The 105345-nt window shown below is 37.9% G+C and overlaps 3 protein-coding genes and 1 non-coding gene across 7 annotated transcripts; all 4 read left to right on the forward strand.

Annotated features, from left to right (window-relative positions):
• Positions 1-8331: 8331 nt before the first annotated feature.
• Positions 8332-45061, forward strand: stxbp3 (syntaxin binding protein 3). Its single transcript, NM_213471.1, is given in 19 exon segments — positions 8332-8387; positions 11447-11487; positions 13682-13763; positions 15392-15468; positions 17881-17953; positions 18048-18148; positions 19682-19827; positions 19925-20018; positions 21318-21442; positions 22622-22720; positions 26076-26142; positions 26241-26306; positions 28746-28826; positions 30838-30973; positions 34323-34429; positions 35596-35691; positions 38281-38366; positions 40472-40620; positions 43849-45061. Coding segments are annotated over 19 exon segments (1773 nt in total). The 5' UTR covers positions 8332-8341; the 3' UTR covers positions 43950-45061.
• On the forward strand, positions 27094-27167 carry trnai-aau (transfer RNA isoleucine (anticodon AAU)). Its single transcript has one exon. It is a non-coding gene; the product is annotated as a tRNA-Ile (tRNA).
• Positions 45062-49217: 4156 nt separating the features above from the next.
• On the forward strand, positions 49218-73298 carry rabggta (Rab geranylgeranyltransferase subunit alpha). Of its 2 annotated transcripts, none has more exons than XM_073938720.1 (17): positions 49218-49313; positions 50965-52952; positions 53050-53160; positions 53247-53371; positions 56232-56419; positions 58833-59081; positions 59208-59291; positions 60063-60145; positions 62513-62608; positions 63073-63178; positions 63294-63345; positions 65743-65831; positions 65942-66030; positions 68323-68439; positions 70335-70448; positions 70635-70722; positions 71981-73297. In XM_073938720.1, the coding sequence occupies exons 2-17, from the start codon at positions 52950-52952 to the stop codon at positions 72127-72129; spliced, it is 1743 nt and encodes a 580-aa protein (XP_073794821.1). In that variant the 5' UTR covers positions 49218-49313; positions 50965-52949; the 3' UTR covers positions 72130-73297. The 2 variants fall into 2 exon arrangements, with proteins under 2 accessions (XP_073794821.1, NP_001070131.2); NM_001076663.2 differs by having other exon boundaries at positions 49244-49313; positions 52927-52952; positions 71981-73298.
• A 4076-nt stretch (positions 73299-77374) lies between these two features.
• tgm1 (transglutaminase 1, K polypeptide) lies at positions 77375-94582 on the forward strand. Of its 3 annotated transcripts, XM_009296576.5 has the most exons (14): positions 77375-77496; positions 78536-78745; positions 80888-81079; positions 81514-81765; positions 82810-82928; positions 85421-85528; positions 88529-88706; positions 88783-88921; positions 88997-89189; positions 89277-89430; positions 91415-91699; positions 93320-93480; positions 93611-93747; positions 94152-94582. In XM_009296576.5, exons 2-14 carry the CDS (start codon positions 78604-78606, stop codon positions 94294-94296), a joined length of 2205 nt encoding a protein of 734 aa, XP_009294851.1. In that variant the 5' UTR covers positions 77375-77496; positions 78536-78603; the 3' UTR covers positions 94297-94582. The 3 variants fall into 3 exon arrangements, with proteins under 3 accessions (XP_009294851.1, XP_073795775.1, XP_073795776.1); XM_073939674.1 differs by lacking the exons at positions 77375-77496; positions 78536-78745 and adding an exon at positions 80630-80814; XM_073939675.1 differs by lacking the exons at positions 77375-77496; positions 78536-78745; positions 80888-81079; positions 81514-81765; positions 82810-82928 and adding an exon at positions 84150-85180 and having other exon boundaries at positions 85379-85528.
• Positions 94583-105345: the final 10763 nt, after the last annotated feature.

Here is a 105345-nt window from a genome sequence, read left to right on the forward strand (position 1 = left end):
AAAAATTGACCCTAATGACAATCGTAGTACCCTAAATGTGTACAGCATTCAAGAAAGTATTAAAGTTCCTGTTAAGTGCTTTGAAATGTGCATTTTAATTTGATTTTGTGACATCATCTCAACTGAAGCGTGAAGAGAGGGCAGGACTCAGAGCAGCTCCTCCCCTTTTAAAAAAACAGCCAGTAGCGTTTTGTTTTATCACAGCTCCTCAGCGAGAGTGGCTGAGCTCAAGCAAATCAAATGAACAGCCAATGAGAAGAAGTGGGCGGGGCATGTCAGACACAAGAGAACATCTGAATGGTCAGAAGAATTGGTTAGAAACTGAAGTATGAGGTGACGTTAATAGAATAGCCATACCTGTCAACCCTCCCCTTTTTCTCGGGATTCTCCTGTATTTTACAGTTCTATCCCGCTATCATCCTGAAAGGTATTTTCAGTGTTTCTCTGAAGGGTGGCAAGAAACATTAAAAAGTCGAGCCTCCCTAAAGCAACCCATACCACCGAACCACTAGGGGCCGCCCCTTACTTCTAAATGTGAGTATGTTCTGTGTGATTTCACTTTGTTTAGGCACAAAAACACTGAAATAAATATAAAAACGGCGCGATTCCCTTTCCTTTTCATTACAGGTGCCGTCACCTCTCCTATGCAATCCTCAAAACAGTCATATATCAGTGCGTGACTGTCAGCTGACGCGCTCCATAGTGATAAATAGACCCTGTTTCCCAATTGGAAAAGTGGCTTTTGGGTGCATGTTTAAACAGACATATACACATAAATAATAATAATAATATCTAAAGATGTCGATGTTGTTGTTTTTTTTTAAATACAACTAATTTCATCGTAAATGAGCATAAAAAGCAGTCGAATGCCTTCATTATATTGTTAGATTTGTGCATTTTAAAGTGGCACCTGTTATTTAATGTAATCAAAAGGAAAAAAACTAAATAAATGAGAGATTTATCCGTTGCTTTTTAATCAGAATGTGTACAATATACAGTGAAGAAACGGCTAAGGAGATTCTATTTCATTATAATAGCTATTAAATTTAATAAGCTGAACTGTTGCTAAGGTATTTGCTGCTAATGTATTTATTTATTTTTGCTTTTGTATATAATAATAATAATAAAAAAACATATTACTGACCATTTAACTGTTTATTTAAGGCATGTCCCTAATTATGGTGGGCATTATTTTCACATCCCAATGTTGACAGGTATGAATAGCTGGCCGATTTAGGTGGAAGTGACAAACTACAAGCTTTGGATGTTTATAAATCTTCTGAAGGTGACTTTTGACACTGTTTTGGAGGAGCACACTAGCTTATAGACATCCTTAAAACTAACAGACTGGAAACTAACATTTAAAACAGTGGTCACCAAACTTGTTCCTGGAGGGCCGGTGTCTTGCAGATTTTAGCTCCAACCCTAATTAAACACACCTGAACAAGCTAATCAAGGTCTTCCCAGGTATACTTGAAAGATTCAGGCAGGTGTGTTGAGGCAAGTTGAAGCTAAACCCTGCAGGGACAACGGCCCTCCAGGACCGAGATTGGTGACCCCTGATTTAAAAGTTTTTATTTTAATTTCATGGGACCTTTAAAATAGAAAATAATTCATTTGTAGTTATCTCAGGGGCTCATTTTAGGGAAAAAAAGCCACTAAAGATTAAGTTTCGTCCTATTTATATGGTCATTTTTGATCCGTAAGTCTACAAAAGCTTTGTCCTGATTATTTTTCTCAATGGGAGGATACTGTAAGTTTTTTGCCCAGGCCTATTTTAAAGCTTAATCCTGCCAACTGATGACCAACAGATAAAAATGACATATTTTACCTCCTCCCAACAGGGAAAACCACTAAAATGCATGATTATATAGTGTCAAGGCTTTCCATTCAAAATGTGTTTATAATGGAAGTCAATGGGGCAATAACAGCGTGAACATAACGAAAGGGTAGTCCATTTGAACAAGGGTTAAAGGGCATTGTTTAGGATTTTCTGTTGTTAAAATGCTCATTTTTGACCCGCAAGCTTTATCCAGATTATTTTTCTCAATGGGAGGATAAGATTACAGCACTGGGGGGGAGAATAGCCAACTCTGTCCCTTCATGAATGGATCATTTCTTCGTCCTCCAGGTCAAAAAGGCGGATGCGGAGGGGAGAGAAGGGAAGAATATACCTGTCTTAGCCTCCACGGAGATGGATGGCTGGCTCCGGCCTGCGCTGTTGACGGACATGACGCTGAGACTGTAGAGTGTGTATGGCTGCAGGCCGGTGACGGTCCCCGGAGAGCTGGAAACTTGGATCTCTGTGAAGAAAGAGCCGTCGCTGGTCTCTGCGCGCAGGATGTATGAAGTGGCTCCGCTGACCTCAGTGAACTCCACTGTGATACTGGGACTCTCTTTGGAGGAGGCCATCAGGATGGACGGCACATCCGGAGCTGCACAGCACAGCACAAACCATACAGTACACTGCAGTTAAAGTACACATGAAACTAACCGTATTGATGTTATTAGCTCACATTGCTAGATGTGTGGTGAACAGTTCATCTGTGCATGTCGTTAAGAAAACTGAAGAGTTTGCTCTTGTCATGCAAAATTAAAATCTGAAACTGCACTTCCTGTGTGTTTTCAGTTGAATTCTCAGATTCGGTTTGTCTGAGGTATTGGGCGGGGCTAACATACTTAACCACACCCCTCCAGCTGTCAGTTTAGACAACAAACAGAAATGGTGAGCAGAAGGAGGAGTCTGTTAGGTTGTAATAACTCTCCCCAAACCCTTTACCTCATCTCTCTGAATGTAATGCCTACTTTACTATTTACTATTTACCAATCAGCTTGCAGTACAAAATAACAAGCCACACCCACTGTTTGCTCATTTAATATTCCATTTCATTAGGAACTGTGTCACAATACGCAAAAATAAATAAATAAAAATAAATAAATAAATAAATAAATAAATAAATAGATAAATAGATAAATAGATAAATAAATAAAACTTTAAGGGGTTTTGTTGCTAGAAGGGATACAGCTGTGGCTGAAAGTTAACAAGAATTATTTATATTGTTTATCAAATTACCCATTAATTGTCTCTTATTAACATATAGCCCTACACCAACCCTCATAGTAATGTAAATACAGTAATTATACAGAGTTTTATTCATATTATTAATTCAATTAAATATCAAATTGTATATTGTTAAGGTCTACCCCCACCCCAACCCTAAACTCAACCTTCACAGTTTTGTAATGACATGATTACTGTACAGTACATTTTTGTTGTAATAATTTAAATAGTTCTTGTTAACTTCTGGTTAATGTATCCCTTTTGACTTATCTCCTTAAATGAAACAGACTTAAAATGTATTTTAAGTCAAGTCAACTAATCGCTTTAAAAGCAACAGGTTTACTCACTTATTTTAAGTAAAGTTAATTAATCGCTTTAAAAGCCACAGGTTTACTCACTTATTTTAAGTAAAGTCAACTAATCGCTTTAAAAGCAACAGGTTTACTCACTTATTTTAAGTAAAGTCAACTAGTCGCCTTAAAAAGCAACAGGTTTACTCACTTATTTTAAGTAAAGTCAACTAGTCGCTTTAAAAAGCAACAGGTTTACTCACTTATTTTAAGTAAAGTTAATTAATCGCTTTAAAAGCCACAGGTTTACTCACTTATTTAAAGTAAAGTCAACTAACCGCTTTAAAAAGCAACAGGTTTACTCACTTATTTTAAGTTAAGTCAATTAATCACTTTAAAAGCAACAGGTTTACTCACTTATTTAAAGTAAAGTCAACTAATCGCTTTAAAAAGCAACAGGTTTACTCACTTATTTTAAGTTAAGTCAACTAATCGCTTTAAAAGCAACAGGTTTACTCACTTATTTTAAGTTAAGTCAACTAATCGCTTTAAAAGCAACAGGTTTACTCACTTATTTAAAGTAAAGTCAACTAGTCGCTTTAAAAAGCAACAGGTTTACTCACTTATTTTAAGTAAAGTCAATTAATCGATTTAAAAGCAACAGGTTTACTCACTTATTTTAAGTTAAGTCAATTAATCGCTTTAAAAGCAACAGGTTTACTCACTTATTTTAAGTTAAGTCAACTAACCGCTTTAAAAGCAACAGGTTTACTCACTTATTTAAAGTAAAGTCAACTAATCGCTTTAAAAGCAACAGGTTTACTCACTTATTTAAAGTAAAGTCAACTAATCGCTTTAAAAAGCAACAGGTTTACTCACTTATTTTAAGTTAAGTCAACTAATCGCTTTAAAAGCAACAGGTTTACTCACTTATTTTAAGTTAAGTCAACTAATCGCTTTAAAAGCAACAGGTTTACTCACTTATTTTAAGTTAAGTCAATTAATCGCTTTAAAAGCAACAGGTTTACTCACTTATTTTAAGTTAAGTCAACTAACCGCTTTAAAAGCAGCAGATTTACTCACTTATTTTAAGTAAAGTCAACTAATCGCTTTAAAAGCAACAGGTTTACTCACTTATTTTAAGTTAAGTCAACTAACCGCTTTAAAAGCAACAGGTTTACTCACTTATTTTAAGTAAAGTCAACTAATCGCTTTAAACGCAACAGATTTACCCACTTATTTTAAGTAAAGTCAACTAATCGCTTTAAAAGCAACAGGTTTACTCACTTATTTAAAGTAAAGTCAACTAATCGCTTTAAAAGCAACAGGTTTACTCACTTATTTTAAGTCAAGTCAGCTATTTGTACAGTGTATGGTATCGTCAGTTTTTAATATACGCACCTGTAGATCCATCCACATTAGCGTCTGCCAGTCCGTTCATGAGGCTATCCAGTGCCTCCACACGAAAGGTGTAAGCCGTGTTGGGGTTCAGGGAGTTAACAGATCCCAGAACAGTGTTTTGTCCAAAACTAGCAAAGACCAGAGGCACTGGAGAGTTGCGTAGAGAAGCTGTAACTCTGTAGGACAGCGCACCATCATATCTGCTCCAGCGCAGCACTGCACTCTTTGACGTCACCGTAAACACATTCACAGTCATCAAGCTGCCTGAAAAACAAAAGAAAACGAAAGAGGTTTTAACAAATCTCAGCTTAAAAACGACATTTTTTAATGAGTGTGGATTTCGATTTGAACAGATACTGTTTTTTGCTCCAGATCAGCCGTACCTGATGCCTGAAAAAAGAAAAATACACAAAGACAGTTATTAGACTCTAAACATTTCAATAATTAAACTTGAACATTTATATATAAATATTTTAATTAAATTAGCATTTGATATCTGTTTTAGTCATTCAAAAAAAAAAAAGGAAATAGTTAAAAATGAACCCTCTATAGAGCACTCACTGAAATAATCACTGGAAAACCCGGGAGTGCCACTGGGGGTTATTACAGGACTTTTAAAGTTTTATGACTTAAAAAAAAAAAAAAAAAAAAAAATATATATATATATATATATATATATATATATATATATATATATATATATATATATATATATATATATATATATATATATATATATTTCTTGTTTAATGGAGACAATATTTTTTCAACACATTTTAAACATAATAGTTTTAGTAACTCATTTCTAATATCTATTTTTTTTTTTTTTCTGTCTTTGCATTGATGACAGTTCATCATATTTTACTAGCTATTTTGCTGGACACTAGTATTTTAGCTTACAGTGCAATTTAAAGGCTAATCTAGGCCAATTAGGCAAGATAGGTTAATTAGCCAAGTCATAATGGCCCAAAAATTAGTACACCGAAATTTAATAAATACAAATTTTAAAAAGAGGAAAAATTAAAAGAAGCAAAAAAAATGCTCGATTTTATTGAAATTTTGTAGGTTGTAATTTTATTTTGCAATATGTTGCTTAAATTAAATTGTATTTAAATTTCTAAATATGTATGGTGACAAAAATATTATTTTAACAAATATATCTGTTTTAAAATTTTGTTTTGTTCAAATGCACCAAAATACATTGCCTTTATTCACTGAGAAATGAAGAAAAGTATTTATTTTCAAAATAGGATGTATTATTCAGTTATGCTGAGCACTGTATATAAATAAATAAATATATATATATATATATATATATATATATATATATATATATATATATATATATATATATATATATATATATATATATATATATATATATATATATATATATATATATATATATATATATAAATACATACAAATTCTTTCCCAAGTGTTTAATAGACAGTACTTGGGTATTACATTTTTAAACACAATAATTTTAGTACATAATTTATAATTACTAATGTATTTTGTCTTTGCCATAATAACAGCACATACTATTTTACATAATATAGTAATTGGCAAGCCAATGGAAAACAGTGGTGTGTTTCTTAAGCCAATGGAAAACAAAAATCTTAAAGGGGAGTAATAATATTGACCTTAAAAATAACTTTAACATTTTAAAAATGCTTTTATTCCAGCCAAACTAAAAGAAAATAAGACTTTTAACAGCCTTCAATATCTGCTTTATTCATAAAATAGGAACCCTTTATTAAGCATTATACAGAAATTATATATAAATTATTTCTCAAGTGCTGTGTAATGGAGAGAATACCTTTCATTACATTTTTAAACGCAATAGCTGTAATAAATAATTTATAATGACTACTTTCTTTTGTCTTTGCCATAATGACAGCACATGCTATTTTACAGGATACAGTGCTTTTTAAAGGCTTAGGTTCATTTAATTAGGCAAGTCATTGGACAACAGTGACATGTTTCTTTAGCCAATCGGAAAAAAATAATGTTACAGTATGCTAATAATACTGACCTTAAAATAGCTTCAAAAAATTAAAACTGCTTTTATGCCAGTCAAACTAAAAGAAATAAAACCTTCTCCAAGAAGAAGAAAATATGTTGTAGGAAATACTGTGAAACAATTCACTATTTGCCTTGTCACATCACTTGAGAAATATTTAAAGATGATTCAAAATGGAGGGCTAACAATAGTGCTATAATCTACATATAATGATATATATATTTCCCTAAAATGCTGCATGTTATTGTCCAGTTAATACGTTACCTAAATAAAGAGAGACACAAAGAAAAGTGAATTAATATATTGTAACTCGTCTTCTTTACCTGTGAGACTACTCCAAGCAAAAACACCAGCTCCTTAATGCCTCCAAGGCCTGCCATCTGTTTAAAATCCTAATTTTCCTCTTATTTTCCCTGTTGTTTTATTCTGAGCTCTGCACTCTCTTCTGTTCTTCTGTTTTGACTGAATATACATGAAGCTTGAATGCGTCTCAGACCTGTTCACCTAGCCCAGCCCTCCCAGGAGAGTCAACTAATAGGAGCTAGAGATGAGATCCAGTTGATCAATCAGAAGTGGAGATGAGATCCAATTGGCCAATCAGAAGTGGAGATGAGAAATTCTTGGAAACAGGTGTAACAGAACTGCTGTAGCTATAGTTCAGTAAAAGCATTGCATTATGGACACATTTTGCAGTTAGTTTAATACCAAATGAGGTACTAAATTATGTGTACTACATGATTTTGTACATTTATATCGTGCACTATGTATACCAAATACTTCTTGAACAGACACTTTTTAGGTTTAGCGGACGCAGCCATTTGTAGAAGGGATACAGCTGTGGCCGGAGGTTAAAGATAATTATTTATTGTTATTTAATATTTTAAACAAAAATTGTATTTTGGTAACATCCACCCCTATCGAAAGTATAAACCAAACTCTGACACTGATGTGAAAACAATAATTATATCGAGTACTAATTAATTAATAATTAAAATTATCAAATTTGATAGCATTTTATTTTTGCCTTCCCCTACCGCATCACGAAACTTCACAGTAACATAAAAATAATACAATAAAAAAATATAATAATTAATAAATTGTTGTAGGATACAGTGTCACATATTATTATGACGTGCGTGTCCAAGGCTGTATCCCCTCTAAATATTTTAATTTGTGTGTGTGTGAACTATCCCTATGATTGCCGGTTGACAAGTGGGAAATGAATAACATGGATATAATAAAAAATAACCATAAATAGGCCAAATATATGAAACAAAACGCTTTAAAAACCCAGTAGTCCTATTTAAAAATACATTTTGATAAACTGCAAGATTTAACAACGACAAACAAAAATCACTGATATCCCATGACTTATATATATTCCTAATGTCTGAAATACCGCTTTTAAAATTCCATGATGTTTCAGAAATTCATGACCCGTGGGAAAAAGCCTGTAAAAAAATCTCCACTGAAATGAATTGTCCATTCGTGAACGCGCGCGCGCGCTCACTCACTCACTCCTCCCTGAAACAGGAGCGCGCTTTTGCCTGGACAAACTTCAAGATGGCAACTGGAGCAGACCACGGCTTGAAAAAAATAGTATGGCAAAGTAAGTTCATAGAGCTGACATCTGTTTTCTGCAAACCTGTTGCGTGCACGGCCTCGTGCTTCAACACTTACACGAGTTCGGCTCAGAGAAAGAGCTGTCAGAAGTTTAAAGAGACACACAGTGTTTACTGGGTTTGCCCAGAGGAGATAAAGTCGTTTCAAAAGTTGTTTATGCGTTTGTTTTTTCGTGTTTATTAACGACACAGTGCCGTATTGACTGTTTGGCGTGAATCGTTGTCATGTTTGTTCTGGTTAAATGTCTCATGTGTCATTGAGTCACTGTTTCCGATTACGTTAGCTGCTCTGCTAATGTTAGCCTACCCGTTTCAGTTTCTCTTTTTAATTTTGGAAGCAGATTTATTTATGTCGTCGTTACTTTTGTTGACGTAATTGTTTGGCTGTCTGATGATGATGTCATAAAGGCACATCAGTCCTCCCGCGCTACTTTCTGTGAACTTTTATCAGTGACTTCCGGTCTGCTGTGTTGTGACAGTAAAGTTATAATAACATAATTATATAAAAGTTACCAATAACACGAAACAAGAGGCTTTCCAAAATTCACAAACTTATGTTTGTGTTTTATTTTGCTAACTAAACCTCTTTATAGAGGTAACGTTGGTTTTATATTTGGGTGTTCAGACATTCCCCTTGATATAATTAATAATATTAATGATATAATTTCAGAAAGTATTCTTTGGAAATTCTAAATAGGCAAATTATATTAGCAGTAAATGGCTATCAAAGTATGGGCAAGGCAGTGGCGCAGTAGGTAGTGCTGTCGCCTCACAACAAGAAGGTCGCTGGTTCGAACCTTGGCTCAGTTGGCGTTTCTGTGTGGAGTTTGCATGTTCTCCCTGCGTTTGCGTGGGTTTCCTCCGGTTTCCCCCACAGTCCGAACACATGCGGTACAGGTGAATTGGGTAGGCTAAATTGTCCGTAGTGTGTGTGTGAATGTGTGTGTGGATGTTTCCCAGAGATGGGTTGCAGCTGGAAGGGCATCTGCTGCGTAAAAACTTGCTGGATAAGTTGGCGGTTCATTCCGCTGTGGCAAAAAGGGACTAAAAAAGGGACTAAGTCGACAGGAAAATGAATGAATGAATGAATGAATATCAAAGTACAGCATTGTTCACAGTCAATTAGATAGTGTTAATGCTGTTTAAGTCATACTTGCATGCTTATTCAGATAGAATATTCATAGTAACATGGTAAACAATATAGACTACTATGATTAGATTACTATGATTACTACTATAATTACAATATAGACTACAATGATTTGTCTGATTGTAAACGCAATCTGTTAATAACCTAGGCATAACATTAAACCAGAACTTAAAATTTGATAAACAGATCTCAAAAGTGGTGGGAAATAGTTTCTTCGTTCAAAAATGAAATCCTCTCTTCCTTCACACTCTCTAGAAATTCCCATACACGCGCTTATAACCTTCAGGTTGGACAATTGCAACTCTCTGTATTTTGGGCTGCCTAAGTCTCACATTGCTCGCCTACAGTTAGTGCAAATTGCTGCAGCTAAATTCTTAACATAAAGCCCAAAACATGCACAAATCACTCCTATTCTAAGGTCTCTACACTGGCTACCGGTGACACAAAGAATCGAAGTTAAAATCTTTCTCTTTGTGTATAAAGCCCAACATGGTCCAGGCCATCATTATTTATCCCGACTGATTGTTAATTACACTCCTCCATGACACTTGCATTCCGCTGATCATTTTTATTAAAGTTCCTCCTCAAAAGTAGGGGCGAACGTGCTTTTGGCATAGCAGGTCCGTGCCTCTTGAACGCCCTGCCATTAGAACTAAAAAAAGGCTTCATGGCTGCCTATTTTTAAGTCTAAATTAAAGACGCATTTATTTTCTAGGCATTTTGAAGCATAAGTCCTTCCCTTCATGTTCTCAATCGTGTTTAGTGTTGGTCAACTGTATAAGCATCTTTTAACTAGGAAAAAAATAGTTTTATTATTTTCTATTTTATTTTATTTTGCTCTTTTATTGATATACTCTCTATGTTCTTGCCTGTTATGTGCCTATTGCTGTTTGTACTGTTTTTATGCTCATACCATGTGTTTATTTTCTCTCCGTAAAGCACTTTGTGCAGCCGTGTGGCAGTTGGAAACGTGCTATATAAATAAATTGAACTTGAACTATTCAATAAACAAATGTGCAAATATTAAACCCACTTTACCTCAGACCCATCTTTGTGTATTTTGGTAAATTTGGTTTATATTCACACATTCAGGCTTTTACCTTAATATAATTTCAGAAAGTATTCTTTGCTAATTCTAAATAGGGAAACCATATTAGCAGATGACTATCATAGTACTACATTGTTGACTCAAATAAATAGTGCTAATGTTGTTTTTAAGTCGTACTTGCATGCGATTTCTGCCAACTATTTAAAGTTGTGTGGTAAACAATATAGTAACCATGTCAGAAGTTGTGCTCTTTACAGTATGTCATTGTAATTAATCTGTTTTCGCCTTTTTAAATTCTGCTTTACTATTTTATTGAAAGCCAAAGTATTAATGTGCGAATATAAAACCGATTTTACCTAGTTATTTGCCTAAATCCACTTCCAAGGATCAGACAGTTGATTAAACTAATTAAAGCTATTATACAAGTTATTTTGTGTGGACAACTGTGTCCACTTGTTTGTCATTCATTCATTCATTTTCCTTCAGCTTAGTCTCTTATTTATCAGGGGTCATTACAGCAGAATGAACTGCCAACTATTCCAGCATACACACATTCACTATGGTCAATATGCTGTATCTGTCACGTAATGCACATTTTTAAACAGAATATCTGACTCCAGCATCGTTTCGCAGATAAACATTTATGTTCACTGAGCATGTTTCTGAAATATCTGCAAACATATTATTTTTATGCTTTAGAAGACTTTTTTCCTTTAAGCCTGCATGTATTTGCAGAACAAGTTTGAAACAGGAACTAAATCTGGAAATTTTTCGTTATGATTTATACTTTCAGTTCCTTCAGAAACGCTGATCCTGTAAATAATATATTCCTTCATGTGTCTTCACAGGGATCAGGGACACCATCATTGCAGACTGCAAAAAGTGGAACGTAAGTTTGAAAGGTTTCTGAGGTTTTCTCTTTATATTTATTCCAGTAGTTTGTCCATTCGGGGCCCTCCATGCCAATCTGTGCTTAACAGACTTTCTAACAGACTTTCTCATACAGTGAGTACCCTCTATTGTATAGTAAACACAAAGACTGGCTGACCTGATTAACATCAGAGAAGGGCACCTGCAGGAATAAGCAAAACAATAGTATTTCATGAAACATCTTAAAGACAGTTCACCCAAATTACAAGATTTGCAGATAATTTAATTCAAGAAACACAATGTTTATGAAAAGTGGACGGGGAGAACCGCAATGTTTATGAAAAGTGGGCGGGGAGAACCGCAATGTTTATGAAAAGTGGGCGGGGGGAGAACCACAATGTTTATGAAAAGTGGGCGGGGGAGAACCGCAATGTTTATGAAAAGTGGGTGGGGAGAACCCCAATGTTTATGAAATGTGGGCAGGGAGAACCGCAATGTTTATGAAAAGTGGGCGGGGGGAGAACCCCAATGTTTATGAAAATTGGGCGGGGGGAGAACCACAATGTTTATGAAAAGTGGGCGGGGAGAACCGCAATGTTTATGAAAAGTGGGTGGGGAGAACCCCAATGTTTATGAAAAGTGGGCGGGGGGAGAACCACAATGTTTATGAAAAGTGGGCGGGGAGAACCGCAATGTTTATGAAAAGTGGGCGGGGAGAACCACAATGTTTATGAAAAGTGGGTGGGGAGAACCCCAATGTTTATGAAAAGTGGGCGGGGAGAACCGCACTGTTTATGAATAATGGGTGGGGGAAGAACCATGATGTTTATAAAATTTGGGCGGGGAGAACCCCAATGTTTATGAAATGTGGGCAGGGAGAACTGCAATGTTTATGAAAAGTGGGCGGGGGAGAACCCCAATGTTTATGAAAAGTGGGCAGGGATAACCGCAATGTTTATGAAAAGTGGGCGGGGAGAACCCCAATGTTTATGAAAAGTGGGCGAGGAGAACCCCAATGTTTATGAAAAGTGGGTGGGGGGGAGAACCGCAATATTTATAAAAAGTGGGCGGGGAGAACCGCAATGTTTATGAAAAGTGGGCGGGGAGAACCGCAATGTTTATGAAAAGTGAGCAGGGAGAAGCGCAATGTTTATGAAAAGTGGGCGGGGAGAACCCCAATGTTTATGAAAAGTGGGTGGGGAGAACCGCAATGTTTATGAAATGTTGGTGGGGGTAGAACCGTGATGTTTATGAAAAGTGGGCGGGAGAAGGACAATGTTTATGAAAAGTGGGCGGGAGAAGGACAATGTTTATGAAAAGTGGGCGGGAGAAGGGCAATGTTTATGAAAAGTGGGCGGGAGAAGGGCAATGTTTATGAAAAGTGGGCGGGAGAAGGGCAATGTTTATGAAAAGTGGGCGGGAGAAGGGCAATGTTTATGAAAAGTGGGCGGGAGAAGGGCAATGTTTATGAAAAGTGGGCAGGGAAGAAGCATAATGTTTATGAAATGTGGACAGGTAAGAACCGCAATGTTTATGAAAAGTGGGTGGTCGAGATCCATGATGGGGAGGAAACGGCAGGTGGCAAGCCAGATTGATCGTCAGGCTACCGGGAAACGTAGGCAAAACAAATTTATTACCAGCTGAAGGTATTCGTGATAGTGAACATTTCAGCTAGGGATACACCGATCCCAATACTTGGATCGGATATCGGTTGGATACGGCATATTTTTGCTGGATTGGGTATCGGCCAGCTGGTACTGATCCATATATGATCTTCCGCATGCGCTTAATTCTGTGTACTTTATAAGCAAACAAAAGCCACGAAAGTAGCGTATTATAAGGCACTAGAAAGTTATCATGTAGGCTAGAGCTGCACGATTCTGGCTAAAATGAGAATCGTGATTCGTGATCTCGATTTTCTCACGATTCTGTAGATGTAAAATAAAGGTATGGTAAAAACAAACTTATGGCACAACATCGATAATAATATGCGTAGCTCTACTGGTTTCTATAAATAATTCTATTCTACTTATAATAATTCTGATGTTGAATTATTATGTTTGAGATATATGCTTGCAATCTGTCATATTAGACAGTTTTATTCACTGGTAAAATCAGACATTTTTCATCATGGTTATTATAAATGTAACCCTGATTACTGCTGAACTCCCAGAAACCATATTATTTCATTTGTATGTTCTCTCCACTCCCAGATCCTCATACTAGACGATTTCACCACACGCCTACTGTCCTCGTGCTGCAAGATGTCTGATCTCATGTCCGAGGGCATCTCAGGTGAGTGAGCAGGAGGTTTTGTTCCAGATTCTGCTCAACATCCTGTGTGTTTGATGAAGCTGTTGATCCAGTGTTTGAACCTCATTGTGTGTTGAGTGTCGGACGCTCTTCCTTCCTGTGTTTTCCAGAAGGGAAGCTTCCCTGTTTCCAGTGGTGTAAAGTAACAAATACTCGGATTACTGTAATTGAGTAGTTTTCCTCAGGAATTGTGCTTTACCAATGACTGTAAAAAATATGGATGACGCGACAGCCCCTTTTCCCATTGAACGCCTTAAGGGCAAAACGTCTGCTTGACGGGCACAAACTGTCGCAAAAGACTGCTGAAATTGGAGCCTTGACATGCGCAGAAGGACTGTTTGATGGAGCCAGAGGAGGAGCCGCGAAAATGAGCAGAGTCGAGCTTCCAACCAAACGCTTTATGTAAAATCAACCACGCCCCCCGAACTTCTCAGCATGCGTTTGCTGTCGTATCAACACATGATGTAATAACCATGAAGTCGGACTTCATGCTCATCGGACTGCTCATCAAGTATCTCCCGCTGGATCTAATCTCACTATATTTATTAAACGTGATATTTCTTTTATCTTGTTGTCTTTATCTAACGGCATATTACCCGACTTTGGGCATTGGAATCTATTACTTGTTCTCAGGTAACGTGTTTTGGCTGAGCGCAAAGATAGGTTAATAATTAATGGAACCATATACATTCTGTATGTTGACTGATCGCTTGCCTTTATTTCCTATTATGTATAAATTTATTGTATGTATTAATTTTATAATGGCCATTATCGATTATTAAAACTGATATTCAGCAGAAGAGAGGGTGTGTTTCGTATTTTCACTGAAATTGAAAGGAGGCAGTTGTTATCGGCTCCGTTTTGTTATAAATATCCACACAGTGAAGATGACGCTCATATATGCAGCACGACGCCTCAACATTCTGCTGTCTGTTAAGTTGCTAATATCAAAATGAAAATAGGCAGTTCCATCATGTTTTCATTTTATTGTTGAGAAAGTGAAACAACGTTGTCAGGACGATGCTAATGAAGTTATAAAGTACACTGTTCCCTTTGAAGATTTGTCCTCGGTAGTCTGTTTTCCAAATCAAACTGAGGAGGGGGAGACTGCAGCCTTGATCAAACTTGCGAAGTCTGAACTTACAAGAAGAGGATGCGAGACTGAACTGTGTGTGTTAGGCTACTTAATAATGAGGAAAAAGCCCCAATCAGAGAGGCGAATGTCTGCAGCCCCGCCTCCGTTTTCTAATGTCTCCGTTTTCCATCATCCACACTGAGACGGAGCAGCAGCGTTTAGAAAGAAAACAGCCTCTTCAGCGTTTCCAAAACGCTCCATTTTGGGCGCTCGAAAACTCTGCCATAGTGTAAACGGATGGCGTAAGCGTAGCAAAACTTATGCTTTTTAAAACAAAAACCCATTAGTGTAAACGATGCCTAATACTTTAAGTAATATTCACAACAGACATTTTTACTGGACTTGCACTACATTTTTGGGGAGGTAATGGTACTTTTACTTGAGTGTGATGTTTCCACCTCTCATTATTTTCATTATATCAAGAAAAAAAGTGTGAATTGTTGATTAATGTGATGATGTGTTTGCTTGTCTGCAGTTTTGGAGAACCTGTTCAAAAACAGAGAGCCGGTTCCAGATATGAAGGCCATCTACTTCATGGCTCCCACTGTTGAGGTCAGTTTTAAGGAGACACTCGTGCTGGGGGATGTGGACAAAAGTTTTCATAGCAATCTTTATATTAGAGATGCACGAAAGGGTTGTCACTGTACTGGGATTCAGTACCAGTTGGTACTGACATTTTAAAAACATTTGAGCGCATTTTTAAACATCCCTGATTGGCCGTTGTGTTCACATGCTCAACAGAAATGACTGTGATTGGCCGTGAAGGTTATCAATTCACTGAACTCACCGCTGTTTACTGAGTGTAGCCACAGATACAGGGGATACCGGAGTGTTTTAAAGTCGTAAAGATAAATCACTCAAGTTGAAAAATCTCGGGAGCTTTGTTTTGTAGGGGAGTGATTATGACGTAGCTCTAGTTGTTGGTGGTGTCCCTGGGGGAAATCCTCCTGCCAACACCGGACAACAGTTCATCAAACTGGGCTTGGCTCGGTCGGGAGTACAGCTTAAAGCATCCAGGTATAGTTTCTGGAGGAGTTTAGGAACTCACAGTGCTGGTTGCACTTTAGAATGGATCTAGTGGACTCAGACACGGCTCCAAACAAATCGACGCTGTTTTTCAGTCTTCCTGAAGCACATAAACACAGCTATTAAATCCATGTTAGCCATTTAGCATTGAAGCTAGAGTCAGCGGGCACACAGAAGCCCCACCAATGATGCAAATTCACGTCTATTGTGAAGTCAATTAAACTCAAAATGTTCACGTGTGTATAGCACAATTAATCCGTATCTGGTGTGAGTAGTGTCTAGCAGTGTCTATGAATCTTGCGCCGGTGATCTTTTGCGCAGCTTTGACTACCCTCCGGATCCTCTCCCTGTCTGCCATGGTGCAGCTACCACACCATACTGTGATGCAGTATGTCAGCAAACTCTCAATTGATGCACGGTAGAAGGTCAACAGCAGGCTGGGGGTCAAGGTTGTGCTTCCTGAGAACGCTTAGGAAGTGAAGTGTCTACTGGGTCTTTTTGATGATTGCTCTAACCATGAGATGTTGCTTGAGATGAGCATGCAGAGAAACCAGAAAGTGTGGACCCTCTCCACACACTCACCATTGATGTAGAGTGGGGCTAAGTCAGTGCTGTGGCTCCTGAAGTCGACATGATCTCTTTAGTTTTCTTCGTGTTCAGAGCTAGGTTATTCTCCGAGCACCAGGTTGCCAGCTTCAGGAGCTCCTCTCTGTGCGCCGATTCATCACAACTTGAGATGAGTCAGACCACTGTCATCAGCAAACTTCACATTAGGCTTGGGTGGTATCCAAATTTTGATACCGTCAAACCTCCTCCCTATTTTACCCCGGTATTACCGTGTGTATTAAAAAAAATGATGACGTAAGGCTCAGACAGCATCACCAAACTTTTGGCGTGTGCCTAAATCATTCAGAAACTGAATACCGTATATGCGAGCTTAGGTTCGCGGTCACCTGTGTGTCTTGTTTGTATTAGAGATCTATGCAGGATCTCATTCACACACACACACACACACACACACACACATACACGCACACACAAACACACAGAGAGAGAGAGACAGCACCATGCACTCTCTCTCATTCACACATAGTGAGCGTCAAGCGACACACAGAATCACGCTATCTCTCATTTACACACACACACACACACACACACACACACACACACACAGCATCCACGTGAATGCGCGTGTGCTCGCTCGCTCCAGAGCGATATTGTTAGACCGCGGGCCCGCTCCCTTTTAAATTACAGCAGAGTTACCGACCGCTCCCGCGCCTTTTCGGAAATGTATTCCCGCACCGCAAGAAATCTGGTCGGGTCCCATGGTACAGCAGCTGAAATGCAGACCTCTAGTTCGTATTTACCACGTCTTCCTTCTTGTTCGGTCGAAACCGGCAATACTGCCAAACTGCTGGACACTTGGTGCGCTACTCGCCGCCATCTCTCCTCCACACTGTCTCATGATGACAGTCACGCATACTCATTTGTAGGCATTAAATAAATAATATTTATTATTTAATACTTGTCTCCTATATAAGTGCATTGTTTTTATGATGGTATAACGGTATTAAAACTGACACCATTGCTATTTTTAGATCCTGCTGTATACCATATTACTGCATTACTGCCCAAGCCTACTTCACAATGAGGTTTCTGTCATGGGACGGACTACAGTCATATGTGTAGAGACTGTACAGGAAGGGGTTCTGTAGCCGATTGTGACAAAACACTTCTGCCTGTTAAAAATAAATAAAAAAGCAAGCACTGAGGATTTGTTGCTTATTTCTGTGGTTGAATCGTGAATTCTGTATACGTTACACCCCTAGTCAGTATCAATGATTATTGCATGGCAGTCTGGAATTAGAACTAATAATAAGCAGTATCACTGACATTACTGTGATGAGCTGGTAATGACCTGAATGTTTTATTTTACAGTGTATTGATGCATTTATTAATGACTTCAAACCCAAGCCCAAATACAAAGCTGCGTATGTCTTCTTCACGGACTGTGAGTTCGCTGCTTCAGCTCTTGCGTGATTTACTTACGACCAAAGATAGATTGTGTTCTTATTTGATTAATATTGTTTTCAAAATCACCCCAGACTGTCCTGATGAGCTCTTCGACAAAATGAAGAAGAACTGCGCCAAGCACATTAAAAAGTGTAAAGAGATCAACATCTCCTTTCTGCCACAGGAAGCACAAGTGAGTGGAACTATTTTCTGGAAGTCCATGTTGCTATATTGTGTTGTGTACAGTGTTGGGTATGTTTAAAAATACTTCTTACAAATAGTAACTGAGTTAGTAACTGCATAGACCACAGCTAGTCAACAAAAAAGTCTAAAAATACAATATGCTTCTTAAGAAATAAAACAAATATAGTATGAATATTAGTGTTATTTTAGAGTATTTGTTTTATATTTAGACGAAATATAACAATAACAATGACCTTTTTTCATGGTTGAAACACTGATTCGATGATTATTTGAGAGACTACACATTGCAGCCTGTTTCTTTCAACAAACTTTGTGCTCAATCATGTTTTAATCTTGGCATAATTTAAGTACATTTTAACTCACTGACGCTATATGGCCAAACTTCGCCTTCATTTACGATAAGCCGATGATATGAAAATGTATTTGTAAATTATTTTAAAATATACTCACATGATTGACTTGTTTTCCTACTATTGATTATTTGCCTCACCCCTGCCTCATGCCAATCATCAGTTATGTGGTTGTCCCACCCCCACACACACTTGCCAATCATCAGTTATGCGATTTTCCCTCTCATACACACACACACACACGCCAATCATCATCAGTTATGTAGTTGTCCCACTCCCACACACGTATACCAATCATCATCAGGTATGTGGTTTTCCCACTCCTACATGCACAGGCCAGTCATCAGTTATGTAGTTGTCCCACCCCTACACACATGCCAGTAATTACCAGTTATGTAGTTGTCCTGCCCCTACACACATATACAAATCATCATCAGTTATGTATTGTCCCCCTTACACACAAATGCCAATAGTCACCAATTATGTAGTTGCCCTACCACTACACACGCATGCCAATCATCATCAGTTATGTAATTGCCCTACCCCTACACACATATGCCAATCGTCATCAGTTATGTAGTTGTCCCACCCCTACGCACATACCAGTCATTATCAGTTATGTAGTTGTCCTACCCCTAAACACACATTCCAATCATCATCAGTTATGTAGTTGTGCCACCCCTACACGAAAATGCCAATCATTTTCAGTTATGTAGTTGTCCCACCCCTACACACATGCCAATCATTATCAGTTATGTAGTTGTCCCACCCCTACACACACATGCCAATAATCATCAGTTATGTAGTTGTCCCACCCCTACAAACGCATGCCAATCATCATCAGTTATGTAGTTGTCCCAACCCCAACATACGCATGCCAAGCATCATCAGTTGTGTAGTTGTCCCACCCCTACTCACATGCCAGTCATTACCAGTTATGTAGTTGTCCCGCCCCTACACACATATACCAATCATTATCAGTTATGTAGTTGTCCCACCCCTACAAACGCATGCCAATCATTATCAGTTATGTAGTTTTCCCAACCCCAACACACATATGCCAATCGTCATCAGTTATGTAGTTGCTCCACCACTACATACAAAGACGCCCTTTATTTATAATGTCACTATTGCCATCACTGATTGTTTTTATGTTTGTGTCACTTGTACAGGTGTTCACCTGCGAGAACCCAGAGGCCTTTAAGAAGATCTACAGTGGGTTCAGTCAGGACAGAGAGAAGACGCTGGATAAAATTGCAGATCAGATTGTAACTCTCTGTGCTACGCTGGACGAGTATCCTGGAGTCCGATACAAAAGGTGCAGATGCTGTTTCTCACTGTACAGCAGCTGGAGTTACACTGCTTTAATGAACACTTCAGCTATGTTTAATGCATATATTCTTGGTTGTATGCAGAGAATCGACTCCTGGATATGGAAAGATGTTGGCTGAACTTGTTGATAATAAACTGGCCCGGCATTATGAGTTGGATGAAATTACGACAAAAAAGGTGAGAGATGTTGAGTGTTTACAACAGCCAAGCACATCAGCGTATATGGCCCTGTTCACACCCGCTCACTTTGTGTGTTTTTTACGATGAGATTGGACTGGTCTAAATGCATCTTGTTGTTGAAATCTTGTATTCAAGTTTAACACATTCCAAAATAGTAGGCTGTGTAGGCTATGTGGCATAGTCAGATATAACAGCACTAATTTACAACATGTAACGGCAATGCTACAGTTGACATCTTGAGATGTTTATTTCATTATATTATATATTTACATTACATTTAAATAAATGTAATTTATTTGTTTATTTACATGTAATGTAAATGTAAAACAAATCAAATAATGACTTTGATGCAGATTTTTGAGTATCGACACTTTTTAATCATTTAGAGCTTTAAAGCATTAAAATGAAAGACAGGTTGTCTCATGCATCATTGCCAATTAAAATCAGAGACTTACCAAAGCCTTTGAAGACTTACTCAAGAGTTTTGAAGACTTAACAGAAGACATTTTAAGTACTTACTGAAGACTTTTGGAAACTTACTGGACTTTTGGAGACTTGTTGAAGACCTTTGGAGACTTACTTGACTTTTGGAGACTTGCTGAAGACCTTTGGAGACTTACTTGACTTTTGGAGACTTGCTGAAGACCTTTGGAGACTTACTTGACTTTTGGAGACTTGCTGAAGACCTTTGGAGACTTACTGGACTTTTGGAGACTTACTAGACTTGCTGAAGGCTTTTGGAGACGTACTAAAGAATTTTTTGAAGACTTTTGTTGACTTATTAAGGACTTTTGAACACCCACTGAATACTTTTAAAGACTTGCAGCAGACTTTTGAAAACTTAATGAAGACTTGCTGATTACCTTTTTTGAAGACATTTTTAAGAGTTTTGTAGACTTTCTAAAGACTTGTAGACTACCTAAAGAATTTAAAGGACTTTTAAAATACTTTTGAAGACTTTTAAAGACTTTTGGAAACTTACTGGAGAATTTCTGATTACTTTTGAAAACTTTTCAAGACTTAAAGACATTTGAAGATATTTGAAGACTTTCTGAAGACTTTCCGTAGATGTTTGAAGACTTTTGAAACTTTTGAAGACATCTGATAACTTTCTGAAGACCGTTGAAGTCCTACTGATGACTTTTGAAGAGTTGCTAAAAACTTTTGATGACTTACTAAAGACTTTTGAAGGCTTGCTGGAGACTTACTGATAATTTTAGTTTTGAACACTTAATGATTTGTGTTTTTTTTTGTGATGTTTCTGCTTGCTCTTGAAACCTGGTCTTTGATATTCAGGAAAAAACACCGGCGCAGCTGCTGATTGTTGACCGTGCAATGGACCCTGTTAGTCCCATTCTTCACGAGCTCACTTACCAAGCCATGGCTTATGACCTCATACCTATAAATAACAACATCTACGAGTAAGTCCCCTTTTCACCTGCTCTCTCTTCAACACTGATATCAGCTGGACACCAGTGCAGTTATGATCATGTCTTTACTCTTATTTAAAGCTTTGGATGACAGTGGCTGTGTTTACCAAACAACCAAAACTGCTAAAGAGTTATGCCGAGTTCAGACTGCGTGATTTTAGCCCCGATTTTGGCTCGCCGACAGGTTTTGAGAAATCGCAGACAAATGCCTGTAATCACAAGGAAATCACTGCTCGTGCACATGAGTGACAATCACACAGTATGAACTATCAAAGACGCGATCTCTCTCAGATCGTAATAATAAAGAGTCGCCGATGGCTGCGAGATATTTGGCGTGCTGAATATCTGGAGCTGTCAGCGATTCAAATCATGCCGTGTGAATTAAGAATTGACTGAAAATAACATCAGCGATCGCCTACAGCCAATGAGAGAGCAGCATTCACTTCTGTGTGTGTGTATACCTGCTGCAGGCCAGCGGGAGGCTGCGGGAGAAGTTAAAAGCGCTCTTTTACGGTTTATTTGGACCCACGAAATGGAGGAAAAACTAGTGGAGGTTTGACAGGACTCAGGGGCAACCGTGTCTGTTTGACGTTTCATACAGAAAGAAATTATTTTATTATTAACGTTGAGGAGAAATGGCTAATTCCCTTTAAACCCAGGTGAGCAAACATGTACATTTTCCACCCCATTAAAGGCTTCTTTCTCATTATGTAGTTAATAACAATAGATATACTACGTGTTTTTGGCTGTGAGACGTGGTTTGGACGAAGTTGTCGGCGATTCTTTCTATAGTAAAGTCATGCAATGTGAAAGCCCCTGTCACCGATCCATCTTACAGTGTAAACAAAACAGCGACGAAACGCTAGCCTAGATAGTCAAGCAGTGTGAAAACATCTGTGACACGACTACTTTGAAAATCATGCAGTCTGAACTCGGCATAAGCCTGAACAAAACAGACCCAAAGATAAGACAAAGTGTGTGCATAAACATTTAAATCTAAGTGTATACAGTAAAACTCATTTAAATGGATATTTGATTCACAATGTTTAGAGTTAATGTAAACAAATCTGTGTTGGATTAAATTCATTAATTATTGTCTAAAACTGGTGCATGTTAACATAGGCAGTGTGAAATCAGCTTTCTCCATAGTTTTTTATGTTTTTCTCTTAGGTATAAAATGAAGGATGGCTCCAAGAAAGAAGCTTTACTAAACGAAGATGATGAATTATGGGTCAAACTGCGGCACAGGCACATTGCTGAGGTCACTGAGTGAGTATTATTAATTGAGTTCAACGTTTTCGCGTTCGCCGTTTAACGTGCAAACATTAGATGGAGTGGTTAGCTCTTGACTAAACTGGATGTTTTATGGCAGTATTTTTCATGAATGAAAATAGCCCTTGTGTGTGGTATGGTGATATATATTCCATGGCAGCAGTGTACCGTCCATAACTACAGATTTTTCTGTGGTTAGTGCTGGAGTGTTGAGTTTACATTAGTGGGAAAAAAACACACACTAGGGTATTTCCTTTTTTGTTATGATTCGATTGAAGGTAAAACAAAGTTTATTAGATGCTGCAGCGGTTTACTTTAGCAAAATAAACATAAGAAACTAGAAAAAATACAAAAAGCATCTGATCATAAAGAATATGTTGGTTTTTTTGGACAGACAAACAGAGAAGACAGTAAAGGAATAACTAGTAAGTGCAATTGTTAATTATAGGTCAGTTAAAGGGGCCCTATTTTGCAAAAAACACTTTTATTTGGGGTTTAAAGCCAGTTGTGTGTCAGCAGTGTGTGAATATTACCAGCCTCTAATGGTCAATATGTATTCATTTTATTTTTAATTGTCACACTTGATGTAACACTTTGATTGATATTCTCCATTTGAATGCGTCATCAGAGGGGGAAAGCCCCGCCCACTAGTGCCCATCTCTCTCTCTCATTAGCATAAACAGCCCTGAGTGAGAAGCAGCCGTCCACTATTGGAGTTTTGACCCGCTGAAGATAATTTCAGTGGCCTTAGAGGATTATAAACGTGGAGTTTTAGATGAAGCACAAATGAACAGCGACCGGAGTCTCCATACACTGATGCATTCGGACACACTTCGTTTTGACATTACAATTTTCACAAAGATAATGTTGAATCTGCCACTATGCTGACACACAGGCATTTGTAGCTCCGCCCTGTTTTGTGCAATCTCATTTGAATTTAAAGCGACACATTTAGGGTCTAAATCTATAAGGGTCAGTCTCAGAGAGTTATAAAACGTCATCTGTGTGCTGTTTTGAGCTGAAACTTCACATACACACTCTAGGGACATCATGTACATCTTGTGAAAAGGGGCATAATAGGTCCTCTTTAAGTCAGTACAGTATTATACAAAAACTGTGTCAGTGTTACTTGACCTTTTTTCTTGAAGATAGAGCTATCTAATTTGAAATCTTTTTGTTCATGAATGAAAGGTAAACCGAGCATATTATTGCATCAAAATGTAATGATACGTCATTTCTAATAATACTTCATAGCCTCAGGGTTGTTTTGAATATTGAAACCATATACATTTTGTTCAATTAAAAGGTTGTATTACTCTTTTTTCTTTTTCTTCTTCTCCGATGTTTATTGTTTCATGTCTATAAAATCATCCAGAATGAGCCATCAAGCATGTTTATGTAGTTTGTTTTATATGTAGTTTATTTTAGTTAAACAAATGATGATTGAGAATCTCTCTCTTCCTGCTGTGTTCTGTGGGAATTGTTTGTTTGTAGTGTTAAAACGCTAATAATTATTTGGTAACACTTTAAACTGTTGACTTATTACCAGCCTATTTGTATGTTCATTCATTCATTTCCTTCGGCTTAGTCACTTTATTCATCAGGCGGAATGAACTGCCAACTTATCCAGCATATGTTTTACACAGCGGATGCCCTTCTAGCTGCAACCCAGTACTGGGAAACATCCATGCACTCTCATTCACACAGTCACTCATACAGTACGGCCAATTTAGCTTATTCAATTCCCCTGTAGCGCATGTGTTTGGACTGTGGGGGGAGCTGGAGCACCTGAAGGAAACCTACGCCAACACGGGGAGAACATGCAAACTCCACACAGAAATGCCAACTGGCCCAGCCGAGACTCAAACCACTGACCTTCTTGCTATGAGATGACAATGCCAACCACTAAGCCACTGAAACTTTGGATGGTTTTGCATTGTTGAATGATAGCTGATTTTACGCAATTCATTATATTATTGTTTTATTATTAGTTGCATTATATAATTACTGTTAGTATTGTAGAATATTTGTTAAACCAATTTCATCAAAGCGCATGCATTTATGTTACAACTTGAAAACCGAATATAGTGTGTGGTTATATTGGAATTAAAATATTTATCTAGAAATGGATTAGTCAATGCTTAAAGTAGCTTATTCATAAAGTGAGTTTAATTGATCTGGGCGTTTTACTGAGATTCTCATTCTCTGCCTGTCACTGCTGATTCAATGTGGGAACTAGGAGACCTAACATGTCAAAACCAGTGATGGGAATAATGGCGTTATAAATAAATGGTGATAGTTCATTCATTCATTCATTCATTCATTCATTCATTCATTCATTCATTCATTCAATCAATCATTTATTCATTCATTCATTCATTCATTCATTCATTCATTCATTTATTTCATTCATTCAATCATTCATTCATTCAATCATTCATTCATTCATTCATCCAATCATTCATTCATTCAATGAATCATTCATTCCATTCACTCCATTCATTCCATTCATTCATTCATTCATTCCATTCATTCATTCATTCATTCATTCATTCATTCATTCATTCATTCATTCATTCATTCCTTCATTCATTCATTAAATCATTCATTCATTCATTCATTTATTCAATTCATTCATTCATTCATTCATTCTTTCATTCGTTCAATAATTCAATCAATAATTCATTCCTTCATTTATTTGTTCATTCAATCATTCATTCATTCAATTATTCATTCATTTATTTTCTTTTTGGCTTAGTCCCTGTATTAATGTGGGGTCACCACAGCGGAATGAACCGCCAACTTATCCAGCATATGTTTTACGCAGCGGATGCCCTTCCAGCCGCAACTCATACACACGCATTCACACACATACACTACAGAAAATTTAGCTTACCCAATTCCCCTATAGCGCATGTGTTTGGACTGTGGTGGAAACCGAAGCATTTGGAGGAAACACATGCAAACATGACGAGAACATGCAAACTCCACTTAGAAATGCCAACTGATCCAGCCGAGGCTTGAACCAGCGACCTTCTTGCTGTGAGGCGATTGTACTGCCCACTGAGCCACCCTTCTGCCCAGACTGCATTTAGTGAATATTTAATTTTATTTTTCAGTATTTAAAATATCGAGGCTGTATTTAATGAATATAATTATCGGATGTGTAGAACCAACACAAGAACATGTATAAATTGCTGAATAAATGTCCACCTCAATCCTCCTCCTTGTTGCACTGCATTATGGGAGTGATTTAACCTCAGAAAACCGCGTGACCTTGTTACATCCCAAATAATTACTGTCACGAAGATCTCCAGTAATGTAAGCAGCGCATATTTGTTTATTTCCAAAGGCAAATCCCCAAACTGGTGAAGGACATCTCTGCCAGCAGAGACGAGAAACAACAGGGTGATGGGAAGGTACCGTATATACTTACTCAGATTACAGCTCAGAACAATATCAGCCCTCTCCGGTGTCAGATGGCCTCATATGAGCATGTCATAAATGTCATTGGCAGATCACAATCGGAGCCCTTTCACAGCTCATGAAGAAGATGCCAGCTTTCCGCAAGCAAGTGACACAGGTAATCCAACGCTGGCACCGATACCAGAGACGGAGAGATCACTTTCACATTCATATGACCGGGCAAAAGTGTGGGATCTCCACCAGTTTCTAATGGTTTTAAACAGTCCTTTATTTTCCTCACCGATGCATCACAGATACAGTCAAATTGTGAAATATAGTTGCAGCTTAAAGAACTGTTTTCTTATTGAGTGTTGTTTTAAAGTGCAATTTATTCCTGGGATTTAAAGCTGAATTTTGCACATCGTTATTACTGTCTTTGGTGTCTCACGATTCTTTAAAAATCATTATTTCATATATATAATATATAATCATTATTATATCATTATTAATATCATTAATCTCATTTATTAAACTCGTGGGCGTGCTGGTATAAAATCGAGGTGTGTTAAGGCGCATTGTTGGCGTGTTGCTATTTTGATCAACTGAAATAGACCGCACCATTGACAAACTAAAACAGGGGTGTCAAACTCATTTTAGCTCAGGGGCCACATGGAGTAAAATCCGTTCTCCAGTGGCCGGACAGGTCTTAACAATTGGTGGGTTTTTTTTTTTTTTTTTTGGGGGGGGGGGGTTTGGGTGGGTTGTTGTCGTTGTACATTTTTGAAGAGGGGGGGTGTTGGGGGGGTTGAGTACCACGCCACGCCTTCTTTTAAATGGTACGTTTTCATACGACGGAACTCGTACTAAATAGCCACTAAACTGACGGATTGTAAAATAGTTACGTTTCCTCGTAAGATTACCTCAGTGTGCAGGGCTTCCCACAGGTTTAAAATATACTTGGAAGAGGCCGGTTAGCTCAGCTGGTTAGAATGTGGTGCTAATAACGCCAAGGACGCGGGTTCGATCCCTGTACTGGCCAATCGTTTGTCCTCATTTGTAAGTCGCTTTGGATAAAAGCGTCTGCTAAATGACTAAATGTAAATGTAAATGTACTTGCAGTGGTAGCCGGATTGAAACGCACCTTTTACCCACAGCAAATAAATGGTCAACTACATGCAACTAACGAAAAAATTATGTGATTTTTATTTATTTGATTATTATATATTTAGTTGCTATGTTGGAATGACATTTACAGTATTGTCAAAGCATTTTAGATATGTATAAAGTATGTAATATATTAACATCATTAAATTAATAAAGTTTACAGCCAATGAGAAATATTGCTAAAAATTATAATAATAACTAGAATAAAAATTGTAGATTATTCAAATGAATCAAATTAGTTGATTAGCCATTTCTAATGGTGTACAAATATTTTGCAGCCATTGTCGATGTCATTTTGTTCTCTCTGAGTATACAGTTTATCTGAGTCGTTTATTAAATGATTAATCATTTATTGTTTCTCTCGCGGCTGTGCGCGCACAGTCAGCTGTGAAATGGTAATGCAAAAAACGCATACAAATAACGGCAACTTTAGAAAGCGAAAGTAAAACCTGAATCCTGGACATTTTAGGTGACTCAGAAACTATGGTTTAATGCATTTTGGCGGAAAAGGCGCATCTCTGTGGGTCTGCAGTGCATGTGAGAATTTCTGTGGCAGATCGTGCACGCACCAAATCTGCAGTAGGAAACGTGCAGAGCAAGAGAAGATCTTCCTCTGGTTAATCGATCGCAAATGTTTAGTTTTCTTGGACGGATACAAAAAAAATTGTCAAAAGATGATAATAATAGTATTATTCATGCGTCATCGCCATCAAATATACCTGGGCGGCCCGCCCAAGTAAAGTCTATGTGTGGGAAGCACTGGTGTAGTATGACAGGGTATAGACAGTCTATGGTATACACGAGGTCTTCTTAGATGGCTGGATGAAACTAACAGTTTGCTATTGCGCCATCCAGTGGACACAATTAGAACCGCAGTATATTTTATTAACAATTGCATCTCACAGAATCATCTCGCGGGTCGCATTAAATTAGTTTGCGAACCGAACGTTTGACACCCCTGAAGTAAAAGCTGCTCTAAAGCATTAGTTATGTACCTATGCAGGTTTCATCATAGGTATGCCTCAACTAAGAGAGATGAAATGAGAAAACAAATTCAGAAAATCACATTGTAGGATTTTTTTTCTAAATTTATTGGTAAATTATGATGGAAAGTAAGTATTTGGTCACCTACAAACAAGCAAGATTTCTGTCTCTCACAGACCTGTAACTTCTTCTTTAATGCATGTTATTCTCAAAACACACATAGAACTCATTAATAGGATAAGCACAGTCCTGTTAGACCATGCACCAGGGCACAGAGCGTATTTTTCCGACCTTAAAATAGCAAAAGTGGATTCGGACACTTTTATTGCTTTTGCGCCCTGCACTTTAGACTTTGCGACTAGATCACAAAAATAGTTTTCAGTTTCAGTAGAGGCTGCCTAAAACACGGTAAAAGCCCACTGTATGACTCACTTGCAGTTTCTATCTTTCCCATGTTTTTCTCTCTCAGAAAACCGTGCACCTACATTTAGCCGAGGATCTGATGGGCCATTACCAGAAGAACGTGGAGAAACTCTGCAAAGCGGAGCAGGTAAGAGAGTTTAGACCTATTTGATCAGCCCACTTGAATATTTGATTAAAAATTCAGCCACAAATGGTGCCGTGCAATGCACAGATCTAATATAGGGAGTCAACGAAAGTTGACACAATGGGCCCTATCATACACCCGGCGCAGTGTGGCACAAGACGTGGCGCAATAGTCTTTTGGTAGTTTCAGCTTGGCGCAAGAGTGGTTTTGAGGCGTTGTGCTGCGCTGTTTAAATAGCAAATGCATTAGCGCTCATTTGTGCGCTCATAGGCGTTCTGGTCTAAAAAGGAAGGTGTTCTGAGGCGCACTGCTGGCGTGTTGCTATTTTGAGAAACTATAATAGATTTTTCATTAGACCAAAACAAACCCGGTGTAAACTCCAGCGCAGAGTTGCACCTCGCTTACACACTGCTTAATACACACAAGAGAGCAATAGGCAAATATCTTTCCATATAAAAAAATGTAAATATTAAGGATATATATAGGATATAATAAGAATAGATATAGGATATAAATATAAAGGATTAAAATATTACAAACATATTATTTTCTAGCCTACATAAATATGAAAAATCACTGCTTTTATGTCTTCTTCATCTCGGGAGGCTTTTTCAGTTCATTCATAACAATTTGCTTTTGTATAATGTTATTATTATTAGCAGTGTTATTTATTATATCCATATTTATATTTGTTTTATTAAAAACAAGCTTAGATTTGTCCACCTGTCAGGTTTTAGACCATATGGGGCACAGCAGGTGTTTTAGGATATAACTCAGGTTTTTGAGCACATTTTGTTATTATTGTTCATTTATTGGTTTGCTGGAAATTAGAACTGAATTTAGAAATAGCTTTAAAACAAATCTTTGCGCTTAACAAACAAAATTATTTATTTATAGACTAATTGATGTCTGTGCGTAAAGGTTTCCTTAACTAAGAGCGAATGTGAAAGTAGATCCATTATCTCTCATTCTCACGCAGTAGATGCTCTGTTTAACTGTTTTCTGTTAAAAAAACTGTTAACTGTTAACTGTTTGCTTGTGAAATGCTCATTTTTTCCACTTAGACTTACTTTGCGTCCTGTAAATAGTGAATGCGCTCTTGGCTAGACGCAGCTGGCTCTTAAAGGGAATGGGAGATGAGACTCTAATTGGTTTATTCTCAAAACACACCTATAAATCATTAAGAAAATAAACTCAACCCCTTTAGACCATGTGTTTAGATTTCACATCCTTAAATTAGCAAAAATGCGTCCTGACACACCCTGAAAGCGTTTACACCCTGCGTTTTGCACTCTGCGCATGGACCGTCAAAATAGAGCCCATTGTGTTTTTGCATTCTCAAGTTAGTAATTTCCAATAAAGATGCGCTGATATATGTTTTCAGGATGCAGCGAAATGAAAACAACTTTTTTAAATGCTGCAATCACACCGCGAGTATATACACAGTAAATATACACAGTAATAATGGTATGGATGGGATTTAATGGAATATAAACCATTACCTGATACAAACACTTTAACAAATCAGATCTGTTGTGTGCTGTGTCACGCAGTGTACTTGTTCAAGACCAACACGGGCTAGATTTTTCACACTGAACATAAATAAAACAACATAAACATACCAAAAAAAGGCATGCATCAATAAACAAACTAAGTGGAGCAATCATACAAATACTTTAAAAGTATTTATACTTTGCACATTAAAGTACATGCACTTATTGTGTAAAGTTGATCACTTTTGTAACTTGTTTTATCAATGTTTATTAAATAGTGGTAGTATTTTGTGCTCCACATTTTATTATCTCTTTAAAGTTTCATATGACTATGTACATTCATTTCCTAATTTCTGTTTATTCAACACATTTCTAAACATAATCATTTGTATTCTGACTTCAACTGTAGAGCCAGAAAGCAATATTCCTGTCATTTCTAATGTGTGCCAGGGTTTACAGGGACACGATGCCCTCTTCTGGCCACAGGCTGTCCTCACATCTCTGATTTCTGTGTTTTTCAGGATCTGGCTGTCGGTGCAGACGCTGAGGGACAGAAGGTTAAAGACCCCATGCGGACGCTGCTTCCTGTGCTTTTACACCAGCACGACACCACCGACAAGATCCGCGCCGTCCTGCTCTACATCTTCAGCCTCAATGGTGGATCCTTCTCTTTCTTTTCTTAATTTTTCTTTTCTTTGAAAACTTTATCCATTAGATTGTTTTCATACCCTAACACATTCACCAAACAAACACTTACACCGCAGCTAACAACTAGAACAGTAAAGCTCGTAGACGAACTTCATGGTATCTTGAGAAAGCCTAGTCTGAGTGTTTGAAGTAGCCTTAAAAATTAAATAAATGACGTGGTTTTAAGAAGTTTGAAACAGTCGGCATAGATAGATAAGTACATATGTGTTAGCATGTTTCTAGAATGAATTAGCAAGTTGCTAGTATGGTTGTTAGTATATTTTTTGTATAAACTAGCATGTTGTTAGCATGAATTTAGTATGAATAAGCTTGTTGTTAGTATGTTTGTTAGTATGTTTCTAGTATGAATTGGTGTATTGCTAGTATGTTAGTATATTTCTAGTATAAACTAGCATGTTGTTAGCATGAATTTAGTTAGCATGTTAGTATTTTTCTAGTATAAACTAGCATGTTGTTAGCATGAATTTAGTTAGCATGTTAGTATTTTTCTAGTATAAACTAGCATGTTGTTAGCATGAATTTAGTTAGCATGTTAGTATTTTTCTAGTATAAACTAGCATGTTGTTAGCATGAATTTAGTATGAATAAGCTTGTTGTTAGTATGTTTGTTAGTATGTTTCTAGTATGAATTGGTGTATTGCTAGTATGTTAGTATATTTCTAGTATAAACTAGCATGTTGTTAGCATGAATTTAGTTAGCATGTTAGTATTTTTCTAGTATAAACTAGCATGTTGTTAGCATGAATTTAGTTAGCATGTTAGTATTTTTCTAGTATAAACTAACATGTTGTTAGCATGAATTTAGTATGAATAAGCATGTTGCTAGTATGTTTGTTAGTGTGTTTCTAGTATGAATTGTTGTGTTGTTAGCATGTAATGTAAAGTCAATGGTTTTTTACATTACATTTTTACAATGGAAGTCTATAAGACTAGGGTGTCGCAAGTGGTTGCTAGGGTGTGGCTAGTAAGTTGGCAGATTGGTAGTCTGAGTTAAATGAGCCAAACCTTAAGTCTGTATGACAGTCTGGCAGAATGTTATGAGGTCATAAAGTTTGGCCCAATGTTAAGTCAATGGGACTTTTCAGAATTTTCCAGGTCAGTTTTGGGAAAACCGTAAGTTGGATCAGTTTGAGTCAGACCAGTTTGGAGGTTTGGTGTTAGTTTGGAGGTTGTAGTATGAATGGTCTCAGAGAAGATTCATATAGAAATTAGTGTCAGAAGAAGATGACGGAAGAAGAATATTAAGTTTATGTTGTATAACAGTATGTTGGTTTTCTCAAGCCACTATAATAACACAAACATAAAAATAAAAGTAAAGTGTTCAAGGATGTCTTTTCTTCAAGAACTCACTTCTTCTAGTAGAATTATTCATATTAGCCTCTTTCTAATCTCAGAATCTAGCGGAAAGCATTTTGTTTGTAAGTTTAAAGATTTAACTAACTGAAAAGGAAAGTATGTTAATAAAATACTAATGCTTAAAAAATAATGATGATAATAACAACAATAGGGGGGGGGGGGTAATACATTTCTTCAGTTTAACTATTCTTGGTGTAATTTATCTTTTTTAAATGATTTATTAAAGGTTGACAAATGTTTCTTTTCTCCAAATGCTTCATTGCGTCCCTCATTAGGTTTAAATATGCAGGAGAAAGTTCATGTTTCCAGTTTTATAATGTTAAAGGTAGGGATGTAACGATACACAAAAGGCACGGTTCGGTTCACTTCACGGTTTTGGAGCCACGGTTCGGTTCGGTACGGTTCGGTTTCTGTTTGCTGTGGGGTTAGGATTGATGTCATGTTAACAGCAATGCTAAGAGACAATTCACTTAATAAAAAGAACATCCTAACTTTTTCTTTATTAACTTTGTCATCGCATTTTTAGTACAGTCAGAATGTATTGTTTAAGACATCAGGTAAGAGGTGAAGGTCATCTTTGTTTATTTTATTCAGTATAGGGAAGAATGCGGCGCTCGGCGCTGAAGACCTTTTTTCTTTTCATCAGTTTTAGCGAGGTAAGAGGGGTTATTCATGAGTTAGAAGTGTTTTATTATATTTATTTATTTTGTTTGTCTTCACTATCACCCCCTTGCTCGAGTTTAACTAATTTTTGTTTGATACTTTTGTTTGAATTTGTTACTTTATTATATTATTTTTATTAGTGTAAATATTTCTCTTTTTTTGTAAATTTGGGCATTATTCTGGTTTTACTTTTGTACATTAAATCACTTTTGTTGGCAGATCTGTTGCTTATACCCTCACATTGTGAAATTACCACACTTTTTAAATGTTTTTCCTTACAAGTAAGTTTCGTGAAACTTGAGACAGACAGGCACTTTGTCTACGACACAAATTATATTCCTGTACTCAACTGGAAAACCAAAATGTTTCCACACAGATGACTTAAATGTGTCTGGGGGATCTGCAATCTCAGTACTATGGGGAGCAGCCGTCCTGCGTCCAGTAGTAACGAGTGTGATGCTCACTCAAGTCACATGACATAACATGCACTAAAATACTAACTTTAGAATATAATATTTAGAACAAATCCTCATCATTACTAAAACAATTGAATCAAATATGATATTAAAGATGTGTTTAAATTGGTTCAATTAGTTAGAGACAAGTGACGTCCACCTCAACAATGGGCAGCAGGGGGCGTGAGAGTACCGCGGTACGCCACGAGAGTTTCGCGATACGTATCGTGGTTGGTGTATCGCGATATTTCGGTTCGGTTTTAATATCGTTACACCCTTGGTTAAAGGGACAGTTCACACATTTACTCACTATTCACTTTCCCTCAAATGGTTTTAAACATGTATGAGTTACTTTCTTTTGTTGATCACAAAATAAGAAACCTTGAAGAAAGCTGGAAACCTATAACCATTGACTTCCATGGTTGAAAAAGCAAATACCATGCAAGTCGATGGTTACAGGTTTCCAGCATTTTTCAAAACATCTTCCATTTCTTCTAAACAAATTTTAAAAACAGTTTATTAGTAGATTATTTAGCCAGTAGTGTTAGTTAATGGTTTGTTAATATTGTGAATTTTGACCTAACCAGTGTTACCAGAATCTCAAGGTTTGGAAACAGTGAAGAGTGAGTAAATGATGACAGAAATGTAATTTTTGGGTGAACTATCCCTTTACCTGTCATGCTAGTAGACTGACAAATCAAGCTATGTTTTGTTCTGCATTATGTTTAGCCGTCTTTCTCAGTTTTGATCTTTTTTCTTGTCGTGTAGAGATCGAGTGTGTTTTCCTGCTGAGTGTGAATCATGTGTTTGTGTGTACCGATCAGGTACGACAACGGAGAATCTGAATAAACTGATTCAGAATGTGAAAATCGAGGATAAGGACGGCTACATCCAGAACTGGAACCAGCTGGGAGTCCCCATCCTCTCCTCGGTGAGTCTGTGCTTCATTTTCCTGCTGACATCTACATCTGTGAAATAAACCGATACACAAAACTGGAATATGGCTTAAAGCATTAGCTGATAAAGCAGTGTCATTCAGAGAGTCAACAAGGATAAAATCGTCACTTCCTGATAAACGTATAGTTATTATACATTTTTTGTGCTAGTGTGTGGTTTGTTTAGTCAGTATTGTAGGGATGGTATACAGTTAACCCAAAGAATGAGCAGTCTGTCAGATGAAGAAGAGCCGGAGTCAGAGATTTAAGTAAATAAAGCAAGTTTACTGAAGATAGTTTCATCAGCAGAAGCCAGCTTCAACACTCGCAATGAGTTCCTAGGCCGCTCTGCGTACAATCACCAATCAATAACAATTAAACTCTCACATCCATCATTAACTGCGTCACACATACAGGTGTTCTAACCTGATTGGTTAAAACACAGATAGACTTGGAAAGCTTCCACGTGGGGTTTGTGTGTATAATTCTGAACAATATCTTAAGCATGAATGTCAGACACAATAGACGCAAGAGACAATCTGTTTGTGGAAACTCAACAATGTTTCTTATACGTTTTATCAAACTGACCGTTTCATCAACAATCTGCTACAATATCCGAACTACACACAGTGTCTATCTACAAACAAAAGGAATTACTTTAATAGGGATTACAATCAAAACAGATCAATTAAACAGCTAAATTACTGTAGACAATATCAGGACAACTAGAGCAGATGTTTTTCTTCTCCTGTGTATGGGTAATCCCGTTCAGAGGGACAGCGGGAGAGATAGATCTCCATGACCTATGACCTGGTTTTTGTGTGTCTCCTGAGTTACAATAGACAGGCAAAGAGGAGCAAGGACACTGAACATTCTTATATGAAGCAATGTGTTAACTTATTCATTAATTAAAATCAATTCACAGTTAAATACTCATTCAAATAATTATATGCAGTAAAAGTGATGAGAAACAGGATGTTGAGAAAAAGAATAAACGTTGATTCACGTTGAGATGGATTTGAAGATAGAAATCCGACTCCTTCAGTATCATATGCTATTACACTGCTGTTGATTTAGTACTGTATTGCCTCAATATTTGGCAATACTGATGCATGTGTAAAATAGTTCTGCTAGTATTTACCTTCATCTCTCCTCATTCCAGTCAAACAGTTCTCGTAAAGTAGCTCGGAGAGACCGCTCGGAACAGGAGACGTATAATGTCTCTCGCTGGACACCCGTCATTAAAGACATAATGGAGGTGAGTAAAGCTCTGTGTGTGTGTGTGTGTGTATATATATATATATATATATATATATATATATATATATATATATATATATATATACACGTGTATATATATATATATATATATATATATATATATATATATATATATATATATATATATATATATATATATATATTATTTTTTAATAAAACTGCTCTTCATGTCATAATATTGTCTAGCTTGTCCTACTGTAAGCGATTAATACTACAATCCTAAATCAAAAAAGTTGGGACAGTGATTTCTAAATTGACTTTGACTTGCATTTCTTAATGAAAGTGTAGCCTGTGACTGTGTGGTCAGCGAGAGATGGTAATGTTTTCCCTGTCATGTGAAACTATCAATTTGTTGTTGTTACTGTAACACAAGCCTGATCAGTATTTCAGCTGAAGGCCAAAAGAGCAAGTGGTATTTCTTTAATTTTTTGTCAAACTGTCTCTGAGCCAGCGGCCGTTCATATTGTTTGGCCCTTATATATAATAAAGCATGGTATGTTCTTACAATGACAATGTATAGTCCATCGCACACATGCATTGTCCAGCGATGAGGCCACTGTTATTCCTGCTATTGAGTGTCAGATCAGATGTCCTGCTTTCAGAAATGATGAATCCACACCCTCTTGTTTCCTTGTTCGCTTTGAAAAGCACATCGGCACCATTAAAAAGCCTCTGGTTAGAAACTCATGTGTTGATATTCTTCCTCTTCTAGCTAAATAAGCTTTGCGCATTGAGATTTGGACTTTTACTATAGCATTAATAAATATTTTATCTAACAAAGATTGTTTAAGAGAGATAAAAGTAGCATAGAGCGCCGTCTGCTGTTAAACACTAGCCTAAAGTAGTCTTCTGTTTAAAACTAGCCTAGAGCGCCGTCTGCTGTTATACTAGCCTAGAACGCCGTCTGTTGTTATAAACTAGCCTAAAGCGCCATCTGCTGTTAAAAATTAGCATAAAGCACCATCTGCTGTTAAAAACTAGCCTAGAGCGCCATCTGCTGTTAAATATCAGCCTAGAGTGCAATCTGCTGTTATAATCTAGCCTAGAGCACGACATCTGCTGTTATAAACTAGCCTAGAGTGCCATCTGCTGTTATAAACTAGCCTAGAGCGCCATCTGCTGTTATAAACTAGCCTAGAGCGCCATCTGCTGTTATAATCTAGCCTAGAGCACGACATCTGCTGTTATAAACTAGCCTAGAGTGCCATCTGCTGTTATAAACTAGCCTAGAGCGCCATCTGCTGTTATATACTAGCATAGAGCACGACATCTGCTGTTATAATCTAGCCTAGAGCATGACATCTGCTGTTATAAACTAGCCTAGAGCGCCATCTGCTGTTATAAACTAGCCTAGACACCATCTGCTGTTATAAACTAGCATAGAGCACGACATCTGCTGTTATAAACTAGCCTAGAGCACCATCTGCTGCGCCATCTGCTGTTTAAAACTAGCCTAGAGCGCCGTCTGCTGTTAAATACTAGCCTAGAGCGCCGTCTGCTGTTAAATACTAGCCTAGAGCGCTGTCTGCTGTTTAAAACTAGCCTAGAGCGCCGTCTGCTGTTAAATACTAGCCTAGAGCGCCGTCTGCTATTAAATACTAGCCTAGAGCGCCGTCTGCTGTTAAATACTAGCCTAGAGCGCCGTCTGCTGTTTAAAACTAGCCTAGAGCGCCATCTGCTGTTGAATACTAGCCTAGAGCGCCGTCTGCTGTTTAAAACTAGCCTAGAGCACCATCTGCTGTTATAAACTAGCCTAGAGCACCATCTGCTGCGCCATCTGCTGTTTAAAACTAGCCTAGAGCACTGTCTGCTGTTAAATACTAGCCTAGAGCGCCGTCTGCTGTTATAAACTAGCCAAGAGTGCCGTCTGCTGTTTAAAATAAAGTTCAGAATGGATTTTTGGCATGGTTTTTTTGAGCACAGCTCTATTAAAAATGTATCCAAATGATTCAAGCAATGTAATTCAAGACTTCTGAAGAGACACGCTTGTTTGGTTCACCAGGTGATTTTGAAAATAAATTCTGCTGTATTTTCAGTGTCAGGCATTAGTGAGAAGAGGTGAAACAAAAAAAGACGTGTATTATAGTGCTGTCACTATCGGTACTGAGATTTTAAAAGCGTCCATTTCCCCCTAACATTTGAGGGAGTTCTTAAACAGCACTGATTTGCCATTGTGTTCACATGCTCAACAGAAATGGCTGTGATTGGCCGTGTAGGTCATCAGTTCACCAAACTCACCGCTGTTTACTAAGTGTAATCACAGATACAGGGAAACTGGAGCGTTTTAAAACCGTGATTCATCGGCAGATCACTCGTATGTCGGCTTATAGATGAACCAGCTGATCGACGTGTCTTTAAAACTCTTTCACAGCCAATCAGAGTCATTTCTGTTGAGTATGTGAACACAATGGCAAATAAGCGCTGTTAAAGAACATGCTCAACAGCGCTCAAATGTTAGCAGGAAATTAACCTTTTTAAAATTTTAATACCGAATTCCAGTATCGTGACAACCCGACTACATTACATTTTGATCATCATCAGTTATATATATTGGTGTGTGTTTCAGGACGCAGTGGAAAATAAACTGGATATCAAAGACTGGCCGTTTCAGTCTGAATGTCCGTCTGCGTGGAACGGCTCTCGGGCTGTAAGGTAAAGCTGTAAAGTTTGATCTGTATGCACTGCTCAGTTATGGTTAGGATCAATTTAACTCTTGATTTATGAATGCTGAAGCTGTAGTCAGTGTTTCTCTCTTCATCCCTCTGCCTGTCAGAGTGCTGAGGTAAGAGAGTTGTTGATCTGCACATGCAGGGCAACACTCATCATGTGGAGCTTGTCTTTTTAATTACTCTTTTAGTTTTTTGTTTTGCTTTTCTTCCAGTTTTTTTTTTTTTCTGCTCAAAATAGAAAAACGTATTCATTGTTGAGAATCGACATGCATGTGGTCAGTTAGATTATGGAGTACTGCTCAAAATTTTGGGCTAAGATAGTACGTTTTATTCATTAAGAATGCATTAAATGGCTCAAAGATACAGTAAAGGCACTTATAATGTTTCAAATAAATGCATGCTGTTTATCGTAAAAAAAAAAAAAATATATATATATATATATATATATATATATATATATATATATATATATATATATATATATATATATAAATAATATATCAAATTATTAGCCCTCCTGTATATTTTTTCCACAATTTCTCTTTTACGGAGAGAAGATTTTTTTAGCACATTTCTAAACATAATAGTTTAATAACTCATCTCTAATAACTGATTTATTTTATCTTTGCCATGATGACAGTAAATAATAATACATACAGATAGTATTATACTAATATTAGACTAGATATTCTTCAAGACACTAGTATTCAGCTTAAAGTGACATGTAAAGGCTTTACTAGGGTAATTAGGGTAAAGTTAGAGTAATTAGGCAAGTCATTGTATAACAGTGGTTTGTTCTGGAGACAATCCAAAACTAATATTGCTTAATGGGGCCAATAATTTCATACCTGTCAACATTGGGATGTGTATATAAGGGATATGCCTACCATAATAAGGGATTCCCTCGACACCCTCCCTTAAGAAATCCCCAAATTACTAAATATGCTCATTTGGAGCTGTTTCGTTGTACAGTTAAATGGTCAGTAATATGTTTTTTATTATTTACATAAAAAATAATAGTATACATTAGCAGCAAATAAATTAGCAATCAGCTTATTAAAATTAATAGCTAATATAAAGAAACAGAATCAAGCTATCAAATCTCATTAGCCGTTTCTTCACTGCAACTTGCATATTCTGATTAAAGAGCAGCGAATGATTTATTTAGACTTTTTTTCGTTTGATTACATTAAATAATAGCTGTCTCTTTAAAAATGCACACATCTAACGTTATAATGAAAGCATTTGATTGTTTTCCTTACTTATTATGCTCATTTAGGACAAAAATAATTGTGTTTGAAAAAAAAAAACACCAAGATCAACATCTTTAGATGTTATTATTATTAATTATGTGTATAAGTCTGTTCAAACATGCACGCAAAACCCGGACTTTCGTTCCGCTTGAAATCTCGAATACAAATCCATTTAGGAAACATTATATCACTATGGAGCGCGTCAGCTGACAGTCACGCACTGCTATATGAATGTTTTGAGGATTGCATATGAAGGGGAGACAGCACCTGTGATAAAAAAGAAGGGAATCGCGCCGTTGTATCTTTATTTTATTTTCATTTCAAAGGGTTTTCATGCCCAAACAAAGCGAAAGCACAAAACAGTCTCACATTTAAGAGTAAGGGCGTCCCCTAGTGGTTCGGTAGTATGAGTTGCGTATAGGGAGGATAGGCTCTTGTTTATTTGCCACCCTTCAGAGAAACACTGACTGAAAATACGGGAGAAATACGGGAAAATATCTTTACGGGATGATAGCGGAACAGAACTGTAAAATGCAGGAGAATCCCGCAAAAAAACGGTAGGGTTGACAGAATAATATTGACCTTAAAATATTTTTTTAAAATTAAAAGCTGCTTCTATTCTAGCCGAATCAAAATTACTAAGACTTTCTCCAGAAGAAAAAATATTATAGCAAATACTGTGAAAAATTCCTGAATCTGTTACATTTCATTTTCTTAAAAAAGAAAAAATATTCACAGGAGGGTTAATAATTCTGACCTTATCTGTGTATACACCCCAAGTAAATGTTTTTACTCTTGCTGATTGTGTGTGTTTTGGTGTTGACCGTGTTATTAGTGCACGGCAGAAGCACAAGGGCAGCTCTCCAGGGGACATGAAGAACGGCTCGCGCCTCATCATCTTCGTTCTGGGTGGAGTCAGCTACTCTGAGATGCGCTGCGCTTATGAAGTCACCAACACTAATAAATCCTGTGAGGTCATCATCGGTAAGAGTTCACACGCCATCTGCACGATACAAACACGAACATTTAATTGACCGTATGCACAATTACTGTGTATTTCAATGAGCCAGCCCAGGTGTGAGCTGTAAGGACATTATGAACATTTACAGGTGCTGTGTGTGAGTTTTTGACTCTTCTAAAGCATAAAAACCCCATAATATGTTTGCAGATACTTCAGGAACATGCTCTGTGAACATTCTTGTTTGTCTGAGAAACAATGCTGAAGTCAGATGTTTTGCTTTCAAAATGTGAATTACGTGCTGGAACATCTGTCTTTGTTTTGGTCATTTAACCCGCCCACTTTCAGTTTAGCCAATCATATTTTAGCACCCCGGGTTGCCTTGGCGGAATACCAATATTTTGTTAATTCGGTCAGGAAGGCTCTCTAAGTGTGCGTCCGTGACCAAAATGCGTCCTCCGGTGGACAGTAACAGACTCCGAAATGAGATGCAGATTCAGAGTTCCACATGAGAAGGGTATTAATTAGCAAATAATATAAATATTAGGAGTGTAAACATTAGGTGAGCAGGTTACATTGTAACCCTGTGTCTGAACAACACACTATGTGACGAGATATGCTGTGATGAGCAATTTGGCTGTTTGCACCAGACGAAACAGGACAGAAATGTAAACACAGCCATTCAGAAGCACAGAATAGTGCACTCCCTGCACTCCAGCACAATGGCAAGCTTTATAATCTACTGAATACACATTAAACCTCTTTAACATGATTAAATGTAGATGCTGAATCACTGATATGTGTTGGTTTGCTCTGAGTCTCAGTTATGAAGTTCAGTTTCAGACGGTTTATTTGATTTTCCAGATCTGAGCTGAACTATCTGCTGCTGCTGTCAGTAGTCTGGCAAAACATGTGATGTGAAATGGCATTCAGACTCACATTATTAGCATTTAACACTGAATAAAGCACATGAGCTGTACCCGAGCTGATCATGGTCAGTTTTCTGTTGTTGAGCTGTGAGAAACAGAAGCCGTTTCTAATATATCAACTCGAGGTGTTGGTTTGGACAAAAACTCCATTTAATATGGAAAATATCCCTTCTATTGCATGTCATTAGTTAGAACTCGACCTAAATCAGCCTTTAGGCTCGATGGTCAGACACGTTGGTGTTGGTGTCATCAATGTGGCAACCCGTGTTTGCGTAGCGTCGTCAGAAGAGGTGCCAAGTAAAAACGTGTTTTGATTCACAAGTGCAATACCTAGTTCAACCACTGGGTGTCAAACTTACATGCTGCACCTTTTAAGATCTGAGTTCATAATCAATAATCTACACCTCCCGATTGAGACTATATTTAAAGAAGAAGGTCACACACCAGACAAGAAGCACTTCACTCAGATATATGTACATACTACCCTGTAAACTAGTTTAGGAGCCCTCAAGAGGCTCTGATTGGTCAGCTAACCTAATGTGTTGTGATTCGCAGATAGACTCCAAATCACCAGGAAATGTTATTCCTCTTACTAGCCATTCAGCATCAAGTGTAAACAGTTTAGTCATGCCTACTATCTAAAATAAATTTGACAAGTGTGTTTCATATATATTCAGGTTATGAGCATGTGTAAGTAATCTGAAACGTTCACATATCTTTTGCGAGTTTGGTATTTGAGATGTAGAACGCAGGGAAAGCGTCCGCACAGAGAGACACTGCAGCGCTGCTGAAGATTGTGGCTGTTTGACTGATAAATATGAATTTGTAGCTAAATTGTTAGCGGTGCCAAACAGCATTTCCTATTGTTTACATCCTTGCTACAATATTCCATTAACACTAGAAACTGTGCATGTCAGATTAATTTGAACACACTTACAGGTTGTGGCTCACAATCCACAGCTTCTGCTATTATGGTTGGAGCTGCTCCTACTTTGAAGAGTTTTCAGCACTGAACTGAGAGATTCTGGAAGCTGTCCTTTGTCAAATGCTAGCCATATATTTATTATAATTCTCTGGAACATAGTTACATCTAATTGTAAGCACTTCTCTCTTTGTGCCGTGTCCTTTGAAAGCCCAAAATACAGAAACAGACCTTTTTTTTTATACATTTCATATATGCATGTACTAACTTGTGGATGTCAACAAATGTATATTATGTAATGTAGGAGACGAATCTTGAAAACAATACATTGAATAAAAAACATGTACAGCCAACACAATCTCACGGCAATTCGTAACTTTTTCATTTAGTGGCTAATTCGTACAAATTCGTACGATCTATTTCGTACATTTTAGTACGATTTGCGTATCCCCCAATGACGGTTGGGTTTAGGGGTGGGGTTAGGTGCCACGCCTCCTTTTTAAATTCGTACATTTTCTTACGACTGAACGAATTCGTACGAATTAGCCACTAAATTGCCAAAACGTAAAATACTTACGTTTTCTCGTGAGATCAGGCTGGTACAGCCAATTCCAGACTGACTTATTTCAGCAATATTAACATGTTACACATTTGCACAGTGCATGAGTCAAGTAAAGCCTGTTGCCCTCCCTTAAGATATTCATCCATGTACGTACAGAAATAGTAAAGATCCAGGTTCCCTCTCATCAAATATTTAATACATTGCATATTTATTATACATTTACATATTGTATTTAAACATTTATTATTATATATGTTAGCTCCCTTATAACTCTTAACGGTTTAAAACTAAGAGCATACGCTATGATAAAGGTACATTTCGCACATATGTAAGCAGCCTTTCCTAAACCATGCTAACGTATGGATCGTCACCCACCTTCGTAAATAAAAACGCAATTTTTGTGGAATAACGTATATACTTTATTACGTTTAGAGTGTGGAGCGATAGAATGTTGGCCCACAAGATAATAAACAGCCATAAATGGTAAATGTTGGCAAAGTTTTCAGAGAGGTAGTGAAAACTATCGTATCTGACTCCATTGCTCCGGCCGAGAGTATGGATACGCAACTATCGCTCAACCGGATGTGCGTGCGACCGTCTGTGAAAAGGCCTATTACAGCACCTCTAGCCACGCCCCTTTGCTGTGCAGGTTGTATGCGCCAAACCTGAAGGGTTTATGATATCATTAACCTAAATGTATTATTTGGTAGTCCCTCAAACCTCATTGGCTGTAAGTTTTGCTTAGCTATGTAAAAGCCAATGTCTCCCTTTGCATTGAACTTTGAGCGTCTTTGCACTGTAAGAAAAGATGATTTAAATCTAACGTTTGAATGGTCCTCAGGCTCGACACACATCCTCACTCCTCGCAGTCTCCTGGAGGACATTTATAACCTGGGGAAAAAACCCATGGACACTTTGACCATCGAGGAGGGCAAAGTCTGAGCTCGTCCCGCCGCAATCCATCCCCCAGGACTGAAGGGAACAGATCTGCATTTACACCACACTATTCATTCATTCAATGTATAAAACAAACAGTGATCCACAGTCTGAAGGGATCACACGCCTAAATATGCTGCATTCAGGTTATATACGGTATATTCATCATGATATTAAGTGTTACACAACTAACTCCACTGAAGTGTGTTGAAGTAGAGCTCAATAAAGCATCTGTTAAAGCAGGGGTGTCCTGGAGGGCCGGTGTCCTGCTCATCTTAGCTCCGACTTGCTTCAACACACCTGCCTGCAAGTTTCTAGTATACCTAGTAAGAGCTTGATCAGCTTGTTCAGGTGTGTTTGATTAAGGTTGGAGCTAAACTCTACAGGACACCGGCCCTCCAGGATCGAGTGTAGACACTCCTGTGTTAAAGGGATAGTTCACGCAAAAATGTAAGTCGGTCGTCATTAACTCTCTCTACACTTGTTCAAGACCTGCGTGAGCTTTTTTCTCCTGTTATACACATAGGAAGATATTAGAAACAGCCACTGACTACCACTGTATTTTTTATGGATGTCAACATTCTTCAAAATATCTTCTTTTGTGTTCAACGGAAACAGACATGGTGTGGAAGTGTTCACTTTTGAGTGACTGTCTCTTTAATTTACAACAGGTTTACATACTTGGTTTGTTTGGTAACAGTAAAAGCACATTAATAAAGACTACAGAGGCCTTACAAACTGCTGCCGATGCTTGCACTGGATTTCCTGTAACACCTTTTGTATTTATCTCTCACACACTAACTGTAGTTACTTGCAAAAATCCTCTGACTGTTATTGAACAGATGTTTTAAAGTTTGCCTTTGTGTTCTTGAATCGGGTCTATTTGTACATAAACAGTGTGGTCTGCTTGCTGTTGTGCTGCTGTGTGTGCTTCAAAATAAAGAAAGGAGGGATTTGTTAGATACGCTTGCTGATATTGGACAACTGACATGACGTGAATGACGTGGTTCAATTCTCCTGTCTTGTTTTTTTTTGTAATGTTTCGATCATGTTTGTCATGTGGTCTGGCTAATTTCATCTGTACTTTAACTGTACTACATTAAAATGTGTCGTCTCAATGTGTGTGTGTGGTTTATTTTAAAACTATTATGCCAGAAATGTGCTGAAGTGCATCAACAAAGAGCATAGAATCACGGAGAGGCGACACTCTAGTGCAATTTGGGAAACAGCCACTAGATGGCGCGGCGGCCATTTTGGAATGAAAACTCCAATAGAACAACAGCATATTATAAGTCTGTAAAATAAACTATTAAAGGTGCTGATGATTGAGATAGTAAGTCTTGTTTCCACCACAGTCCAAAGACATGCGGTACAGGTGAATTGGGTAGGCTAAATTGTTCATTTGTATGAGTGTGAATGAGAGTGTATGGGTGTTTCCTAGAGATGGGTTGCGGCTGGAAGGGCATCCGCTGCGTAAAAACTTGCTGGATAAGTTGGCAGTTCATTCCGCTGTGGCGACCCCAGATTAATAAAGGGACTAAACTGAAAAGAAAATGAATGAATGAACTTCAATAATAAGCAGACAACAACTTAATAATCCACTATACATGGAGTTTTTTTAATATTGTTATACATGTATTTTTTTTTTAATTTTACGACTTTTATGGCAAATTACAGCAAAAAAGAGAAGACAAAATAGAATTATATTTCAAAAAGTATAGATAGTATCAACTTTAGCACATACGATGAGCAAAAAAAAAAAAAACATACCAACAAATAAAAAGGTAAATAATAATGTGGTTTAGCAAAAACTACAGTTGTACAATCTGAAGCACACAATACACTCTACTTCGCTTTTAGAAAATAAAATAAAATCAATTTGCTGGAACAGGGCGAGGCAGTGGCGCTGTATAGAGATCTGCGCGGGACTAAATTTTGAATCCCGCACCCGCCAGGTTTTAGCCCGAACCCGACCGCTCCCGCTTTTATTAAGCATTTGTTGTTGTAGCACCAAGCACACACACACAGACAAAGCTCTCCCTCTCTCTCATTCGCGCGCACTAACACACACACACACATAAGCAACAAGCACACACACAGGCCGCTCGGGAGTCAGCGCACTCCCGTCCCAAACTAAAATTTCTAAAATTCCTTAATTCGGAAATTTATTCCCACACCGCAGAAATCAGCCGCAGGAATGCAGACCTCTTGGACAGTAGGTAGTGCTGTCGCCTCACAGCAAGAAGGTCGCTGGGTCACTGGTTCGAACCTCGGCTCAGTTGGTGTTTCTGTGTGGAGTTTGCATGTTCTCCCTGCCTTCGCGTGGGTTTCCTCCGGGTGCTCCGGTTTCCCCTACAGTCCAAAGACATGCGGTACAGGTGAATTGGGTAGGCTAAATTGTCCGTAGTGTATAAGTGTGTGTGTGAATGTGTGTGTGGATGTTTCCCAGAGATGGGTTGTGGCTGGAAGGGCATCTGCTGCGTAAAAACTTGCTGGATAAGTTGGCGGTTCATTCCGCTGTGGCGACCCCGGATTAATAAAGGGACTAAGCAGACAAGAAAATGAATGAATGAATGAATTTGCTGGAACAAGGACTTGGTCTGTTGACAATAAAACATGTTCTTGGATATATTTCCTAAATGGGTCTCAAATTTTCTTAAACTGATTAGATGATCCCCTAGATAGTCTATTTTTTCCCACTTAACAAAAAAAGAGGACATCACGGATCCACTGTGTTGGGGTTGGAGGCTTCTGATCCTTCCACTTAAGCAATATTAGTCGTTTGGCCTGGAGCACAATAAAGCTATGCAATCAGATTGTATTTTTGTAAGATTAGGCAAAATTCCAAAAATGGCAATCAGTGGGCAAGGGGAGATGGATATACCCAGAAAACCAGATTTAGTTTTAAATATAGTGTCCCAGAAGTAATTAAGCTTTATACAAGACCAAAACATGTGTGCATGAGTGGCTGCGTTATACATGTAGCTTTTGAGGTTGGAAAGTTTGAAAAAAGTGACGTATTGACATCTTAATAGCTTGAAGCGATCTGTTGTCTGTGTTATTATGGTACAAAAACCTGATAAACTTAGAGCACTTGTTCTGTTATTTTACAGATAAAATATACTGTTTTAAAGTACTAAAATGTCAATATGTTGAACTGCTGCTGCATTTTTATAATTTACCACAGTTTACAATTTTCTACCAAAAATAAACGGAAAACAACTGTGAATCAGACACGAACTGAATTACAAAATACTTCGAGAACCTGTTAAAATACCACCTGACAAAAGGCTTATCTCCTATCCAAGTTTTAGGAACAAATAATAAGCTGACTTCTAGTTGATCATTTGGTACCAGAAGTGTCTTATATGAAAGGCCTCTAGATTACACTTATTTTACCACAATAAAATCTGATCATGCCTTGATTTTTAGTTCTATAATTAGGACAGTAAAGTCTGACTTTGCTTAGACAAAAGTCTTGAACAGAAATAATGTCCAGTATAGAATATAAAGTGCTGCTGCAGTGGAGACAGAATGAATATTGTGTCTGACTCCATCATGAGCTTGGAGGACTGCATCCATACATCTCTGACATGACTCACATCACTGATTAATAAAGTCATCTGGAATGAAGACGAAAGCCTTCAGCAGGACTCCGAGTTCATCAAGAGTCTTTGTGTTCATCTCCAACGCCTCCTCCTTCATCAGCTCAATAATGTTGATATCTGGTGACTGGGCTGGCCAATCCTTAAGCACTCTTTGCTTTCAGGAGCTTTGATGTGGAGCCTGAAGTATAAGCAGGAGCGCTATCCTGCTGGAGAATTGTCCCTCTCCTGTGGTTTGTAATGTAATGGGCAGCACAGATGTCTTGATACCTCAGCCTGTTGATGTTGCAGATCTTCCGCACACCCTTAAACTGAATGTCACCCCAAACCATGATTTCTCCATCACCAAACTTGACTGATTACTATGAGAATCTTGTCTCCACTTTTATACACACATTTGGTCTTCAGAGAGTGACTTTAACAGGGCTCAATGGGATTTCTGTCAGATCAGATTTCTTGATATATTTAATCATCAAATTCCTTCTTGGGTCTGAAAAACACTGGTTTAGCACTCATATGTAACAGGATAGTGCTTGTGAGAGCAGATGAAAGCTCTCTGATGACTCCTGGTTTACTGCCTCACAATGTCCGCATTCCCTCGGAGGACGCGATGATGCTGAGGCAAATAATCGTGTCGAATCTGGCCTCTTTTGGGACTTTATCTACAATATAAAACACATGGATGTGCGTGTTTGGCATCTGAATGAACAGTGTGTGAAAGTCTGTATACATTTACACAACTCTATCTGACGGAAAACCGATATATCAGCTTCATTTGTGGGAAACACTCCAGACAGTGAAGAGATGTCTGCCTTTTACACTACTGCCACCTAGAGGAGGCCTGAAATAAATCTCTATTTTATTTAATTTTATTCATATTTAACTAACCTGTGACTTTTATTTTATTTAAATATGTCTTAATATATATTTATTTATTTAGTTTTGTTCGGTAGACTTCTAAAAAAGTAGTTACATATATTTATTTTAAGTCTTATATCTTGCCCATAGGGGCAGTGATGTGATCGGATCTATGCGCAATTTATAAATAATATAGGAATAATAATTCTAATAATAGCGACAACAATAATGATAACTAAAAATAACAATTATAATAAATAAATTATTAAAAATATGCAGCTTTTATTGTAAATTAGTTTACATTTCTAAGTTAAAAAATATAATTTTGACAGCAAATTAACCTGATTAATAATAATAATATTATTATTATATTGCTTATTATTTTAGATATTTTAAAGATATAATAAATAAATGAATAGTCAGTATGAGACATCAGCATGAGACATAATTTAATATGTACAATATTTAATATAATATAGTATTATATATAATTTCATTATATTCCTATTTAACTAACCATTGAGTATATATATATATATATATATATATATATATATATATATATATATATATATATATATATATATATATATATATATATATATATATGTATGTATGTATGTAGACTATTTTATTATACATTTTAAACGAATTATTACTTCTTACATGTGTATAATTAATGTATAATAAATGTATAATAATAATAATAATAAATATTTTACACATATGTAATGTTGTTTTAGTAATGTGCATGATGTACCAGAGATGCAGCGTCTTTTCTTTTCTATAGAGGGCGCTGCTGGACGCACACATGACCATGACGTCTTTTTGAGGCGACGGAAAACTTGTTTGAATTACAGCTCGGCATTTACGACATATCCAGCTCAGTCTGCATTCAAAGACCGAGGTAAAACACAAACTCTTGATTATGTAAAGCTGTTGAATATGTGTTGTGTCTGTGTGCGAGTGAAGCCGCGTGTCAAGGCAGAAATCAGGCTATAAAGCTGCAGTGATGATGCAGAAGAGTGACAGATCCATCATTCAGATGCAGTCTGTGCTGCGCGCGCTGTATAGAGCTGAACTCGTGTGTTATATACAGATTAACTGCAGAAAGTGTGTGCTGGGGTTATATCCACATGAAATATGAGCTTTGTTCTGATACTGCTGGGTCAATAATACACATGCTGTCAAATGAAATACACTCAATTTTAATCACACAACCCATTCAGTGTCACGTGAATTCACATCACCGTCCAACTGGACCCGAAGAAAGATTTCCCCCTATATTTTCCCCAGCTAAAACCCAAATTGCATCTGATCAACGAATGAATGTGAACACATGCCATAACTCTGTCCTATATTCACATATTCAGACGTTGGATATTTAAAGGTCCTGTGAAATTAAAATGACGTTTTCTTATTAGATGTTATCGAAATGTTTGTTTTAGCGATACGTATTAGCTGGCGTGCTCCAAAACACTGACAAAATTCGCGTTTAGAAGATATAAACATTCAAAGCATGCAGGTTGTCACTTCCGCTTTTTAAAAAAAAACCATGATAATTAATGGTTATAGGACTTTTATCATGAAAACAACTTCCGGACCATCATCGCCCCCCTTTAGATTTCTTTTTTTTTTAATTTTTATTATTATTATTATTATTATTATTATTATTATTATTGAACAACAAATATACAATTTAAACATGACATCCAAAAAATACAAAAGTAACTAATAACATAATCTAAAAAATAAACTACATTAATTAAACAAATAAAAAGACAATTCAACATAGACATCTTTACAATGATAATATTTTAACTTAACCAATTGACAGTAAGAATACTAACCTTTAAAATTAATTAACTTCAGCTTCTTTGTCACAATAATTGTATTTATAAATTTTTTCGCTCTTAATATATTGGAGCGATTCTATATACAAACGAAAATCTGTAATAGCAACATTTAAACAAGGTTTGGAGTTATTTAACCTGCATTTATGAACATGAAATTTACAGAACAAAATTAAATGATTCAATAAAAATTCCACAGAAAAATAGTTTGAAACAAAATAAAAAATAACGTCTTTGGGGGGTCAAATTGCAACTAAAACCTGATTTTTTATTTATTTTTTTGACACAATGATAGATCTTCCCAAAATTTTTTTTTTAATATTCACAATCATAAAAAAGATGAATCAATGTCTCTGGGTGATGTAAACAGAATGAACAGTTTCCATCCGTCTGCGTTGTCACTATAAGTTTATTACAAATCTCTTCCTGAAGTTAAAAACACACGTCTTAAACTATGATGATCATTAATATACATCTTAATAGAAATGCTTTTTTTTTCACATATATCTCAAAGAGCAGTTTACAAATCCAAAATTATTCACACTCCCGGCGAAATCTGTCTTAAAGTGCACATGAAATCAAAACTAGCCATATTAATTTTGTCAGCTCGCATTGCTAGTTGTGTGGTGAACAGTTCATCTGTGCATGTCATTGTCTTGTAATCTTTAACTGAAATCAGCAAATGCACTTCCTGTTTGTTTTCAGTTAAATCCTCAGATTTGGTCTGTCTAAGGAATTGGGCGGGGCTAACATATTTAACCACGCCCCTTCAGCTGTCGATTTTGACAACAGTGATGGTGAGCAGGAGGAGTCTGTTAAGCCTAGTTCACACTACAGGATTTTAAACATCAGCAGATCGCTGTGCCGTTCACACTACATGACTTGACTTTGTGTCTTTTAATCTCTGTGGTGTTCACACTACGCAACACTCTGTGAATGATCCACAAGAGGGGGGTCACACACTAGAGGATCTGACAACAACTCATTCCCCATCAGCTCATTCAAGCTAGCAAACCACAGCCAATAAAATTTTGAGGGAGGAGTCGTCAGAAAAAGCTGAACACTATTGGCTGCTTGTGTGCTGATGACATCACTGACAGCGTTTCAAGCTTTGGAGAAAGCATTTAAAAACATCGTCAAATCAGCTGATTTATCAGCACATTAATCACTCATCTGCAGGTTCCAGTGGATAGATACACAGAGAGTTTTTAATTTTTGTAATTTTATAACTCTTTGAAATAAAACTAACATATCTATAACACCCTGCCGCTTTCTAACTATCAGTGTATTTCTTTCTGACATTGTTTTTTTTTTCAAAACAGTAAAGAACTGAGCATTTCTGCCTTAAAATACCATATTGGTCAAAATGACTGCATGCATGTCTGATACTTTTCGCTGTGACTTTAAATATGTGTGCATTTTCTTGCCTGGCAACTTCCTGCTAACATAAACAAAACTTTCTGATGGCAAAAACATCAATTTACTTCAGATATACTTCAGATATCTTTCAAAACAGCATATTCTGTGCTGTGAAATAGCTCCTGTTTGAAATTGTTTATTATCTTAACTACATATTTATAGGCTGTATTACCAAAAAAAGATGATATTTTTAGGGTAATGGTGTCATTAAATATGATGCCAGACATTCAAAGCTTAATTTTAATATCTCAATAACAACTTTGAATGTAAATATGTTGTGACAATATGGCGTTTTAAATGAGAACGGTCAGAATGAGCATTGAGCAATGTTAATATATCCTCCTCTCATGTCTGTGCTAGCACAGAATGAAGCGAGTGCACCGATGCCCATTCTGACCAATCACAGATGTTTCTGCTGAGAAAGCTCATGCTGATATGCTCTCTCATTGGCTGCAGCTCGTCACTACATCAGACCACACGTGGGGTTGAGTCGGCCGACTGCTCTGGAATATTTAGCATGCTGAATGTTGGATTTCTGTCAGCGAGGTGTCGGCGACGCGTCAGCGAGCCTCGTTGATGCGTTGTTCAGTAGTTCACACATAAAGAGCGGCGAGCGCCGAGCACCCGCAGATTTCTTCCCGATCACAGCCCGATCTGTCGGCGAGCTCGTTAACTTCCAAATCGGGCTTAAAATCCTCTAGTGTGAACTAGGCATTAGGTTGTTATAACTCTCCCCAAACACTTTTCCCAGCCCTTCAGAAAGAAACGCCTACTTTACTACGTCCAATCAGCTCACAATAGATAAAACAAGCCACACCCACTGTTTACTCATTTAATATTTCGTTTCTCTACGGCACAAAAAAGCTTTTACTAGAAACACAGGATTCTCCTAAAATATAATAAGATGATGTATAATTTTTCTTCTAGAAAAACTCTTATTTGTTTTATATGGGCTAGAATAAAAGCCTTTAAATGTCTCTTTAAGCTGTATAGAAGTGTCTTGAAGAATATCTAGTCTAATATTATTTACTGTCATCATGACAGATAAAATAAATCAGTTATTAGAGATGAGTTATTAAAACTATTATGTTTAGAAATGTGTGGAAGAAATCTGCTCTCCGTTAAACAGAAATTAGGGGAAAAAATAAACAAAGGGGGCGAATAATTCTGACTTAATCTGCATCTATAGTATCTGTATTTAATAGGTTGTTAAAGCTTGATCTCTCTCTCTCTCTCTCTCCTTTGCAGATCTGTCCATCCGCTGGTGAATTATGGTGAGTGTGTGTTTCTCTGCTGGTTTCCTCTGATTATGTAAGGAGGAATGTTTAACGTGTGGTGGTTTGAGGAATCATGTGTGTGTTTGATGGTCAGCACGGCCGTGTGAAGGTGAAGACGACAGCGCAGCAGGAGGAGGAGAAGAGGAAGGAGAGAGAGAAGAAGCTGAAGGCCTTTGTGTGCGCGCGCGACTCTGTGCTGAAGAAGGTCAGAGCTGTGCGTGCTTGAGTGTGTGTGTGTGTGTGTGTGTGGTCAGTGGTGTTTGAGCTGATGATGAAGCCTGTGTGTTTTAGAGGAGCGCTGGAGAACATGACGAGGAGGCTCTTGATCTCACACAGCAGCTTCTGTCCTCAAACCCAGACTTCGCCACACTCTGGAACTACAGGAGAGAAGTGCTGCTGCATCTGGAGACGCTGCGGTAACACACACACACACACACACACAGTCCTGCTGAACACACACCACATATTAATGTGTGTGTGTGTGTGTGTTTATCTTATAGCCAGGGCCTTTGTTTTATCTCAGAAACACCGCCAAGTACCCTCAACCGCATTCAGAGAAAGAAAATAAAGGTCCAGCCAATCACAGGAGCAGAATCCAGAACTAAATATCAGAGTAAATAGACAAGACCCACAGATACAGATGCTTCCAGTGTACATAAAGTGACAACACAAAATAAATATGGAAAACAGAAATACGATAAACGTTAAAGGGTCACGAAACACCAAAGCACATGTTTTGAGCTGTTGACAGTGGCATATGTGTCCCACACTGCTAAAAACACTATTAGGACACCTATATTTCACTAAAAAGTGTAAATTGGTTGTTTTTGCGTTATTTCAAGCAAATTCCTACTTCCGGTTTGAAACGAATTTTTGAAGCTGCGTCACGGTCATGACATAATAGCATGTATTCCAGCGTGCAGACTGAGCGTCTGTGCCAGAGTGTGTCTTATTACGTCTTACAGTGTGATGCATTAATGCATGAGTAAGGCTTCGTTCAAACCAATCAGCGCGCTCTATTGTGCAACTTCATTAATATTCATTACTGTCACAGTGTTTAGACGACAGAGACGCCACGTTGTGTTGGCAAAACAAGCGTGAAGTGTTGCTTTTATAGTTTGCTGCCGTTAAGTTTTGTTTTCATTTTCTCTCTGTGAGAGCTCAGCTGGAGCTCAGACTCACGTGTGGATTAACAGTGTACGCGACGCTCGACAACAATAACTTACGTGTCTAAGGAGGATTATTGTTTACCTGAGAGCTGTTCTCATCTGCAAACGCTGAGATCCGGATTCGCTTGTAGTCTCCTCTTAATAAAGACGCGGCTCTAGTTGCTGGTGATTGTCCTGTCTCTACAGATTTGGTAAGTGAGCGACCAGTGCTCTTTGTTTATTCAGTTTGTTCGTATCGAACTAAGTTAACTATAGCACCGAGTGTAAACATGTTAGCATCACAACCAAACTTTAACCTTGTGTAGGGTTTTTACCGCATTTAGTGACCGGAATAACACACGCGGCTTTCTGACACTACCTGCCGTGTGCATCTAAGTTTCCGGGAAATGCGGAGGGTTTTTTTCTCTCATTCGCCGTGCGGTATCAAACATTGCATGAAAAATACACGCTTAGAGCAGCTCCTCGAATCAAATATCACATTTGTCGCGAGGGACATGAATGAATTCCCTGAATGAAAGAGCCAAACTGCAGTTAAAGTCCACCATTTAATAATTTGGCAAATAATTCCACTACAGATGTCCATGTAGGTTAAACACCATCACTTTCTCCTGTGTGTGAGTATTTTGACTGAAACTCGCGCGCGCCCAAATAGACACTCCCACACCATCCCACTTTAGTTCCTCCGACACTCCCCCCTAAACAAAGCTGGACACGCCCACTTTTCTGACTTTTTCCAAAGTAGAGGTGTGAAAACACCCTGCTGAAACGAGGGGGTTTCATGTCCCTTTAAACGGAGATGCAGTTAGTCAAGAAAGTCTGGATGTTGAGTTGTATGTACAGATTTGTTATAAATATACAGGTTATACGCTGATGTGTACAAATGCAAATGTTGAAAGTATTGCATTGTATATTGATGTAAGGTGCTGTGTGCGTGTGATAAGTATTGCACATATTTATTGCGCAGTTGGGGGGATATTTAACTGTTCTTGAGGTAGATGGCCTGAGGAAAGAAACTTTTCCTGCGTCTTGCTGTTTTTGTGCTTGGTGACCTGAAGCGCCAACCACACGGTAACGGTTTGAACAAGTAGTGTGCAGGGTGCGAGGCATCCAGAGTGATTTTGCGAGTCCTTTTCATCACTCTAGAAGAGTAGAGTTCTTGAAGTGTGGGGTAGTGGCAGTGATACGTTCAGCAGTTCGTACTATTGGCTGAAGGCTCTGTTGAAGTTTGAGGGGGTAAGATCACGCCGGAGTGTGATTGGCTGATAGGCATGAGATATTCCGCCAGTATCAGCACTCTTTCAGACTATTTGTGTGTATCCCTCCACCCGCAACGAGTGCATTTAAAAAAAAAAATTCCTAAATGATGTTTAACAGATTCAGGAATTTTTCTCAGTATTTCCTATAATATTGTTTCTTCTGTAGAAAGTCTTTGTTTTATATCGACTAGAAGAAAAGCAGTTTTTAATTGTTTTAATCCCATTTTAAGCTCAATATTATTAGCCCCCTTAATCAATATTTGTGTTGTATTGTCTACAGAACAAACCACTGTTATACAATGACTTGCCTAATTACCCTAACTGAATTTCTTTCCATTTTATACGGTTCCTTATACAGCATCAATGTTGTAATGTCATTAAAATACATTCAGTTAATAAACTTTAGCATTTATTTAGTTGCTCAAGTGTAAAACGAGACAAAAAGCTGTTTACTCGCACTCGCCCGTCAGAATCGGCAGGCTAACGCAGAAGCTCCATTGAATATACTGGGGTAAAATAAATGCTCATATTATAAAGACATGGCGGGGGAAATGTAATTTAATGCAGTGCTTCTTGTACAATCTGAGACCCACTTTAAATCGGATATCACTCAGCCAGTGGAGATCGCTGAAAGAAAACAGACCTTAAACGCACCGGATTTTGCACTGGCATTCAATTCGCCGGAAGCGATTAACCCTGGCAAATTAAAAGTCCTATTAGCATGCTTCGGCATATACCCCATTGGGGGAAAACATAAAGGAGGGCTAAACATTCATGAGGGAACTGCACATTTGAGGTTTTATTATTGATTTTATTTCAGCTGAGATAAATATCTGTCTGTCGTCCTCTAGAGAGAAGGATGAGGTGCAGAAGCTGTACGAGTCTGAACTGCACTTCATTGAGGCCTGTCTGAAAGTCAACCCCAAATCTTACGGCTGTTGGCACCACCGCAGCTGGGTGAACACTCGTCTCCCGCAGCCCGACTGGACACGCGAGCTGGGCCTCTGCGACCGCTGCCTCAGCCTGGACGAACGCAACTGTAAGACTCTCATACACAGAGTTTCTGCAGGTTTCACCAACTCAGAAGACTTTTTGATGCCGTTATGAATGAATTTACAGAATTATGCTGGGCGAACTGCTAAAGCACTGCTGTCAAACTCTGAGCTCTGCACAGTTTAGTTCTGACACTAGTTAAACACACCTGATCAAACTAATTGAGTCCTTCAGGCTTGTCTGAGACCTACAGGTAAGTGGGTTGAAGCAGTGTTGGAACTAGGGATTGTTGTAAAAAAAAAAATAAATGAGATGAAAAAAGAAGAGAGAACCCAGTCCAGGAGACTCTAAACAAGCAGAATTCCTTTATTGAGACGTGTTGGTTAATCTGCAGTCATACAGCGTCTTTAAGATGTGTCTGCAAGAGCCTACTAGAGGTCCGCAGTCTGCAAGTTCTTTTACAAGTCTCACACAAGTCTGCATTAGTCTGAATTAAGACAAAGATTTCATGGCTATATTGTGTTCTTAGGAGGAGGGGATATAGCTAAACAAAGTATGCAAATTAAGGGTTGTGGTCGGCAGGGTAAACTGCTTCTCAGGTCTAATCTCATCATGTTCTGGAGACAGAAACCGCCTGACCATTTGATCGAAAAGAGAAAACAATAGACACCCCATGCTGTGAAACTGACAATTTGCATTACTTTGGCTTAGCCTGTGATCAGAAAGACAAAAGGTAATGTCCCTCCTAGCTGGAATGTTAATGAAATAATATAATTAAAAACCAGGGAATATAACTTTTTAGTTATACGTAGATTATTGTTAATTTGAAATTAGATGATATAAATTTATATTTCCACAGGATGCACCAATACCAGTTTGCGTATGGGGTCGATACTAGGTTAAAATACTCGTACTCTTATCGTACATGAAAGGCCGATACCACGCACCGATACCACTCAACAGTAAATCACTACTTGGATGTGATTTGTTGTCCCACCTGACTTCTATGTTAATGTATTAATTAATGTATTATAAATTAATAGCTTAGTCCTTATAAACCTTTTACTCTGGAGGGACGACTGCGCTGGCTGATTGTATCCCTGCTTTAGACAAACTATACATTACGAAAATGAAGCGCGGCCGCGGCTGGAAAACAGTGTTTAATGTATCGCTCGTCACTTCAGGAGGAGGCGTGAATTAATTTAGCTAAACTGCGACATGCTCATCGTGCGGAAATATTACCAACGATCCATCAGGTAATGTTTTCCTCTCTGTCTCTCTCTCTCTCTCTTGGTAAAGCGCTGTCAGCAAATATTTTCCTCCATATCCAATAATGCACAGCGCATCGGCCTACGGCAGCTGAATTAGTCCAAAACGCGCAGTACTTTTTGCGGTTGGACCTGTTTTGGTACGGATCATATTCTCACCACAAACGAACCGCTCCAGGGTTCGTTTGAAAGCGTACCGAGACCACCTCTTCAAGCAGGTCTCGGTACGCTTATTTGGTCCGCTTTTGGTGCGCACTCGAGTACGATTGCTGCATTCTCACCTGCCCAAACGAACCGTACCAAAAGGGGACATGAACTCTTGTGCGATTCAATTAAACTAAATAAGGCAAGTGTGAAAGCACCCTTAGTTACCATTTGACAATGGAAATGGCCTTAAAAGCGTACTAAACTGTACCGTACCACACCACTCCGTGGAAACGGGCCATTAAGATCCTGCAGATGTCGTAAATTCGACGTCTTATCAATTAGAAATTATCAGACCAGAGGTTTTGAATATCAGAAAATAGACTTTATTCTCCATAATAAAGCCGAGAAAGAGCAGAGCAGACCCCAGAGTCTCTCCTGGACACCTTCTGAAATATCTATGTTTGTTACAATTTTTATAGAGGATTATTTGACACACCCCTAAGTCTCTTTTTAACTCTTGACCATTTTTGAATAGGTTTTCTAGTCTAAGGGGTCCTGCTATTCTTGGCTCTCCGCCCACTAGCTCATGTCAGCAGAGATGTTACAGGTCTATGTCAGCAAAGTATAGATGCAACTTATGCAAAGGAACTAAGTGTTTACATACATTGTTATGATAGGATAATAACTTGATAATATGTTACTCATTCTAACTTCTGACACATATAGCTTCATACAAGTATTTAACATATATGATCAGTGCTTTACATATTCAGTTATTCTACACAATCAGTCACTCAGCCTTCTCCTAGTGTTGCACCTGTGCAGGCGTACTCATCTTACACAGACACATCACTGTATTTTTAACACAGGCTGGCATGTTTGCTGCAAACACTACATACATTTTGTGAAGAGAAAATTAACTGCTTTACACTTAGAAAATACTTCATACAGAGAGAATAAAATCTTCTTCACAGACAGTGATCAAGAAACAACTCTTTTGCTGTTCAGGCTTTCACATTGGTGTGTCTCTGTGTCTTCCCTCAGTCCACTGCTGGGATTACCGCCGGTTGGTGGTGAAGGAGTCTGGCGTTTCCGTGGAGCAGGAGCTGCAGTTCACCGACCGTCTGATTGGCTCCAATTTCTCCAACTACTCCAGCTGGCATTACAGGAGCACACTGTTACCTCAGCTCCGCCCACAGCCGGTGCTGGACTCCGCCCACAACACAAGCCCCTCCCCCTCCGCCTCGCCTCAGAGTCACTCGCACAGAGTCTGCGAGGAGCAGCTGCTGAAAGGTGAAGCATTCACAATATGCACTCAAATAAAAGCTCTTAAATAAACACATAGCATAGCCCTGTGTGACAACTGGCCCGACAGTGGAAATGTAAAAAAAAATTTATTGTGTGTTTTGACTTCACTAGAGTATGAGCTGGCCCATAATGCCTTCTTCACTGACCCCAATGACCAGAGCGCTTGGTTCTACTACCGCTGGCTGCTGGGCAGAGGTGTGTGTCTCTCTTGGTGTGTGCGTGCGTGAATATGGGTGTGTGCGTATGTGTGTGTTTGTGTGTGTGCCTGTCTGTGTATATATATCCATATATATATATATGTGTGTCTCTGTGTGTGCGTGTGTGTGTGTGTGTGTTTTGACCTGCATATTTGACAAAACATGTATTCTCACTGTGTGTGTGTGTGTGTGTGTGTGTGTGTTTTGGCCTGCATATTTGACAAAACTTGTATTCTGTGTGTGTGTGTGTGTGTGTGTGTATGTGTGTGTGTGTGTCTCCGTGTTTGTGTGTGTGTCTCTGTGTGTGTGTGTCTCTGTGTGCGTGTGTCTCCGTGTGTGTGTGTGTGTGTGTGTGTTTTGGCCTGCATATTTGACAAAACTTGTATTCTCACTGTGTGTGTGTGTGTGTGTGTTTATGTGTGTCTTCGTGTGTGTGTCTCCGTGTGTGTGTGTGTGTGTGTGTTTGTTTTGGCCTGCATATTTGACAAAATATGTATTCTCACTGTGTGTGTGTGTGTGTGTGTGTGTGTGTGTGTGTGTGTGTGTGTGTGTGTGTGTGTGTGTGTGTGTGTGTGTGTGTGTGTGTGTGTGTGTGTTTGTGTGTGTGTCTCCGTGTGTGTGTGTTTTGGCCTGCATATTTGACAAAACATGTATTCTCACTGTGTGTGTGTGCGTGTGTGCGTGTGTGTGCGTGTGTGCGCGTGTGTGCGTGTGTGTGCGTGTGTGTGTGTGTGTGTGTGTGTGTGTGTGTGTGTGTGTGTGTGTGTAGCGGAGAGAGAGGAGATGATCAGCTGTGTGTACGTCAGCAGGGAGGGTGAGAGAGTTTCCGTCGCCTTCTCCAAACCTGTTCACGTAAGTCACCGACAGAACCCCACATGTAGTATATGAGTGTGAATGAGAGTGTATGGGTGTTTCCCAGTGACAGGTTGCAGCTGGAAGGGCATCCTCTGAGTTAAACATATGCTGGATAAGTTGGCAGTTCATTCCACTGTGGCAACCCCAGGTTAAAAAGGGACTAAGCAGAAAAGAAAATGAATGAATGATTATACAGTGAAACTGGTGTAGTCAGGGTGAGGAGAGAGACGTTAGAAACTGCACTGCCATCCCATCTGAGGAGCTTGTGTCCGCAAGTTTGTTCTCAGCAGTCGAAGTCTGATATTCCAAGAACGCTAGTCTGAACTCTGCGCGCTTAGCATTGAGAACGCATTCATTCAGGAAGGAGGGAAACAACAGAGTGTTCCGGTGAGGTCCACAAATGCCTGCTGTGTTTGTTTTTGTTTTCTTTTACAAACCAGGGGTCCATTTTTTGTACTTTAAAATGATCTAAGATGATTTCATCTTGATAGCTGATCTCTGGCTAATTTGGTTCTTCAAACTAGTCCGTGAATCAAATTAAAATGGATGAACATTCCAGACAATTTAATAATAACTTACACCTTATTTTGGGCTGCATGCTTGGCCCTTTCATGTGTCAAGAGCAATTTATTTAGTTTTACATTTAGAGCAGATTTTCCTTATTAGAGTAGTATTATTGAAGTTGGTTTTTTTTAATCGTTGTAAAGAATAACTGGATGTTTACAAAAACAATTTGATATTGGTAAAGCCGTCTGCAACTTTTATGAAGCATCAAATCACCGTCATATTAACTGTCAAAATATGTTCATGACTGCATAAATGTATTATTGCTTTTAAAAAAGTCACATATTGTGCATTTCTATTATCATACACAAATTGTACTAAAGCGATCTACAAAGTTCGTATCTATAACAATAACACTTTTATTTTATTAATAATTATAACTTCATAAAGATATAGTAAAAAAATATTTACTATTTTCCCAAGTGTATAAAACTACTACTGTAAGAAAATATCAGAATTCGGCACATACTTTCTGTATTATCTTTGCTTGAACTGACCGGATCTAATCCTGTTTATATGAATTAAACCTGCTCCCGACCAGGTTTGAGCTACCAGAACTGTTGCTATGACAACAACTCTCGAATTAGTTTTGAAGAACGAAACGATCCTGGATCGTGTCAAATCGTCAATATCCAAATCCAGCTAACTGAGTAATCCACGTACGAAGAACTGACCCCTGGTGAGATCATAATGTCAGCTTTTACATCACACACACACACACACACACACACACCTTAATCCATGATGACAATAAAAAAAGAATAATTTGTCAAGGATATACACAATAAGCTTTTAAAAACAAAACTTATATCCATTGTGGTCATTAATGTGAACCACAGATTACACTACTCCGGTAACAGGTACACTGCAATATAAAACTAAACACAAATAACCATTAAACATACTAACTCCACAAAGAGCCGGGACTGAAACCACTGATCTTATTACTGTGAGGCTACAGTGCTGCGCCACCGTGCCGCCCCCAAACATTAAAAAATAACTTATTTTATCCAAGGTTAAAGTCAGAATCTTACAAGGGCCCATGCCTGATTAAGCAGCTGTCTATAAACATGACAAACCAACAATCAAAGATCACAGATTTAACCTTGGGTTTCTTAAATGCGTCTTGGGTGACTAAAGGCTGATTTATACTTCTGCGTCAAATGCTGGCGTATGCTACGGCGCTGACGCATAGCCCTTCGCCGTGGCCGTCGCCGTCACTGACGTGCACCTCTCAAAAAATGTAACTACACGTTGCAACAACGCGTAGCGCAAGCTCTGTGATTGGTCGGCTGACGAGTCTGGGCGGGACCGAGAGCCGCGCGAATGGCGCGAACCCAGTGTAGCGATTGTTTACAAGTGTGGAGTCCCGTGAAGGAGCTCCGGATGGAAAGTTTTGTTCTGTGTTTACCTCATAGTTAAAGTTGCTGCACGTCTGCCGGTTCCTGCCTCAAAATGAGCGAGTTTGAGCTTTGACTTGTACATCCCGGAAGTGTTCAGGAAAAGCAAAACAACAGCGAAGAAACTCGACACAGAGGAACATTTACACCTCACTGCCAACTAGCGTTTCAGAAGTGTTAATGCAGACCAACAGAGACAGCAGCAGAAGTATAAATGCACAGCCATGCGTGTGCATGCGCCGTGGGTTACGCCGGTCACTTGACGCAGAAGTATAAATCAGGCTTAAATCGTGGCTAAAATCCCACAGTGTGAGCAGGGCTTAGGAAAAGCATTTTGAGCAGTGCGCCTCTGCTGTTTTTCTACATCACGTGCAAGCGTCTGTGTGTGTTTGTTTCATAGGCCGGGTCAGTGGGTCTGATGTTGGTTCTGGACGGTCAGCCTCAACAGGTGCAGTGGAGAAATGCACATCCCCGTCTGCGCCACAGTCCTGTCTGGGTATCCTTCACTTCAGCAGCTTCATCTTAAATGAAATACAGTACAAAGTTCTGATGGCAAACACTCTGCACGCGCAGGTCACACCTAATCTTTGTCATGATGACAGTAAATAATATTAGACTAGATATTCTTCAAGACACTTCTATACAGCTTAAAGTGACATTAAAGGCTTAAATAGGTTAGTTAGGGTAATTAGGCAAGTCATTGTATAACAGTGGTTTGTTCTGGAGACAATCCAACACTAATATTGCTAAAGGGGGCTAATAATATTGATGTTAAAATGGCTGTAAAACAATTAAAAACTGCTTTTATTCTAGCTGAAATACAACAAATTAGACTTTCTCCAGAAGAAATGATATTATAGGAAATACTGTAAAAAAATCTGAATTTGTTAAACAGTAGTTGCAGTTTTGCTGTAGTTTTATTTATTCACACTCGTACAGATCTTTAACGGTGTCTGTCAGCTGTGTGATCTTCCTGCCGGCTCCATCAGTGACACCAGTAATGAACACAACCTGACCATTCACTGGACAGACAAACACACACACAGAGACTGTGCTCTCTACACGGGTGAGACACACACACACACACACACACACACAAACAGACACGCTTACATACATACACACACACACACACTTCTAACCAATAGAGAGTGTGTGTGAGTTGTGTGTCTTGTTTTCAGGCTGTGCTGAAAGCTGGTGTAGAGACTCCGCCACTGATCAGGAGCTGTTCAGGTACTGCGGTAAAACTCAACTATTACTCTATATAAAGTGTTTATCTCTGTCATCTGAAGGTGAAGCGCTCTCCTTTTTAGATTGAGAAAGTGTGTGTGTGTGTGTTGTGTGTGTGTTGTGTGTGTGTGTGTGTGTGTGTGTGTGTGTGTGTGTGTGTGTGTGTGTGTGTGTGTGTGTGTGTGTGTGTGTGTGTGTGTGTGTGTGACAAACAGTTCACTGTTTCCACTCAATCATTCCATACAGTCCAAAGACATGCTGTACAGGTGAATGAGTATGTGTGGATGTTTCCCAGAGATGGGTTGCGGCTGGAAGGGCATCTGCTGCGTAAAAATGGATAAGTTGGCGGTTCATTCCACTGTGGCGACCTCGGATTAATAAAGGGACTAAGACAAAAAGAAAATGAATTAATGTGTATATATATATATATATATATATATCAATCTCTCTCTCTCTCTCTCTCTCGTTCTCTCTCTCTCTCTCTCTCTCTCTATATATATATATATATATATATATATATATATATATATCCCTGCTGAAAAATCCAGATTTTAGCTGGTCAACCAGGCTGGTTTTAGAGGGGTTTTGGCCACTTCCAGGCTGGTTTACAGCCATTTCCAGCCTGGTCTTAGCTGGTAAGGCTGGGAGATGACCAGCTAAAACCAGCTTGACCAGCTTAAACCAGGCTGATCAAGTTGGTTTTAGCTGGATTTTGCTGGTCATTTTCAAGCCTGACCAGCTAAAACCAGCCAACCAGCTGATATATATATATATACACATGTGTGTGATCAATAATTAAATTTAAAAGTAGTGAGTAGTAGGCTTCGAAGCATGTATCAAAAAAACGATACATCTCGCAGTGAAGCAGTTTACCGGAGCTTGATTTGTTATGCCATCATCACGTGATCAGTGACGTCCGAAGCTTCATTTTCGCCTATACCCACGTGACTGCTTCGAATTTTGATTCAAAGGTTTAAACACCCTCATAGTAAAGTGTATAGCGAGAGAATTGGCGTCTATTACATACATTTGTTTCAAAGCACTGCACCAGTCCCACACACCAGTAATTAAACTAAACTACAATAGTATTTTTTAGTAAAAAGGTTTTGAACAATACTAAAGTGTATTAGCGTATTTTTTTACAACTATCTTTAAAGAAAACCACCGCATACCGTAGTATTGTGTTTAACAGAGACCATCTGGTGAGTGCAGTTCTGAGGCATCATTCACATAGCCTCCTCCTAGAGCACTCGCCACTCAATCAAGAATCGCTAGTTCGATCCTCGCTTGGAGCGGGACTATTTGTATTATGATAAACTTTTGAATACCTTGGATTTTACTACAATCATCAGTTGTGTAATGTAATATATCTTATGTAAAAACTACAGTAATTGAGTAATTGTTTATATTGCTGTTGTTGTATTACTACATGAATGAGTTGGTCAGTTGTGAACATTTGACATTATGGCAACACAGTGCTTTCCCACACTTTCACCAGAAGAGGTCCTCATCGAGCTCTGATTTAGAAAGCTTCGAGTAACGAACCTTTTTCCGATACAATTGAGTCGAGTTCTTCACTGGTTCAGAAAGCTTCATTTCACCATCACTATTTAAAAGTCCCAAAATATGTATATTAGAAAGCTACCTATTTAAATAAAGACATTTCTAAATAATATCTAAATGTTTTGGTCTGAATGGTTTTAAAAAGAAAGAACTCATAAAGTCTTTGTGAACTGGAAGTTGCTGCAGACTTTTATGTCAGTATGATGACATCTATCCATGAAGCAGAATATTGAGTAGTGGGCGGGGCTTTATCTTTAAGCTCCTCCTTGCGTCTTTCACTCTAACTAACAGCTGGAGGTGCATAGCCAGTTGGGGCTCCCAGAGTTACTTTTTTTATTCACAGTTGACGCGCTCAACCAGTTTGTAGTTGTAATTTGATCACTGAAGCTGCAGTGAGTGTTTAGTTTTAGCACTGACAGCAGACGTCAGTGAAATAGCTGAGCTGAGGAATCACAGCTCTGGGTAAACATCGTCTGGCTGCTTTGAGTCCCGCCCACAGCCTGTCAATCACTGCGCAGGATTCCAGTTTGCTCACATTCGTTTATTGGGTGTGTTTCAGTCACTGCTATCAAATGTTATAATCTCACCTGTGTGTGTGTGCTTGTTTGTGTTGCCCTGTATGGTGTGTGTATATCAATATCTGTGTTTGTTTGTGTGTGTATATATGCATGTGTCTGTTTTGTGTCTATCTGTGTGTGTGTTTCTCTGTATTTGTGTGCGTGTCTGTGTGTGTGTCTGTCTGATTGTTTCTCTATAGTGTGTGTGTATCAATATGTGTGTTTCTGTGTTTATATGTGCGTGTATATGTCTCTCTCAAATGTTTCTGTGTGCGTGCAGGAGTGAGCTGTCAGTAGAGAAGAGTTCAGTTCTTCAGGCTGAGCTTCAGTCCTGCAATCAGCTGCTGGATCTCGAACCTCAGAACAAATGTAAGTGTGTGTGTGTGTGTGTTGTGCATGCATACTTCACATAGCATTTGTGTCTTTGCAGCCAAACAAGAGTAAGTATTGTGACTGTGTGTGTGTGTGTGTGTTTTAAGGGTGTCTGCTGACCATCATCCTCCTGATGAGAGCTCTGGATCCTCTGGGCCATGAGAAAGAGACTCTGACCCATTTTCAAACCCTTAAAGTAAGACCACGAGAGCCTCGACACTGACCAATTACTATTGACTAATGCCCAAATATGTTCAATACCTCCTTTTTAATCTAAAACCAACAAAGGCTGCATCTAAAATCACCCACTCCTCGAGTAGGCACTACATTTTAGTGAATTCACTACTCATCCATCAGAAAAGTACATTCTGTATACAGTAGTATGAATGAGAGTAGTATGGATGGAATTCAGACGTACTACATCCGCCATTAGTCATTATCACGTGACCTACCCATGTCAGTTGCTTCATTCCCATTCATGAATTCTCTTGCATACTGTTTTAACATACTATATAGTTTGAAAGTGTGCAATGTTGGATGCGGTCGCTTTGTTTATACATTAATAACAACTGGAAAATGGAAAATAATCTACATACAAAAACAAACTTCATGAAAATAGCCCATAATGTTGGTAAAAGAAACCTCTTTAAATTCTCCAACCGGTGGGATCAGATTGTTTTTTTCCCCCAGTAGAATCGCTCACTCCGTGATTAGCCACTAGTTTTTAGTACTTAGTAAAAGTCCTTCCACACCCTTTATTTGTAAAAGCACTACATCAAGCATGTTTTATTTGATTGTGTTGGCTTTAAATCTGCTGAATGAAGGAATGATCCAACAAATGAACGAACGAACCCACATACATGGGAAAGCGAATGATTGGATGTTATTATTGATGATGCTATTACTATTTTGTGTAGAATGTAATTGAAATAGTTGAAATTGATTATAGTTGAATTTTATGTAGTTAAACTAGTTGAAATTGATATAGTAGAAATTTAAATAGTTGAAATTGATGTAGTTGAAATGGTTGAAAACTGATATAGTTGAAATTGATGTAGTTAAAACTATTTAGAGCTGAAATTGATAGTTGGAATTGGTATAGTTGGATTTTATCTAGTTGAATTAGTTGACATTGAAATAGTAGAAATTGATATAGTTGAAATTGATATAGTTAAAATAGTTAAAATTAATATTGTTGAAATAATTGAAATTGATATAGTTGAAATTGAAATAGTTGACTTTTTTGTAGTTAAAATAGTTGAAATTTATATAGTTGAATTTTATGTAGTTGAACTAGTTGAAGTTTATATAGTAGAAATTGATGTAGTTGGAATTGAAATAGTTGAAATAATGAAAATTGAAATTGGTGAAATAATGAAAGTTGAAATAGTTTAAATTGATATAGTTGAAATTGATGTAGTTGGAATAGTTGAAATTGAAATAGTTGAAATAATGAAAATTGATATAGTTGAAATAGTTAAAATTGATATAGTTGAAATTGAAATAGATGAAATTGAAATAGTTGAAATTGAAATAGTTGAAATAATGAAAATTGATATTGTTGAAATAGTTGAAACTTATATAGTTGAAATTGATATAGTTGAAATAATTAAAATTGATATAGTTGAAATTTGATAGAGTTGAAATTAAAATATTTGAAATTGATATTGTTGAAATTTGTATAGTTGAATTTTATGTAGTTGAATTAGTTGAAATTGAAATAGTGGAAAATGATATAGATAAAATTTATATAATTAAATTAGTTGAAATAGTTGAAATGATAAAGTTGAATTGGTATGAATTTTATGTAGTTGAATTGGTTAAAATTAATTTAGTTAAAATAATTAAAATTGATATAGTTTAAATATTTGAATTTAATATAGTTGAAATTAAAATAGTTGAAATTGATCTTGTTAAAGTAGTTAAATTGACGTAGTTAAAATTGATATAGTTGAAATTTGATAGAGTTGAAATTAAAATAGTTGAAATTGATATAGTTGAAATTGGTATAGTTGAATTTTATGTAGTTGAATTAGTTGAAATTGAAATAGTGGAAAATGATATAGTTGAAATTGATATAATTAAATTAGTTGAATTTGAAATAGTTGAAATTATAGAGTTGAAATTGGTATAGGTGTACTTTATGTAGTTGAATTGGTTAAAATTTTTAATATAGTTGAAATTGAAATAGTTGAAATTGATCTAGTTAAAGTAGTTAAATTGGCATAGTTGCAATATAGTTGATTTTAATATAGTTGATAAAGTATAGTACAGTATAGCACAGTAAACTATGATTCTGTCAGCCCAAGATTAGTGTTCTGGAAGGAAGTGTAATGGCTTCTGAGTGTCAGGAATTTGACTGATACTACAGTAATGAATTACATTTTGGATTTGAACAGTAATTGTTGAGTGTTTGCTCAAATCAGCAACTCTTCACTGTATTATGATGATGTTTTCAAAACGTCCTGTTATTTGTTTCGTCTGACAGGAAGTGGATGCGATGCGCTCCTCCTACTACAGTGACCTGTGCAGTAAGTTTTTGATTGAAAACACCATCCTGAAAATGGAGTATGCAGAGGTGCGCGTCTTCAGCCTCTCCAATAAGGTGAGAAAGGCAAACCCGCTGAAATTGATATAGTTGAAATATAGTTGATATAGTTGAAATTTATATAGCTGAAGTAGTTAAAATTTGTATTGTTGCAAATTATACAGTTGTTGAAAATTGTATAGTTGAAATTTGTATACTTATAATAGTTAAAATCTACATAGTTAAAATTTTTAGTTGCTATTGATATAGTTGAGGTAGTTGAAATTTATGTAGTTGAAATATAAAAAAATTCTTAGTTGAAATGTATATAGTTGAAATCAACATAGTTAAAATAGTTGAAATTGAAACAGTTGAAATAGATTAATTTGGTATTGTTGAAATAAATATAGTTAAAATAGTTGAAATTTAAATAGTTTAAGTAGTTTAAATTAATATAGTTGAAATTAATATAGTTGATATTGATAGTTGAAATAGATGAAATTAATATTAGTCGAAATAGGTGAAATTTCTATAGTCGAAATAGATTAAATTTATGTAGTTGGAATAGAGGAAATTTATATAATTTAAATGTATATAGTTGAAATAGTTGAATTTGATAAAGTTGAAATAGCTAAAATTGATATAGTGTATTTGTAAAGATGTGTGCATTTACAGCTGAAGTCAGAATTATTAGCCCCTCTTTGAATTTTTTTTCTTTTTTAAATATTTCCCAAATTATGTTTAACAGAGCAAAAAGAAAAATAATAATTTATATATATATATATATATATATATATATATATATATATATATATATATATATATATATATATATATATATATATATATATATATATATATATATATATATATATATAAATAATTTAATTACATTTTTTAATATATATATTTTTTCTTGCTTAGTTTTTTTATTGTGGCATAATCCATTAGAAAATCCAGTTGAAATGTAACCTTAATGTTATTTATTATTCCATAAAATACATTACAACAGTTTGTAGTTGTAATGAAAGTATTTGTTGTGGGTGTATTGCATTTAATGTTGCTGTTACTGTATATGTTTTTTTTTTCTGGGTGTGCCTTTAAAGGGTTAAGAAATAGATTTATAGATCTGCTTTAAAATCCAGAAATATCTGTGTGTCTGTTCAGAGAGCTGCTGAATCACAGCAAAAACACAGAGTTTTGACAGCATCAGTCACACCCTGATGAGTAAAATAGCAGCGTTTCACCTCACAGTCACTATCACAGGCATCACACCGAGCACTCATACATACTTCAGATATTTTCTTACATTTAATCGACAGCTCACTAATCCTCTTTCAGCATATATCAAAATGGGCGATTCTTATTTATAAAATATTGAGGAGTTCATTATATAAATAAGTAATCTGTGTGGAGGGGTTTAGCTTTTATTATTATTATTATTCATGTGCAATTGTAATCAAAATAACTTCCTCTTCATCTGTATCTCTTCTTTGATTGGTGCTTTATGGTGTGAGGGCGGGATTTGCCTGTCAATCACATGAGATCTACCAATAGCAAACTACTAATTTTTCTCTTCCCAACAATGAAAAGCAGCAACAATCAAGAATGCATGCTTATATGCTGTCATGGCTTTGCAATCAAAATTGTAATTCTAATGGTCAATGGGGCAAAAGCAGCCCCCAACATAATGAAATTTGAGTGTATTGTTGAGTTTTTGAAGATTTTCAAAGCATTCTCCCAAAATATATGCCAAACTAAAATTTTGTCAGCAAAAATCTTTCTATTTGCTGAAACACAGAGAAAACGATGGCCAAATTAACACTCAAGGTTAGCCCAGAGTGGATGAAAATGACCCAACAGCACACAAGGGTTAATACTATCGTAGTTATTTTATTGAACGTTCAAAATAAATCCTAAATTCTTGAAACAGAAGATCAGCATCTGTGTGTTGTGTTGTTTTCCTGCAACAGAAACTGACCACCTTGTGTCACCTGGATCAGCTTCTGCTGGTCACACACATCAACCTGTCGTCCAATCAGCTGCAGCATCTGCCGCCTCAGTTCAGCATGCTACAGTGTCTGGAGGTAAAGCTAATGCTCATCATGTGTGTTTTCGGCATGTTATGGACCCTTTTCACATTTATTTAAAAAAATTCACAAATATTAAAAACTTTCTAGGATTTAAGATGCTGATGATCATTAAACAGGTCGTGTGAAAAGGGTCTATTACAGTAATAGCAGCGCTGTAAACACTGACGTGTGTTTCTGCAGGTGCTGGAGGCTGATGATAACGCCATCGAAAGTCTGGAGGGTCTCTATCATCTGCCTAAGCTAGAGGAAGTTTCTCTGAAGAACAACAGTATCCTTTTCTCAAAACAAAACAAACAAATAAGAAATACAGTTAAAGTCTGAATTATTAGCCCTCCTGTTAAAGTTAAGTTCTTTTATATTTTTCCCCAATTTCTGTTTAATGGACAGAAGATTTTCTTCAACACACTTGTAAATATAATAGTTTTAATAACTCATTTCTAATAACTGATTTTTTTTCTCTTTGTCATGATGACAGCACGTAATATTTGACTAGATATTCTTTAAAGATACTAGTATTCAGCTTAAAGTGACATTTAAAGGCTTAACTATATATATATATATATATATATATATATATATATATATATATATATATATATATATATATATATATATATATATATATATATATATAATATATATATATATATATATATATATATATATATATATATATATATATTTATATATGAGCAATATCACACTCGTAGCAGTGTGATATGGCTGTATATCAGCACTGGTGGGAGGCGTGCGTTGGGAAGGCGTGCCTTAGTGCCCCCACCAGTGCCGATATACAGCCATATCGCACTGCTACTCGTGTGATATTGCGTTTATACAACAGTTTGACGGCATAATTGTGTATAAAAACAAAATCAAACATGGAGAGTCTCAAAAACTCTTTTGTATGAAGAACTACTTTCTTCCAGATTCAAATCATAAGCTGACAGTTAAACAGTTGAGCGTGCGTCTTTTAAACTTTAGAGCTTTAGTGTCTGCTTTTTGCTGGTTGTATGTGGGCGGAGTAATACACAAAGGGTAAAGAGGCTGTAGGAGTTCTGATATTGCAGAATATCGCACGGCTATCAGCCAATCAGATTGTAGAACCAGACAGAACTGTTGTATAAATATATATATATATATATATATATATATATATATATATATATATATATATATATATATATATATATATATATATACATATTGCCATTATGCTGACACACAGGCATTTGTAGCTCCACCCTCTTCTGAAAAGATTTCAACCTCATTTGAATTAAAAGCAAAAGTCACTAAAAGGACCCATTTAGGCAGAAGTCACTTTTTTTTTTTTATGTCACCTCATACTTTAGTTTTTCATCAAATCTTCTGAGCTGTGAGAAAAACCAAACACTATTGGTGTTTTTTAAAAGGGAAGGAGCTACTCTACGTCCCACCCTGTCTTCATGTTTCAGTTGAGGTTACGTTAAACACTGAATAAAAAAGCACTTCACTGGACCTCTAATGTTTTTTCTTGACCTATGTCTTAGAAATCTGCAAAGTGTCTGATCTGGAAACACTGGCGACCTGCACCAAACTGACCAGACTGGACCTGCGTGGAAACCCTGTCCACAAAACTGACGACCTGGAGTCTGAGCTCAGCCTGATCCTGCCATTGGTCACTGCCCTGTCTCTCTGATATGTGTGTGTGTGTACTTGTTTTTATCTCCCAGTGGGGACTTAAACCTGAATGCACACAGACTTATGGGGACTTGTGTCACTGCGGGCACCAGAATTGATGGGTTAACATGCTTATAGATCAGACAGAATTAAGTATTTTAAATATGTAAAGGGGCAGATTGTTTGCTGTGAGGGTTGGTTTAGGGGTACAGTTGGAGGAGGGGAGGGAATATACAGTTTGTATAGTAGAAACATCATTACATCTATGAGAGTCCCCACTGGGATATAGGAGCCAGTCTGAGTGTGTGTGTGTCTGTACTGGTTTTGGTGGTTTACAAGAACAGACATTTGTAAAATGACATGAGTAAGGCCTACTGTAGGTATTACAGCATTGATGTGGTTTATGAGGACAGGCCTTGAGTCCTTGTAAGTCAAAACCCTTAAAAATCATACTTCAGGGTCTTTTGACATTCAGATTTTGCCACAGGTTTACAGTGAGGGTTGGGTTTAGTGGTAGGGGAGGGATTATGGCATATAATAGGAGTTTTTTTTTTACTGTATAAAATGTATGGAGAGTCCCCGTAAACCATATATACTGTACTAGTGTGTGTGACATACTAACTGTACCACTTTAGAGACCCCTTAGAGCAATTTCTGAACATGTAACTCACGAGCTGGACCTAATAGGACTTAAAGGGATAGTTCACTCAAAAATGAAACCAAGATACTTTGAGGAATGTTCCTGCTGTTCTTTTCTACATACTGCAGAAAACACTAGAGAGCTACAGTGAAGAGGATTGTTGGAATTTAGAGGTATTTCACCTGAAAAAAAAAACACAAAAAAAAAACACCACAGCAGATGTTGATTTTTGAGTGAACTATCCCTTTAAAAATATTCAGCCTCTTTGTGTGTGTGTGTGTGCGTGCGTGCGTGCGTGCGTGTGTGTGTGTCAGTGTTTGTGTGTGAGACGAATAACGGTTCACATTTCAACAAAGAGCTCTGTATAAAGGCCTCACTGCATGCTGATGGAGAGAAATGTTCTGGTCACGTCTGCTGTTACTTTTAAGTTCTCAATGATCCGTTTGGCCAAAGATATTAGTGACGTTTCAGTGAAGATGCAGATATTCGGCTGTGCGTTTCTTGTATCGTATGAATCTCCATGCCAGTAAAGAAACTGTTTAATCTCCGTTTGTGTCTGTGGAGTTTCTTTGAGGACCACTAACAGTAGAGATTAGTTCATTAAGAGGTAAGATGTTTGCTGTCTGCTAGCAACAGCTGATGAAACAAGCACCCTTTGCCATTTGTGATATAAGGATCTTTATTACAATTCTCTGATTGGTCAGTTGAGATATTTCAAAGGTATGTTATTCCCAGATAACAACCGCTGAATAACACAGATTCATTCAGGGACTGAGAATCATCTTGACCATCAGTGAATATGTTTATATCCATATTTATATGCTTGTGTGTCTACTTTTACTTGTCTACACCATCTTATGACTGAATAATGCGCAGGTTAGTGTATGCTCCATTCAGCCATTTTCATTTCTGTCAGCTTTGCATTTAAGACTTGATTAATAAATGATTATGGTTCAGAACAATGTTTTGTGTTTATTTTTTTTAGGTTTTGTGGCAATAGCCCTGTAATAAACAGGATTAAACAAATCCAGGCTGTTTTTGCAGAATAAAGTCCTTTAGTCTTATACTACAGCTGCTAATGATAAACCTGTCAGACTTTATTTCTAACTTCCTGGATGCACTTCATCTGTTAATTAATACATTGAATAATGTAAGTAGAATGCATTCATCTCTCTATGGCAAAGTTTGTGGTCAAGCTGAGAAGTCATTTTGACATCATTATCCACTGAAAGCAGCGACAGGTGAAGAGTATTTGTGTAACATTTGCCACGTTTATAACTGAGATTCATATCCACTCAGGATCTAGTTGATGTGTTAATGGCAGAAACCACAGAAACAAAAGATCAAAAGAAAATCGGCACACTGCCACTTTAGCTCTTAAAGGATTTTTAATGTCACAATGTTTCGACCTACATGATCTTAGTCAGGCTCAGAAACCACAGAAAGCCAAAGCATATTAACCACACAAGCAATGAATGCTGGAGTGACATTGGGTTAAGTTATTTCCCCCCAAAAATGACTTATTGTGTTTATATATACAGCTGAAGTCAGAATTATTCACCCCCGTTTATTTTTTCCCCCCAATTTCTGTTTAACGGAGAGCAGATTTTTTTTTTTAAACACATTATTAATCATAAGTTTTAATAACTCATTTCTAATAACTGATTTATTTTACCTTTGCCATGATGACAGTAAATAATATTAGACTAGATATTCTTCAAGACACTTCTATACAGCTTAAAGTGACATTTAAAGACTTAACTATGTTAATTAGGTTAACTAGGTTAGGGTAATTAGGCAAGTTATTGTATAACGATGGTTCTTTAGACCAGGGGTCACCAATATCGATCCTTGAGGGCCGGTGTCCCTGCAGGATTTAGCTCCAACTTGCATCAACACACCTGCTTGGATGTTTCAAGTATACCTAGTAAGACCTTGATTAGCTTGTTCAGGTGTGTTTGATTAGGATTGAAGCTAAAAGCTGCAGGACACCGGCCCTCCAGGAACAAGTTTGGTGACCACTGCTTTAGACAATCGAAAAAATATATAGCTTAAAGAGGCTAATAATTTTGACCTTAAAATTGTGTTAAAAAATTAAAGACTGCTTTTATTCTAGCCGAGATCAAATAAATAAGACTTTTCTCCTGAAGAAAAAACATTATCAGACATACTGTGAAAATTTCCTGAATCTGTTAAACATCATTTGGGAAATATTTAAAAAAAGAAAAAGAAATTCAACGGGGGCTAATAATTCTGACTTAAACTGTGTATATGTTTTTTTCTTTTTCTTTAGCCAAAATAAAACAAAGACTTTCTCCTAAAGAAAAAAATATATAGTAAATACTGTGAAAAATGCATTAATCCATTAAAAATTACTTGAGAATTATTTTTTAAAAAATTAAATATTCTACAGGAAAGCTAACTTGCCCTAACCTTTGTATAAAATAATAATATTACTTTGTATAGCGTTGTATATATAATAATAATTATATATATATATATATATATATATAAAGCTCAAATCTGAAAAAAGTTGGGACAATATGGAAGATAATACAACGAACGTTATTTAATGCGTTCAATGTTATTTTTTTATTGTTTTATTTTTTCTAAATAAACATGTATTAAATTGTGGTTCCTGCAACACATTTGAAAAAAAAGTTGGACAGTACCAACTTTGTAAGGTTGCCATTCCTTTTCACAACACTTAGAAGATGTTTAGGCACTGAAGACACCAAGTGATGAAGCCTTCTGTACCTCTATACTTCTGTGATGAAGGTCAGGACTGCAGACAGGCCAGTCAAGTATCTGTATCGTCTTCCTCTGCACAGGACCATGTAATGTGTGCAGAATGTGCTTTTGCATTGTCTTGCTGAAATATGCTTGAGCATCCCTGCAAAAGAAGGCAGCATGTTGTGCTCCAAAATCTCTGTGTGCTTTCAGCATTAATGGTGCATCACAGAAGTGCAAGTTACCTTTGCCAAGGGCACTGACACAACCCCATACCATGACAGCCCCTGTCTTTTGGACTTGTTGCTGGTAACAGTCTGGGTGACCCTTTTCTTCTGTGGTCTGGAGCACACGGCGTCCATTTCTCCCCAAAAATATCTGAAAGTCTGATTCATCTGACCACAGTACACTTTTCCACTGTGTGATGGACCATTCCAGATGAACTCCGAGCCCAGAAAAGTTGATGCCGCTTCTGGACACTGTTAACATAGGGCTTCCTTTTGGCACAGTACAGTTTTCACTGGCATTTGTGTATGTAACTGTATTGTGGTACTTTACAAAGGTTTGCCGCAGTAGTCCTGAGCATATGTGGTGATCTGGCTTATAGATGAATGAGGATTCTTGATGCAGCGCCCCCTGAGGGATCAGAGATCACCATTGTTCAGCTTAAGCTTCTGCCCTTATCCTTTCCACACTGAAATTCCTCCAGATTCTATCTTTTAACAATGTTCTGCACTGTTGAAGGTGAAATATCCAAATGTCTTCCTCTCTTTCTCTGAGGAACATTGTTTCCAAACATTTCAATCTTTTTCTCACATATTTGATCTATCTATCTATCTATCTATCTATCTATCTATCTATCTATCTATCTATCTATCTATCTATCTATCTATCTATCTATCTGTCTGTCTGTCTGTCTGTCTGTCTGTCTGTCTGTCTGTCTGTCTGTCTGTCTGTCTGTCTGTCTGTCTGTCTATCTATCCATCTATCTATCTATCTAAAGTATTTCACGAATGCAGAAGTTGAGTAAATGAAAACGTGCTCCGGCTGATGATGTTTGAGCCCTGCCTGAATGTTGTCATCTCTGAAGAAGCCGTACAAACCTTCACCAAACGTGTTTGAGATTTTTTTTTTCATCATTAGTAATCGTCATTAAGTGTAATCGTTAGATAACGAGACAGCAATGGGGTGTGTTTGGACATTTCTGGACATGTTCACAGCTCTGTTTACTAAGACCATAAAACTACAACACAATAAGCGGATTATCTCTAGAAATTCACTGCTGTTAGAGCACAAATACATGATAAAAATCTATAATCTAAAATTTCTATATCTATATAAAAATCAAATAAATAAAAAAATAATAAAAAATAACAAAAATTTATATTGAGTTTCTAAACAGCTTTCAGTGCCAAATCTGCCGTATCTGTGTAATATTCAAGTAAGTTAGCAGTGCTAAATATGAATTCTTACCTTTAAACTAATTTAAATAAATTAGCTGAAAGCGTAAATGTTCATAGTGTATGTGTGTGTACTTGCTTTTGTATCCTAGTGGGGACTTAAACCTGAATACACACTGACTCATGGGGACTTGTGTCACTGGGGGGACCAGAATGGAGGTCTTTATGAGTAAACCTGCTTATACATCAGACAGAATGAAGTATTTTGTACATGTAAAAGTGCAGATTGTTTTCTGTGAGGGTTATTTTGGGAAGGGAGAGAATAATACAGTTTGTGCAGTAGAAACCTTATTATATCTATGAGAGTCCCCACCAGGATATAGGAACAAGTCTCTGTGTGTGTGTCGGTGTGAAACATCTTAAAGGATCTTATATATCCAGTTCAACCAGTTTTGTCCAACCCTGCATAAAATTGTAAAAGCTGGATATTTTCTGGAGTTCACAGCTGTATTAAATCCCGAGTGTGTCGTACTGAGCGTCATTCACACGAGACGAGAGATATTACAGCTGTTTTTAGAGCAGAGAGACGGACACTTTTACAAAGGACTTCAACCAGGTAAGGAAACTCCTTATATACCAGCAATGACCTTATTTAACTGCTGAATTATTTTGGTGGAAACTACAGTGAGAAAAGTTTAATTTAGGATAGTTTTTGATTTTCCTGCTGAAAAATCTAGCTTAAACCAGCCTAAGCTGGTTGGCTGGTTTTAGCTGGTTGACCAGCCTGGTTTTAGAAGGGTTTTGGCCATTTCCAGACTGGTCTTAGCTGGTCAGGCTGGGAGATGACCAGCCAAATCCAGCTTGATCAGCCTGGTTTAAACTGGAAATAGCTTGTTTTGGCTGGACTCCCAGCTTGGCTGATCAAGCTGGTTTTAGTTGGTCATCTCCCAGCCTGACCAGCTAAGACCAGGCTGGAAATGGCTGGAAACCAGCCTGGAAGTGGCCAAAACCCCTCTAAAACCAGGCTGGTCGACCAGCTAAAACCAGCCTGGGCTGGTTTAAGCTGGATTTTTCAGCAGGGTTGTTTTTTTGAGGTCTTTGTTAAATTAAATTAGCTGTATAAATGCTGGGTTCCACACATCTTATTGTCTCAGCACAAATTAATACGGTTAATGATAGTTTGTACAAATTTATGTGAATTGAACATAAAATAGGGCGGCACGGTGACTCAGTATTTAGCTATGTCGCCTCACAGCAAGAAGGTTGCTGGTTCGAGTCCCAGCTGGGTCAGTTGGTGTTTCTGTGTAGAGTTTGCATGTTCTCCCAGTGTTGGCTTGGGTTTCTTCCGGGTGCTCCGGTTTCTCCCACAGTCCAAACACATGTGCTATATGGGAATTAGGTGAACTAAATTCAGCCATAGTGTATGTGTGTGTGTGAATGAGTGTGTATGGATGTTTCCCATTGCTGGGTTGCCGCTATTTAGAACATATGCTGGATAAGTTGGAGGTTCATTCCACTGTGGCAGCCCCTGATAAATAAGGGACTAAGCCGAAGGAAAATGAATGAAGGAATGAACATAAAACAATTAACTCAAAAAAACAAATCATTAAAAGTGTCCCTGTTTTAGTCTGCTTTATTTGACATTATGCCTGCAGAGACATTATCAGTCAGAAACCCTTCGGCTGTGGATCGTTTTCCGACTGGTACTCTCAAACCAGAGGATATGGAGAAAACGGAGCAGAAATGGTCCTGTGGTGCATGGTTTCGGCAGTGTTGCTGCTCCTGCCGAAAATCTCACAAGAACACAAACAGCACCCCACACGCTGCTAATACAACCGCAGAAAAAACAGAGACACCAGCCACAGGTAAACTAACACACGAGGGAGAAATATTATTAGAACTATTATCATTCACTCTCATTCATGTCTTTTTAAATCTGCATGACTGAAATGATCATTTTTTTGATGTGCAACTAAAGCACACAAGATTCAAATTCTCTGTCTTTACTTCATATTTCAATCAATTTTTGGTCATTTAAACCAGTGTTTCCCAACCCTGTTCCTGAAGGCACATTAACAGTACACATTTTCAACCTCTCCCTAATCAAACACACCTAAATCAACTCATCAGAACATTAGAAGAGACTCCAAAGCCTGAAATTAATAGACAAAGATAAGATAAAGATTAAATAGATAAAGGAGACACTAGTTTAGGGTTGTGAAACACTAGTTTAAAAGAACCAATAATTTGATTATACAATACATTGATTATCTGTGCAAGATATTAATAGGAGCATGAGCCCAGTTATTAGGCTAGATTATTTTTTAAAGTGGTGTAATAAAACAGAAACACTGGGTACAGGTAAACTAACACCCAAGGTGGAATTACACTTACATTTGCTCATTCTCTCTATAATGTCATTTCAAATTGGTCTATTAGAAATGATCATTTTTGGGAGCAATTAAAACACAAAATTCATTGGCGCTAATAGCCTAGTGCAGGGATGTCAAACTCAAATCCTGGAGGGCCGCAGCTCTGCACAGTTTAGTTTCAACCCTAATTAAACACACCTGATCAAGCTAATCGAGTTCTCCAGGCTTGTTTGAAACCTACAGGTGAAGCTACGGTCACACTAGAGTTTGTGTGTGCGAAATTCTGTCGTACGGTGCGGGATTAAACAAGCTTATTATTAGACATTTTAAAAAAGCGAGCTCCGTGTTTTAAATTTCTGTCCAGAGAGGTCATGTTTTGATCCTCGATTGGTCTCACGCAGTCAAGTGATGCGATTTTGCAGGTCAGAGTTCAACAAGCTTGAACTTTGCACCGCAGCAACCTGCGAAACTTAACGCATCACCTTGCGCTTCCGGTCTGAGGCATTCGCGTGCGTATGAATGGAAGTCTATGGGAGGAAAAGCCCAGTGTGACCGCAGCTTAAGTGTATTGGAGCAGGATTGGAACTAAACTGTGCAGGGCTGCAGCCCTCCAGGAATTGAGTTTGACATCCCTGGCCTAGTGGTTAGTGCGTCGACACAGCACCCAGGTGCTTGCGCCAACCTGAGTTCAAGGTCGTTTGCCGATCCTTCCCCTATCTCTGCTCCCCACACTTTCCTGCACGAGAAAGAGATTTAAACGGATCCAATTGCAAGTAAAAGTTTATAAGCTGACTGCTCGGTACGATACTCAAGGAAGAAAGGCTGACAGTAACTTCGGTATCATCGGAGGCAAGATAACTCATAAGTCCAGAAGAACAGCAGAATGAGACCTGAAACCCTGCTGAAAAATCCAGCTTAAACCAGCCTAGGATGGTTGGCTGGTTTTAGCTGGTTGACCAGTCTGGTTTTAGAGGGGTTTTGGCCATTTCCAGGCTGATTTCCAGCCATTTCCAGCCTGGTCTTAGCTGGTCAGGCAGGAAAATGACCAGCTAAATCCAGCTAAAATCAGCTTGACCAGCCTGGTTTAAGCTGGACATAGCTGGTTTTGGCTGGGCTTACAGCCTGGCTAGGCTGGTCAAGCTGGTTTTAGCTGGTCCTAGGGAAAGGTTAAAAAACACAGTCATGAGTAGGGCCGGACAGAATTTCTGTGGAGAGTTTTGGTAAAAATTTCTTTAAACCGTGTCTTACAGAAAATGTTTTTGAGCAATGGCAAGATAAAGGAGTTTCCAGTGTTAAAGATTTATACATTGATAATATTTTTGCCACATTTTCACAACTTTGTGAGAAATTCAACCTCCACCCTTCTAATTTGTTTAGGTATCTTCAAGTCAGAAACTATGTCCGTCTGAATATTCCAGATTTTGAAGTTTTGTTTTAAGAAGGCGCGGAAAATCTGCACGCGCAGATTCCGTGTGGCCCAGACATAACAATAAGAGGAGAACACGGATATATAAACCATGACACTTTCCTGTCTGTAAATCTCCACTGTCCTATTAATAAAGGTGAAAACCAATAAAAAATAATTATTAAACAAAAACACACAAGATTCAAGTTCTGCATCTCTCTCCTCTTCAGGCAGCCTTCTGGAAGTGCGCTCTGTAAACCTCCTCAAGTCCAGCAAAGAGCAGAACCGGCTAGAGCATCACACAGAGCGATACCGCAGTGAAAACCTGATCATCCGCAGAGGACAGACCTTCCAGATGCAGATAGAGCTCTCCAGAGCCTTCGACCCAAAGACGGATAAACTCCACCTGGATCTCAAACTGGGTCAGTATGGCCGTCTTACTAATAAAGTCAAACATGAAGACACTATGCATGCTGACTTTGAATCTGTTTACGTATACAGTTCAAGTCAAAATAATTACCCTTTCCTGTGATGTTTTTCAAATATGTCCCAAACAATGTTTTTTTTTTCACAGTGTTTACTGAACAAACCACTGTTATACAATGACTTGCCTAATTACCCTAACTTTACCCTAATTACCCAAGTTAGGCCTTTAAATTTCACTTTAAGCTGAGTACTAGTGTCTTGAAGAATATCTAGTTAAGTATTACTGTCATTATGACAAAGAGAAAATAAATCAGTTACTAGAGATGAGTTATTAAAACTATTATGATTAGAAATGTGTTGAAAAACAAGGAAAATATACACGAGTGCTAATAATTCTGAGGTCAATTGAACGTGTGTGTATGTTTCTCAGGTGATCTTCCAGATGTTTCCAAAGGCACACATGTGGTTGTCCCTTTGGTTGAGGAGCTGCAGGATAACTGCTGGGAGGCCAAAATAGTAGAACAGAAGGGCAGATTGATCAAACTGTCTGTCAACTCTCTGCCGACCGCTCCGATTGGCAAATACAAGCTCGGTGTTGCAACAAGTTGCCCTGTGGGTGAATCCATGTCCCCATACAACCCTGACAACGACATCTACATGCTGTTCAACCCCTGGTGTGAAGGTATAAGCAAGGGTGGGGGTATAACATTAAAGGGAACCTATTATGCCCTTTCCTACAAGATGTAAATGAAGTCTCTGATGTCTCCAGAGTGTGTGTGTGTGTGAAGTTGCAGCTCAAAAAAACCACACAGATAATGTTTTATAAATCTGTGAAACTGGCAGTTTTAGACTTTGATTGCGTCGTCTTGGTGACTGTCGCTTTAAATTCAAATGAGATTGAAAGAGGGCGGAGCTGCAAATGCTTGTGTGTCAGCATAGTGGCAGATTGAAAAAGAAGACTAACGTCCGATGCTAATGAGGGAGAGATGGTCACTAGTGGGCGGGGCTTTGCCCCTCTGATGACACGTACAGAGGGAAAATGTCAATCAAAGTGTTTCTGCGGACTGTTTAATGATGAAATATAAAATTAATAGCTTTTTGTCATTAGAAGCGGGTTATATTCACATACTGCTGCCACACAACTGTGTTTAAACCCCTTATAAAAGTGATTATTGCATAATAGGTCCTCATTAAGAGATACACTCTCATGCAGGAGAGTCCTGGCCAACAATTAACACATGAACAACGTAATTACAACGTCACACCAAAACCAAGTTACCAATATAAACACACCATCAACTCAAGATTACAAATTTATAGGACTTGCATTTGAAATTAATTTACGCGATATGGTTTTCATGTCGGTAAGTACCAATGCAGTTTTCTATGAATACTAATATTAAGGATGGACATATTAATAATTAACAAAACAGCACTTAAAGTAAGACTGAGTATTCATAATTAAAGTAATAGACTAATGAACCGCTCACCCAGGCTCATTGGAAATATGTGCCTTGGTCTTCATTTTTGCAAAACGTAAATGCAATAGGCTGCTCTGGGTACATTATGTTGCATGTTTTAGATGACAAATCCACTAGAGGGCGCTTTCTGCATGTTTGCGACTCAGAAATGTGTTACTTTGGCCCAATCCCAATTCTATTTTTTGTCTTTTCCTTCCCATTGGCCCTTTAAACCGGCATTAATCTGCGTTCTCTTTCTCTCCTAGAGGACTCGGTGTACATGGACAGTGAGAAAGAGAGGAAGGAGTATGTTTTGAATGACATGGGCATCATCTATTATGGGACGGACAGTCAGATCGGATACAGAACTTGGAATTTTGGCCAGGTCAGAACAACTAATCAATTTAAACACATTAAGGGGTTAGTCCACCCAAAAATTACAATTCTGTTAATAATTACCCTCATATAGTTCCAACGAGACCTTCGGTCATCTTCTGAACACAGATTTAGATATCTTAGATGAAGTAGGAGAGCTCCCTCATCCTCCATTGAAAGCAACAGTCCAGAAAATGAGCCAAAAAACATTGTCAGAAAAGTCCATTTGACTTCAGTGGTTTAACTGCAATCATATGAAGCTCCAAGAACAATTTTGTGCACCAAAAAAAAAGTGTAAAAACAAGTTCTTCACTAATATCTTCTGCCGATCAGGGTGTGTGTTTACAACAGGCAATACAAGCCAGCAAGCATTGTATTGCCTGTAGTAAACACACACACTGAGGCACATTTGTATGATAGCATCTAAACCGCTGAACTTATAATTAACATTTTTGGGTGAAATGACCTTCATGGGCCAGATTTTCTAAACAGGAAATTAACACCAGAGCACAATCCCAAATAAGCGCTGATGGAGTGGAGAGTTTTGCATGTGATCTGCTGATACTGAATTAAAGAACAAATACGCGGCAGCTTATGTTCATAATGTTTAACGCAGCACATTAACCAAGCAGAACTGATGATAATGAAGTGTGTGTATTTTATAAACAACACAGGCACATGCTGTAAAAAATCACTGTAATTTCGACAGTAAAAATGCTACAGTGTAAATCTGTAACCGTGTTATAAATATGTTTCTTTAATATGTATGGTTTACAATATTTCCCACATTTCCCTGCGTGAGACTTCACATCTTATGGCTTTTTGTTAACATTAATACAGTTATTTTTAGTTTTTTTTAGAGTTTTACGCTGCATTTCAAGTTTATAAATAATGTTTATTGCATTTATTTAATTTTATATGTGTTACCATTAATTAAATCACTTCAGTTTGCATGTTCTCCCCGTGTTGGCGTAGGTGATCTGGTTTCTACCACAGTCCAAACACATGCGCTATAGGGGAATTGGATGAACTAAATTGTATGTAGTGTACTGTATGTGTGTTGGAATGAGTGTGTGTATGGGTGTTTCACAGTACTGAGTTGCAGCTTGAAGGGCATTCACTGCGTAAAACAGTCGTAAAAAGGAATATATATATATTTATATATTATTTTTGTCTCTTTTTTCTTTTCATTCGACAATTGTATTTGTATTGCTTAAAGGTGATATACTGTATATTAACTGATCTTCTACCGTTGAGTGTGATATGCTTTACATAATAATGACGCATTTTAACAGAAGTAGATGAAGCCGATAGAAATGCCCGATTGTCTAAAATTAACTTGAGCTCTGCGGCTAAACTTCCTGTTAGCAGAGATGGGTTGAAATTGAACACAGATTATGTGCAGTTGAGAAAGTTGTATGCTTTTAATCTTGTGCAGAGAGTTTGTAGAAAAAGAGGAAGTATGTATGGGTGCGGCCAATGGAGCACTGGAGAATGATTGACAAGTAACGAATTTCACTAATCCCCACCTGTTAATATCTGCTGCGTATAAAAGTCGAAGTCAGGAAATGAAAGTTGTTGCGCTCCTCCTGAAAGTAACTCTTGCATTGAGGATAGCAGAATTCTGTGAATCGAATTATTCATTTGTATCCAATAAATTACTAATATTTTAAACATTGAAGAAAAATCTCTCCTGGCCCCTTTTAATTGAACACGCATGGATTAGATATTCCAACAAAACAAATGCTGGAATAGTTGGTGGTTCATTCCGCTGTGGCGACCCCTGATAAATAAGGGACTAAGCTTAAGGAAAATAAATGAACCAATGAATGAATGAATGAATGAAAGGATGAATGAATGTGATGTGTGTTAACATGATTGTGTTCAGTAGACTGCTGTATATCAGCGTGTATCTCTTCTTGTAGTTTTCAGCTCTCAACTCTCAAAGTCATTCCACATTTCATGCAGAAATACCAAAAAAAGGTCTGTCTGCTTCTGGTTATGCTCAATAAACATGTTGTATACGTATTTGAAGCACAGTAGCTGGTTCTCAATGTAACTTTCACACATGTACTTACCAAGTTATTATGTCTGATTTGATCAAAGTTCATAGCAGTTTGGTTTTGTATCAATCCCTAACCGTGCAAATAGCATTTAACAAAAGTCGAAGTCATGTTGACATATTAATTTTAATATTCTCCTCGCATCAATTGGTTAAAAAAAGGAAACTCCTACAAATGCATATGCAATCAGGGCTGGCACGTCCATAGAGCGTCCATGTCCGCAACACCTCCCTCACCACCTACATCCTCAGTTATATCCGCGCCTAGGGCGGTAGAATAGAGAGGGCGGCATCTGTGAACCCTGAACCGTGAACCTTTCGGGTTGAGAGCAGCAGTTCAGCTTGCTCCAGCCCTGTAATCAATAAGGTCCGAGCTGAAATCTGATGTGTTCATGCAGTATAAAGTTACTAACTTCTTCATCCATGTTTCTGTCTCTTAGTTTGATAAAAGCATCCTTCCCGCGTGTCTGTTTCTGCTGGAGCGCAGTGGGGCTCCAGCTTCAGGATGGGGGGATCCTGTGAACGTGGTCAGGCTTTTGTCTGCAATGGTAAGTTTGAACATTCCTACTTTTCCTATCGTCTTTTGGATGAGATGTTAAACCGAGGTCCTGAATTTCTGTGGTCATTAAAAGTCACATGGGACTTCTCGTGAGGAGCAGGGGTGTAACCCTGGTTTCCTGGCCAAAATCCCTCCAAATCATTCTCACAATGATTCCCATCAACTGAATTGGCTGTATCTCTGTCTCTCCACACTATCTGGTGTGTGCCTCTGGCACCGTTGTCCTGTGGCTGCCATCGTATCATCCAAGTGGATGCTGCACACTGGTGGCGGTTAAAAGGATCGTAATTCATTTCCACTTAGGCCAACTTATAAAGTTGGCTTCCAACCCTTGCAGCTTTATATTATATTTTTAATGAACATTATCATATTAATGCTATTTTAATAATGAATCTCTAGATGCATAAAATTATGTGGAAACCCATTACCATCAAGGGCGAGGCAGTGGCGCAGTGGGTAGCACGTTCGCCTCATAGCAAGAAGGTCGCTGGTTCGAACCTGTGTGGAGTTTGCATGTTCTTCCTGCCTTCGCGTGGGTTTCCTCCGAGTGCTCCCGTTTCCCCCGCAGTCCAAAGACATGCGGTAAATTGGCTAAATTGTCCGTAGTGTATGAGAGTGTGTGTGAATGTTTCCCAGAGATGGGTTGCGGCTGGAAGGGCATCCGCTGTGTAAAGACTTGCTGGATAAGTTGGCGGTTCATTCCGCTGTGGTGACCCCGGATTAATAAAGGGACTAAGCTGACAACAAAATGAATGAATGAATGAATTACCATCAACAACTTATTGTAGGTATGTTAGGTATGTTAATTCAACTAAGTCTGTTTAGTTTCACATTGTGTGTTTCAAGGAAACGGGTTTCCATGGAATTTTCGAATAAAGTCAACAAGCTTGATTTAAGAGTGTATACCAACTAATAACTAGGAAAACATTGCTTAAAGGCTCATTCACACAGAACACATCTTTGAGTATAAGAAATGAAAACACATCACATTCGGGAACATTTAACAGAAACTGCAGTGTAGACCACAGACGTATCCAGACACAGCCACTGAGCCCCTGTAAACAGAAACTTCTTGCCCCGTGATTGGTCTACTGCTTTGGAACTGACATTGATGAGTGGCTTGCAAAAGATCTTTTAACTTGACACAATGCCTAAAAAATGTAGCAATCATGTGCACAATGCGGTAAGCGCAATGGTCATACAAGTCTGTCAATAACGTGTTTACATTGAAAAACAATTGCAAATTGCAATGGAAAAATGCATTCTGTGTGAATGAGCCTACTTAACCAGTGTACGCATTCTCTAAATACACACATTTTTTAGAAAATACACACAGAAAAAATGAAGGCACGTTTCAAGCTGGCTAAGTGGTCATGACAAAATAGTCACTCTAAGAGAAATCGAATTTTGTGTACAATCTATAAATCTGAAACAATGCAGAAAACAATATGCAGAAATAAACAGATGACACTCCAAAACACCATGGGCTCTATTTTGACGGTCCATGCGCAGAGCCCAAAACGCAGGGCGCAAACGCTTTCAGGGTGTGTCAGAACGCATTTTTGCTAATTTAAGGATGGGAAAATGCGCTTTGCACCGTGGCGCATGGTCTAAAAGTGTTGAGTTTATTTTCTTAATGAGTTATAGGTGTGTTTTGAGAATAAACCAATCAGAGTCTCATCTCCCATTCCCTTTAAGAGCCAGCTGCGTCACGCCAAGAGCGCATTCGCTATTTACAGGACACAAAGTAAGTCTAAGTGGAAAAAATGAGCATTTCACAAGCAAACAGTTCACAGTTGACAGTTTTTTTTTTTTTTTTTTACAGAAAACAGATTCAGTTAAACAGAGCATCTACTGCGTGAGAATGAGAGATAAATGATCTACTTTCACTTTCGCTCTTGGATAGGGAAACCTTTACGCACAGACATCAATTAGTCTATAAATAATTAATTTTGTTTGTTAAGCGCAAATATTCGTTTCAAAACTATTTCTAAATTCAGTTCTAATTTCCAGCAAACGAATAAATGAATAATAATAACAAAATGTGCTCAAAAACCTGAGTTATATCCTAAAACACATGCTGTGCCCGACAGGTGGACAAATCTAAGCTTGTTTTTAATAAAACAAATATAAATATGGATATAATAAATAATACTGCTAATAATAATAACATTATACAAAAGCAAATTGTTATGAATGAACTGAAAAAGCCTCCCGAGATGAAGAAGACATAAAAGCAGTGATTTTTCATATTTATGTAGGCTAGAAAATAATATGTTTTGTAATATTTTAATCCTTTATATTTATATTCTATATCTATTCCTATTATATCCTATATATATCCTTAATATTTAAATGTTTTCATATGTAAAGATATTTGCCTATTGCTCTCTTGTGTGTATTAAGCAGTGTGTAAGCGAGGCGCAACTCTGCGCTGGAGTTTAGACCGGGTTTGTTTTGGTCTGATGAAAAATCTATTATAGTCTCTCAAAATAGCAACACGCCAGCGGTCCGCCTCAGAACACCTTCCTTTTTAGAGCAGAACGCCTATGAGCGCACAAATGAGCGCTAATGCATTTGCTATTTAAACAGCGTAGCGCAACGCCTCAAAACCACTCTTGCGCCAAGCTGAAACTACCAAAAGACTATTGCGCCGGGTGTATGATAGGGCCCCAAGAGTGTGATATACATGCATTCACTAAAAAAAGAGTAATTAAAAACAAGGTTACATTGATAGAAAAAAATGCCCAAATGCACTGCACTCAGAGTAATTATTAAAAAATGAGCTGAATCAACACAATTCTTGAGTTTTTTTGGGGATAACTTAACTATTTTATGTTAACATAACTGTTTTATGTTCACTCCACTTAAATTTGTAAAAACAATTGAGTTAACTTTATGGGTTTGTGTTGGGACAACATGAAGGACTCGTGTAGAACCCAGAGTTTTAGAGTGTGGATGCAATAAAGGAACGATTTTTGTTTAATAGATAAACGCTCCTGATGACAATGGTGTGTTGGTCGGCAACTGGTCAGGCACGTACGATGATGGCACGGCCCCCACATTCTGGAGTGGCAGCAGTGACATTTTGAGACAGTACTACAACAACGGAGGAACGCCGGTAAGATACGGACAGTGCTGGGTCTTCTCTGGCGTCACCACTTCAGGTATGAGCTCGCATCTTAAAATGTACGAGCAGTCCTTCGTAAACCACCATATTTTAAATCTGCTTTTCATTTTCAGTGATGAGGTGTTTAGGCATTCCCACCCGGAGCATTACAAACTTCGAGTCTGCTCACGACACTGACGCTTCTTTGACGACAGACGTGTACTTGGATGAGAACCATGAGCTGATCGAGGAGCTTTGCAGCGATTCTGTCTGGTTAGCTCACATTTTAACAAACATTTTCACTTCAACAGCATCATCAAAACTAATGTTCCTCTCTTGTCTCTGCAGGAACTTTCATGTGTGGAATGACTGCTGGATGGCCCGTCCCGATCTGCCCGCAGGTTTGGGGGGCTGGCAAGTAGTAGATGCCACCCCTCAGGAGACCAGTCAGGGCGCTTTCCGCTGCGGTCCCGCTTCGGTCGCAGCTGTCCGAAATGGACTGGTTTACCTCAAGCATGACACACCGTTCGTATTCGCAGAGGTATTAGCAAGCCTTCAAATGATCCCTTCATAACTGCATAACTTTTTGCAATGAATGTTTCTGAAAATGATGCTCGTTTTAACCAAGGTGAACAGTGATAAGGTGTACTGGCAGCGGACTGCAGATGGCTCCTTCACTCCTGTCCAGATTAAGAAGAAAGCAGTAGGTCACTGCATCAGCACTAAAGCAGTCGGCTCTGACGAACGCGAAGACGTCACACACCTCTACAAATACCCAGAAGGTAATAACGGCACAAAAAACAGTCACATGTATAAGCAGTACCCACCAGACTCACTAGAGGGCACTCAAGCTATATGAAACGAGTAAACTCAAAATGTTTACGCATTTAATTTCCCACTCGAACTAATCAATTTAGACACATGAATGAAACGAGTAAACTCAAAATGTTTAGCGTCTAATTTCACACGCAAATTAAGCAAATTTGACGCATGAATGAAGCAAGTAAACTCAAAATGTTTAAGCGTCTAATTTCACACGTGAATTAAGCAAATTTAACGCATGAATAAATCAAGTAAACTCAAAATGTTTAAGTGTCTAATTTCACACGTGAATTAAGCAAATTTGAAGTGTGAATGAATAGAGTAAACTCAAAATAGTTAAGCGTCTATTTTCACACTTGAATTAAGCGAATTTGACGCACAAATGAAGCAAGTAAACTCAAAATGTTTAAGCGTCTAATTTCACACGTGAATTAAGCAAATTTAACGCATGAATAAATCAAGTAAACTCAAAATGTTTAAGTGTCTAATTTCACACGTGAATTAAGCAAATTTGAAGTGTGAATGAATAGAGTAAACTCAAAATAGTTAAGCGTCTATTTTCACACTTGAATTAAGCGAATTTGACGCACAAATGAAGCAAGTAAACTCAAAATGTTTAAGCGTCTAATTTCACACGTGAATTAAGCAAATTTAACGCATGAATAAATCAAGTAAACTCAAAATGTTTAAGCTTCTAATTTCACATGCGAATTAAGAAAATTTGACGGATGAATAAATCGAGTAAACTCAAAATGTTTAAGCATCTATTTTTACATGTGAATTAAGCGAATTTGACGCATTATTGAAGAAAGGAAACTCAAAATGTTTAAGCGTCTAATTTCACACGTGAATTAAGCAAATATGAAGTGTGAATGAATAGAGTAAACTCAAAATAGTTAAGCGTCTATTTTCATACTTGAAATAAGCGAATTTGACGCACAAATGAAGCAAGTAAACTCAAAATGTTTAAGCATCTAATTTCACATGCGAATTAAGAAAATTTGACGCATGAATAAATCAAGTAAACTCAAAATGTTTAAGCATCTATTTTCACATGCGAATTAAGAAAATTTGACGCATGAATAAATCGAGTAAACTCAAAATGTTTAAGCATCTATTTTCACATGTGAATTAAGCGAATTTGACGCATTGTTGAAGAAAGGAAACTCAAAATGTTTAAGCGTCTAATATCACATGCGAATTAAGCAAATTTGAAGTGTGAATGAATAGAGTAAACTCAAAATGTTTAAGCGTCTATTTTCACACCTGAATTAAGCGAATTTGACGCACAAATGAAGCAAGTAAACTCAAAATGTTTAAGTGTCTAATTTCATGCGTGAATTAAGCAAATATGATGCATGAATAAATCGAGTAAATTTAAAATGTTTAAGCTTTTAATTTCACACGTGAATTAAGCAAATTTGACGCATTAATGAAGCAAGTAAACTCAAAATGTTTAAACGTCTATTTTCACATGCGAATTAAGCAAATTAGACGCATGAATAAAGCGAGTAAACTGAAAATGTTTAAGCTTCTAATTTCATGCGAATTAAGCAAATTTAATGCATAAATGAAGCAAGTAAACTAAAAATGTTTAAGCGTCTAATTTCATGCGTGAATTAAGCAAATTTGACGCATGAATAAATCGAGTAAACTCAAAATGTTTGAGCGTCTAATTTCACGCAAATCAAGCAAATATGACACATAAATGAAGTGAGTAAACTCTAAATGTTTAAGCATCTAATTGCATACGTAATCTGCTATAGTAATCTAATATAGATAATCTAATATCGTAATCTAATCACGCAAGCTGCGTATGATGTGAGCGCCCCATGAAACGTACTTCTGTTAAATTTCTCAGCGGAAGCACCTTTGTACCATTTGTATAAACAGATCCAGACACATTGACACGTTACTTTTTTCATTCATTTGCCTTCATATTAGACTCAGAGGAGGAGCGCATTGCAGTGGAAACAGCCGTTCAGCATGGCTCTAAAGCTGGACTCTACGAAATCTCCAGTGTTAACGACGTCAGTATTGAGATCTCGATGGATGGTGAAGACCCTCAGCTGGGCTCAGATGCTAATCTGGCCATCACTGTGAAGAACAGCAGCTCAGAGATGCGTACTTTCCAGCTCAGTGCTCAGGTGGCTGTAACGTACTACACTGGGGTTTATAAAGGTACAGTGCGGAAGGACCAGATATCCATCGAACTGAAGCCTAATGAAGGTAGGTGACCTTACACCAGTCTGTTCAGACACTTTCACAAGATGTGTATAACGGTCATCAGCATCTTAAATCCTTGAAAGTTTTTAATACAGTTATGGAGCTATGGTTTATGAGGTTAAGCACACAAGCATGAATTCATATATTTGATTAAAACAGGATTCATTCATTTTCTTGTCGGCTTAGTGCCTTTATTTATCCGTGGTCGCCACAGCGGAATGAACCGCCAACTTATCCAGCAAGTTTTTACGCAGCGGATGCCCTTCCAGCTGCATCTCTGGGAAACATCCACACACTCATACACTACAGACAATTTAGCCTACCCAATTCACCTGTACCGCATGTCTTTGGACTGGAGCACCAGGAGGAAACCCACGTGAATGCAGGGAGAACATGCAAACTCCACACAGAAATGCCAACTGAGCCGAGGCTCAAACCAGCGACCCAGCGACATTCATGCTGTGAGGCGACAACACTACCTACCCACTACCTACGCCACTGCTTCGCCCCAGGATTAAATTATTAATGCATAAAGTGTGAACATTGTGAACTCTTGAAAAGCCAGAAACTGTTTTGTTTGCACGGCAACTGATGATCAGCAGCAAAAATTGCAAATTGTATCTCCTCCCAACAGGAAATAATAATAATAATAATAATTCCTTACATTTATATAGCGCTTTTCTGGGCACTTATAGCGCTTTACACAATGGGGGGAATCTCCTCATCCACCACCAGTGTGCAGCATCCACCTGGATGACGCGACGGCAGCAATTTTGTGCCAGACCACACACCAGCTGATTGGTGGAGAGGAGACAGAGTGATGATATGCCAATTGTGATATGGGGAGGGTTAGGAGGCCATGATGGACAGAGGCCAATGGGCAGATTTGGCAAGGATGCCGAGGTTAAACCCCCACTCTTTTTCGAAGGACATCCTGGGATTTTTAACGACCACAGAGAGTCGGGACCTGGGTTTAACGTCTCATCCAGAAGACTGAGCAGTATAGAGTACCCGTCACTATAATGGGGCATTAGGACCCACACTGACCACAGGTTGAGCGCCCCCTGCTGGCCTCACTAACACCACTTCCTGCAGCAACCTAGCTTTCCCATGTGGTCTCCCATCCAGGTACTGACCGGGCGCAGCCCTGCTTAGCTTCAGTGGGCGACCATGTGAGAGTTGCAGAGAGCTAGCTGCCGGCAAAACCACCAACATCCAAGAATGCATGATAATATGATGACATGGCTTTGCTATCAAAAAATATCATTGTAGTGGAAGTCAATGGGGCAAAAACAGCCCCTAACATAACAAAAGGGTGGTCAATTCACCCAGAGTGTATCGTTGAGTTTTTTTAAAATTTTCAAAGCATTTTTTTTGTCAGCAGAAATCATTCCATTTGCTGAAACACAGACAAACATGTGGCCAAATTAATAATTGAAATCGCCTCAGAGTGGATGAAACATCCTCAACAGCACACAAGGCCTGATTTACATTTTATTGCTGATGCCAGTTGGATATAAATATTCTCCCTTACTGTTAATATATATTGTGTGTATTCATTCAGTTATATTTTATTGCTGATACCAAATGTAAATGCATTTCATCTCTTATTTTCCTTCATAGCTGAGACTGTGGAGTGGACTTTGTTGTACGATCACTATAAAGATCATTTGGTGGACCAGGCCATGCTGATGCTCATACTCACGGGACGGGTTAATGAGACCAAACAGGTCCTGGTAAACCAGTTTCACTTCAGACTGCGCACACCCGACCTGGCCATCAAAGTGAGTTTTCTGCCCTAAAGTGACACTTGAATGAATGTGAATGAATCAGGAGGGCTAATAACTGTGACTTCTACTGTATGTGGGTGAATATATAACAGTTGTTGTAAACGTTTGCTCATTCTCCTCTCAGACTGAAGGAGATGCTGTTGTTGGTAAAGAGTTGAAGGCTTCGATCACTTTCCGCAATCCTCTTAAGCAAACGCTGAAGAACGTAAAGTTTCGCATTGAAGGACTGGGGCTGCAGCACGTCAGAGAGATTTCACACGGGTAAGTCTACCATAGTAATAATACACAAGGTCACTTTTGTATTTGCTCAAATGTAACACAAAATTTGCACAAGTATATCAGTTTTTTAATGGCAGGCCTGCTTATAAAACTGAGCTCATTAAAATGTTCTTTATCGATTATTAACAATCTGTTTAATAATACATTAATACCAATGCATCTGCTATCAGTAATGCTTTAGGCCAAATAAATGTTTGACCATGTGGAAAAAACTGGTTATAATCTAACTGAGCTTGATTATATGTATTTTATTTCATTGCTGAATTCTTAACACCTTGTTTATGACTCTTCTGACTGTAAATATGTCTACTTTATCCCTTACATTACATAATAACAATATTTGTGCTAAAACAATTAATGCAAGACTATATTGTTCTTGTTCTCAGAAACATTGAAAGCTTGGCCACAGTGACTCTGACGGAGACGTTTATTCCTCTGGAGGCAGGGCAACACAAACTGCTGGCTGCACTGGACTCACGGCAGCTGCCTCAAGTCCATGGAGTCGCCAACATCACAGTCAAAGCAAACTGAAGGAAAACCTCTGCAAGACCAGAGCCCACTCTGCACTGGGGCTTCAGTGGTTAGAGAGATTAGCAAAAGTGAAGGGCATAAAAAATTAAACTGGAATGCAGCCCTTGAGGACTTCAGTTTGGAATGACACTTCAATATGGCGGCCATGATTTTTTCACTCTGAAGTGCCCTTCGATGGGTAATGCATCCTATTTTAAATGCACCGTATTTTGTAATGACTTGTGAAAAATCTTGTATTTATTGTGTGACTTGTTACGGGAAAAATAATATATGTTTTGTCCTGTTATTCATCTTTCCTAAGTTATTTAAATGCTAAGCTCTAGTAGAATTCTTCATGCAAAAATAGTATGTAGTAATAGTAAATCAGCGCCTGTAGTAGAGTAATACTAACAGTAGTAGAAATTTAAATGCTTCTGAATTAAGTGAAATCAAACAAGTTCCCTGCTCAAAAGATCCCTGTCTGAATGATTCTTCAATTAATTCTTTAATTCTAAAGGGCCCTGCGAAGTGGACAGTTTTGAGCACTACACAATGGCAACCCTTATTTTTACTTCGAAGTGCACTTCAGAGGGCAATGAATTCCGTTTGGAAATCACCATGGCTGTTCCTCAATATGCGTTCTTTAGCGATCTTGTGTCCTCGTGCAACATCATCATCAGCTGCCTAAGTTCAGTTCCAATACTCCAGACCGCAAGTACAGAGGAAGCGTGAAACTTTCGTGATGTGAACTTGATATCGAGGATGCACCGATGCAGACTTGAGCACCGAACTCGCTCTGGAAGTCTCAGAAGTCATTGCGACTGGAGGTGGGAAGCGCTGCATTTTATTTAGATTTATTATTAAAGTTCAGAGATATGACTTATTTACCTCAGGAGTTTCCCTTATAATGAAATGGTGAATATAAACATCACCATGAACATCTTAATAAAGGAATAAACGCATTAAGGGTGTTTGTTTGCTGAAATTCGTTTTAAAGTCTGTTTTGTTTATATTGTGCAGAGTATATTGATAATGTTTTATGCAAAGCATATAATTTGAAAAGGGTAACACAATAAATCGTTGTATGAATGCTGTAATGTTTAAATAATTTCCATTTAAAACACGTTAAGGTCATGTGACCATCAGGAAGAACGCAGCATCTCATTTCTCACAGGACGTGTTCTCTGCCCTCGCGGTCTCCTGAGTTCGTTCTTCCGAGGACACCTGGCAAGACCGGTCTACGGTCTCTCCTAATTAAACACTATGCAGGACACCTGCCCTCCAGGACTGAGTTTGGACGCCCCTGCTTTAAGGCAAGTCATTTCACTTGGCAGCCATCTTTGAAACACCTCTCGTCAATATGCTTGGGCATTCTGCTTAAATGGGGAAACATTTTATTGTCTAGAATTACTAGCCAAGTTTACAATTAAATTTCAAATCAGGAATCGCCAATAAAACTAAACAACTGCCGTCTCTTTAGTTTCATTTTGAAATGTTCAAATCATCCCCTCCCCCAGAGAATCGTCAGTCTTTAGTGATCACTGATTGGCTCCTGTATTAGAAGGCGGGGCTTCAATTGCCAGATTGATCGTAAAGTCTAAATAGGATACACAGCCAGCCAGAAGTGTGATATGTACATCAGTATAGCCGCATTTTTTATGACACTGTATAACAATAATTCAGATTTTACAGTACTGTGACACTTGGGTTTAGGGTTAGAGTAGGGGTAGATGTTAAAAAATACAATTTATTAAGGCAAATTAATAGATAACATAAACAATACTCGGCACAACTGCTGTTTTTTTTAATTTTCATTAACTTCCGGCCACAACCATATCTGATCTAGCAACAACCTTATTGACCGGTACTCTTTTCCCCATTCAGAACTATATAAGTGATACATCTATACTATAGTCTTTGGGGCTGTCCATTCAGAGAAATCTGGTCATCATATATATATATATATATATATATATATATATATATATATATATATATATATATATATATATATATATATATATATATATATAAAACTTTTGTTTTAGAATATTATTATTGTTAATAAGGCAGATAAAATTTATGTTGCTTTGAATAGTTGTCTTAAATGTTTAATGTTGCATTGGTTTTTCCATGTATTTTGATTATTAACAATCATAATAACCATGTTGTCTGTGTTTTTGAGTCTCTAACAATCACAGAATATTACACCTTCATTAATTACAAGCCAATCAGCTTTCAGTTGAATTTCAGAGGCGTCTCACACTGAATAATGGTTTCTGCAAAATTGTGGCAAACAATTAATATGGGCTGAATTTAAACAAGCTATTTAAGTTGAATAATGTTTGAGTAACTTCATTTGTTTGTTTAATTTCAGCCCAAAGAAACTGTTTACAAACACCTTCCTTAAAAAATGTAGGAAATCCAAGGAAATCATCTATGAATACTTTTAGTAATGCATAGTAAATGCTGCAGTGTTTTGAATTGTACTACATTGTATCACACTGTATATAAACAATATAAAACTGTCATCACTAGGGCCAGACGGAATCTGTGGACATTTTTGTGCTATTTCTGCACAGAATTTTGTTCAAAATCTACAGATTTATGCAGAATAATTTTGGGAGTATCAAAACTAAAACCTTAACATGTGAAATAAAAAGTAATACCCTTTTAACTTTTATTTAATGTTTATGTAACCCCACCAATCCTACGCATCCCAACCCGCCCCAAGCTGGGAACGAACCAGTGACCTTCCTTATGGGAGTCTGTTGCTCTAACAAGGAGGCTACAGACCATAGCCTCCAGTTCCTGTCGCTAGAACACCTTTAGAGGTCAGAGGAGTGAGGTTTATCTCCACAGCACACACCAGCTGGCCTGTTACATTTACAATGCAAATCCAATTAGATCCTCTGTACTTTCTTTGGTAAACAAAGCAAGTGTTCTGTATAATATCTCTACTAAAAGACAGATAATAATCCTTTACAAACTGTATTCTAAATAAATTATGTGAACATTTTCATGTCAATAATACTACTGAAATGAATTTAATAACTTAATAAATATAAATGTACACACATTTACACAGATAAATAAACAGAATTAATGATGGGCTAAAAATCTGCAGAATTCTGCGGCGCGGATTCCCTGTGAGCCTAGTCATCTCTGACTCAACCACTGTCACAAACATACATAAAAGAAGTTTGAGAAATGTTGGAAACCCATAACCACTGACTGCCATAGTACTTTTTTCTACTATGGAGTTCAGTGGTTACAGGTTTTACACATCCTTCATAATATTTTCTCCTGTGTTCAAAGGAATAAAAAAAACTTTTTTATGGATGTAATAATGTTGCGTCTCTCCTTGACCACTGGAGGTCACTCTTTGACAGGAAAAACACTCTTGCCCCCTTCATTCAAATGAGAAACATCTGACATTATTTACACAGCTCAAGTCATTGCAAATGTATGACTTGTGTTCATATAACAAACATCAATCGATGATAGATAAATATATTTTTGAGGTTTGAATAAAACTGCTCTCTTCAAGTCTGATTTCATCAAGTTTAACATATGAAAGTGAAGACCAGCGGTCACCAATCTCGGTCCTGGAGGGCCGGTGTCCCTGCAGGGTTTAGCTTCAACTTGCTTCAACACACCTGCCTGGATGTTTGAAGTATACCTTGTAAGCCCTTGATTAGCTTGTTCTAGTTCAGGAAGTTATTATTGATTAAAATTCATGAGGACAAAATAATTTTTACAGAACAATGAAGCGCACCAATGCATTGTTTATAACAGGAGCTACTGTACCACATATGAAAATAAGAAGAGTACATATTGATTTCATGGTGACTTTGGTGAAGATTTCCCAACTTAGAAGCAAACATGCTCTTCATAAATCACAAACACACACACACACACACGCACACACACACACACTGTATTCTAACAGCAAACACAAAGACTCTTCATCACATATTAGCAAACATCAGCTGAGGTCAATGCGGTTCCCTGTCAGTGCTGTTTTTCGAGGAAACTTGAAAAGACTGATCCTGTTTGTTGTGTGAGGAAAGTCTCTTTCCCATGAGCCACATTTACAGTATACTTAATTCAACAAACACACACACACACACACACACACACACACACACACACACACACACACACACACACACTCTTATACAGCGACCGTTTCTCATCTCTGCTTCCACAAACACACAGAGCCTCCACGGGTCACACACACTGGAAAAGTCTCTTGACGGTAATCACTACACACACACACACACACACACACACACACACACACACACACACTTGTCATCTTGAGGCAGTGCAAAAACCAAATAAATGTAGAGAGTGGGGGTCGCTAGCAATTTATATTTTTCCATGTCAGGACTTCATTTTGATCTTGCGCTGGTGTTGAGTTAGTGGAAGCAATTTCCAGTCAAGGTTACCCATCAGCACTAATTTATCAGCTCGTGCTGCTTTACTCAAGCACGCTCGCACTCTCTCTCTCTCTCTCTCTCTCAAGATTTCCATTGCTCTCTTATACACACACACACTAACACACACAGGCTTTGGAGTGGTCTTCATTATGACTCGAGGGATAGTTCACCCAAAAGTGATCATTCTATCAGCATTTCTCAACCTTTATTTATTTTAAAGCTTTACAAATGAATGAAGGGACTAAGCCGAAAAGAAAATGAATGAATACTTTCTTCGATTTCATTAGCGTTTTCCATGCTGTCCCAACTTTTCTGACTTGGGATTGTACATCGCTTGTACATCGCACATCAGCGAACAGCGCTTTTATTTCCTTTCTAAAGCCAAACGCAGCCCTTTATGTTGAGCAGGTGAGGACAATGACCAATCATAGGGGTGTAAGACAGCACTCAAAAAGCAATCGGGACAATGTTTACATTAGTTTATTTGCTGTAAATGCTTGTGCTGTCTTCTGTGAGTTTTGTTTGATACATTCGGAAAGAGTGTTTTCTTTGAGTGAGTTAAATTAAAGGTACAGTTCATACGTCTGACTGCTTGTATTAAAGGACAAAATTGTATATAGATTTTAATTAAAAAAAATCTTGTGTGGGCGAGGCAGTGGCGCAGTAGGTAGTGCTGTCGCCTCACAGCAAGAAGGTCGCTGGTTCAAACCTCGGCTCAGTTGGCGTTTCTGTGTGGAGTTTGCATGTTCTCCCTGCCTTCGCGTGAGTTTCCTCCGGGTGCTCCGGTTTCCCTCACAGTCCAAAGACATGCAGTACAGGGGAATTGGGTAGGCTAAATTGTCCGTAGTGCGTGTGTGAATGTGTGTGTGGATGTTTCCCAGAAATGGGTTGCGGCTGGAAGGGCATCCGCTGCGTAAAAACTTGCTGGATAAGTTGGTGGTTCATTCCGCTGTGGCGACCCCGGATTAATAAAGGGACTAAGCCGACAAGAAAATGAATGAATGAATGAAAAATCTTGTGTTGTGAAGAAAAAATCGAATTATGTATGGAAAGCATCGCCAATGCACCATGATTTCGAATTGAACCGAATCGATGGCATGATAATCATAACCGAATCGTGAGATCAGTGTAGGTTCGCAGGTGTGTCATCAATGACGTGAAAACAACCTATAGGCTGTTGTTTTAATGGGGAGGAGCTACTCTATGCCCCGCCTTTTCTTCATGTTTCAGTTGAGATTATGTCGGGCATCGAATAAAAACTGTCCATTTCAAAGCACTTCACGGGACCTTTGATGATACATCTTGACGAACTGCTGCTGTTTATGTATGGATGCTGGAGTTCAGTTTGAATTAATTTATCAGAGTCGACTCTATATATCCCCGAATGCTGTCTGGCTTACAAATAAAAGCAACAGTCCTCAATTGCTTCTGCTAAACCCAGAGAAGAGTTTACCTTCGTCCTTCTGCTCCAGTGTTATCTTGCCCTCCGAGGCCGAATAATGGAGAAGCCAGTGTGTTCTCATAAATCGCTTCGCTAAAGAGCCACGGCGAATCGCTGTTTGGCCGAGGATCCGCACAGCTCTGTTTGTTTTCCTACTGTGTTCGCCTCGTTCTCCACGCCGGATCATTTGTGCAGTGATTTATGCACTGGACATGTGCGCTGGGGTTGTATGGGAGCGTTGTGCTGATTTCCCCACAGGATGTTCCTCCGTCTCTTCTCTGAGCAGAAACTGCTACTCTCAGGCCATGTCCACATGCACACTGGTATTTTCATAAACAGGGCTATCCCTGCTTTTGTTTAAAAAAAATATTTAATCCACGTGAATACACAATGGACAATTTAGCCTACCTCATTCACCTGTACGACATGTCTTTGGACTTTGGGGAAACCGGAGCGCCCAGAGGAAACCCACACCAACACGTGGAGAACATGCAAACTCCATACAGAAATGCAAACTGACCCAGCCGAGGCTTGAACCTTCTTGTTGTGAGGCGATTGTGCTACCTACTGTATCACCATGAAGCCCATGTAATAACTTTAACCGAAAGAGATCACTTTAAGCAGAAGAGATAACAGGTGAAAAATAAAAAAATAAACATTACAGAGGGTTCTAGTTGACCATTTCTGAGAACACCCATCATTCGTGTGTATTTATGTGTCTGTGCAGGATTGTCTGAGTTAACCTGTGGAGTGTTTTTCCACCTTACAATTCCTAACTTTTTGATTTAGTGGCTAATTTGTATGAATTCGTTTTATCTAATACGTACAATTTAGTATGATTTGCTCATCCCCCAATGACGGTTGGGTTTAGGGGTGGGGTTAGGTGCCACGCCTTCTTTTTAAAATCACACAATTTTGTACAACTGAACTCGTACGATATTGTACAAATTAGCCCCTAAACTGACAAAACGTAAAATACTTACCTTTTCTTGTGGGATCAGGCTGGAATTTATGTTACGTCTCCAAAGCTTGTGAAAACAAAAACACAGCAAACGCTATTGCTTTTAATTTATAGTAGGATATTTATTAAGTATCTGTGCTGCATATGACATGAGCCTGCTGGTTAGAACATTTCTGCAGTGATTTGCATTTGTCAAATTGTAAAAGACTTAAAAAAAATAAAAATAAATAAATAAATAAATAAAATAAATAAATAAATAAATAATATATACAGATAAGGTCAGAATTATTAGTCCCCTTCAAATTTTTTTCTTCTTTTTTTTTTAAAATATTTCCCAACTGATGTTTAACAGAGCAAGGAAATTTTCACAGTATTTCTGATAATATTTTTTCTTCTGGAGAAAGTCTTATTTGTTTTATTTCGGCTAGAATAAAAGTAGTTATTAGTTTTTTAAACACCATTTTAGGGACAAAATTGTTAGCCCCTTTAAGCTATATATTTTCTTGATAATGTACAAAACAAACCACTGTTATACAATAACTTGCCTAATTACCCTAACCTGCCTAGTTACCCTAATTAACCGAGTTAAGCCTTTAAATGTCACTTTAAGCTGTATAGAAGTGTCTTGAAAAATATCTAGTCATATATTATGTGCTGTCATCATGGCAAAGAGAAAATAAATCAGTTATTAGAGATGAGTTATTAACACTATTATGATTAGAAATGTGCTGAAAAATGAAAAAAAATATCGCTCTGTTAAACAGAAATTGAGGAAAAAATAAATAAGCGGTCTAATAATTCCGTGGGGCTAATAATTCTGACTTCAACTGTGTGTGTGTCTATATATATATATATATATATATATATATATATATATATATATATATATATATATATATATATATATATATATATATATATATGTATCCTATTTAATAATAATAATAATAATAATTATTATTATTTTTATTAAAATATTATTTAATATTATTTAAATATAATATTTAAATATTATTTTCTTAAGAAAAAATAGCGTCATTATTTATCTATATAATTTTTAAATGATATAAGAATATGTGATTATGTTTTAGAATAGAATATGTAATGTTCTCAATAATATTTTTAAAGGAAACACAGGCTCTATATGTGCCATTTACTTATATTTCAATTAATATAAAAAGCGTGAGCCTGTTTTTACCAAATCTAATATTATATATATATATATTTTTTTTTAAATGCATGTTTGTGTAAAACAATATAATTTGTAAAAATAAATGTCGGGGTTCTTCTCCAAAGAAGTTGTTACTCCACCCCATTTAGAGCATCATTATGGATGTTTTACGTAACTAACGTGGTTCAAACGATGGATCTGCGACAGAGTAACTACGGTTTTAGAGGAAACTCGTCACTACATCGTTCTTTCCCTAAACCATGCATCATACTATGATAGTTCAGCCGTGAGTTACATCGTTGTTTGGGAAACGCACCCCAGAATGGAACAAAATGAGGGTGAATAAATGATGGCAATTTTCATTGCTGTGTGAGCCTTTCCTTTAATGTGCTTTTAATGCACTTCTTCCTTACAAAAAGAAACACACTGGTTTAGGTTTCTACATCAACCGCAGATGCTTGTCATAAAAGGGAAAGCAAACCTAAAACATGTCAACACCGGCACACTGTCCATCCATAACCTCCAGACATTTTCTATTTTCCACCCTCAGGTGACCCTCGGCAGCACTTAGTAAATCACCTTTCCCAAGACTGGACTCTCAGACAGACACATTTCCTGAAAGCTTAGTGTATCTGTTCCAGATCTCAGAGATGGCGGGAATCCCGTAAAACCAGCCCGGATCATGTGACTAAACTTACAGTCTCTTTAACATGATGCATATTCATTTGGAGCTCCATTTCAATTAATCTACAGTGTAAATGTTTCAGTCTTAGATCACAGCGCTTATTACGTCCTCATCTTAGATGCTTGTTTTATGCAGAGACATAAGTGCACGTCATTAAAGGAGATGTTTTGAAAAATGTTGGAAACCTGCAGCTATTGACCGTTGTATTTGGTTTTCATACGGAAGTCAATAGAGGTCTCATCACAGAAGAAAGACACTCATAAATGTTTGAATAGAGTAAAGGGTAAGTATTATGAGAGAATTACCATTTTAGGGTGAACTATCTCTTTAACTTAATATAAAATTGCCATTATTTATAAAATAAATAAATAAAAAAACTATCATAATTCATTAATGGTCATGTTGTTTACAATCTGTAAGGCGCATTCATGTTTTTAAAAGACAAAGATATTTTAAAGAGGTATTTCTCCCATACAATACAATTCTACCACCGTTCACTTATCAGTTGTTCAAATCCTGTATACATTTCTTTGTTTTGCTGAACAAAAAGGAAGATATTTGGAAGAATGTCAATAACCAAACAGAGCACCAGAAAACATACTTAAAGGGCCATGAAACCCCCTCGTTTCAGCAGGGTGTTTTCACACCTCTACTTTGGAAAAAGTCAGAAAAGTGGGCGTGTCCAGCTCTGTGTAGGGGGGAGTGTCAGAGGAAGAAAAGAGACAGGGTGTGGGAGTGTCTATTTGGGCGCGCTGAGTTTCAGAGTCAAAATACACACACACAGGGGACAAAGTGACGGTGTTTACATGGACATCTGTAGTTGAATTATTTGCCAAATTATTAAATGGTGGACTTTAACTGCAGTTTGGCTCTTTCATTCAGGGAATTCATTCATGCCCCTCGCGACAAACGAGATATTTGATTCGAGGAGCTGCTCTAAGCGTGTATTTTTCATGCAATGTTTGATACCGCACGGCGAATGAGAGAAAAAAACCTTCCGCATTTCCCGGAAACTTAGATGCACACGGCAGGTAGCGTCAGAAAGCCGCGTGTGTTATTCCGGTCACTAAATGCGGTGAAAATCCTACACGAGGTTAAAGTTTGGTGCTAACATGTTTACACTTGATGCAATAGTTTGATACGATACGAACAAACTGAATAAACAAAGAGCACTGGTCGCTCACTTACCAAATCTGTAGAGACAGGACAATCACCAGCAACTAGAGCCGCGTCTTTATTTAGAGGAGACTACAAGCGAATCCGGATCTCAGCGTTTGCAGATGAGAACAGCTCTCAGGTAAGCAATAATCCTCCTTAGACATGTAAGTTATTGTTGTCGAGCGTCGCGTACACTGTTAATCCACACGTGACTCCAGCTGAGCTCTCACAGAGAGAAAATGAAAACGAAACTTAACGGCAACAAACTATAAAAGCAACACTTCACGCTTGTTTTGCCAACGCAACGTGGCGTCTCTGTCGTCTAAACACTGTGACAGTAATGAATATTAATGAAGTTGCACAATAGAGCGCGCTGATTGCTTTGAACCAAGCTTTACTCATGCATTAATGCATCACACTGTAAGACGTAATAATACACACTCTGGCACAGACGCTCAGTCTGCACGCTGGAATACACGCTATTATGTCATGACCGTGACGCAGCTTCAAAAATTAGTTTCAAACCGGAAGAACGAATTTGCTTGAAATAACACAAAAACAACCAATTTACACTTTTTAGTGAAATATAGGTGTCCTAATAGTGTTTTTAGCAGTGTGGGACACATATACTGTCAACAGCTCAACACATGTGTTTTGGTGTTTCGTGACCCTTTAAGTATATGCTTAAGAGAAGTTTATTTATCAACTACTTTAGAGAGGATCACATTGCTTGCAGCCGGTCCCGCATCATTCAATTTATGATATACCAATCAGACGATTCCTAAGCCACTATGAATACCCTGAGTTCCATATCACAGCCATCTTCATTTTGAAGAATCCCCCCTTACACCCCTACTCCTTCTCCTTTCCTAGATGGGTGGCTCCTAGGCCCAGTGGTTAGCACTGTTGCCTTACAGCAAGAACGTCACTGTTTCTAGTCATTACCAAGCCAGCCGACATTTCTATGCAGTTTACACATTCTCCCCATGCTCATATGAGTTTCCCGCGGGTTCCCCAGTTTCCTCCAATCGTCAAAAAACATGCAACCTAAGTTAATTGACTAATCCAAATCAGCATCATAGACATGCTTCTAGTAAGTAGCTATCTCTTAAGAGCGATCACTACAGCAGGGGAGTTCTCCAGATCTACCTGAGCTCAAACTCCCCTCTCGTCTTGCAAACCGGAGGGACCCCCGGGCTCGAGGATCTT

This window comes from Danio rerio, chromosome 23 (genome assembly GCF_049306965.1).
Source record: "Danio rerio strain Tuebingen ecotype United States chromosome 23, GRCz12tu, whole genome shotgun sequence".
NCBI lineage: Eukaryota > Metazoa > Chordata > Actinopteri > Cypriniformes > Danionidae > Danio > Danio rerio.

Bases quoted from the DNA above. Each gene is read 5' to 3' on its own strand.
- rabggta (XM_073938720.1), top strand. The intron at 53,372-56,231 runs GTAACACACACA...GTCGTCCTCTAG, and splicing joins CTGCATCTGGAGACGCTGCG to AGAGAAGGATGAGGTGCAGA. The intron at 62,609-63,072 runs GTATCCTTCACT...GGTGTCTGTCAG, and splicing joins TGCGCCACAGTCCTGTCTGG to CTGTGTGATCTTCCTGCCGG.
- tgm1 (XM_009296576.5), top strand. From the start codon at position 78,604: ATGGAGAAAACGGAGCAGAAATGGTCCTGTGGTGCATGGTTTCGGCAG. The intron at 81,080-81,513 runs GTCAGTATGGCC...TATGTTTCTCAG, and splicing joins CCACCTGGATCTCAAACTGG to GTGATCTTCCAGATGTTTCC. The intron at 88,707-88,782 runs GTATGAGCTCGC...TTTCATTTTCAG, and splicing joins CTCTGGCGTCACCACTTCAG to TGATGAGGTGTTTAGGCATT.